Consider the following 144,179-nt stretch of genomic DNA (forward strand, 5'->3'; position numbering starts at 1 on the left):
GCATTCTAGCTGGTCTATGGTCTAGAAGCAACATTTTCGATCGAATGCGAGATTCCTTCACTCAAGTTACCTGTTGAACTCCTCCCCAAAACATCACCTCAAGAGGAAATCCTCTTATATTTAGAACGACTGGACAAGACTTGTTGTCTTTCTGCCTTGGTCATCGAAGCAAAAAAGAAATAGGTCAAATCCCATTTCGATCAGTCAGTCTCCCCTCGCACGTTCTTTGAGGGTGATTTGGTCTTACTATATGACCAAGCTAACGATAAGCTGGGGGCAGGCAAGTTCGAACCCATGCGGCATGGACCTTACATTGTGAAACATGTTTTGTAAAAAGGAGCCTAATGAGCTTATTGTTTATGAAGGAAATCCTCTCGATAAGCCATGAAATGGGATTTACCTCAAGAAGTACTATGCTTAGTTCATCTTGCATGGTTACTTGTGTACATTAGTGTGTCATTCATTTTTGCATAGTGTTTTCAAACAACTTTCCTATTTACTATGCTTTTCTTTCTTTGCATATGTCTGCGACTCCCCACATTGGTTTCACTGATGGTGCTTGTCGTAGTACCCAGAACCTATCATCCATGGTATGGGCTATTTATAACCCTAACAGTGAGTTGATTGACCTTCAAGGTATCTGTCTAGGTCACACAACTAACAACATTGTTGAATAGAGTGCGATCATCGAACTTTTGTTAGAAGCCATCGCTCTTGACATTAGAGAGTTGGTTGTCAACTTGGATTCAAAACTTGTCGTCCTTCAACTAAGCGGGCAATATTCTGTCAGAAACCCTCAAATATTGAGAATGTATCTTTGTATCCGTCTATTGGAAAGACATTTTGATTACATTACATATCATCATATTCCTAGACGCATGAATACATTGATAGATGCATTAGCTAATCATATGTTGGATAGACATTTACAACACATGTGAAAATATAAAACAAACCATTTGTATCACAGTAGACAAGAAAATATAGCATATATATATATGTGTGTGTGTGTGTGTGTGTTGAAAATGTTTGACACATTAGAACCCCAAAAAATAATATGTGTGTCCAAAATAACATCCACAGCTCATAGGCCTAAAAAATGTAAGTGTCGGACCTAGGAACTAATCAGCATGGTGATCGTGGTAGAACGATATAGTTCATGCAACACGAGTCAGCAATCGGTGGATCTGATTCGAGACTCCCACTGTGTGTCTCTAGTACTAACGAGGAATGTCTCCTACCCGAGCATATTCTAGGATACCATGAGTCAACCCCTCAAGGTTCCTCACGATATCCTCCTCATTGTCACTCCCTTCCTAATAAGGAGCGACAACATCAATAGGGCGGGGGATGTGCCTGGCTATTGGGACATCCCAGCAGGCCACTCTAGTCCAACATCTACATTAACAAGAGAAATGTTATAAGCACATATATACCAAAAACAATTAAAAAAATCTCAAAATTAAAAATTTGATTTTTTACCTTCATCATCGCAGTCCTCTTCATCTGGTCAGGGCATATTTGAATATCCATGGAAATCGGTGCCACTGTATGGCCAGTCCTCCACGATGATATTCTATCATCGTAGCCAGGAAAAGAATACAGGTCAGTATGACATGTGCTGACCCCCAGTGATCCTGGGCATTAGATGACTCCAGTGGGCCATTCGCAGATCGTGTGGCATAGGAGGATCTACCTCAGTAAGTTGCTACTAGAACAGTGATACCCATTCCAAGAAGAAGGTCACAAGCACAGATCGAAAGTAAAATTGCTTTAAATTCCCTGCCTTAGCTTTGGATAGTTGGTGCTTGATGTTGGTCTTCATGGCCTCTGCCCAGTTGAAGATCGTAGGAGCTGTACAATCGATAGCATAAAGGAACTTTTTTAATTTTAGGTATGTTCTATGCTAGAGCAATTTATTTCAATTTCTTTTCCACATTAGCAATCACATCAGCATAAAGTAAACTGTAGGGAGAACATAAATATAAATCGCAGAAGACAAGCCAAGACAAGAGGTGATCTAAATTGGATCCTCAAACAATTCCATGATTGTTAAGAATGAAGACTTCAAGAAATCTTATAGCTATCAGAAATAACCTCTGAATAATGGCAATTTGTAGCTAGCACGGAACAACGACCTTCAGTCAAATCGCATTGACCTTTGGCCGATGGAGACCACACATGGCGTACAAATGGTAATTGGGAAGCTTAGATCCAGAAATGGAGGTATTTTCTGTTACACGTTTAGCGGTATCGCTAGGCAAAACCCCTCGAAAAGGAAAAGCCTCGAGTGCTCAGTCACAAGGGAAACCAGAAAACCATGGGAAAGCGCTAAAATTGACAAGGCACGTCCCATGCACAAAACTGGCAGAATATCAAAGGCATTTCAAGCGATAAGCGAGTTTGTTCGAGGACTAAGAGATTCCATACAGTGAGTGACGCATATCTGGTGGATGAGAGAGAAAAACTGCTTACATCGCGGATTAATGGTCGAGCAATTCGACCATGCGATAGGAGCGAAGATCATAGGATCTAGGGACTCCAGATCATTGGTAGAGGTTCAACCCGATAGATGACCGGACTCGAGGGAGAAATAAACTGTGGCACATAAGATTTGAAGTCCGAATTGAACGATGAGTCGACAGAAGGATCTGTTTCGCAGGCATCTGGGAAATAATGGAAAAAACGATCGTTCCAGAAGAACTGACACTCAATTCGCAAAGAGACAGGTGACCAACTCTCTATGAAGCATTATGCAGCGATGATGATACAGGGTAGAGGAGTCCCAACGAAGAGAGGCAGGTGATCTAGAGAGCTAGGAAGCAGAAATGAACAGCCGGAGGAACGAACTGGATTTAAAGCCATGAGCTGACAGAGACATGAAAAGGTAGTGGAGCAGTGAAGAAGCCGAAGGCCGAGAGACACAAAAAGAGAGGCAAAGTTGCAGAGGACATAGAAGCTGAGTTGACCATCAGAGTGAGGGAAACATCGAGCAGACAGAGACCAGTTGAGGTTGAAATTCAGTAAGGGGAGTTTGTGAACTCTAAGGACTTGGGAATTCCAAGTGCCATCCTATCGATCATCCTCTGTCAAGTGAGACTCAAATTGATCTCCTTATTGTAAGACTCTGCTTTGAAAACATAATAAAAAGGCCACCATTGAAGACTGCACTAGGAGACGTAGCCGAGGAGGATTGGGTGAACTCCTTATTAAATTTTGTTGTGTTTATGTTTTGCTTACTATGATCTCTTACTGTTTCAAGTGTCTGTGTATTTCACAATCTTATCGATTTCTTTCCTAAGATAACATAGACACACACACCAGAGCATGCGTCTATAATACCTTCATTATTTTCTTGAGGTCACCTAGGGGTGATTTCAGATCAAGTGGTATCATAGCTCTAGGTTGTTAAGGTTAGACAAGCGTGCGCTGGATTTAGCTGATGAATGCTAACTAGATCAGAGCAAATTAGGAGAAGGAGAGTTGGTCGAGACTAATCGAGAAATTGGAAGAGTCCATCCTCGGAAGAAGATGTTAGAGGAAAGTCCTTTGGGGTCAAACCCTCAATTTATAGATAATTTCATGGCCATGAGGTCCATGGTAGAGGAAATGTATAAGGACTTTAGAAAACATAAAGATGAGGAATCATCAGGCTCCAAACAAGATAAGGTGGAAGAAGAATCTCTCCTCCATGACCACTCCAAAGGCAAAGGGAAAGAAGAAAGCTTTCTCATACCTCCTAATATCCCTGAACGTAAAAAGAAAGCATCTTTGATTAAACTAGATGTTAAATTTGATTTACCAATATATGATGGAGAGTTGAATGAAGAAAAGTTGGACAATTGGATCAGACAAATTGATGTTTATTGCAGAGTGCAGAGTATCGATTCAGACAAGAGAAAGATTCAACTGGCTAGCCTACGCCTTGGGGGCACTGCCTTGGTTTGGTGGGAAGGCATGACCCAAGCTGACATGAAGAAACATGGTAAGACTCTTTTTGTCTGGAGTGAATTTGTTTCTGCAATCAAAAAATAGTTCTATCCACTGGCTTACATGTAGCAAGCCATGATGAGCTAGCAAAATTTTCACCAATTGAAAGGGAAAAGTGTACAAAGTTACACCTAAGAATTTAGGAAGAGAGCTTTAATTCTAGGAATTTCATTAGACTCACCTGATACTTTGTTGAAGTACATAGGTGGTCTTCACAGCTACATGAGGCACACTATCCTCATGTTTAATCCCACTAGTCTATATGAGGTATATGTTCAAGCTACGCATCTAGAAGCTAGAGGAAAGAATGGGAACCCAGAAATTGGGGGATCATCCAAACCCATTGCAAGCAAGAATAAGGAGAAAATAAAATAGAAATGGAAAGAGAGGAAGGCTAATACTGCACAAAAGAGCAAGTGTTCATGCACTCACTGTAAGAAGGAGGGGCATGATGATGAGCACTATTGGATTTTGCATCTGGAGCTGAGACCTAAGAAGTTCAAGGGCAAGAAGAAGAAGACTGTTGCAGCTATTCAGAAAGATTTGGGTTCAGACTCAGGAGATGAAACAACCATTGCAGCCACATGTATACAAGGTAAGAATTCTGAAGCATCTACTGGTAATTATGCACAATCTACTATTGATGAAGAAAATGAGAGAAAAAGGCATGAGCTTTTCCATATTCGAGTTATTTCCAAACATCAAAAGGTTGATACTTTGTTTGATAGTGGCTAACAAGTAAATTTAATTCTTGAAGCAACTGTAAAGAAGTTGGGATTACTGACTACACCTCATAAGAAAACATACCCATTAGGTTGGTTAAGTGATAAAGCACAACTACAAGTGACTAGACAATGCAAACTTAAATTTTCTTTTCGGTCAGCATTTGTAGATGAGGTTGAGTTAGATATAATTCCTTTGGATATATGTGGAATTGTTTTAGGAAGTCCTTACTTGTATGATAGAAAAGCTATTTTATATAGAGTTGAGAAAAATTATCTTCTCATTAAAGATGGAATCGAATATTTTGTAAGAGCCCATAAGCTCAAGAATAATTATACTCACATAAACTCAGCGCAGATGAAACGAATTGTAAATTCATGTAAAAAAAATTATTGATGGTTGTAAAGGAAAGGAAACTTGATAAAACCAATGTATTTGAGAGTTGTGACACTACACAGCAAGTTGATTTAGAAAAAGTTGTTTCAGAGTATGATATCTTATTTCAAGAACCTAAAGGTCTGCCACCCAAAAAGGAAATAGTGCATGATATTAATTTGTAGTAAGATGCTCCATTGCCTAACATTGGAATGTACAGGTTGTCTGCTTTAGAGAATGCAAAAATCAAGAAGCAGGTGTAGGAGTTTCTCAAGAAAGGGTTCATCAGACCTAGCACATAACCATGTGGGTCACCAATCGTTTTGGTGAGAAAGAAAGATTGCTCGTGGAGAATATGCATTGATTACCAGGTACTGAACAACATACCAATAAAAAATCTTTATCCCCTTCCTCGCATAGATGATCTATTAGATTAGTTAAAGGAAGATGTTTATTTTTCCAAGCTAGACTTGCATAGTGGATATCATCAAGTTAGAGTTGCAGAACAAGATGCATGGAAGACTGCTTTCAAAACAAAGCAGGGATTGTATGAGTGGCTGGTTATGTCTTTTGGATTGACTAATGCTCCTGCTACTTTCATGAGAATAATGAATGATGTGTTCAGACCTTTTCTTGATGATTTTGTTATTTTATATCTGGATGACATTCTTATATTTAGCAAAACATGGGAAGAACATTTAAAGCATGTTAAGCAGACACTAGATGTTCTGAAAAGAGAAAAACTTTATGTTAAACTCTTGAAATGTGAATTTGGAAAAACATCTTTGAATTATTTGGGCCATATAGTAGGGAGAGGTGAATTGAATATAGATCCCTCTAAAGTTGCAGTCATTATAAACTGGCTTAAACCAAAAACTGCTACGGAAGTTAGAAGCTTCTTAGGAGCAACATAATATTGGATAAAGTTCATTTCTAACTTTTCCTCAATTGCAGCTCTCTTACATGCTTTAACAGGATTACACAAGGTGTTTCAGTGGGAAGGAAAACAACAGAAAGCCTTTGACACCTTGATAGAAAATATTAGTACAACACCAGTACTAGCACTGCTATATATTCAAAGACCATTTGAGATCCAAATAGATGCCAATGACTATGTCACGGGAGCAATGTTAATACAGCACGGTAAACCCATATGTTATCATTCTAAGACATTTAATTCTGCAGTAGTTAACTATCCAAAATATGATAAAGAATTGTATGCATTAGTACAAAGTGTGAAAAAGTGGAAACATTACTTAATGGGCAAAGAGACAGTTATACACACTGATCATCAACCCCTTCAATATCTACACTCCCAAACTAAGTTGTAGCAATCAAGACACTATAGGTGGATGGGTTTTTTACAACAATTTCATTTAGTCATCAGATATAAAAAGGGAATACACAATAAAGTTGCAGATATGTTATCTAGACCTATTATAAATGCATCTACTATACTTAAGCATAATTTTGTAGTACATGAGAGCTACATTGAACAATATGCTCAAGATATAGACTTTAAATATGTATATGCAACTTTAAGTCAAGGAAAACAAGTAGAAGAATTGGATTATCACATTAAGGACCAACTCTTGTATCATTGTGGGAAGCTATGCATTCCACAAACTGAAAGAGTAAAGATAATACGAGAGACACACACTTCTCTAATATCAGGTCACTTTGGGGTAAGTAAATTAGTTGCATAGCTGCAAAGATTTTGTTATTGGCCAAAAATGAATGAGACAGTTTCTAGATATGTAAGAGGGTGTACTATGTGTGCTAAAAGCAAGCCCAACAATATGAAACTAGGCTTGTACACTCCATTTCCAGTTCCTTCTCATCCTTGGGAAAGTGTTTCCATAGACTTTGTGGGAGGGTTGCCTAAATCTAGGAAAGTTCATGATTATCTGTATGTTGTTGTGGATAGGTTCAGCAAAATATGCATTTTTATACCTTGTAATAAACAGATTACAGCTGAACAAACTACAACCTTATTCTTTCAGCATGTATGGGTTCATTTTGGATTACCCACTTCCATTATATCTGATCAAGACACCTGATTTTTGGGGAATTTTTGGTCAGGTCTGTGGGAATTGATGGACACCAAACTAAATAAAAGATAGCTTTCTATCCACAAACCGATGGCCAGACAGAAGTAGTCAACAAGACAGTGATCCAGTTGCTCAGGGGATATTTCAACAATCATCCCAAGCTTTGGGATGAACATTTATGTTATGTGAACATGCTTACAACCGAGCCAAACATTATTCCACGCAAAGATCTCCTTTTGAGACTTGATTTGGTTTCACACCAAGGTCCCCCTTGGATTTTGTCTTTGGTAAGGACACAGCAGTTGAGGGACACATCGATGTGGACAAGGCAACTAGTTTCATTGAACAAATCCAAGAGATACATCAGGCAGTACAGGAACAGCTGGAAAAGAGTCAGGCCAAATACAAGGCAAGGCATGACAAGCATCGATGGAGCATGGTTTCCAAGTTGGTGATCAAGTCTAGCAGTATATCAGCAAAGACATGATGCAAGGTGAAGGTAAAAAGCTAAAACCAATAAGGTTTGGACCTTTCAAGATCCTTGAGAAAATTGGTGAGAATGCTTTTCACCTTGATTTGCCAGCTTATATGCACATCTACTCAATCATCAATGTAGACAGCTTAAGACTATTTGAACCTTCGTTGATTTAAGATCCTAAAGAGTAGAGTCAATTGCCTTCTATTGATGACTTGTTACCTGAATAGCTTAATGAATTGCAGGAAGACATAGTTCTGGGCAGGAAGGTGAGAACGACGCGTAGGGGAGATGTTGATTACCTCATAATTGGGCTTAGGGGCTCAAAGCCAAGCAGTGGAAAATGGATAGAGATTGGACAGGTGAGAAAGTTGTATCCTCACTTAGTCGATGCTTGAAAACCAACTTTTGGTGGTCCAATTTTTTTTTTTTCAGTGGGAAGGTTGTGATCCAAATTAGATCCTCAAACAATTCCATGATTGTTAAGAATGAATGATAGACTTCAATAAATATTATAGCTATCAGAAATAACCTCTGAATAATGGCAATTTGTATCCAGCACGGAACAATGAGGACCTTTGGTCAAAGTGCGCTGACCATTGGCCCATGGAGACTGCACATGGCACAAAAAATGGCGATTAGGAAGCTCAAATCCATAAATGAAGGCTCTTTCTGATATGCGATTAGCACAAAGTGCTAATCGCGTATTGCTGGGAAAACCCCTCGAAAAGGAAAAGCCTCGAGCGTTCGGTCACAAGGGAAACCAGAAAACTATGGGAAAGTGCTAAAATCGACAATGCGGGTCCCGTGCACAAAACTAGCAGAATATCTGAGGCATTTCGAGCAGTAAGTGGGTTTGTCTGAGGACCAAGCAATTCCATACACTGAGTGACGTGTGTCTGGCGGATGAGAGAGAATAACTACTTACATCGTGGAGTAACAGTCGAGCAACTCAACCGTGCGATATGAGTGAAGACCATAGGATCTGGGAGCTCCAGATCAACAATGGAGGTTCAACCCGATGGATGACCGGACTCGAGGGAGAAATAAACTGCGGTGCATAATATTTGAAGTCTGAATTGACCAATGAGTCAACAGAAGGATTCGTTTCACAGGCATCTGGTAGATAATGGAAAAAATGACCATTTCGGAAGAACTGACACTCAGTTTGCAAAGACACAGGTGGACACCTCTCTTCGAAGCGTTACACAGCGATGATGATGCAGGGAAAAGGAGTTCCAACAGATAGAGGCATGCAATCCAGAGAGCCGGGAAGCAGAAACGAACAGTCAGAGGAACAAACTATTCTTAAAGCCACAAGCTGACAGAGACATGAAAAGGTAGTGAAGCAGTGAAGAAGCTGAAGGCTGAGAGACATAGAAAGAGAGGCAAAGTTGCAGAGGATAGAGAAGCCGAGCTGACCATCAGAGTAAGGGCATCATCGAGTAGACAGAGACCAATTGAGGTTGAAATTTGGTAAGGGGAGTTTGTGAACTCTAAGGACTTGGGAATTCCAAGTGCCATCCTACTGATCATCCTCTGTCAAGTGAGACTCAGATTGAACTCCTTATTGTAAGATTTTGCTTTAAAGACATAATAAAAAGGCCACCACTGAAGGCTGGGCCAGGAGACGTAGCCCAGGAGGATTGGGTGAACTCCTTATTAAATTTTGTTGTGTTTATTTTTTTCTTATTATGATCTCTTACTGTTTCAAGTGTCTATGTATTTCGAAAACTTATTTCCATTGCCTAAGATAACATAGAGAAACACACCAGCACATGTGTCTGTTATACCTTCATTATTTTCCTAAGGTCACCTACGGGTTATTTTAGATCAAGATGACACAAGATGTGGTGCTACTCAGGGATAAACCCCACAATGTGGGGAAACCCTTGATCAATTCTTCTTTTATGTTCTTCAAAGTTCAGCAGAGAAAGTGAGAGAGATAGTACATTTACAATAGAATTCAATCACTTTCACTTTTTATATCGGCATGAGATTAGTTGAAGACATATTGCTTCAACTGATTCTCTAAGGTGACTCATTCACCTATCATAGTGTTGCATCTTGTCTATTTGCTACACATTACCATCTGACACCTTGTTGTACTGTCACATGTGTTGAACCATGATGACTGAGCTGCTTTCATCTTCATGATGCTCATCATGCTGCATCTTCCATGGTCTTATTCATCATCAAGTTGCCCATGCTCATGATCTCATTCATCATTATGTTGCCCATACTCATATCATCATGCATCATTATGTTGCCCATGCTCATATCATCATGCTTCTTATTATGTTTCCCATGATCTCATACATCATGCTTCCCTTCTTCAGAGACAGATGCTTCGGTTGTTTTATAAGTTCTCGGTAGTTCTAGCTTTTCCGGTAGTTTCGGCTTTTCCGGCAGTTCTGAGAGTTCCAGAATTTCTGGCTTTTCCAGCTTTTCATGCTTTTCTGACTTTTCCAGTAGTTCTGACAATTCTGACATTTCCGACTTTTCTAGATTTTCCGGTATTTCCAGCTTTCTGGCTTTTCTAGATTTTCCAGTATTTCTAGCTTTTCCATAATTTTCGGCTTTTCCAGAAATTCAAGCTTTTCCAGCAGTTTTGGCTTTTCTAGCAGTTCCGGTAGTTCCGACAGTTTCAGCATTTCTTGTTTTTCCGACTTTTTCGGCTTTTTTGGCATTTCCGGTGTTTCCAGATTTTCTGGCAGTTCTGAATTTTCCGGCAATTCTGGCTTTTCTGGCTTTTCCAGCTTTTCTGGTAGTTCTAGCTTTTCTGGCTTTTCTAGCAGTTCCAACTTCTCTAGCTTTTCCTTAGGATATCTCGTCCTACTAAAACTCAAAGACAAGTAGAGAGAGGAGTAGATCCAAGGGTGTGTAGAAATTACTTGAAGTCCTCTTCTATTTATACTAAAACGTAGAGGTTGAATAGACATGACTGTTGGGCTTCTGAGCCTACATAAGTTGTTGGTCGACTTAACAATTTGTCCATAACATAAATAAATTCATAACTTCATAAATGCTTACTGGAATCGGGTGATCTTTATATCAATCCTACACTCTTAATGAGAGGGATCTAATAAAAATATCAGCTGCCATAAATAATATGACCCACATGGAGTTTGGCCCGGATTGCCAATTTTAACACTCCCTCTCAACTAGGGAGAACTCCATCTGCTGATCCATATGTCCAACTATACTATCTTTGCCATCAGTGCCCTGCACTGTTCTACTCAGCTCTGTTGGCTCTGCTCTGCTGGCTCTGCTCTGCTCAGCTCTACTGGCTTTGCTCTACGCTGCTCAGTTCTGTTGGCTCTGCTCAACTCTTCTAGCTCTGCTCAGCTCTTCTCAGCTCTGTTGGCTTTGCTCTACTCAACTTAGCTCTGTTGAACCATGAAGAAGAATAATTCATCGATAATGTGTCATACCATTCTCCATTGCCCCGAAGTTAGTCTCAAAGTGTGTACCACTGGTCCCAGACCAGTCCTCAACTGACCCAAAGTTAGTGTCATAGTAGGTACAACTCCTACCACTAGTCCCAGACCAATACTCTATTGACTCGAAGTTAGTCTCAGAGTATGTACCACTTGTTGTGGGGAAAAATGCCTATGCAGGACGATCCTATCCACCTAAGGTGTGACAGTGCCTTAGCAACAAACAGAGACAACTATTCTAGTATTCTTCCTTTATGAATTAAGAATGAAGAGAGAGATGGATGGACTAACCGGTGTCTTCCGTTTGTCCCTCGATCCGACTTCTCTCCTCTTGGAGAGTTCCCAGCTACTTGCCTTCTCGCTCGCCCAACTTCAAGAGGTTTCTGCAAGATCACAAGAAGAGAACACTACACAAGACATGGATTCATATTCATAACTAGTTTAGGATTAGAAATTAACTAAACATATTAATGCAATCATACATCAAAGATACATCAGTATATAGGAGAAACCAAGATAGCTTTATTGATGAATAACAAGGTTCAGGAAGAGATACAACCCAGAGGGCTCCAATCCAGCATCTCCTTCCCAGCAAATGGAATTCCTATCTTCACCCCCTTCAAAGCATTAAGCACCCAATGATTCCAATCTCAAACCAACAGCAATTCTTTGCAATAACAAAATTCCAGCCTCCTAGATCTCATGGAGGAGAGATCCATATATAGATGTTTGGAGAGAGGGTGAGTCAGCTTGAGATCTGGCTAGTGTCCTCTCCCTCTGTCAGTTCTTGATTCCACTTGGAGGTTCTTGCTTCCACTTGGAGATTTTGGAACCTCTTACTCATCATAGTCGAATTCCCTGAGGCAAGTGTCATTGAGGAAGATTTTGGAAGCTTCCTGGGTTTTGACACCTCGTGGAATGAACTTGCCACATGTCAACTCTCGCTCAGTGCAGGTAGCCAGTGTTGGCTTTGACATTCAGCGCAGGTAGCCAGTGTTGACTTTGACATTCAGCGCAGACAGCTAGTGGAGCCACTGAATTGATCCTGAATTGACTTGTTTTTTAGCAGTTTCTGGTGGAGAACTTCTGTGAATTGCTGTGGTTTGTTAGCCTTGTTCCTCTAGGGGTAGGAACAACATGTTTAGGGACTTTGGATCCCTTAGATTATGGACATTTCATGCTCAATGCTGTAAGGCACAAAAATGTCTATAACAGTTGCCCCCTAAAGTATGAGGCTATTTATCGGGCGAAATGCTTTATCAGGGGGATCCGAAGTTCATCCAGTGCTGGGAGGAGACTTGTAATAAGATACAATACAATACATTATTTTTCATACTGCTTTCATGATCTAGCTGAGGCGGGCATTTCCCATGCTCAGCTTTATAAATTCATTTTTCTGTACATAGAACAGACAATCGTCTGGTGGTAGACTGATAATTTTGATGAAATTATCATCCTTTGAGTAGGATGATTATCTGCTGTAATGATGTACATGTCAATGTCTTTATCTTTCCTGAATATATATCGCAGCCTGGATGGATGAAACTAGATCCAGGGTCTTCAAACTCATTCGATCTTCACTCTAAGTACAAGTCGATCCATGTGAGAAATGTTCTGAAGTCGAACATGGAAAGACATCGCTTGATTACCGGTCAATGAGGTAAACCGTTAACAAGCGCGAGAGGAATCACCGATAATGATAATGACCCTCAAGGTATTGCAGTACAATTCACGTGGTGTGAATAAGGGACTTGGCGTTGAACACCACGCAAAATCTTTCGGTCGAAGGTCATTGATGTATACCTGTCGCCGGAAGTGAGAAACTTGCCATTGAGGCATGCAAGCTTCAAAGTACTGAAGGGGTTGTTCCTAGATCAACTTCTTGGATAATGAGCTGATGTCGACAAGAAGCGATCTGTCAAAGGAGGGCCTTAATGAATCCCACATCAGTGACACGGAATGGAGCTAATGATTTTGATGGAGGTGAAAACGATCTGTGACATATGATTCAGGGTGGCGGTCATGAAAAGATGAAGGATAATGTACGGTAGTGGATGGGACACGATTGACTTTTCTGAACGACTTCTCTTGAACATATGGCGACACTGATACGATGGATCGGTAGCATTACCCCAAATATGGATGGTATTGCGAGACCATGGATGTGACCGGTGAATGAAACAACCCAACCCGATTGTGGTTCGGAGGAAAAGTGTCATGTTCAAGAGCGACTTGCTACCATCAAAGTTTTCTTGAGTTTCTCCCAATTTTTCCCCAGTCATTGCTGACCAGTACCTCTTTATTTTTGTCAAGTTTGAGGAGGATAACATATGCTTGTTCTATAACCTTCCCTTCGGGCAAGCCCATCGCTATGTTTTAACGAGCCTAGCGATAGTGAAACTCGTTCTTGTCTAAAGACAAGTTTGTCGCTATTTAATGATTTTAACGAGTCTAACGACAAAGATAACTCGGTCTTTTTCATTTTTAGAGAGTCTGGAAAGGTACATAAAGTTAACTCCAAAAGTCCTTTTTCGTCATCTAATCCCTTAAGTCCGAAAAAGTATAAAACAATACAGAAGGGATGAGTTTTCGATAGTTTTAACGAGCCGAACAAAACAAGCGCTCGATCTTTTTGTGCAATAATCCCTCAGGTCCAAAAAGATTAAAATCTAGAGGAGGGATAGCACTTCCGGTCGCTTTAGCGAGCTAGAAGGCAAAACTCGGAAATCTTTTCATATTTTACGATTCAGATGAAAAGAGCTTAAAGAAGACTCGTCTTTTGAGGAACGAGTGATAAACAGGGTTAGCAGCTGATTCCACGTACAGGTTGGAATTTTCCAATCACGGCAGTGTCACAAGGATGGCTAGGTGAAATCACTCTTCGCAGTTGTTCCTCAAAATGGGTAAACAAACATATGGAGGTGAACGATCGGCCAATGGAAAAGTGGAGGTGACAGTGCAAACAAGACCAAGGCTTTAATGGCTGATGATATTACACTCACAGTGGTTATTTACCGGGATAGTTCATTTTTTAACGAGCTTAAACACAGGTGGAAACATTTGCTCGGTCTTATGTTTATTTTTTAACGAGCATGAACTATGCGCTAAAACTGCTCGGATCTTGCGTTTATTTTTTAACGAGCATGAACTGTGTGCTAAAACTGCTCGATTATTATATGGTCAAATTTTTATTTTTTACCATAACTAGCTTTGCCCTTTTCAAAGATAGTACTGTATCCTCAATTGCTGCATCAAACTAGTTAGAAATTAACAACATTTTCTTGAAAATGAGATTAGAACCCTAATATTTCGCTTTGAACTACGTAAAAAGAAATTAAAAAGTGTTTTTACCTCTCATTTTACCATTTCATTTGAACTTGGTTTGTTGGAGCTTTGGAGGTGCCTCTTCCCCCTTGATTTTCATCAGCTGATTCCGGGAGATTCTGCGGACGATTTTCGGCGCCGTCTGGACCAGGTAGGAGCTAAACCCTAGCTCTTTCTTTTCATGGTTTCCTTTTTCCATTCTATGCCTGTTTTCCTGTTCCCCTGAGCCCCTGGGGTTTTGTTAGGGCGCTCTTCCATCAGCGCAGGTAGTTCACTCGAAACCTGCGCTGAATTTCAAGCTGCATGAAGGCAGTTTGACCTTCAACGCAGGTGGAACACTGGCTAGTTGCGTTGGGCATAGAAAAACAGTTTTGTTGCACAGTTTTTGATGAAAATTTTGCCAGTTTCTCATCAAATCGAGGATCTTACTCTTTCTCTTGTTTGTTTTGCAGGGACTTTTGAGCAAAATGACCCTTACATGGCGAGAACGAGAACATGAAGAAGAGGACATGATTGCCCTCCATCATCTTGTCACGGTGAACGCACTGCGGAACTATGGTCTGCTGAAGTTCTTCCATATCTCTAGTATGAGAGAACAGATCTCCCTACTGCAGTATATGCTTGATGCTTGGGATCCTATCAACCAAGTATTTCAGATTAGGGGCAAATCTATCCCCCTGACCGTAGTAGACATTTACTTCTTGACTGGCTTGTCGAGGCGGGGTGCTCCCATTTCTTTGTCAGGTTTGGCCCGAGGGAATGACTCCGTGAGAGATTATGTCCGCCAGTATTGCAGGGAAGGATCTCAGCCGAGCAGAGACGGCAAGGTCGTTATCCGTGAGATTGCTGACAGATCTCTCAGGTCCATTCTGTATACTATTGGTAGGATGGCCGGTAGCGCATCTCTTCATGTTGCCAATAGATCCTATGTGCAGCACGCCTTGGAGTGCCTCCAACCGAAAATATTCAACTGGTGTGATGCAGTACTTCTTCAGATGAAAAGTTAGTTGACCAAGGTAAAGGACGGGAAGCTGAAGAACTTTGGATTTGGTTCTATTTTGACTGCCTTTGCCTTGGAGAAGATACCACTGATGCAGCCTCAGTATATCGCACTCGACTTGCCTTCTCCTACCGAGCCACGCATGCAGAGATGGGTTGATCACATGTCTAGGCATATTGGTCAATCTCAGATTTCTTTCATTGATACCTTCTTCAGGTGGTTCGAGCGTCAGGAGATGGTCTATTCCGAGTATCCATATGTTGGTATGGATTTCCGAGGTGATCCGGACTTGGTACTGCCGGATGGCGAGTAGTGGGGCGCTATTGGTAAAATCTTCGACCATATCACTGTTTACTATTTTTATTTATAATGTCCTTGTGCTTTATTCTATCAAGACTTTAATGAAACTCATGTGTGCATGCAGATGTTGGTCCTGTTCGTCCAGCAGTTCACCCAAGAGCGCCAGTTGCTGCCCCAGCAGTCTCCTGGGGCAGACTGCTGGGAGGGTTATTCTTCGTGACCTTGATGTGGCCGATTTTTGTCTTGGTTACAGAACATTATGTATAAACGATAAACAACTTATATATATATTTTGATTTTCAGGGTTTATTTTGGTTGATTTATATGATCCATATGTACAACATTGATGATGTGTTTCTTTTTATAAATGTCGCAAATGTCTATCTAACACATAGTTTGCTAATGAGTCAGTTAATGTGTTTAAGTTTCTGGAAATATGTTGGTATTGAATTAAATCAAATTGTCTTTCCAAAATCTTAACCCTTAGGAACATGCGATAAATAGCTGGGTTGCGGACGGAATATATACCATTGAGTTGTAGTATTACGAGTTGTGAGTCTAGCCTGACGATTAGTCGGCATATACCATGGGTGATGGCATAAGAGAGTAGTTCTATCAACGCGCTATACTCAGCGATGTTATTCGTTGATTGACCAATACATACACCTCTAAAACTTACTAACTCGCCGCTTGGATCAAAAATGGCCCAGGCTGCGGAGGACAGGTTCCGCGAACTACGACTTGCTCCGTCGGCATATCCAACACATGTCTCCAGAAGGTTTGACATCTTCAATAAATGTAAAAAGGTGGATTACGCGACCAAAACAAACACTTTAGCGAAAACAAAATACAACAAAAGCATACAGGTTACTATTTAAGCATAGTAACACTTGAGGTACAACCCATTACGGGGTTGCGCCAGTGGAATTCCATCATAATCCATTAAATCGTAGGTTCCTTTTGCTAACACTCGTTTAACAATATAGGGGCCCATCCATAAATAATTAAATTTACCTGCTCCCAATTTATCGGATTCTTGGTCATAAAGCAAGACCAAGTCACCTTCTGAGAAGACACGGGGTTTGAATTTTTGTCGAACTGCGCCTTGACTCGTTTCTTATGGGCTTCGTTAGCCAAAGCGGCGTCACGACGGGTTTCATCCAATTGGATTAATTCCAAGAAACAGGCCTCTTCTTCTGAAGTTCCGGGGAGGAGATCAATTGCGAGTTTAAGAGACGAGATTTCACACTGGATTGGCACGACTGCTTCCAGGCCATACACCAGTTGGAAAGGTGTGAACCCGGTCGCATTCCTTACCGATGTTCGGTAAGCCCACAAGGCTGAGTATAGGATTAGGTGCCACCTTCTTTTGTGAACTCCGATCATCCTTTGCAACATATGCTTCAGGACCTTGTTGATTGCTTCAACTTGTCCGTTGGCTTGTGGATAATACGGGGTAGAGCTGTCGTGAGATAGCCCTAGCTTGGAATCTAATTCAACCATCATGTGATTGCGAAAATGCGATCCATGATCTGTAACTATAGCCTCTGGTACGCCAAACCTGGCGACTACATGATTGAAAAAGAAAAGGGCAGCTGTTTCACCAGTGTTATCTAGTGTAGGCATCGCCTCGGCCCATTTGGTAAAATAGTCAACGACGACTATAATATACCCATGCCCCCCGATCGAGGTGGGGTTACATGTCATGAAATCGATGCCCCATTTGGCGAAAGGCCCAACAGCAACTATTGGCTGTAAAGGTGCAGGTGGCCTTCTGGTTTTGCTATCAAAAATTTGACAAGCATGGCAACTTCTGATTGCGGTTATGCAATCTTTGAACATGGTTGGCCAGAAGTATCCTACTCGTAAGATTTTTTGTGCTGTAGCATATCCAGATTGATGCCCCCCACACGCGCCTGAATGACACTCATTCAGGGCTTTTTCGGCCTCTTCATGGGTGAGGCACCTCCTCAGAACTGTATCGATACCACGACGGTAAAGCGTATCACCGACGATCATGTAGTCTTTTGCTTGGTATCGTATACGTTTCTGTTCTGAGTGAGAGGTGTCAGGCCTGAATTTTTGGGTTTGGAGATAAATTATTATATCTCCATACCACTCATTGCTTGCAAATATCAGAAACAAACTTTCGTCCACGATTGATTCTTCGGATGCTTCATCGTTGGACGACGATGGGAGATCGCACAATAATTCCACGAAAACTAAAGCTTTCTTTGATTTGGATTTTACAAATTCTAGATCAAAATCTTGAAGGATCGCTATCCATTTTGAATACTTGCCCCCCAGCAACTGTCGCAACAGTATATAAGTCATGGGGTTGCAATCTGATAGAATGGTAGTTTTCCGAAAGAGGACATAATGTTGAAATCTTTGTATCGCTTGAACAGCAGCGAGTGCTAGCTTTTCAACGTAAGAATATTTGCTTTCTGTATCATTCACGTTTTTGCTTAAATAATATATAGGATGTTCAATTCCATCGACTTCTTGAACTAAAACCATCGCAATGGTCGTATCCGCTGCAGCCAAATACGGGTTAAAATATCTTTGATAGTTTGGGGCATACATTAATGATGCTTTTACTAGAGAATCTTTCAGAGCGTCAAAGGAAGCTTGCGCCACCTGATCCCAGACAAAAGGTACATCCTTTTTCAAAAGACGAGTATAACCTTTAGCAAGTTCTGCGTAATTTGGAATGAACCTCCTTAGAAAGTTTGCTTTCCCTTGGAGTTTCTGAATCTGAAGCAAATTTGAAGGTGGAGGCAAATTAATGATTGCCTGAACCTTGCAAGGGTCGAGACGAATCCCATCCTTAGAGACTACAAAGCCAAGGAAACGACCAGAACCGACGCAAAATACACATTTGTGCGGATTGAGTCTTATCTTGTAGTGTCGGCAACGTAGAAATATTGCTCTTAAATGCTGTGGATGATCAGTCCGCTTTCGCGAATGAGCCGGAAGGTCGTAGAGATATGGTTGAACTATGTTCTTGATGTCATGGAAGGCATAATTCATTGCCCTCTGAAACGTCGCCCCTGCGTTCTTTAAACCAAAGGGTAATTTTCGATAAGCGAATGTGCCCCACAGACAAATGAATGCAGTCTTTGACTGGTCCTGTGGGCGGATATTTATTTGATTATACCCGGAAAATCCATCCATGAATGAAAAGATTTCACATCCGGCACATTCATCAATTATCTGGTCGATGAAGGGTGTAGGGTAGTTTTCCTTCAGACAAGCTTGGTTTACATCCCTATAATCGACACATACTCTAATTGTCCCTTGTTTCTTCATAACAGGGACAATATTCGATACCCAATCGGTTAGAGGAACCGGGTAGATAAAACCAGCATGGAGAAGCTTTTCAACTTCTGCTTTAATGGCAACGGCTTTCTTGGGGTGCACTTGCCGAAGCCGTTGTCTTACTGGTTTGACATCAGGATACATTTTAATTTCATGTTCAACGATACTCGAGTCAATGCCTGGCATTTCATCATATGACCAAGCAAAGACATCTCTGAACTCGCGAAAAAGAGCGTTATATATTTCCAGTTCTGAAGGAGAACATCCTTTGCCGACATAAATATTCTCTACAACATTTGTTTTAGTCGAGATATTTATGGCTATAGTCTCTTCAATATTGGATAAGTTTCGCTCGAAATCCACCGTATTTACAGTATTTGATACGAATTCAAAAATTGAAGGGTGATAAAGGTCATGTTGAGTATCTTCTTCATATTCTGGAAGAAGGGAATGATGGTGGCAATCATTCCATGGTGCCCCCTCAATCAACATTGATTGTAGGATTCCTTCGTCAGTCCCATGCACTTTCGACCAAGGATCTAATGGGGTACCATATTCTCTAGACCTATCTACCCAAACGCTTGATGAGCGTTGATTTGGGTTCGCCTCCCATGCCAGAAACATTGATTGCTACAATATTTCTATTGGGCTTGGGGGCAAAACCATTGCATGATCCATGTCAATATCGTCTTCTGAGATCTTCGTGGAAGATATCATGTTGCAGGTTCTTACCAACGCTACTTCTCCTATATAGATTGGAGGTGGAAGTGCGAAAGTTCCCATTAATGTGGGGTCTTTCAGTAGACCTACTCTGATATCTTGAAGCGAATGGTTGCTTCCATGGATCATGGGAATGCTTCCTGTAACTTGTGAACCATTAGGGAGGAAGTCTTGTTGGTCGACGATCGTAATCCCTCCTTGAAAAGGGAATGCGATCTTCCTAAAATAATTCGACACTACAGCTGCCATGGCATATATTCACGGTCTTCCCAGTAGGATGTTGTAGTCAAGATTCCCATCGATGACTTCAACATCTATTTCTACTGTTTTTCCCCCTAGTTCAACTTTCAAGTTATTAAGGATACCGCACGGGGTATAGGTCCTCCCGTCGAATGCTTTCAATTTCGTCGAAGATCGCGACAAGGTCGGAGACCCTAAAGTTTTCCAGCAACTCATCGACATAATACAAGTAGATGCCCCCTCATCAATAATTGTTCGGTGAACAGTTTTGTTGAGGGCTTTTACTTGAATAAGGAAAGCTAGTTGAGCTGGTAACTGAGGATCGTATCCTTTGTGGTCGAAGGATACAAGATTGGAATCCTTAGGATCAACCCCACCAATAGCCGATAACAAAGCCTGCCTTTGGGATGGACAATTTTGTAGTACTTCAAGAGTCGACATAGCGGATGGCGATTGGGCCAAATCTTCCACTATGTTATAATGCTGCGCCGCTCTGGCGCGAGGATTAAATGTCGACTTGTGTACTACTCCCTTTGGCGGTTTTATTGTTAATTCATGAATGATGGGTGGTACAACTTCTATCGAAGTTGTTGTCGAACTGCTTGGTTGATCTTTACCTTTGTCGTTCGACAGCTGCGGATTCCCGTAATCTTTAACCCAGTCATATGATAAGAGTGTCTCATTAACCCAGTCATATGATAAGAGTGTCTCATTGAGATTCTATTTTTTATGGAGCTTCATCTCACAAATCTATGCCCCGCATCCTTTCTTTATGCAAGTTAGGAAACGGCTAACCCAAAAAACAGATAAATAACCGCTCTTTGCTTGCACTCCAAAAGGTTTGCATGCCCCCAGGCATAAAACAGAGTTTCAAGGTTACCTCTACTTCTTTTCCATCAAAACATTTGTTTTAACAAGAGAGGCTTACCTCTTTCAGGTTACCCAAAGATTGTCTCGTTAATCTTTCAAGCAAAACACTTCCTCGGCAATGTCTACTGAAATAGACAAAGGTGAGCGACGATGCCCGCCAACTCACATAACTTTGACAAAAGAATCTTATTCTAGAATAACCCTCTTCCAGCATGGGCGGGGTACAGACTAGTCATATTCTCCCGCGGAAACCTACCTTATACCCAAAGTTTTCCTGCCGAAGCAGACCAGGACACATGCCCCCTGGGTTCCAGTCATATCCTCCCGGATTACTCGCACTCATCAGGAGGACGGACCGTGGGTTGAGACACTTCTTGCGTGAAGAGACCATTTAGGATGGTATATGACTATTTGCGATGCGTGATCCGGGAAATGAAATTTGGTCCGCGAGCTTGACCACTCTTCCTTCATGCGGAAAACACATTACTCTAAAGAGTGAGGAGACGATGGCTCCCATGCAATATATATAGTCTCGTCCGAGGAGTAGGTTATAATCCAAGGGTCCTTGAACGACCATCACGTTCATTTGAATGGTCTTCCCTTTCAATGTTATGGGCACATTGGAGAGGATCCCTAAAGGTCGACTGGTTCCTTTATCAAAGCCTGATAGATTTCTCATTTCAGGCAAAAGCGCTAGCAAACCAAGCGCTTTCCAAGCAATAGAGGAAAGGATACTCACAGATGCCCCCGCATCAATGATAGTGCCAGCCATTACCATTCTTTATATTTGAACGATAATTCTGAATGGTATGCTTTCTGGCAAACGGGGTCTGCCTAGTTGGTTCCAGTCGAAGGACACAACCAGGTTGCTTGGTGGTGGGACCGAATAGACGGTCGGGTATCGCTCTAACGAACTTCCTTCCTGCGATAAAGGAATGGGTGCATTGCCCCCGTGTTCGTCGGAGTCAGTGTTGATGAAGAGAATTTGGGCAGTGTCATCTTTATTCTCCTCTGTGATGGTATCATTCAAAGATAGAGCCTCTGAAGGCAAAACCGGGTCAACTGCCGCCTCAACCTTTTGACTTTCGTGAGGTATGGATTCAGACGGTTCATCTTCAATGATAGGTGCTTCGGCTGACCACTTGGGCGGGCCAGCCGGGTTCTCAACTAGTGAAGGACTTGGCAGGAGTTTTTGATATCCAGGAGGAAGTTGCGCTCGTAAAATCGGGCGATCTTCCAAAACTCTTTTAGCCTCATCTAAGAAGGGACAACGGTGGATGGCATGGTCACCTTCACACAGTTTGCAGGGAAATCTAGCTTTCCCTCTCTGTCCTGTGACTTCACTTTCACTAGTTGACGGTGAGCAGTCAACATGGCTATCAGAGGTTGACGCTACCGAATTGTGCAAACGGGGAGACCAGTCCCTTAGTATCCTAGGGATGCAGGGACAATCTTTGTGGAAGTGGTCTCCCTTGCATATGACACATGGCGATTTAGGCCTGGTCAGTGCTGTGTGTGGATTTTTGTCAGACGACACTTGTTTGCCCCCAGTCGCTTTTGGCTCCTTCTTCTTCTTCTCTTTCTTCTTCTTTTCCTTCTTCTCCTTAGGAACTTGGTTTTTTGTTTTACCAGTTCCGTCAAGTGAAGAGGAAGGAGGAGAGGAAGAATTAGATGAAGTAGAAGGCTGGTGGGAAACTCTGGTCTGGTCTAACTGTTGATTCGACTGTTCAGGAATGGTGGTGTTCTGAACGACATTGGTTGAAAAGAGCCAGACCGGCAGGCCAATTGTCAGTCCTGGAAGCGACAATGTGGCCATATGGGGCGCACCAACATCTCCCCAAGAGGAGAAGGGACTAGGATTTCCACCAAGGGGAATTCCTTGGTTGGTGTGCTCCAATTTTTCAACCTAAAGATCAACGCAGGAATAAAGGGTGATTTTTCCATTTAAAATAAATTTTAACGACGCTTTAGACACAACTTGCTTTTTCAATTTTAAAGAGTCGAGAAAAAGCTAAAGATGACTCTAGTCTCCTTCGATGTTTTAACGAGCCCGAAGTGACAAATGCTCGGTTGGAATTTTTCCGTTATAGAGTCTGAAAAAGGCCAAAAGGAACTGCTCTAGAGTTCTAGGCAGAGGGTGTGCCAAACTTTTCGCAAAACCGCAGAATACTTTTTAGGGTACGGGCGGTCGATCTTCCTGAATGCTGTGTTCAGTGCATTGCGATCAGTAGGGCGGCCGACACGGTTTCCTAAGGATAAAGGTTTTATTCCTATAGGGGTCTCCCAATATATATGTGACAGTACGTGGGAGCACAATCTGTACTGGCGCTATCGTCCCTCAGGAGGAATCACCCACCATCAACGAGATCGACAGTCACCAGGCTTTACGACGCCGGAACACGTCTCTAGCCTAGACCTCTATGTTGTGCGTTATGTTGCAAAGCATTGTTAAGTTCATTCAATTTATTTTAGGTTGATATTTTTAGAAGTTCGCCTTTTGAGGTTCACCACGAGATGTATGATACAATTCCTAAATGCAATCTAAAGATGATAAGCAAGCTTTATATCTTTTCAACTTTGAAAATCCTAGCTACTAAGGGAAAAGAAAGACACCATCCTTTCTCAAAGAGAAAATAGCAAACTCTAATGCACTTTCCCTAAATCAAACATGCAAACTATCAAGATGCAAATGCATAATGCAGGTGTTTGTTTTCTGCTTTCTTAGTATTGATGCCTACAAAGAAAGCTTTTTTGTACAACTTTGAATTTGCTTTTAAATGACAAATACAAACAAGTTTACTTTTTCGAAATCAGAGAGGGTAGAAGAGATTACAACACTTAACGATTTTCGAAATGAATACTTGTTTCGACACTTAAAAGAGACAAACTCAAACCAATAAGCAAGAGTAAATGTATAATCAATTGCAAACAGCCAATGAACTCTCTTCTAAGATCACAATCAACAGATCTGAATCAAGGGCTACAGGATGACTATTTCACTCATGCAAAGGAAAACTGTAAATGACGCCACAAACACATAAAAACACTCACAGTCTTTTTGTACAAAAGGAGGCGGAATTTAAGCAGAGAAAAGGAGTTATCAGACTGGTACCTATGCTGGTTACAGGCTGCAAAAATCAGAGATCAAAACAAGGCGAAACAGAGCAGAGAACCTCAGCTGCACAAGGCCACACTGGTTCAGCGCAACCTCAACACAGGGGTTTTGACATTCAGCGTAGGTAGCCTTCACGGGACCTGCATTGAAATGCAGAACCTCTTCACAGGGGTCGCGCTGAAGGAGAAACGAGAGTTTCTCACTGGTTCTGGGTCACAGATTGCTATTTAATCTACAGTTTCAGGCCAAATAAAAACAACAAGCAAGGTACAATCAAAGGGATGCTCTGAGGGGTACTAAGATCTATCACAAAGGATCATCAAATCATTTGTGATTCCATTGTTCAGATCGTAGACAAGTCCAGTGATTGGATCAAAGCAGCAACTGTCTACTTTGCATCCGGGAATAGCAGATGCAGTTCGATTGTTGTTGTCGAGTCTATGAAACAAACAATGATAGAAACACAAATAAAATTACTAAACAGATCTCCCCAGCGGAGTCGCCAATTTGTTGTGGGGAAAAATGCCTATGCAGGATGATCCTATCCACCTAAGGTGTGACAGTGCCTTAGCAACAAACGGAGACAGCTATTCTAGTATTCTTCCTTTATGAATTAAGAATGAAGAGAGAGATGGATGGACTAACCGGTGTCTTCCATTTGTCCCTCGATCCGGCTTCTCTCCTCTTGGAGAGTTCCCAGCTACTTGCCTTCTCGCTCACCCAGCTTCAAGAGGTTTCTGCAAGATCACAAGAAGAGAACACTACACAAGAGATGGATTCATATTCATAACTAGTTTAGGATTAGAAATGAACTAAACATATTAATGCAATCATACATCAAAGATACATCAGTATATAGGAGAAACCAAGATAGCTTTATTGATGAATAACAAGGTTCAGGAAGAGATACAACCCAGAGGGCTCCAATCCAGCATCTCCTTCCCAGCAAATGGAATTCCTATCTTCACCCCCTTCAAAGCATTAATCACCCAATGATTCCAATCTCAAACCAACAACAATTCTTTGCAATAACAAAATTCCAGCCTCCCAGATCTCATGGAGGAGAGATCCATATATAGGTGTTTGGAGAGAGGGTGAGTCAGCTTGAGATCTGACTAGTGTCCTCTCCCTCTGTCAGTTCTTGATTCCACTTGGAGGTTCTTGCTTCCACTTGGAGATTTTGGAACCTCTTACTCATCATAGTCGAATTCCCTGAGGCAAGTGTCATTGAGGAAGATTTTGGAAGCTTCCTGGGTTTTGACACCTCGTGGAATGAACTTGCCACATGTCAACTCTCGCTCAGCGCAGGTAGCCAGTGTTGGCTTTGACATTCAGCGCAGGTAGCCAGTGTTGACTTTGACATTCAGCGCCGACAACTAGTGGAGCCACTGAATTGATCCTGAATTGACTTGTTTTTGAGCAGTTTCTGGTGGAGAACTTCTGTGAATTGCTGTGGTTTGTTAGCCTTGTTCCTCTAGGGGTAGGAACAACATGTTTAGGGACTTTGGATCCCTTAGATTATGGACATTTCATGCTCAATGCTGTAAGGCACAAAAATGTCTATAACACCACTAGTCCTAGACCAGTCCTTAACTGACCTAAAGTCAATGTCATAGTGGATACAACTCCTACCACTGGTCCCAGACCAGTATCATTGATCCCAGATTAATGAAAGTCATCCTAGCGTAGGGAGTATGGTAGATACAGCAATGCATCCATCAGTACTACTATGGTCCCTATCCTCATTTCCCTGCTCATTGATCAGATGAGAGGTACTTCCCATGAGTCCCAGGCTACATGGGTAGGATGCATCGACAGGATAACTTAATCAATCCTGTCCTCACAAGAGAACTAATCATCCTGCTACACAATCACCATGGAGAACACATCATCCAAGCCTGACAGGAGAACTAATCATCCTGCTACACAATTGTCATGGACAACACATCATCCAGACCTCATAGGAGAACTAATCATCCTGCTACACAATCGTCATGGAGAACACATCATCTAGACCTCATAGGATAATTAATCATCCTACTACACAATCATCATGGAGAACACATCATTCAGATCTCATGGGAGAATTAATCATCCTGCTACACAAGAGAGTGAATCATCCTGTCCCACAAGAGAGTGAATCATCTTGTCCCACAAGAGAGTGAAAATCATCTTGTTCATGGGAGAGCTAATCATCCTTTCCAAGAGAGAGAAAATCATCTTGTCCCACAAGAGATCAAATCATCTTGTCCCACAAGAGAGCGAATCATCTTGTCCACAGGAGAGTGAATCATCCTATCCATAGGAAAGCGAATCATCCTGTCCCAATGTGCACCACCAGGGGAGGGTGAGTCACCCTGTGGTCATATGTTTCTCCAGTAAGAACCGCAAGCCCCCAAAGCTCCCAAAGCTCAATGTATGTAACATGCAGGACCCTTTTACAAGGGTCTCTCGATGACTTCAAGTCATTCATAAAATCACAAATTTGATCTTTCCCTGGGTCTCCGACAAAGTGTATCGACCTATACATCATCTCAATGCAATGGAGCCTCCTTGCTCATCGACTTACCATATCCCAGATAAGGTAGTATGTGATGTCTATCTATTGGAGCAATCGTTGAATACCATATTCCTCAATAATCGAATCCCACCTCTGGTTGTCACAGAAAATCATATAGGTATTCATCATTTGTACTTATTGAAGAGTTTCCATAACCAGGAAACTTCATACGAGGTCATACTCGTAGTTATGTATCCAGTCTCGGTAGTACTTATAACAACCAATTTATACTTCCTGCTCATCTTGATATCGAAGCATAATCCAAAGAGAACTAGCATTGAGAAGTGCTCTAGCAATCCTCCACATTGCCTGCCTAGTCAGCATTCGAATAATCATGCAGATTTCATATTTCCAGCAATGTATCTCAATCCATGAGAGATTGTTCCCTGAAGATATCTCAGAGGATTCTTGGCACCAATCCAATGAGGCTCAACCAAATATGAGCTTACCATGCTGACTGCAAAACATATGTTCGGAGTTCACCAAGAACATCAACGTGATTGAATTTATGAAACTCAGAGGCATTTCCCAAATCTGGTCCAACCTCACTACCATATAACTTCTGAAAGTTAATATCCTTGAGGTAGTCACAGGCTTGCAGCTTATCATTCCACATTTGGAATCCAACTACCTCTTACTTCTGCAAGTGAGAGGGTCTGCACCTGTCAGAAATAGGTCATACTTATGAGGTTCCAGTATGTGAGGTCTATCATCCACAACCTTCGGGTAATGGTTTGGATCAATTTCACTCCTAGTGAAACTCAGCTTCATCAAAAAGCTACCAATCCTCTCATACTATGTCCAGGGTGTTTTCCTTCAAGCCATAGAGGGCTTTCTTCCACCTGTATACATGAGATTCCCATTCATGAATCTCAAACTCCACGGGTTGTTCCAAACCTGTGGACTTGCTACATGAGGGGAATGGTCCCCTTGTAAGATTTTCCTTTGGTACATCTCAGACATGTACCTTCATGCTCTTTTTGAATTCAGGCATCCCGGTCACCATCTGACTCACAGACCTCTGGTGTTGAGTCAATGGACATGGTCCCCAGTGGACTTGATACAACCCTGAACTCTAAAACATCTTTGAAACATCTATTTTTAAACACTTACCTTTCCATTGATGAGTGCCACCCTTAAACCTTAAACTTCCATTTCTGAATGGACACGAGGTTCTTCTTGCAATCAGGTACATAAAAGAGATTCTGGGGTTCCTTGCTTTCTTTGAAGAGTCGACCAGTTCCTTAATGACCTGCATTACTTATCATTCCTCTGATCATTGAAGATGCCCCTAGAATGATTGTTATCTTCATCAAGAGATGTGTCTCTACTATTCGAACACTCCTTTTCATGATGGCCGAACTTATTACAACCAAGGCATCTGCCTTTCCTTCCACACTTAGATCTGAACTTCCCAATGAAGTGATCTTCCGCTATGCCATTTTGATAATATTCTCTTCTCCCACTTCACCCTTAGCAAACTTAGAAGAGAGATGTGGAACTCATTGATCCTTTTGTCTTGTCCCTATTGTCTTTGGTGATTTCTCTTTCACTCTTGCTTGGGCATTGTCTTCAACTCAGCTCTGATACCATGTTAATTTTAGGTATGTTCTATGCTAGAGCAATTTATTTCAATTTCTTTTCCGCATTAGCAATCACATCAGCATAAAGTTAACTGCAGATAGAACATAAATATAAATAGCAGAAGACAAGCCAAGACAAGAGGACACAAGATGTGGCGCTAGCCAGGGACAAACCCCACAATGTGGGGAAACCCTTGATCAATTCTTCTTTTATGTTCTTCAAAGTTCAGTAGAGAAAGTGAGAGAGATAATATATTTACAATAGAGGTCAATCACTTTGACTTTTGATATCGACATGAGATCAGTTGAAGGCATATTGCTTCAACTAATTCTCTAAGGTGACTCGTTCACCTATCATAGTGTTGCATCTCATCTATTTGTTGCACATTACTGTGTGACACCTTGTTGTACTATCACATGTGTTGAAATTTGATGACTGAGCTGCTTTCATCCTCATGTTGCTCATTATGCTGCATCTTCCATGGTCTTATTCATCATCAAGCTGCCCATGCTCTTGATCTCATTCATCATTATGTTGCCCATGCTCATATCATCATGCATCATTATGCTGCCCATGTTCATATCATCGTGTTATTTATTATGCTGCCCATGATATCATACATCATGCTACCTTCCATTGAAGACAAATGCTTCCGGCAGTTCCCAGTAGTTTCAGCTTTTCTGGCAGTTCTGGCTTTTCCAGCAGTTCCAACAGTTCTGGAATTTCCGGCTTTTCTGACTTTTCTGGATTTTCTGGCAGTTCTGGAATTTCTGGATTTTCCGACAGTTCCAGCTTTTCCGGCTTTTTCGACAATTCTGATAGTTTCGAATTCCAGTTTTTCTGGCTTTTCCAGCTTTTCTAGTATTTCTGGCTTTTCTGGTAGTTCCAGCTTTTCCGGCAGTTCCGGATTTTCCAATAGTTCCAGCTTTTCCAACGGTTTCGGCTTTTTAAGCTTTTCCAGCAATTCCAGCTTTTCTAGCTATTCCGGCTTTTCCGGCAGTTCTGGATTCTTCGTCTTTTCCTTACGATCTCTCCTCCTACTAAAACCCAAAGACAAGTAGAGAGAGAAAGAGATCCAAGTGTGTAGAAATGACTTGAAGTCCTTTTCTATTTATACTAAAATGTAGAGGTTGAATAGACATGACTATTGGGCTTCTGAGCCTACATAAGTTGTTGGTCGAGTTAACAATTTGTCATTAACATAAATGAATTCATAACTTCATAAATACTTATCGGAATCAGATGATATTTAGATCAATCCTACACCTCTCAATGAGAGGGATCCAATAAAAATATCAGATGCCATAAATAATATGACCCACGTGGACTTTGGCCCTAGTTTCCAATTTTAACAAACTTCGACTTGTTGGTCTCGTGTTCTACCTGAGACCCTGCCACTCTATTGATGGTCAATAGAAGCACTTTCAGTGTTAGATCCCAAACACTAGAAATCTCTATCTTCCCACTTTTAGATTTTAGGGCCTCAGGGTAGTGTTCAGCAAGCAATGAAGATATACTTGCCCCAATCCGTCGTGACCCATAGAAGTTCATTGGTTCCCCTTTGCGGGATAGTCCAGTCATGAATTATATATCTGAAGTTTCCAACTCCATCTCTTGGTCACCAATGACAAATATCTCCTAATTAATGTCCCAAAGACTAATTAAATACCAAAGCAACTCGAGTTGGGCCTGCAACCCTAGCATGAGAAAGAATTTGAGGAGCCCACAAGCCCTCAAAGCTTCCAGGAAATTTCGGTCATTCATTGCCCAGGTGTTAACATTCTCATGTTCCCATTCTTTCCAGTCCACCATTTTCAATGATTATTTCCTGCAAAATTCATTGATTTGAGTCAAAAATCATTCTTCGCCCATAAATTTTGAGTTTAAATGGTGATTTTTGGATAAATAGGGTTTTTCCCCATTCATGGTGCTGGCATGCCTGTTTTAAAAACAGTTGTGCCAAATGGTGCAGTTGGCTTTGTTAATCACCCTCGTTCAGCGCGATTCAGTGCCCGGAAGTCACGCTAACAGATGAGCCCCAAAAATGGATAATTATTTGGACTCATTCAACCTCCTAATTCGACTTAATCCACCATTCTCATTAGTTTATTGCATGTTTTTTATTATATTTATGCTCATAGAGTGAATTGGGTTAGTCATTATGCCAACAAGTCTAATGGGTGCTTTGTGTAGTCTTTTTGGTCAATTTGGAGACAAAATCAAGGGGTTTAATGAGCACTTGGCAGCCAAATTCTTGGGAGAACAAGAGAGAGGATTTGTAGGAAGGTGTCCCCTTCATTTATGGGCCCTTACCTCGAATTCTCCACCATCAGCTCGGAGTTCAAGGGCCACCAAATCAATTATCCAAGGGCAGCCAAGCAAGTCAAGTAGGACTGTTGTTAACTGCAAGTTTTGGGCAACCGACTCCCTAAAGTTTAGGAGGACTGTTGGGGTCCTCAATTTGTATAAATAAGAAGGCTTAGGGCCTCATTTTGGTTAGCTAGTAGTTAGTCACTTTGTAGGCAGAAGTTAGCTAGTTTGTAGTTCGATTTTAGTCAGTAGATTAGCTTTGCATTTCAGCACATTTTCAAGCTTTCCCTTGTGGACAGTTTTTGATGTAACTCTTATTTTCTTGCTCAATAAAGATGAATACAGCTTTTCACCAGCTCTAAATCTCTCTTAGGAGGCTGTAGCTCTTGGGGTTGGGCCCATCTCAAGTACCCAGTACCTCCTTTGTTTACTTTCATGTGTCTTTGCTGCATTCTTAGAATAAAATCTGTTATTTTAGATTTAAATCTTGCTTTGTCATTTAGATTGCTTTTGATGGTTAAAGTAGCTTTTCATGTTCATATTTCGTTGGTAGGATAATAACAGGACAAAGGCTCCAAAAAAGGGTCAACAAACACTTTTGGTTTCACCTCTTCCTTATTAGATTAGGGGCTGGAATTGAAGTAACTATGCTGTCCCAAACAAAAACACTAGTTTGCTTTACCATGCAATCCTTATTGTACTGTTTTCATTTGCAGAAGTTGGTTATGTGTTCAGGTCTCTGAAATGTTTCATTGCATAGTTGATATACATGGTTCTCTTTACAAATAAAGCTATTGTTCATTTGTTTCATTGACAGTTAGAGTAGATTAGCTAAGACTTTGATTGTGTGCAGGACTTTGTTGATTTGGTTAAGTGTACACTGTGCAGGGCCTCTCCACCTCTCTCTCATCTGCCTAAGATTCGTCCAGGCCAGCTGCTCCATCTCCTAGTTAGGTTCCTCGTCTCACAACTGCTCTTCTGCCCACGTGACCCTACCTTCTTGCTCCTCCATTGTCTTAGCCTTCTTCAAGCCAAGTCAGCCTTCTACACCCTCTCACCACTCCATCCATCAGTCCCTGGGTCATTTCAGGCCCCTATCCTACCTCCTTATCCATCCATGCATCTTCCTTCACTCACCCATCCTCCAAAATCCAAATCTTAAACATCCTGTAGAAATTTCTGAACATCCTGTAGAAATTCCTGAAACATCCTGTAGAACCCTTGCAGACTTCCTGTAGAAGCTCGCAAATGAGGTTTCTTGATAGCCAAACTTTGTGAAACTCTTTGGAAGGGTGTTAGGGACTCCTTAGACCCTCTGTGAACCTTCCCGACCTCTTCCAAGCATTTCTCCTCCTTGATCCACCCTTGCACAGTCAAAGAACAGTGAAAGCATATGCATGACGAAACTAACGACTTAATAAAAAATACAAAAATATGTTTTCTTCAGATAGAGGTAGTCTAGACACATGTATTTTACCTTCATAGAAGTAATGGAATCTCTTTCAGTAGTTTTCATTCTCTCCTTTGCATCAGTAGGACTAGCTGGTAAAATTAGGGTTTGCTAGGGTTTGCATTTCCTTTCCGCTTTCCAGTTTCTTTCTGCAAGTAAATTAGCCCCTTTGAGTTAGCTTTCATTCATCAGTTAAAAAGCTTCTTCTAAGAGCTCATAGAAGTTGGCTTAAGATCGTACCGGACTTGTGCCAGCTGACCAAGTGACAACTGCTGCAAGAGCTAGTACTTGTGCATACAGCACCGTCGCTTCCAAGTTTGTTACGAACTACCGGGTTCATAAAATTAAAGAAGGGAGTTTCAGGAGTTGCAGCATTATTGTTGCAATACTGGGGCCCACCATCTTTTTGGCGTCGTTGCCTGGGAAGCGTCAGAGTATTGGTGATTTCCACTTTTCTTCTATTTTCCACTACAATCTTCTGCTAAGTAGTTTATTTCATTTCCATTATGAAATTTCGTTTATGCAAAAGTAGATTAGCATTTCCCGCTTTCATAGATTAGCATTTCAATTCCGCAATTTCATTTATGCAAGCGTAGATTAGCATTTCAATTCCGCAAGCGCAGACTAGCATTTCATTCCTGCAATTTCATTTGAGCAAAATAGATTAGTCCTTTCCTGCTTTCATTTCAATTCTGCATTTTCATTTTAGCAAGATAGTTAGTTGCAGTTCAATCTATTTCAGTTTTGCAGGTAGAAGTAGAAAAAAGCAAAAATCAACCAAAAAGATCTCATTTCATGCCTTGTAGGAGTAGAGATAATTTAGAAAAGTGATTGCACAACACCCCCCACTACTTCACAGAACCAACATTCTCTCTTCTTCGATGGTTGTGATTAAAGAACCATTAAGTGGACAACAAGACATATTTGAAGAACCTTAAGGGAAGAAGAAGAAGAAACCATTCCTCTGGAGCAAATGGCTACAAGCAGAAATGTTGGGAGCAACACCTTGTCCAAAGACGAATGTGAAGATCAGATGGAAGATTTCAAGAGTGATATGAGGTAGTTTCTTGCCATGCAATTGGATACCCTGTGGATCCAAAAGAAGGAAGAGGAAGCCAAGAGGGCTTTGGCCATCTTTTGTCCCAGGTGCACTAGAAAGCATCCTAGGGACGACTGTCCAATGCACTCCATAGAAGTGTGTTTCGTCTGTGAAGAATGCCATCCTACGAATCAGTGCCCTTCCTTGCCTGGAATCAAAGCTGCATATCAGAGGGAAAAAGGAGCCACTGAATCACTCTACTATATGAACCAAAGGAGGCCACATGGACCTAGATCTTACCAGCAGGAACTGCAAGGGGCATCTGAGACCTATTATGACCCCTATCAAGCCACTTTCATGCCTTCTTGGGGTCCCCCTACTCATCCTTCCTGGTTCACACTTCCTCCTTGTTCCTTCACAGATCCATATTATGCCCAACCAGCTGCTCATTCGTTTCACTCTTATGGTCAGCCACAGCCTCAGTGTAATGCACCTCATCAGGGGTGGAGGCCCCAATACAACACTCCTCCCGCTTATTTTCCTCCACCACCTGCTCATCCACAACCATCGCCTCCTGCTCCACTAAGGCAACCCCAAATGCCTGCCCAACCACAACCCCATCCACATCCATCTCAAATCTATGCCCCCACTCAGCTACCCATACCACCATTTCCAAACCTGTCCATTGGAGTAGCTCAACACAAATGCAATACTGGGACACAACATGTCCAAATGACTCCTATTGAGCTCAATGATCTTCACCATAGCTCAGGAAGAGTGTTGCAAAGCAAAGATTATGTTGACAACGTTGAAGGACCAAAGGCAAAAGAAGATTCAAAAGAAGAGATCAAAGAACCCTGGGCTGCACTTGATGAAGAGAAGACATCAGAAGCAGATATCAAGAAAGCTCCCTCATGGTTACCATCAAATACTCCATGTATTCAAGAGAAAGATCATAAAAAAGAGGGATATGAGAAAGTCATGATAGAAGGTGACATGAAACATGATCGAGATCAGCAAAAGGACCAAGGATATTAGAGCTATATTGAGATATGGTTTCAGATCATCACTAAGTTGCAGCGGTACTCTCTTCCTCAGCTATGTTTGATCCCTTCAAAGTCAGACAATTTTGTCTCTGAAATCTGGATAGCTATCAAAGAAAGCATTTCGAGCCTTCACATCATTTTTTCACTAATCTTGATGTGCACATGGCTCCATTGGAAGTATTCTTACACTTGAAAATGATTTTGTTTTTCAAGTAGGGTAGGGTAGAAAAAAAAAGAAAATAAATGAAAATAAGAAGAAAATAAAAAACTAAGGTGAAAACCTCCTCAGAGGCGCCTTAGGTTGGCTCATTGATTGAAAACCTCCATGAGGCAGTCAATGGGTTGGGAAAAAAGAGAAAAGAGAATAAGATCTTTGGGTGAAAACCTCCCTTGGAGGCGCCTAGGGCAGGCAATTAGGGTGAAAACCTCCATGAGGCGCCCTAGTTGTTTTTCAAAAAAAAGAGAAAAAAAAAAAAAAAAATAAACCTAATTTCCATTGGATAATTGCAGGTTGCAAGAAGGACATTGCAGGTCAGGAGGATCACTCAAAACAAAGACAAAGGAGTTTTTGTGCCTTCTACAGGAAGTTCTGTATTTCTATAGGAAACATCCTGTAAAACCTTCAGGCGAGCCAGATTCGATTTTGGAAGGGAATCTAAAGCTTGGAATCTGTTGTTTAGGCCTGCAAGCACCTCTGTGTCCATCCCTCGCCTTTCTCCATCATTTTTTCCACCTCATTGTGCTTCTTTTATGAAAACTGTGTTTTCTACAAGAACTTCCTGTAGAAATTACAAGAAGTTAAAAATGGATTGCAAAAAAAGTAGTTTGGCGAACATGGTAGCTTCCTCAAGGGTTCAAAAGTCCTCCTACACTTTTCAAACTTCTCCTCCATCATATCCATGCCTGCATCACAGCGCAAGCTCATTCTTTTTCACCATGCAAAAACTTGCAGAATGCTTTGAAGAAAAAATACATAGAACAAAAATTGTTTTTTGCCCTAACGTGAAAACCATGCATCCATTTGAAAAACCGTTTTATGGGGAATTGTACAAGGGTGATGGCAACATGCCTGAGCAGTTTCAGCCAATTCTGGTGCACGGTTTCCAAGAAATAAGCCTCCATCACCATCAGCCATTTTTGAATTTTCTCCATATCCGTGCATCCGTTTCAAAACCTATTTCATGGGGAGATGCATATGGGTGATAGTAACCTACCCAAGCAGTTTCAGCCAATTCTGATGCATGGTTTCCAAGAAATTGATCTCTGAAATCTTCAGCCATTTTCCATTTTTCTCAAAATTTGTGCATCCATTGATCGCAATTTTTCTATGGGAGGTGAATCATGATGATAGGAACATGCTCAGCAAGTTTCAGATCGATCCGATCTATCGTTCGGGAGCAATGGCGAAAACAAGTTTCGATCCTGTGAGAATTCAGCAGCAACAGCTTGAGGGTGCAGATCTGAACGTGGAAACGAACTCCTGTAGCTTAGATCCGGCTAGAGGATACCTGCACAAGCAAAATAACCACACATCATATAGCAAAGAGCTTATATCACAAAGGATCCATCATGCAACCACCGAAACAGATGCATGCAGCAGCAAAAAGCACCTCACAACAACCATTTGACTTCAGGTACGTGACTAAAACTCATTCCTCTGATTGCATGAATGTAATTCAGAAACAGCATGAGCGATGAGATGGTTGGGATTACAAAAATCGGTGGCTAGCTCACTGGCCACCCTCATCCAGTTCAATAGCGCTCGATGGGTGAATAAGACACGTGCGCTCAGCCATCTCAGGAGGAAATCAAAAAACAGGTAGTGATGACCAGTTAAACTTCATCGTGATTGATGGAGTGATCACAGGTAGGAAATATGATAATTTGTGGCAGCACTTCCGTCTGCATGGCCAGCACATGTTTTTTCCACCTCACCACAAATCACGCAACAGTTAACGAACGCTCAGTTGAAACTCGCAGACTGCTGTTAACTTGCACTTGCAACATTTTCAACTGAAGTATGCATCCTCTGCTTCCACAAAATGATTAACCCATCGTCCTCCATTGAGCTTTGTGGCCTGGTTCACAATTCTCCAGCGTATCGGGCTCACTCAGAGGCGTAGGGGCACTCTACAAGCGTTTCTACAGGAAGACGTCCTACAGGGAAGTATAGAAAAGCCGTCCAGAGCAGAAAAGCTCGAGTTTTTCTTCGTCAAATTTGGAGCCTGAAGAGAGATATGTAGCACAAGGGAAGAAGATTTTGCAGCCTCATAATTTATTAGATGGACTAACAGAGGTACTGGGAGAGAATGATGAACTTCAAACGCTCAAATATGGGCTATTTGGAGATGTGTTAAGGTCCACACAGGAGGCCATCATTCTTCCACCATGGATTGTTCTTGCAATACGGCCAAGGCCTGGTGTGTGGGATTATGTCCGTGTCAATGATTGATGAACTTGCTGCTGAACAACTTTCTGTGGCTGAATATTTGGAATTCAGGGAGCACCTTGTGGATGAAAGTGTCAAGGATAAATATGCATCGAAGCTAGACCTTGAGCCCTTCAATGAATCTTTTCCTCGCCCAACACGACCATCTTCCATTGGTACTGGAGTTCAATTTCTCAATCAGCATTTGTCCTCAAGATTATTCCATGATAGAGAAAGCATGCAGCCCTTGCTGGATTTCCTTCGAGCACACAGCTACAGAGGCCAGAAGCTGATGCTGAATGAGAGAATACAAAGTTTGTCCAAGCTACGCTCAGTCTTGAAGGCAGAGGAATATCTTGAAAAGTTCCCCAAGAATACACCACATACAGAGTTTGAATACAAATTACAAGAAATGGGATTGGAAAAAGGATGGGGAGACAATGCAGAACATGTCTTGGATATGATTCATTTGCTCTTGGAGACTCTGCAGGCCCCTGATCCATCAACTTTAGAAACATTTATAGGAAGGATTCCTATGGTCTTTAATGTTGTGGTTCTTTCACCTCAGGGTTATTTTGTCCAAGAAAATGTTTTAGGAATGCCAGATACTGGTGGACAGGTTGTGTATATACTTGATCAAGTTCGTGCATTGTAGAATGAAATGTTGCTGAGAACAAAACATCAAGGACTGGAGATCAAAACTGAAATTATTTTGGTGGCTCGGTTGATTCCTGAGGCCTATGGTACAACATGCAATCAACGAATTGAAAAAAAGCCACAGGAAAAGCAAGAAAGAAAAAGAAGGAAGAAACAGAGAGGAAAAAAAAACAAGTTTAATCCCTGGAAATTGTTGCAGGTTGTAGGAACACCATGCGGAAAGGGGGCCTCCCAACAGAAGAAGAAGGGTCCCTACCAAGTTCCCAGGCATCCTCACATCCATCCCCTCCATGAACACTCATTTTTTCAGGGTTCAGACACAATCTAGTCATGGTTCAACCTTCTACAGGAAGCTACATGACTTTCTATAGGAAGTTCTATATTTCCACCATAAACATCCTGTAGAGACTTTGGGCAGGCTAGAATCGATTATGGAGAGGGATTTGAAGCTTGAAGTTTGTTGAGGAGGCATGCAACCACTCTTTTCTTCCATCCTCCACTAGTTTCATCTCCTTTCACCACCATTGCTGCCATCTGATTGAATATACTTGCACAATCATACCAAAGCAGAGAATTCTCTAGGAAAAGGAGCAGGCGGTGGGAAGAAGCAAAGAGAAAAGCATGGTTTCATGATCGAGAAGAGGAAATCACTTCAGAAACTTGGCATGACAAGGAGGCCACCAGGGCCATCAAAGATGAGGAGATAGATTAGTTGCTCAGAGGATGAGCAACACTTTCAATAGGGGGGTGATAATGAACCTCAAAAATGGATAATTATTTGGGCTCATTCAACCTCCTAATTCGACTTAATCCACCATTCTCATTATTTTATTGCATGTTTTTTATTATATTTATGCTAATAGAGTGAATTGGGTTAGTCATTATGCCAACAAGTCTAATGGGTGCTTTGCGTAGTCTTTTTGGTCAATTTGGAGACAAAATCAAGGGGTTTAATGAGCACTTGGCAGCCAAATTCGTGGGAGAAAAAGAGAGAAGATTTGTAGGAAGGTGTCCCCTTCATTTATGGGTCCTTACCTCGAATTCTCCACCATCAGCTCGGAGTTCAAGGGCCACCAAATCAATTATCCAAGGGCAGCCAAGCAAGTCAAGTAGGACTGCTGTTAACTGCAAGTTTTGGGCAGCCGACTCCCTAAAGTTTAGGAGGAATGTTGGGGTCCTCAATTTGTATAAATAAGAAGGCTTAGGGCCTCATTTTGGTTAGCCAGTAGTTAGCCAGTAGTTATTCACTTTGTAGGCAGTAGTTAACTAGTTTGTAGTTCGATTTTAGTCAGTAGATTAGCTTTGCATTTCAGCACATTTTCAAGCTTTCCCTTGTGGACAGTTTTTGATGTAACTATTCTTTTCTTGCTCAATAAAGATGAATCTAGCTTTGCACCAGCTCTAAATCTCTCTTAGGAGGATGTAGCTCATGGGTTTGGGCTCATCTCAAGTGCCCAATACCTCCTTTGTTTTTACTTTCATGTGTCTTTGCTGCATTCTTAGAATAAAATCTGCTATTTTAGATTTAAATCTTGCTTTGTCATTTATATTGCTTTTGATGGTTAAAGTAGCTTTTCATGTTTAGATTTCATTGGTAGGATAATAACAGGACAAAGGCTCCAAAAAAGGGTCAACAAACACTTTTGGTTTCACCTCTTCCTTATTGGATCAGGGGCTGGAATTGAAGTAACCGTGTTGTCCCAAACAAAAACACTAGTTTGCTTTACCATGCAATCCTTAGTGTACTGTTTTCATTTGCAGAAGTTGGTTATATGTTCAGGTATTTGAAATGTTTCATTGCATAGTTGATATACATGGTTCTCTTTACAAATAAATTTGTTGTTCATTTGTTTCATTGACAGTTAGAGTAGATTAGCTAAGACTTTGATTGTGTGCAGGACTTTGTTGATTCGGTTAAGTGTACACCGTGCAGGGCATCTCCACCTCTCTCTCATCCACCTAAGCTTCATCTAGGCCAGCTGCTCTATCTCCTAGTTAGGTTCCTCGTCTCACAACTGCTCTTCTGCCCGCGTGACCCTACCTTCTTGCTCCTCCATTGTCCTAGCCTTCTTCAAGCCAAGTCAGCCTTCTAAACCCTCTCACCTCCATCCATCAGTCCCTGGGTCATTTCAGACCCCTATCCTACCTCCTTATCCATCCATGCATCTTCCTTCACTCACCCATCCTCTAAAATCCAAATCTTAAACATCCTATATAAATTTCTTAACATCCTGTAGAAATTCCTAAAACATCCTGTAGAACCCCTGCAGACTTCCTGTAGAAGCTCACAAATGAGGTTTCTCGATAGCCAAACTTTGTGAAACTCTTTGGAAGGGTGTTAGGGACTCCTTAGACCCTCTTTGAACCTTCCCGACCTCTTCCAGGCATTTCTCCTCCTTGATCCACCCCTGCACAGTCAAAGAACAGTGAAAGCATATGCATGATGAAACTGACGACTTAATCAAAAATACAAAAATATGTTTTCTTTAGATAGAGGTAGTCTAGACACATGTATTTTACCTTCATAGAAGTAATGGAATCTCTTTCAGTAGTTTGCATTCTCTCCTTTGCATCAGTAGGACTATCTGGTAAAATTAGGGTTTTCTAGGGTTTGAATTTCCTTTCCACTTTGCAGTTTCTTTCTGCAAGTAAATTAGCCCCTTTGAGTTAGCTTTCATTCATCAGTTAAAAAGATTCTTCTAAGAGCTCATAGAAGTTTGCTTAAGATCCTAGTGGACTTGTGGCATCTGACCAAGTGACATCTGCGGCAAGAGCTAGTACTTGTGCATACAGCACCGTCGCTTCCAAGCTTGTTACGAACTACCGGGTTGATAAAATTAAAGAAGGGAGTTCCAAGAGTTGCAACATTATTGTTGCAATACTGGGGCCCACCACTAACCAAGGGTGATTTTTTCTTTTCAAAAACCCCCTCAAAAAACTAAAAAAATGGTTAAAAACAGAAATACAGGACATGAAAATGGAGCTCAGAGCTTTAGCTTTTACGTGGAACTGGTGGCTTGGCGATCCTAGATCTCCCGCAATCTGCTCTAGAACAATTAGGGAAAAAGTGAGTAAAATGTTTTCACACTAAGGTAAAATGGTAAATGGTAAAAATATATTTAGTTTTCTCCTTTTTATTCATTTTTTCATGAAAATATTAGGTTTTTGTAAATATTTTAACCTATTTTTCCTCAAGAACTGGATAATATACTTTACCTTTTTGTGTAGCGATAGGTGATGGATGTTCGACGATGATGACAAGTCACGTTTCAACTCTTTTCTCGACTCATTAAATTCATATGAAAATATTGCCGAGTATTTTTCCCTTTTGACTCGTAAAATAAAATAAAATGGGGGGTCCGCTTTCAACTCTTTTTCGACCCTTTAAAAATGAAAATATGGCTGAGCTCTTGTCATTTCGAACTCATTAACAGATGTGAAACGTCATGTGCCCAATATAAGTTTACCCCTTTTTCAGGCTAGGAGGCATTATTTACTAAAAAGGTACTCCTTGACTGAAATGGTCAAGTGGTTCTCTCAAGTATGGTTTTCTACCTTTTCGGGCTCGAGAGACACAAATGTACGAAACGGGACCATGTGGAGTTTTATTTTCTGTGTCTTTTTCAAACTCTCTAAACATGAAAAAGGTGTCGAGTTACACCTTTGGTGGACTCGTTAAACTATTAAACAACATCGGATTCGTCACCATGGCGAACATGAGATTCTCCTTCCTAAGGCTCATTAAACTTACTAGGTCAAATTCATCTGAAGGATGAACTTATAGTGAAATCATATGTTATCCCCTTCAAGCTTATGATTAAAAAATAATTGGGGTACCTGCTAGAAATGGTGGGGGAAAATTTGGAAATCTATCAGTTGTGTCAGCAGCTTGCTCTTGAACATGACAATTTTTGCTTCGTGTCGGGTTGGGATATCCTCCTTTGTACCGTTGACCTTACTGGGTTTGGGTCGTTCAGTTTTTCCTTCCATTTGATCTCTGCCACATCATCATGAACATTGATCCTATGGATCCAAAGGTTGCCAAACTTCCAGTTGTGTCGCTGATATGTTTAAGAGTTGTCCTTCTGTAGTTACACTTATCCCTGATTCTCAGTATCATCCAAATCATTTTGCATCATTTCGTCCCGTGTCGATGATGTAGGAAACATTATGGCCCCCCTTTAACATGATTGTTTCTTGTCGACTTCAACTCATTATCCGGTAAGTTGACCAAAAGACTCTGTTACAGTACCTTAGAGTTTGCATGCCCTAATGGCAAATTCTTCGCACTCGACAACAAGTTCACATCATTGGATTTCGATCGAGTGATTTCACGGGTGTTCGACTTCAATTCCTCTATTCACATTCCATGGATTGTGTTGGTAGTACCTTGAGGACAATTGCCATTATTGGTGGTTTCTCTTGCGCTTGTTAATAGTTTACATCATTGATTGGTAATCAAGCGAATTTCTAGCATGTTCAATGTCAACACATCTATTCACATGTTAGAATCTATACTATGATCGGGTCATGTTGGAGCGCAAGGCCATGGACTCAGATAACAAAAGTCCAGTTTATGAAGTGATGTGACATGGTTATGTTGATATGCATGTATCTTTCAGATGGATGGTTGTGACCATACCATGAGTTATCAGATGTGATCCTTCTCATTATTGGATGGTTGCGACCATACCTTGGTTTCATTATGATCCTCCTTGACAGATGGTTGCACACATACCTGGATCCCTTTATATGATCATTCTCTGGTTGGTTGTGTCCATGCCACGATTCATGTATCATTTAAAAGGGTTATCAGTTATGTATATGTATATGTACTTGCTTGCAAGTTTTTCGATGACAAACTACGGTTCCCAGCACTAATTCATAAATAATTTCATCCCTCACTCTAGCTCGGCCTTCACGCTTTAGGGGGCATCTATTACACAACATTTTGTCACTATCCCTGTACTCCCCATTCCTTGATCTTGGAGGACCTCTACAGTGAACCCCACATGTTTTCTCTTCATGAAGAAATTCCCATTGTGTCCCTCTTCATGAGCAGATCAATTCCCCTTTGCACCATTTCCCCTGACACTTTTGTAATGCCCAATTTACAAGACCAACGCTAATGACCTTTGTCTCCCCCGTGCCGATGTGCAGAGTTTAGCACTATCCTTAGTGCTGACCGGAGCAACTGATTTGTGTTCCAGTCACGTCGGTCCTATTATGGAAATTTTTTTAAATTAGGAGCTGAAGCTTCCAGCTCTAGAAGCTTTGTAACGGAAGTCTGGTAAATGGTTTGGCTGATGGGGTCGAGGATGTTAGTTTCGGCTCCTTTCCCCTATAATGATGGAACTACCTTAAGGGATAATACATCCTCCCATGAGAAGAAGATCCATATCCCATCCATTCATCCTATATAAACCTCCCTTCTTCCCAAGCACGAGTTAGTGTTAATGTTGGTGTGCTAGTGCTATTTTGGTTTGGAGTAAACAATAAGCTATTCCTAGCTGTAGCTATCTAGTTGTGTGAAGGAGAAGTGTGATTTGGTTTGGAGTGAATCCTAAAGGGAATAGCCTTAAAGCTATTTTTGATTGAGGCCATCATGGAATGCTAGCAGAAGTGTGTGGGAACCTGGTCTTGTCATAGGAGGACTGCAAAGTCAAGACAATTGTTGTAATCTCTCTTTGATATGAATATATGCAACTATTGATTGATTTCCTACATGATTTTTCATCTTACATATTCATGGCTTAATGTTTCTTTACTTTTTAAATAGGTTGAATTACAATTTGTCTATTATCACAATTGGTGTTTGTTGTTGTTTACTTGTTTCAGGTGCTGGAAGAAGGAAGTGAGAGATAGCTGGAGCGAGAAAACAAGGAAATCATCAAATGGGATAAGAGTACTAAGAGGTAGGCCCTCTTAATTGGTTCTAACCTAAGGAAATCTTCCATAGAATGTATATGTTGTGGCTAGACCCATTATCAGGCTAGAGGAATTTGTTTGTGTCTACACTTATAATTTTACTCTATTACACAACATTTTGTCACTGTCCTTGTACTCCCCATTTCTTGATCCTAGAGGAACTCTACAGTGAACCTCACATGATCTCACTTCATGAATAAACTCCCATTGTGTCCCTCTTCATGAGCAGATCAATTACTTTTGCACCATTTCCCCTTAAACTTCTGTTTTGCCTAATTTACAAGACCGGCGCTAATGACCTTTGTCTCCCCCACGCTGATGTGTAGAGATTAGCACTATCCCTAGCACCAACCAGAGCGACTAAGCTATGTTCTAGTCACGTCGATCCTGTTATGGAAAGTTTTTTAAATTAGGATTCGAAGCTTACATTTCTAGAAGATTTGTAATAGAAGTCTGGTAAATGGTTTGGCCGGATGGGGTCGAGGATGTCAGTTTGGGCTCCTTTCCCCTATAATGATGGAACTACCTCAAGGGATAAGACCTTCTCCCATGATAAGAGGATCCATCTCCCATCCATTCATCCTATATAAACCTCCCTTCTTCCCAAGCACAAGCTAGTGTCAATGTTGGTGTGCTAGTGCTATTTTGGTTTGGAGTAAAAAGCAAGTTATTCCTAGTTGTAGCTATCTAGTTGTGTGAGGGAGAAGTGTGATTTGGTTTAGAGTGAAGCCTGAAGGGAAGAGCTATAAAACTATGGTTGATTGAGGCCATCATGGAATGCTAACAAAAGTGTGTGGGAACCTGGTCTTGTCAGAGGAGGACTGCAACGTCAAGACAATGGTTGTTCTCTCTTTGATATTAATATATGCAACTATCGATTGATTTCCTACATGATTTTTCATCTTACATATTCATGGCTTAATGTTTCTAGACTTGTTAAGTAGGTTGAATGACAATTTTTCTATTATCACAGTTGTTGTTTGTTGTTGTTTACTTGTAGTTGTTTTAGGTGCTTGAAGAAGGAAGCGATAGATAGCTAGAGCGAGCAAGCAAGGACATCATCAAATGGGATAAGCATACTAAGACGTAGTCCCCCTTAATTGGTTCTAACCTAAGGAAATCTTCCATAGAATGTATATGTTGTGGCTAGACCCATTATTGGGCTAGCGGAATTTGTTTGTGTCCGCACTTATAATTTTACTTCACCACAATAGAATACATCATTTTACTAGTTTGTTTGTGCATGTCCATTTGATCTATTGGATGAATTTGATGTGTATCAAAACTAAACACAAATTATTTCTAATTTGTTGGTGTACTTGGGGCTGACACTTTAGCTTCAAGGAATGCAATTTTCTTTTTACCCTTCTCCGTGTCAAATGATGAAAGGAGCATGTACTATGATGTAGTTTTCTACTTCCAAAATTGAGTGTAGGTCATGTCTTTCAACATCTTGTTCCTCTTTTTGATTTCCCTGTATTTGGAAAAAATATTAGGCACAATAGTATCTTGAGCCAAGTCACCTATTTGTAGTGTTTCTAGAGGATCTTGTGAAACAGAGGAAGATGGAGAGCCTAGAAAAACATCCTCCTGTCTTCTACCTACAAAGATGTCTTCTGATGTTGTCAAAGCATGCTTACCTGACATGACTATAATAGTATACCCTTCCTCTTCTTGTATAAAGACTGGTGTTGGATTATTTTTAAGCTTCTTAGTCTAGATTAAAAATTGCTTAGCTTCAATCTATGTTGCTAGAGAAGACTCTTCTTATATGGGTCTTTTATCAAGCTTCTCCTGAGGGATTGGTGTCTCTGAGGTGGTTATAGATAGAATCTGCTCCTCTACTTCCTACAAGGTATTTTCCTCCCACTAGTCTCGGTTCATGTATTGCTCGATCTCTGGCTAAGGAGTATGTGTGTAGGGAGTAGTTTTTTGCTCCACCCTCATATTTGAAATCATACCAAAAGCATCATAAGACCAAGTGAAGCTCAGTTTGAATTTTAGTTGTTTCAACAACAAATTTGCTTCATTACTAGTTGTTCTAGTATTGCACACAAAAGGTCCTACCTGTGCTTTGATTTTAAATTGTGCCTTCTTCTTAGCTGCCAAAAAATGCAAGTCATCCATATGTATCATTTGTCTAATTTATTCTAATAAGAACAGTCTCATGGGAACAAATTGTGGTGCCCTGTAGGGTGGCAATTCACACCCATAGACTCTGATCTTGGTGTAATTTTGGTATAAATACCAGTCACCTGTCTTCACTTGGTCACTAAGATGAAAATTCTTCCTAATATCTACTCATATCCTGGGTTCCAAATTACTATGTAGCAAACAAATAACTGTATACAAAAATTGATCAACATAATCTGTGAAAGTGAACTTGCGGAGTTTTTCCTAACCAGAGAGGTCCAATGTATCACTGATTAAGCACTACCCTGCTCATCCATATTATGTGAAGTGAAGGGAAGCCTATCTTCTTGATGTGTTAGTTTATGTGTTTGTATATCATCAAGAAGACAGGCTTCCCTTCACTTTACATAATATGGATGAGCAGGGTAGTGCTTAATCAGTGATACATTGACAACAGGTTTCTCACCAGTGGTAAAAATTGACAAGAAGCCAACAATGGCCTCATCAACCCATTGATCAAACTGATAACCAAGTAGGTATGAGATGATGTTGATGATCTATTTGGTTACCTCATGGAACATAGAAGATGAGTATGGAGGGTTTAGTTTAGGTAATTGGGCATCTTCAAGAAGAAATATTTCGAATATTTTTTCTCTGAGGGAAGGTTAAGCTCTTGTAGAGATATGTGAGAGAGTCTACTAAAAGTGGCTTAGAAGGCTCTATAATTGTCACTTGGAGAATTTGAGATACGGCTTCGGTTGTAATGGTGATCATAATTTCACCATTTCGACTCATAATCGCTCTTTGGGAGGGTACATAGCTCAATTGACAACTGGAGAATAGTTCAAGGAAGTGATGGGTCTGTGGGAACATGAAGTGAGGGAAGGTAGAATCCCATATATTTAATTCATCACTTTGATCTAATAATTTCTGCTTCAATCATCTGTGAAGTTCGAACAAGTCGAATTCACAGTTAGTTTTAGCTATTTTATATTGTGGATCAACTAAGGGTAGATGATCCAGATCAATAAAAGGGGGTAGCATGGGACTTTCCTCTGGTTTCTTTCCCTTGTCCTTAGCAGTTCTAGTCTTAGGAGGCATTTTCAATATTTAAAAGTAAAAACAGGGGGATGACAACACTAGGAGTACCTGGAACAGAAGGTTGACTACAGAATGCTAGAGTGGGGTCTCTCAAATCGATTGGATCACTGTCACTAAGAAATTTTCTGGTTACTGTGATAGTGTGGAAGGTTGAAAACTTGTATAGGTCATGAAAATAGGATAAAGAAAGGCATTTGTGGTTTAATCATGCTTAATAAGGTAATTTTTAAATTACCATTTGTTTTTATCATTCGAGTTTTATTGTTACAGGGAGTGGATCCATTGCAAAGGGAGCATGACAAATTAATTGGCATAATGGTTCGCTGACATGGGCAAGGGAGTGCCAGATGGTGCCTTTGATTGGGAGTGAGACAGATTCTTAGGACATGTTAAATGAAAGGGACGGTTGTGGGGGTGGAGTTCGTGATGCTGAGGTGGTGAACGGTGAGTGGGGTTGAGAAGGGTGTCGTGGCATATAGGGACTGGTGGAGGAGTGAGCGGGCAATGTTACACAACTTTTCAAAAAGGGGGGTTGGGCGCGATGATTGAAAAGGTGAGGGGGGGTGAAAAATGATGTGGGGGTGACATGTAGCAGTCCTTTCAGAACCCTCCCATGAATAAAGTGGAATGGAGCTCGGGGGTGCCAGAAAACACATCCTTGCCATTGATCCGGGTGAGGAAGATCTTGATCATTGATTTGCGTAGTTAATAATCTCATTGACAGAACGATTTTGTCATTTTATCATCAAACCCAACCTTAGAACCAAATGAATTATTACACACGGTAAATCGTGATTAAATGAAATGATTAATTATTTTAAACCTAGTTAATTTATCTTAAGCATGATTAATCTATTTTAAAGGCGCATTATGATTTGCAAGCCCTTTTATTCATTTTTTTAAGGTTTTTGATTATTTTTCTTTGTTAGTTAACCACAATTAAATGGTATGATTAACTGCATTAATTAAACTCAATCAGGATTAAATTGTGTGATTGATGTATTCACTCACATAATTAAATTTATTTTTAGACTAATCACATTTAAACAGTGTAATTAGACTAACTATTTCTAATTCTCCTATTCACAATGTGGCATTTAAACAAGTTGCACACTTTATTTACAAAAATTTTCCCATAGTATGCTTTCATGCAATTTTGATTTTTCTTGGTGGCATTTAGACTTGCTCACCTAGGGGGACATTTTCATATATTTTTCTCTTTTGTTTTTCTTTTCTTTTCTTTCATTTCTTTCTTTATTTTATTTTTTTTCCCCTACAATTTATTTTTCTTTTCTTTATATATATATATATATTGTTGTGGGGAAAAATGCCTATGCAGGACGATCCTATCCACCTAAGGTGTGACAGTGCCTTAGCAACAAACAGAAACAGCTATTCTAGTATTCTTCCTTTATGAATTAAGAATGAAGAGAGATGGATGGACTAACTGGTATCTTCCGTTTGCCCCTCGATCCGGTTTCTCTTCTCTTTGAGAGTTCCCAGCTACTTGCCTTCTCACTCGCCCAGCTTCAACAGGTTCCTGCAAGATCACAAGAAGAGAACACTACACAAAGACATAGATTCATATTCATAACTAGTTCAGGATTAGAAATAAACTAAACATACTAATGCAATCATACATCAAAGATACATCAGTATATAGGAGAAACCAAGATAGCTTTATTGATGAATAACAAGGTTCAGGAGGAGATACAACCAAGAGAGTTCCAATCCAGCATCTACCTCCCAGCGAATGAAATCCTTTCTTCACCTCCCTTCAAAGCATTAAGCACCCAATGATTCCAATCTCAAACCAACAGCAATTCTTTGCAATCACAAAATTCCAGCCTCCTGGATCTCATGGAGGAGAGATCCATATATAGATGTTTGGAGAGAGGATGAGTCAGCTTGAGATATGACTAGTGTCCTCTCCCTCTGTCAATTCTTACTTCCACTTGGAGACTAAGAGCCTCTTACTCATCACTTAGTCGAACTCATCAAGGCAAGTGTCATGGAGGAAGATTCTGGAAGCTTCCACAGTCTTTACACCTCGCACAAAGGACCCTGCCATTTGTCATTTCCCGCTCAGCGCACCCTGGTAGTGCTTCCACCTGCGTTGCAATGCAACCAGCCAGTGTAGCCTCAGCATTTCAACGTAGGCAGCTAGTGGAGCCTCTGAATTGATCCTGAATTGACTTGTTTTTGAGTAGTTTCTGGTGGAGAACTTCTGTGAATTGCTGTGGTTTGTTAGCCTTGTTCCTCTAGGGGTAGGAACAACATGTTTAGGGACTTTGGGTCCCTTGGATTATGGACATTTCATGCTTATAGCTGTAAGGCACAAAAATGTCTATAACAGTTGCCCCCTAAAGTATGAGGCCGTTTATTGGGTGAAATGCTTTATTAGGAGGATCCGAAGTTCTTTCAATGCTGGGAGGAGACCTGTAATACAATACAATACAATACATTATTTTCATACTTTTTTCATGATCTAGCTGAGGCGGGCATTCCCATGCTCAGCTTTATAAATTCATTTTCATGTACATATAACAGACAATCGTCTGATGATAGACTGATGATTCTGATAGAGCCATCATCCTTTTGGAAGGATGATTATCTGTGTTGTAAAGCTGTACATTTCTATGTCTTTATTTTCTGAATATATATCGCAGCCCGGATGGATGAAACTAGATCCGGGGTCTTCAATCTCGTCTGATCTTCACTCTAAGTACAAGTTGATCCATGTGAGAATTGCTCTGAAGTCGAACATGGAAAGACATCGCTTGATTACCAGTCAATGATGTAAACTGTTAACAAGCGCGAGAGGAATCACTGATAATGAAGATGACCCTCAATGTACTGCAGTACAATTCACGTGGTGTGAATAGAGGACTTGGCATCGAACACCACGCAAAATCTTTCGGTTGAAGGTCATTGATGTGTACCTATCGCCGAAAGTGAGAAACTTGCCATTGAGGCATGCAAGCTTCAAAGTACTGAAGCGGGTGTTCCTAGATCAACTTCTTGGATAATGAGCTGATGTCGACAAGAAGTGATCCGTCAAAAGAGGGCCTTAATGAATCCCACATCAATGACACGGAACGGAGCTAATGATTTTGATGGAGGTGAAAACGATCTGATGACATATGATTCAGGGTGGCGGTCATGAAAGAGTATAATGTATGGTAGTGGATGGGACACAGGTGACTTCTCTGAACGACTTCTCTTGAACATATGGCGACACTTATGCGATGGATCGGTAGCATTACCCCAAATATGGATGGTATGGCGAGACCATGGTGATGTAACCGGTGAATGAAACAACCCAACCCGACTGTGGTACGGAAGAAAAGTGTCATGTTCAAGAGCGACTTGCTACCATCAAAGTTTTCTTGAGTTTCTCCCAATTTTTCCCCAGTCATTGCTGACCAGTACCTCTTTATTTTTGTCAAGCTTGAGGAGGATAACATATTCTTGTTCTATAACTTTCCCTTCAGGCAAGCCCATCGCTATGTTTTAACGAGCCTAGCGATAGTGAAACTCGTTCTCGTCTAAAGACAAGTTTGTCTCTATTTCATGCATTTAACGAGTCTAACGACAAGGATAACTCGGTCCTTTTCATCTTTAGAGAGTCTTAAAAGGTACATAAAGTTAACTCCAAAAGTCCTTTTTCGTCATCTAATCCCTTAAGTCCGAAAAAGTATAAAACAATACAGAAGGGATGAATTTTCGATATCTTTAACGAGCCGAATAAAACAAGCGCTCGATCTTTTTGTGCAATAATCCCTCAGGTCCAAAAAGATTAAAATCTAGAGGAGGGATAGCTCTTCTGGTCACTTTATCGAGCTGGAAGGCCAAAACTCGGCAATCTTTTCATATTTCACGAGTCAGATGAAAAGAGCTTAAAGAAGACTCGTCTTTTGAGGAACGAGTGATAAAAAGGGTAGCAGCTGATTCCAGGGAAGGATTGGAATTTCCAAATCACGGCAGTGTCACAAGGATGGCTAGTGAAATCACTCTTCGCAGCTGTTCCTCAAAATGGGTAAACAATCATATGGAGGTGAATGATCGGCCAATGGAAAAGTGGAGGTGATGGGCAAACATGACCAAGGCTTTAATGGCTGGTGATATTACATTCACGGTGGTTATTTACCAGAATAGTTCATTTTTTAACGAGCTTAAACGCGGGTGGAAACATTTGCTCGATCTTATGTTTATTTTTTAATGAGCATGAACTATGCGCTAAAACTGCTCGGATCTTGCGTTTATTTTTTAACGAGCATGAACTGTGTGCTAAAACTGCTCGATTAATCCAGTCATGTGATAAGAATGTCTCATGTAAGATGCCATTTTTTATGGAGCTTGCGCCTTACCAAAGCTATGCCCCGCATCCTTTCGTTATGCAAGTTCGGAAACGACTAATCCTACGAGTTTAAAGGGTTAGACCTACAGGTTTAAAGGGAGGACCTAAAAATTTAAAAAATAAATGGTCGCCCCTTGCTTGCACTCCAAAAGGTTTGCATGCCCCCAGGCATAAAGTACGATTTCAAGGTTACCCCTTCTTAGTCCAATAAAACATTTGTTTTACCGGGAGAGGCCTACCTCTTTCAAGTTACCCAAAGATTGTTTCATCAATGCAGTGAACAAAACACTTCTTCGGCGGTGTCTACCGAGATAGACAAAGGTGAGAGACTCTGTCTGTCAACTCACATAACTTTGACAAAAGAATCTTATTCTAGAATAACCCCTCTTCCAAGATGGACGGGGTACAGACTAGTCATATTCTCCCCCCCCGGAAACCTACCCTATACCCAAAGTTTTCCTGCCGAAGCAGACCAGGACGCATGCCCCCTGGGTTCCAGTCATATCCCTCTGAATTACTCGCGCTCATCAGGAGGATGGACCGTGGGTTGAGACATTTCTTGCGTGAAGAGACCATTTAGGGATGGTATATGACTATTTGTGATGCGTGATTCGGGAAATGAAAGCTGGTCTACGAGCTTGACCACTCTTCCTTCGTGCGGAAAACACATTACTCTAAAGAGTGAGGAGACGATGGCTCCCATGCAATATATATAGTCTCGTCCAAGGAGTAGGTTATAATCCAAGGGTCCTTGAACGACCATCACGTTCATTTCAACGGTCTTCCCTTTCAATGCGATAGGCACATTGGGGAGGATCCCTAAAGGTCGACTGGTTCCTTTATCAAAGCCTGTCAGATTTCTCATTTTAGGCAAAAGCGTTGGCGAACCAAGCGCTTTCCAAGCAATAGAGGAAAGGATACTCACAGATGCCCCCTCATCAATGATGGTGCCAGCCATTACCATTCTGCATATTTGAACGATAATTCTGAATGGTATGTTTGCTGGCAACCGGGGTCTGCCTAGTTGGTTCCAATCGAAGGATACAACTAGGTTGCTTGGTGGTGGGACCGAATATACGGCTGGGTATTACTCTGACGAAGTTCCTTCCTGCGATAAAGGAATGGGTAAATTGCCCCCTTGTTCGACGAAGTCTGTGTTGATGAAGAGAATTTGGACGGTGTCGTCTTTATTCTCTTTTGTGATGGTATCATTCGAAGATAGAACCTCTGAAGGCAAGACCGGGTCAACTGCTGCCTCAACCTTTTGACTTTCATCAGGTATGGGTTCGGACGGTTCATTCTCAATGATAGGTGCTTCGGCTGACCACCTGAGCGGGCCAGCCGGGTTCTCAACTGGTGAAGGACTTGGCAGGAGTTTTTGATATCCAGGAGGAAGTCGCGCTGGTAAAACCGGGCGATCTTCCAAAACTCTTTTATCCTCATCTAAGAAGGGACAACGGTGGATGGTATGGTCGCCTTCACACAGTTTGCAGGGAAATCTAGCTTTCCCTCTCTGTCATGTGGCTTCACTTTCACTAGTTGATGGTGTGCTGTCAACATGGCTATCAGAGGTTGACGCCACCGAATTGTGCAATCGGGGAGACCGGTCCCTTAGTATCTGCGGGATGCAAGGAAAATCTCTGTGAAAGTGGTCTCCCTTGCATATGACACATGGCAATTTAGGCCTGGTCAGTGCAGTGTGTGGATTTTCCTTAGATGCCATTAGCTTGCCCCCAGTCGCTTTTGGCTCCTTCTTCTTATTCTCTTTCTTCTTCTTTTCCTTCTTCTCCTTAGGAGCTTGGCTTTTAGCTTTGCCAGCTCCATCACGCGAAGAGGAAGGAGGAGAAGAAGAGTTAGAGGAAGTGGAAGGCTGGTGGGCAGCTCTGGACTGGTCTAACTGCTGATTCGATTGTTCAAGAGTAGTGGTGTTTTGAACAACATTAGTTGAGAAGAGCCAGACAGGCAAGCCGATTGTCAGTCCTGGAAGCGACAATGTGGCCATATGGGGCGCTCCAACATCTCCCCAAGAGGAGAAGGGACTAGGATTTCCACCAAGGGGAATTCCTGGTTGGAGGGCTCCATTTTCCCAACCGAAAGATCAACGCGGGAATAAGGGTGATTTATTATTCCGTTAAAATAAATTTTAATGACGCTTTAGACACAACTTGTTTTTTCAATTTTAAAGAGTCGAGAAAAAACAAAAGATGACTCTAGTCGACTTCGATGTTTTAACAAGCCCGAAGTGACAAATGCTCGGATGGACTTTTTCTGTTATAGAGTCTGAAAAAGGCCAAAAGAAACTGCTCTGGAGATCTAGGTAGAGGGTGTGCCAAACCAATCACAAAACTGCAGAATACGTTTTACGGTACGGCAGTCAATCTTCCCGAATGCTGTGTTCAGTGCATTGCGATCAGTAGGGCGGTCGACACGACTTCCTAAGGATAAAGGTTTTAAGCCTATAGGGGTATCCCAATATATACGCGACGGTACGTGGGAGCACAATGCGTACTGGCACTTTTGGTCCCTCAGGAGGAATCACCCAACCATCAGCGAGGCCAACAGATACCAGGTTTTACGACGCTGGAACACGTCTCTAGCCTAGACCTCTATGTTGTGCGTTATGTTACAAAGCACTATTAAGTTCATTCAGTTTATTTTATGTTGATCTTTCTTAGAAGTTTGCCTTTTGAGGTTCACCACAAGATGTAGATACAACTCCTAAATGCAATCTAAAAGATGATAAGAAAATTTTATCTCTTTTTCAACAATGAAAATCCTAGCTACAAAGGGAAACGAAAGACACCATCTTTTCTCAAAGAGCAATCAGCACACTCTAAATGCACTTTTCCTAAATCAAGAATGCAAACTATAAAGATGCAAATGCACAATGCAAGTGTCTGTTTTCCGCTCTCTTAATATTGATGCCTAAAAAGAAAGCTTTTTGTACAACTTTGAATTTGCTTTTAAATGACAAATACAAACAAGTTTACTTTTTTGAAATCAGAAAGGGTAGAAGAGAATACAACACTTTACGAGTTTCGAAATGAACACTTGTTTCGACACTTAAAAGAGACAAACTCAAACCAAAAGCAAAAGTAAACGTATAATCAACTGTAAACAGCCAATGAACTCTCTCCTAAGATCACAATCAACAGATCTGAATCAAGGGCTACAGGATGACTATTTCACTCTTGCAAAGGAAAACTGTAAATGACGCCACAAACACATAAAAACACTCACAGTATTTTTGTACAAAAGGAGGCGGAATTTAAGCAGAGAAAAGGAGTTATCAGACAGGTACCTATGTTGGTTACAGGCTGTAGAAATCAGAGATCAAAACAAGGCAAAACAGAGCAGAGAACCCCAGCTGCACAAGGCCTAAGCTGGATCAGCGCACCCCCAACACAGAGGTTTTGACATTCAGCGCATGTAGCCTTCACGGGACCTGCGTTGAAATGCAGAACCTCTTCACAGATTCTGCGCTAAAGCAGAAACGAGAGTTCTTCTCTGGGTTCTGGGTCACGGTTTGCTGATTAATCTACGGTTTCAGGCCAAATAAAAGCAACAAGCAAGGTACAATCAAAGGGATGATTTGAAGGAGGGATAAGATCTATCACAAAGGATCATCAAATCATTTGTGAGTCCATTGTTCAGATCATAGACAAATCCAGTGATTGGATCAAAGCAGCAGCTGTCTACTTTGCATCTGAAAATAGCAGATGCAGTTCGATTGCCGCTCTTGAGTCTATGAAACAAACAATGATAGAGACACAAATAAAATGACTAAACAGATCTCCCCAGTGGAGTCGCCAATTTGTTGTGGGGAAAAATGCCTATGCAGGACGATCCTATCCACCTAAGGTGTGACAGTGCCTTAGCAACAAACAGAAACAGCTATTCTAGTATTCTTCCTTTATGAATTAAGAATGAAGAGAGATGGATGGACTAACCGGTGTCTTCCGTTTGTCCCTCGATCCAGTTTCTCTTCTCTTTGAGAGTTCCCATCTACTTGCCTTCTCGCTCGCCCAGCTTCAACAGGTTCCTGCAAGATCACAAGAAGAGAACACTACACAAAGACATAGATTCATATTCATAACTAGTTCAGGATTAGAAATAAACTAAACATACTAATGCAATCATACATCAAAGATACATCAGTATATAGGAGAAACCAAGATAGCTTTATTGATGAATAACAAGGTTCAGGAGGAGATACAACCAAGAGAGTTCCAATCCAGCATCTACCTCCCAGTGAATGAAATCCTTTCTTCACCTCCCTTCAAAGCATTAAGCACCCAATGATTCCAATCTCAAACCAACAACAATTCTTTGCAATCACAAAATTCCAGCCTCCTGGATCTCATGGAGGAGAGATCCATATATAGATGTTTGGAGAGAGGATGAGTCAGCTTGAGATCTGACTAGTGTCCTCTCCCTCTGTCAGTTCTTGCTTCCACTTGGAGACTAAGAGCCTCTTACTCATCACTTATTCGAACTCATCAAGGCAAGTGTCATGGAGGAAGATTCTGGAAGCTTCCACAGTCTTTACACCTCGCACAAAGGACCCTGCCATTTGTCATTTCCCGCTCAGTGCACCCTGGTAGTGCTTCCACCTGCGTTGCAATGCAACCAGCCAGTGTAGCCTCTGCATTTCAACGTAGGCATCTAGTGGAGCCTCTGAATTGATCCTGAATTGACTTGTTTTTGAGCAGTTTCTGGTGGAGAACTTCTATGAATTGCTGTGGTTTGTTAGCCTTGTTCCTCTAGGGGTAGGAACAACATGTTTAGGGACTTTGGATCCCTTGGATTATGGACATTTCATGCTTATAGTTGTAAGGCACAAAAATGTTTATAACATATATATATATATATATATATATATATATATATATATATATATATATTTCATTTTCTTTTGGAAATAAATTTCAAACATGAAACATTATTTACATTTTTTCACATATAAATCATCAGGTCAAAACAACTCATCCTATGAAATATAGGACCCTAATAGTGGCTCCAACTGGGGATGGAATCCTCCCTATGAGGTGCCAAAGAACACCATAGATTAGTAGCCTTATCCATTGGGCTAGTTTGAAAAAATCGTTCAGCTGAACTATTATACCTGTGAATTATTCATACATATGATAACACACTGTCAGAAGCTTAGGGCCTTCTATGCGGGCTTCAACTTCTATTGAGAGTCACCTGCACTCTTGCAATATAAAATGAAATCATATTTTACAATGTTGATTAATGAATTGATCTAATTTGGTGGGAAATAATGCTTTAAGTGTATGTCATTAATTGGTCTGCGTGGCATCTCTTCTCCTTTCAAGTTTGACAGAAGGAATGCATTGTTACCTATGAAAGCATCAATCTTAAAAGGGCATTTCCATAAGTTGTCAAATTTACCATGTTTTCCCTTATCCTCATTTCTGGAATCCAATTTCAAAACAAGATCATTCAGTTGAAAATCATCAGCCTTAGTCCTTCTATCATAAATTCTTTTAAGATTTTCTTGGATGACTTGATTTTTATGATAGACTTCCTCCGTTGACTATTGTAACTTAATAGTCAAGTTAATCCTTCTTTGGAAAGCATTGGTCTCCACTAGTGTTTCCTGCAAAAGTTTGAGCATTGGAAATCCCAAAGAAGTTGGGAAAACTGCATCTATCCCATACACTATCTGGAAAGGTGACATTCCAATGGACTTCTTGGTAGTAACTCGATCATCCCATAGTGCATTAATTAATTTTTTTTGCAATGACTTCTTGTTCTCCTGCAATAGCTTCTTGATAATGTTAACCAAACTCTTGTTTGAGGACTCATCTAACCCATTACCCTAATGGTAATAAATAGTAGAGTACCCTAACTTAATTTGATATTTGCTACAAAAATCTATCATTTTCCTTGACTTGAAAGTAGCAGAATTTTCAGTTATAATTTTATGGGGGTAGCCAAACCTAGACATTATATTTCCTTCTAGAAATTGGGTAATAATGGTATCTGTGTCTTGTCTAGTGGGAATGAATTATATCCATTTAGTAAAGTAGTATGTTGCTGTCAAAATCCATTTTTTTTGGCCTGAGGAACTGGGGTGTATTTCACCAATGAAGTCTAAACCCCATTGTTGAAAAGGGAATTCTACTAAAATTGGCTTTAATGGTAAAGGTAACAACTTTCCTTTTCCTTCGAATATTTGGCACAGATGGCATGAGGTAACATTTTTATGTACATTAGAGAATAGGGTAGCCCAGTAAAAACCATCTCTAAGGATTTTATTGTCTGTATATTTCCAATACAGATGGCCACCATAGTATCCCTGATGAAATTACTCCAATACCCTGTATGATTCATCTTTCAACAAACACTTTAGTAAAATCCCTTAGGCATCTTTCCAATATAAATTCTTGTCAAGAATGTATAATTTCAAATATTTTATTTTAAGGAACCTTGATTTGGTTTTGGTTAAACTAGGAGGAGCATATAAGTTCTATAAGACAAAAATTATCTCTACATACCATGGTGATGTGCTGAAAACTTTTGAGATCGGTGGAGTCGTCTACTCTTCCTGTTCATCTAATTCTGCAATAAAATTGATGTCTAACACATTACAATTAGACTCTGCCATGAGTTTTTCTAACCCTTGACCCTTGATAAGATTTTTTGGTCTAATTTCAATATCATATTCTAGAATGGTGGCAATCCATTTGTCCCTTTTTCCATCTGAATTTGTTTGAGTGAGCATGTCCTTAACAATTTCACTTGGGACAAAAAGAATAATGTGTGAATGCAGAATATAAACCCTGTTATGAAACCGGCTCAAGAAAAGATAGAAAAGATAGATCAACGCCTTAGAATTCAGCCTCTTCGAGGGGGCAACCTCCTTTACATTACATAAATGAACAATTATTGGATGATTCAAATGACAAAACCTCCTTTCTATATATAGGAGTGTAAGGAGTCACAATGTAACCCAGCCGACCTAACAACAATAATATAAAACCACAAAAATAATAATAGAGGGATTCTATGGGGCACAGTAATAAAAATATGGGGACAATATGGGCACAACAATATTAATAAGGGATACAACTACAATAGTAATGGGGTAATCACTAGTATTATAGGGACCTATCATGCCCTTCTCCTTCAAAAAAAGTGGTGTCCTCAATGCTTGAGTAGTTTTGGATGCTTCTGTATAAAATTCTCATCTTCCCATGTGGAATCTTTAGCGGATAAGTTCTTCCACTTGATGAGATACCCTGAGATTGATCGATTTCGTAGCTGTCGAGTTCTTGTTTCTATGACTGCTTCTGGTTCCAATATAAATTTTCCTTCCTCATCAAGTTTTGGCAATATTGTTTGAACTAGGAGCTTGTCACCTATAACCTTCTTTAAACATGAAACATGGAAAACTAGGTGCACTCGAGATGCTGCAGGAAGCTCCAATTTGTATGCCATAGTACCAATCTTTTGCAACACCTTGTACAGACCATAATACTTTGGTGATAATTTATTATCCTTCTTATCTTGCTTGAGGGACATTTGTTTATATGGTTGTAGTCGTAGGAATACCCAATCGCCTACATCAAAACTTCTTTCGCTGCGATGTTGATCGGCCTATTGTTTCATTCTATTATGTGCCAACACGAGGTTATCCTTTAAGAGTTGGAGGACTTGTTTTTGATGTTCAATGTGATGTTCCACTGCTTGAACCTTAGAATTTTCTCTTAAATATGATGTGATGGATGGTGGCTGATATCCATAAAGTGCCATAAATGGGGTCATCTTTGTTGCTGTATGGAAGGAAGTGTTATACCACGATTCAGCCAGAGGCAACCATTTGACCCATTGTGTCTGTTTATCAGATACAAAGCAACGAAGATATCCTTCCAAACATTTGTTTACTATCTCAGTTTGCCCATCAAATTGAGGATGATAAGATGAGCTATGAGATAACTAAGTACCAAGACAAGAAAATAATTATGTCCAAAAATTTCCAGTGAAAATGGGATCTCCGTCACTTACACTAATCTTTGGGTTTCCATGTAGCTTTTGAATTGTTTCCATAAATGCAGTAGAAACTGTACTGGCTTTCAATGGATGTGATAATGCACAAAAGTGTGCATACTTGGTAAGTCTGTCAACTACCACCATGATGACATTCTTTCCCTCAGACTTGGGTAAACCTGTGATAAAATCCATTAAAACCTCCTCCCAATGTTGGCTTGGAATGTATAAAGGTTGTAATAGACCTGGGGTCTTAATTGTTTCAACTTTATTTTGTTGGCAAACCAAACATTCCGCCACAAACTTTTGAATATCTGATCTAAGGCCATCCCAAAAAAATTCCTTCTTAACCCTGTGGTAAGTTTTTAAAAATCCTGAGTGCCCTCCTAAGGGAGAAGTGTGCAATTCCATAAGAATCTTTTGTTTGAGTTGCGAATTCTTACAGAGGTATAAGTGATCTTTGTACCATAACAAATCATTTTTCCAGCTAAATGTATCAGATGCACTGGAATCTTGTTGTAATTTTCGAATAAGTGCCCACACTTCTTCATCATTCTTCCACTCCTCCCTTACTTCATTTATCTAATTTGGTTGGATAATAGAAATGGCGCACAACAATGCTTCCACATCCTTATCCTTTCTTGACAGTGCATCTGCCACCACATTTTTCTTCCCTTTTTTGTAGATGATTTCAAAGTCATAACCCAACATCTTTGTGACCCACTTTTGTTGCTCTTCAGAGGATAATATTTGTTCTAAAAATTATTTAAGGCTATCATGATCCGTTTTTACCTTGAATTGTCTTCCCATTAGGTAGGGTCGCCATTTCTTAAGTGCATGTAGTATTGCCAACATTTCCTTCTCATAAATAGCTTTGTGTAAAAACTTTCCCTTGATTGGATGGCTTTCAAAAGCAATGGGTCTTTTATCTTGCATTAAAACAGCACCAATTCCATTTCCTGAAGCATCACATTCCACAATAAAGGTTTTTGTGAAGTCTGGTGTAGCTAAGACCGGTGCTTGGTACATTGCCTCTTTAAGATGTTCGAAGGCCTTTGTTGCTTCTGGAGTCCATTAAAATGCATATTTCTTCAATAATGTTGTTAGAGGTGCTGCTATTCTCCCATAATTCTTAACAAACTTGCGATAATACCCTATCAACCTGAGAAATTCTCACAGATGCTTTATGGATGTGGGGATTTTCTATTCCTTAATGGCTTTAATTTTTCTAGGTTCTATCTTAACTCCTTCATGAGATACAATATGACCTAGATATTCCACCTCTTGTACTACTCCAAAGAAACATTTGGATCTTTTTGCATATAATTGTTTCTCCTCCAATAGTTGTAGCACCCTCTCAACATGTTCAACATGATCCTTCCAAGACTTGCTGTAGATTAGTATATCATCAAAAAATACTAACATAAATTTTCTAAGGAAGGGTTTGAAAATGGAATTCATCAAACCTTGAAATCTAAAAGGTGCATTGGTAAGGCCAAAAGGCATGACCAAAAATTCATAATGACCCTCATGAGTTCTAAATGTTGTTTTTGGAACGTCTTCAGTCTTCATTCTGATTTGATGATATCCTGATCGAAGATCCAACTTGGTGAAGTAAATTGATCCATGCAATTCATCCAATAATTCATCAATGATAGGAATGGGAAACTTATCTTTAATAGTGAGCTTGTTGAGCTCCCTATAATCTGGACACATGCGTCATGATCCATCCTTCTTGTGCACCAGTACTACTGGAGCAGAGAAAGAACTTTGACTAGGTGGAATTATACTAGCCTCTATCATTTTTGCAACCATACGTTCAATTTCACTCTTTTGGGCATAGGGATATCTGTACGGCCTGATTTTTGGAGGAACACTTCCTGGAATTATATGAATAGCATAATTATGATCACGAATAGGTGGTAGACCTTTGGGAGTCTCAAATACCTTGGAATGATTGTACAAGACTTTTTGGAGATCTGGAGAAGTAGATGATTCTGATGTGGAAACATCTAGCGAACATAATTGTGCAATTACACCTCTTTGTTCCTTTTTTAGAAGCTTTGTCATACCGTTAGAGTTGATTATCTTTCCCGGTTTCCCTGCAATATCCCTTAATTCAACTTCCTTTCCTTCCGCATAAAATTTCATGAAGAGTTCTTGAAAACTAAAAGCTATTGTACCCAAGGATTGTAGCCATTGAACTCCTAGTACAACATCAGCACCACCCATTGGAATGGAAAGCATTGGACTAGTCAATACATATTCTCCCATGGATAGCTTGATATTATGGCACTTTCCAGAGCAATTTATTGTTCCTCCATTTTCAATCATCACTTGACACTCTGGTGCTAGATATAGGAAGCAATTCAATTCCTTTTCTACCTTACAATGAATAAAATTGTGGGTACTTCCTGAATCAATCAACACTATTACCTTTTTCTTCTTGATTTCTCCTTCTATCTTGATGGTTTGAGGAGTGGTAATTCCAGCCAATGCATTACAAGATATGGTCGGATTCATTTCTTCTTTATCTAGGCTTTGTTCGTGGAGTATATCCTCTTCCTTTGACCTTCCTTGCTCCTTTTCTTCTTCCTCTTCACAATCTATCTAGAATAATTTCTTCTCAACACACTTATGACCTTTACTGTATTTTCTATCACAACCTTAACAAAGCCCTTTTGCTCTTTCAACTAATTTTTCAAACCAAGCTTATGCAAAAATTTAAAAAAACTACACACCTTTTTTCACTTTGTAGGAGCCTGATATTGAATCTGATGTATCTCTGTAATTTCAAATCATCGAGTTCTAAAATTGCGACTTGTAGTATCCCTCTGTGTTTTCTTTCCAATGCCACCAGTCTGATCCAAATTGAATTCTCCAAGAAAGAGTTATGCACAATCTCCCCCAGTGACCTGATTATACACTAGTTCAGTAGAGAAAACTTGTATGACATGCCACGAGTCATTGTTTCGACTTTTGGCTCTAAAAAATATATATAAAAGAAACTACAGTTCATCATCTTCTATAAGTTCTTATGAAATTTCAATCCAATGCTCAGAAACAAAGTTATGAAGATTTTCCCCAGGTCACCTGTTTGGAATGTAATTCAGGAGTCTGCAAAAAGACCAACTTCCTCAGATCATATCTCTACAAATATAGCGCGAAAAGCTCTAAAATTTGGACCCGAGATTCAACATGATTTCTTCTCAAATGGGTTTTTTTTAGCTTTTAAAACGTCGCAGAAAAAAAGTTATAGCGAAAATTCCACGATGACCTATTTGGAGCAGCGAAACCCTAGAATCCAAAGCTCTGATACCAAATGTTATGAAACCAGCTCAAGAAAAGATAGAAAAGATAGATAAACGCCTTAGAATTCAGCCTCTTAAAGGGGGCATCCTCCTTTACATTACATAAATGAACAATTCTTGGATGATTCAAATGACAAAACCTCCTTTCTATATATAGGAGTGTAAGGAGTCACAATATAACCCAGCCGACCTAACAATAATAATATAAAGCCACAAAAATAACAATATAGGGATTCTATGGGGCATAGTAATAAAAATATGGGGACAATATGGGCACAACAATATTAATAAGGGATACAAATACAATAGTAATGGGGTAATCACTAGTATTATAGGGGCCTATCAAACCCAGAAATCTTTAAGTGCCTTTATCAATGAAAATGCATGTTTTTCCATGATGTTGTATTTCAGAGATACTTCTCTCAATGCTCTGCTGAAAAAGGCAATTGGTTGTTCATGTCCTCCAACATTCTTTTGCAATAACACAACTACTATTGGATGATGAGATGCAAAATAAAATATCATGAAATCCTTTGTTAAAATATGACTTATTAAAATGGTTGTAGTTGTTAATTATTTCTTGACCTTAGTGAAAGAATTCTTTGCATCATTATGTCATTTGATTTCAATATCCTTCTTTAACATGTTAGTTATTTCTTTTATGATTTCTGCCAAATTCGGTATACATCTCCAAAGGAAGTTTATTTTTCTAATAAAGGATTGGACTTATCTTTTGTTCCAAGGGGGATCTATTTTCAATATTTCTTCCACTCTTCTAGGGTCAATTTTTATGTTGTCCTTTGAGATGATACGTCCTAGAAGTTTTCCCTCTTCTAATACAGATAGTGTTTTCTTAGGGTTAAGAGAGATACCAAATTTTCTACACTTTTTGAAAACTCTCCTTAAATGAAGCAAATGCTCCTCATCTTTCTTTGAGAAGCCAGTGATATCATCTAAATAAATGACTATAAACCTACCTAATTCATCTGCAAAGGAAAAAACCATTGCTCTTTGGAATGTAACACCAACATTCATTAGACCGAAAGGCATTTTCACATACATGAAAGTGGCCCAGGTTGTTGTAAATGTTGTTTCATCTTGGTCATCTGGACATACTAGAACCTGGTTGTAACTAGAAAATCCATCTAATAAGGAAATTTTGGCTTATCCAACTACCTTCTGCGGGATGTGGTCCGTTTTGAGCAAATGATAGTTTTCTTTGAGAGAAGATTTATTGAGATTTCTACAATCAATACATAGTCTAATCTCCCCAGTATTTTTCCTAGTAGGAAGTAAGTTTGATACCCATTTCGAAAACCGCAGGGGTACAATGATTTTGGCATCATACAATTTTTAACTTATTTCTCAACTAGGGGCAAAAGCATTGGGTTGATCCTTCTAAGTTTCTGTTTAAAATTTTTATGGTCCTCTTTTATGGGAATTTTATGTTGTATAATGCTAGTGTCATAGGACTTTAAATCTTCATTACTCCAAGAAAATACATCTATGAATTCTTTGAAAATCCCTATATACTTATTCTTTTCAACAGAAGGCAAATATTTTGACAGTTTAACTATTTTAGGATTTTCTTTGGTTCCTATGTTACATTATTCTACATTAGCTCCAATAGGTTCTATTTTAGGTTTTTTAGCCACATCATTAAAATCAAATAACTCTTCCAAGGGAGCTAACCCTCTAGGCAAAACATTATCCTTTAAACACAAAATTTATGACTCTTCTTTATCCTTATATAATTCATTCAATTCTACTTTATTCATTATCTTACGTACATTATTATCTACATCAAAATATATCTATATTGATACACTCGAATTCATCCTTTGACTACAAAAAAAATTCATTCTGTTCATCACTACCAAAAGCTTGCGAGTACCTGATATCATCCGGGACAGCTAGTCTATTTTTAACTTCAACTGTGTATCAGTGACTTGGGTGATAGGGAATTTTGCAAGTACTAGCTGAAGTAGCCAGACCATCAACTATGATGTTTTGACCTCTTGTAACTACAAATAACTCACACTCAACAAAAAGTTCAAGGAAATCTATAACAACATTCCTATAAGCCCTTAACCTTGGATGTTTCGATGAATATTCCCCTTTGATTTGTTTAATTATGAGTTGAGAATCTCCATGAACTGAAATTCTTTTGGCACCCTAATCTTTTCAAAAGCTGCAATCTTAGGATTAAGGCTTCATACTCATCTATATTACTTCTACATTGAAATTTCAGTTTATATGAATATCCTTCAGATTTTCTAGTTTGGGAATTGAAAACCTACACACCTGCTCATGATCTTTCCTTGCTTACAGTCCCATCAAAATCCATGTTCCATAAACTCTCATTTTCTTCATCCAGTTTTACAATTTTTGTTTTGTTTTCTTCCATCTCACACAAATCAGTTTCTAGGTTAGGGATTTTTCCTTCTATAACCCCATCATTATACAAGATAAAAGAGTCTAGGTTAGAATGGACTGAATACAAAGGATGGTTGTTTGGTCTATCTTGACTACTAACCATGTATTTCATTAGGGTTTCTCTATTAAGTCTCCTTGGCTAACTAAAAATAGGTATGGTAGCATAACTCTTATCCATTTGCAGTGCCCCTTGCAGTTCCCCCCCTCCCCCCCCCATGATCTAGAGATTAGTATTCCATATTTTGGGGGTATGTTTGCCTCTACAATATCCATAACCATGATTTTGGTAGGGATTTGAGCTAGGGTGACACAAATGTCTTTAATGAGACCAAGGCACCTTACCTTACTGGAATCAATGAATACAAATATTTATATGGCCTAGTAATGTCAAGATTCAATTTATCCATTATGGCTCGGGGCATTAAATTATGTGAGGCACCAGAGTCGAGCATGGCATTGTAAAGGATTTTATCAAGGATATTGAGACTAGTGTAGAAAGGGGGAACATTTCCATCTTTGGGTTTACCTTCTACCTCTGGACCAAACAACAGTTCAGGTTTGTCATCAGTGAGGTTTATAGGATATGTTACTTCTCCTACTTTTAAGGCTTTCATTACTTGTGTCCTGTATGCATTCTTAGTCATCAGTTCAGTGAGGGGGATTGAAATTTTAACTTTAGCCAGTTCATTTTCTATGTTGAAGGAAGTTTGTGGCTTCTCTATTTACTTGATGTTAAAATCCTATTTTTAAGGTTTCTCTTTAAGTATCTTCTTTGGATTGGCTAGAGTAAGGAACATATTTATTTTTACTAGAAGAAAGGTGTTGAGAACAGGTTCCCCCAAGAGCATTTTTGGGGCTAAAAGCTCATGTTTTGGGATAATTTTGTAATAAAGTTGTAAAGTCTCCGCATTTTGTGGTCATGGAGCATGAATGTGTCAAGAGTCATAAAGGGTTGTCCACCCATATTTTGTAAAGCGTTAAGTTAGTTATAAAGATCTACCCATAATCTGTAGACCATGGGGTTGTATAAAAAGGATCTAAGTAAGTAAGCTCAGAGAGAGAAGAGTGAAAAGAGAAGCATTGGAGTTTTGATAGAGAAGTCTAAGTGTTTTAGGTCTTAGCGTAGGTAGAGGCTCTACAACTGAGTGCGTAGAGGCCTAGAGTGGAAGTCTGCAGCTGATATCAATAAAGAGAAGTATTCTGCAAATTATGTGTATTTATTTCTTTTTAATGCACCTGATTATATTGTGTTTTGGGTTTAATTTACAATGTTCATGTGATGCATGAATATATGTGATTTTGTTGGTTAATTGAACACAAGTGAGGACATCAATTTATGCAGCGCTAACTATGATAGATTAGTAAGGTAAGTAACACACTTGAGATAACTTGGGAACCTATATAATACATTGTCATAGCTGTGCAAAAATACCTGGACCACAAGTTAGGGCTGCGCGAAGGTCAATCGTACACCTTCATGGAGGTATTGAAGGGTGGAATAAAGGGTAGACTGATAGAGCCCTAAAGTGTAGTGACCTGCGTGAAAGTAGGGGCAGAGGGTATAAACCAACATCACGACCATCTCAGGGTGCGGAAACTTGGTGCCATCATCCCCCCATACTGCTTCGGGTGAGACTTCGGTTTGCGCTCCGTGGGCTGGTGCTGAAAGGGTCAGCAGTGTAGGAATTTGTTTGGCTAACTAATGTTGAACCTGGGTCAGGCCCCATAAGCCAAAAAATGGTTCCGTTGTCGGGACCAGAATCTACATGAGATATGTGTGATGTCGTATCACTGGAATCCAACTAAGAAAGAGGTCGAATACTGGTTGAATAGAAAGATCCACGAATTTGCGAACATGTGTTTCGGGAATATTTAATGTTCTTGGACAAACACCTAACCCTCTAGACTTAGTAGCAGGTCTAGAAACAACAGACAAAGTAATCTCTACCTTTTTTATAATCAATAGATACAACAATAAAGAAGAGAAACCTACTTGTAGTTTACGTTGGCTCCTTGTCTCCGTTGACTGATCTTGCCGCTCCTTTCCGTACTTAAGCCACTTGAAAAGTACCTGCACAAACACAGAGACAAAAACCCATCAAGGCAAATGATAATGATATATTGCTTATAAATAACATGGATTTGAGAACATGATATACATATGAAAGCGTCAACATATAACAAAAGCATAAGGAAAAAAATTTGAAGACTTTATTAATAAGAGGAAAAATTACAACCCATTTGTGCTCGGTCCAGTGACACTCTTCTAATTCAATCCCTCTTCACGTCATGATTAGCAAGACACTTGAACATTATACAACACTTTTTAGTCAACTCTGGTCTCATTACAACAGAATCTCCCTATAACTCAATATTTTTCAGCACCTGATATCTTAGATGAGTGATCTTTTTATAGGTGAATGAAGGAGGTTATGCCATCAATGGTGATAATGAATGCCTTTCTAAATTTATAAATCAGTTCCATGTAAGAAGGGATAGGGGATTGATGTTCATTAACTCCCTTCCTCATCCAAATTAAAACTCAAAGGAGTAGGTGGCATTGAGAAACTTCTAGAGGCTTCCAATGGATAAGGAATCTTCAAACCCTCATGGAAGTTTGCTCAAATTCACCAAGCGCAGGCTAAAGAGGGACCAAGTGTGTTGCATAGCACTTGTCAATGTATGGTTTGCATTGAAGTGCGCCATAATGAAGGCCTACCTGCATTGATCTTCTTAGAGATAGTTTTTGGATGTTTTCAGTGATGGAACTTATTGGGAAGTGAGGCATTTTGATGACTAACTTCTTTAGGGCATGTAGCAACTACACTACGGGTTTATGGGCCCTAATAGTATCAATTTGTAAGTTGGGGTTAATGTGCCAAAATGGATCTGTAACAACAGGAGAATAGAAATCCATGGCTGACAAAGGAACAATGGCTAGATAGGTACCTGTATATAGAAATCCACGAGATCTTTTTATCTTCCTTTCTAGTTGAGTTATACGAGTGGATCACGAAGCTAGCGGATAGCCAAGGAAGGTGGAGGCTTGACAGTCCTATTGTCTGGACCCCGGAGCTGGTATACAGATTGGAAGCTTCTGAGGATAAGATCGCCCATGTTGTTGATCATTGGCTCGATCGTATCATAGGACGATTTGTGACTAAATTCGCGGTCAATACCTCAGTTAGTTACAGCTAGGCAGAGCGACACTCTTTCAAAGGTCCATGAGGTAAGTACTTGAAGCCTTTAAATACCTGGATTAAGATGTTATTGTGAGAAAAAACGGGTTATGCAGCTACCTTGATGTTCAGAGCTATGCGAAGTGGAAAGACTTACAGGAATGAAGGAAGAAAGGGTCCTAAATATAGCCCATTGATTTCACCTCTATTGGGTGATGAAGAGGGAGTAGCGCAAGCTTCTCTGTGAAGTGTAGTTTAATTAATAAAATAGGGATTCCTGCGACTTCCACCTCCACCTACACCACCTCCAACTTCACCACCGTCACCTACGAATTTTCCCACACCAACCCCACCTCTACCCTAGTTCAATATAGCGAATTCAATAAAGTTTCCTTTGTTTAAGTGCTTTGGAAATGAGGACCAGACCAGTTCTAGTTCTGGCTTTAAGACATCTGTGGTATATATCTTTAGACATAGTTACCATAGAATCCACAGTAAAAACCATTTTCTGTCAATGTTTCAAATCCCAACTGGGATCCATCATCAGGACTATCTTGAATGCTGGTAGTAGAAGAGCTTAATTGAGGTTGAGAAAATGAAGGTCTGCAGCTCTTCTAGCTATCTTCACTCTAAATTTCTCGAGTAAAACAATTTCACTCCATGTATCCCCTCCATATAGGGAAACGATTCTAGATTTAAGACATCTGTGGTATATAACTTTAGACATAGTTACCGAAGAATCCACAGTAAAAACCATTTTTCGTAAACGTTTAAAATCCCAACTGGGATCCATCATCAGGACTATCTCGAATGCTGGTAGTAGAAGAGCTTAATTAAGGTTGATAAAATGAAGTTCTGTAGCTCTTCTAGCTATCTTCACTCTAAATTTCTTTGGATTTAAGACATCTGTGCTATATATATTTAGACATAGTTACCGGAGAATCCACAGTAAAAACCATTTTCTGTCAACGTTTCAAATCCCAACTGGGATCCATCATCAGGACTATCTTGAATGCTGGTAGTAGAAGAGCTTAATTGAGGTTGAGAAAATGAAGGTCTGCAACTCTTCTAGCTATCTTCACTCTAAATTTCTCTGGATTTAAGACGCCTGCCGTATATATCTTTAGACATAGTTACCGGAGAATCCACAGTAAAAACCATTTTCCGTCAACGTTTCAAATCCCAACTGGGATCCATCATCAGTTCTGGTTCATCGTAAAAGCTGTATGAGAAGCTCAGGGTATCATAGATGATCACATGAAGAAGAAAACATTGGCTAGTGCTTTGTAGGATTATGTGCTAACTTGGTACATCAATTACTCTAATGATAACCGAAACGCTGGGTTGGCAGAGATCTAGACCGCGCTAAATAAAGAGTTCAATAGGCCTAAATTCGAGGCGTAGTCGATTATGGGGTTCGAGGAAATCACGATGAAACCAGGTGAGACACCTTGGGAATTGGATCAGAGATTGAAGTGTAAAATACACGAAGCTAATATGAACTTAACAGATGGACAACACTAAGAATGGTTCGTGGCTTCACTCTTGCCTCACCTAAGGGTTTCACTATCACAACAGAATATTACAATTCAGGTAGAGGCCTTGTAGATTGCAATAAGACTACATGAAACACCGATGCAAGATCTGCATATGGGGGTTCAACAGATCCATGCGCAGTTGCAAAATATTTGCCTCGAAATGCAAAGTTTGAAGTAGGACAGAACAGTTCGATCGAAGGTGCGCGAAGAGATATGGTGCCTGAAATGTAAAGGTCAAGGGCATGACAAAGACCAATGCCCAGTCTTTGTGAACTATATTGTAGGAGGAGGATTGATGCCTTTGAGGCCGGAAGCCCAAGTAGGACAGAGCATGGGGCCTGCATTCTAGTGTGCTATATGTCAAGTAGCAGGGAAACGTACAACTGATAATTGTCATTTGTTGTAGAAGTTTGTACAAACACCGAAAAAACTGTTCTACAAATTTTGTAGGTCTGTAAGGCATGATCAGTGCAACTGCTGAAGTTACAAATTGATGATGGACAGAAAACCCACCTATAGAGTTTAGGCAAAAACGTGGCCCCTTGACCAAAGCATCGGGATGGCGTGAACAGGCTTTCAGGGGTGTGGATGAGGACGAGGTGGAGGAAGACCTGGCAGAGGTCGGGGATAGCTAATATGCTACAATTGTGGAGGACTAAGACACTATGTCTATGAATGCACTAACCCAACGCATCCATCGTGCAAATATTGTACTCAGTTTGATCATGAGACAGAGGATTGTCCTACACTGATAGTAAGGATATGTGACAAAGGGGTGCTACCACTGCAACCGACTCAGAACTTGAAGATGATGAGGTCTGAGCCTCGCGAAGAGGATCCAAATGTGAATATAGTGCTCCGAAATGGGATTGCAACAGGTGACGATAAGGGGAAACAACCCGAAGACAGCGCATGGGTTCGCAAAGCTTCAGCGAAGGAGGCTGAATTTGATTTGGAGCATGCAAGTGAAACATTCATGGAAGCAAAGAAGAGCTTTGTTGAGGTCTCTACCTCAGGGAGCTGGGATAAGCCTGATCAGGAAATGGACCCTTCTATGCTTATGACCTTTCTAGAGACCTACATGAAGTTATTGTGCAATAGCAAGGCTATGAAGGGGTTACATGAACTTATAAATAGATGTCCTGGAAACACTTCGGGTGAACCGCGCGTGGTACCAAAGATTGGTAAAGATAAAGCAAGGACATGGCATGAGATGAGACTCACCGTGTAGATAGGAGAATATGAAATGGATTAGGTTCTTGTGGATCTGGGGTCAAACGGGAATGTCTTACCAAAGCAGACTTGCAAGTGGATGGGGAGACCTGCGCTCTAGTGGTATCTGATTCAGTTAAGGATGGCCAATCAGCAGATGATCATCCCCAAGGGACGGCTGCAAGGAGTAACTATAGATATTGAAGGTGCGAGCGCATTAGCTGATTTTGAAGTAATAGAAATTGTGGATGACATCAACCCCTACCTTGTGCACCTTAGCATTGATTGGGCTACTGACATGAATGGGGTAATCAATCTAAATAAGAGAATTATGATATTCGAAAAGAAATCGCTTCATGTAATAGTTCCCCTAGATCCTGCTGAAGGATTCCGCTATACGGAACAAGTCTGCGATTACGAAAGTGATGAAGATTTGGACTGCATATATAAAATAACAGCGCGAGACCTAGATTGGGTGAATCCGACAGTGGATATCCGAATCACATGGGATCATGAGATTTCCTGCACCTCAGACTTAGATGAAGAATTAGAGCACTGGCAAAATCAGCTACATGAAGTAACCACACTAAGTTGTAACATGATGACCTGGTCGCTGTGCTGTCTGTCATCAGAGGTAAGAAATCTACCCACTTACAATGGCTTGAATGATGTGGATGTGTATTTGGATGCATTTGAGAGGGAAGTACCATAGAACCAGTGCTTCTAGGCTTTGGAATGGGCACTGTGCGCTACGCCCATGAAATGGTGGGGTGCGCATAAGAGTAGTTTTGATGATTGACGCGAGTGTACAAGGATGATGAGAACATGCTTTGGGAAGCCGAAGGTATGAGTGATAGACAAGTATGACGGGAAGGATGATCCATGTGCACACTTGGTCAAATGGGATAAGGCTTATGGAGCGAAGCCCCAACCTGAATGGGTGCACTTGTTATATCACACCTTGGATGTCATCCTGATGAACTGGTATTTGAAGGCAGAGCCCTGCCATGGCACAAGTGAATGGGATATTCTGCATGAAGGATTCATAATGATATTCAACTTCGAAGATGGGTTTTACTGTATTGATGAAGTGCTACAAGAAGTTAAAGCATCAATCTTTAGGATACCGCAGGATCCTTTGGATCTAATTCAACCCGATTGGACTACTCAGTTGAGCCACATGCTAGAATGTTATAACGTGATTGCTGAAGAAGAAGATGAGGATCCACTAAAGATTAATATCCCTGAAGCCAAGGGTCACCGTGAGGTTGAGGGACAGCAGATCAAGAATCCTGATATAACTGCGCCACTAAAAATGAAACAGGTAAATATTGGTACAGAGGCGGAGCCCAAATTTGCGAAGATTGGAGATTACTGGGATGATGCGATGGCAGATAAGGTCACTGAATTACTTTGTGAATACCAGGATTTTTTCCCTACCAAGCTTACGGAGCTAAAGGGGATAATAGGAGACCTGGGCATTATGAAGATCACATTAAAACCCGACGTGAAGCCATTTAAGCAAAGACCTTACCATCTCAATCTGAAGTATAAGGAGAAGGTCTGCTTAGAGTTAAACAAGATGCTCACGGTAAGCATCATTGAGCCCGTAGAAGAATCTGATTGGGTAAGCCCAATGATGGTACAGGAAAAGAAGTAGAAAGATGAAATAAGGATATGCATAGATCTCAGGAAGTTGAATGACACTTACGTACATGATCCCTTCCTGACTTCATTCACTGATGAGGTATTGGATAATGTAGGTGGCTAGGAAGCGTATTCCTTCACTGATGGGTTCTCTGGGTACCACCATTTCAAAATCGCGCCTAAAGATAAAAGCAAGATGATTTTTGTGACTGATTGGGGATGTTTTCAGTACACTGTAATGCCTTTCTGATTCAAGAATGCGCCTGCGATTTTTTCGCGCATAGTTATTGTTGCATTCAAAGACTTCATTCATAAGTTTCTAGAGGTGTACTTTGATGACTAGATTGTGTTTGGGTTGGTAAAACACCATGTGGAAAGTTTGCGCTTAATGCTAAATACCTGTCGAAGGTATTAGATTCCGCTCAATTTGAAGAAATGTTTGTTTTGTGTGCCTTTTGGGACTCTGCTGGGTCATGTGGTTTGTAAACAGGGACTGATGGTAGATCCTGCGAAGATCACAGTGATACTTAACTTGGAGGGGCTGACGAGTGTAAAATAGTTGCGCGCAACCTTGGGACATACTAGGTACTATAGGAAGTTTATCGAGGGCTACGCCCAAATCACCATGCCTATGGAGAAGTTGTTGAAAAAGGTTGTCATGTTATGTTCGAACAAGGACTATCAGAAAAGCTTGGATGTATTGAAAGGAAAAATGGTCACCGTGCCAATTTTAGTCTTCCCGAATTGGAAGAAATAGTTTCATGTACATGTATACGCATCATGTAGAGCACTCAGAGTAGTGTTGACACAGGCTAGCGAAGGAGAATTGGACCATCCTATAGCATTCGCAAGAAGCAGGTTATTCAAGGCTGAGAAGAACTATTCCACCACCGAGCGCGAAGGATTAGCCATGGTATACATGCTCCAGAAGTTTAGACACTGTTGTGTGTGGAACATGATTGTTCAGAGGTATTTGTTTCAGCCGGATGTATACCCCAGGAAGTTTGTACATCCCTCCACGCGGCGGGGTGCAGGGGGGACTTATCCCCCCCGCGGGGGTCTGGGGGGATTGATCCCCCCCGGCTAGGGGGTCCAGGGGCCAGCAGTCCCTCGGCGGGGGCTCAAGGGCAGCGCCCCCGAAGCTAAAAACAAATGTAAAATTTCCTTGTAAAAGTATAGTAATTTATAGTCAATCTGGCCCGTTTACGAGGCAAATGATTTGACGATATAACTTATGTTTAGTTTAGGGTTTTTTGCCCTAGAAGGCAACCCCTCTCTTTGTATGAGGGCATTGTATTTGAGGCTTAGATATAGATGTGTATTCTATGAGCGAGAAACAGAGAGGTGAGACTATGAGAGAAAACAAAGGATATTACAGCAGATTTGCTGTAGGTTGTGTCTCTTCATTTTGCTGGATAATAGAAAGGAAGGACTGGCTGTTCAGGGTGGACGTAGCCCAAACTAGGTGAACCACATATATCTGTGTCTCTCTTGTTTTGTGCGTTTTTTGTGTTTATATTTATGCAATGTTTTATGTGTTCCATTGCTCCGTAATATATCATTTTCTAACAATTGGTATCAGAGCCGAAGGTCTATTTGGCTGATAAACTCGCAGGAAAGAAGGGTTCCTGGTTCGAGTGGGAGCAATGGCGGAAGATGGTAAGTTTAGGGTCGACAAATTTAACGGCCAAAACTTCTCACTGTGGAAGATGCAGATGGAAGATTATCTGTATCAGAAAGATCTATACCTACCATTGGGCGGAGAAACAAAGATGTCGACGGGTATGAAAGACGAAGAATGGAACCTTCTCGATAGAAAGGCACTCGGAACAATACGGTTGTGCCTTGCTGCGTCAGTCGCCTTCAACATTTCGAAGGAAACCACGACAGAGGGTTTGATGCAAACGTTGTCGAAACTATATGAAAAACCCTCGGCCTCAAACAAGGTATTTCTTATGAAATGGTTATTTAATATGAATATGTCGGAAGGTGGATCTGTTACAAACCATTTAAATGATTTTAATACAGTTACAAGTCAGTTAAGTTCTGTAGGGGTAAACTTTGACGATGAAGTTAGAGCTCTGTTATTCTTGTGCTCATTACAAGAAAGTTGGAATGGTTTGGTAATGGCCATTAGTAACTCCGTTTCTGGATCTAGTACTTTAAAGTTTGATGATGTTGTCGGTGCTATCCTTAGCGAGGAAATGCGACGGAAAAGCTCCGGTGAGACATCGGGAAATGCTTTGAGTGCAGAGTCTAGAGGAAGAAAAATGGAAAAAGGAAAGAGCTCAGGATATCGCAGTAAATCAAGGAAAGGCAGATCCAAGTCTAGATCGGGGATAGTGTGCTGGAAATGTGGAAAGAAAGGACACCTAAAGAAAGACTGTAGATCTTGGAAGGGAAAATAAGGAGATGTACAGCAAGAAAACAATTATGAATCAAATGTGACAGGTGAGGTGTTACAAGATGCTTTGATTCTTTCTTTCGAAAATATTACTGATTCCTGGGTGGTAGATTCAGGGGCTTCATTCCATGCCACACCTGATAAGAAATACTTTCATGACTATGTTCAAGGAGACTTTGGACAAGTTCTTCTGGGTGATGATAAACCCTGTAAAATCATTGGAATGGGTAAGGTTCTTGTAAAACAGCAAAAGGGAAACCAATGGCTATTAAAGGAGGTAAGGCATGTTCCAGATCTAAAGAAAAATCTGATTTCAATAGGGCAGTTAGGCAGTGAATGTTGTGTGACAACTTTCATAGATAAAACTTGGAAGGTAACCAAAGAAGCCCTGGTAATAGCAAAAGGCGAAAAGGTTGGTACATTTTATTTATGCAATGGTAGTTCTAACTCTGTTAATGCTTTAACTTCCAAAGGAGCAGATGCAACATTATGGCATCATAGGCTCGGACACATGAGTGAAAAGGGGATGAAGATTCTTCACTCAAGGAATTTGCTGTCGGGTTTGAAGAATGTTGATTTGGACTTCTGTGAGAATTGCATTTATGGAAAACAGAAGAGAGTCAGATTTCTCAGAGTTGGGAAAGAAAAGAAGAATGAAAAATTAGAGCTTGTGCATACAGATGTATGGGGACCTTCTCAGGTATCATCTCTCGGTGGCTCTCGTTATTATGTTACTTTTATTGATGATGCAACTAGAAAAACTTGGATTTATTGTATTAAGAATAAATCTGATGTATTTGATACTTTCAAGAAATGGAAAGCTTTGGTTGAGATTGAGACAGGAAAGAAATTGAAGTGTCTTAGATCAGACAATGGAGGTGAATATTGCAACAAAGAGTTTGATAGGTACTGTTCATAGCATAGAATTCGCAGAGAGAAGACAGTTCCAAGAACACCACAAGAAAATGGTGTGTCAGAAAGGATGAACAGAACAATCATGGAGCGTGCAAGTTGCATGAGATTGCATGTAGGATTGCCTTTACAGTTTTGGGCAGATGCTGTAGATACTGTTGTTTATCTAATAAACAGAGGGCCTTCAATTTCCTTGGATGGTGGTGTTCCGGAGGAAGCATGGAAAGGTAAAAAGGTAAACTACTCTTTTTTAAAGCCTTTTGGTTGTGAGGCCTTTGTCCATATTGATAAAGAAAATAGAACAAAGCTTGAGGCAAAGTCAAAGAAATGTACCTTTATTGGATATGGTGTTAATGATTTTGGTTATCGCTTATATGATTACGAAAATCACAAAATCATTAGGAGCAGAGATGTAATATTTAACGAAAAGGTCTTATATAAGAATCAATTGCAGGAAAAGAAACAGGAAAAAGAAAACAAGGAATATGCAGTTCTTGATGAAATCACTGAAAAAGGTAAAGGTGCCTGAAAATAATAATAATCAACAACAGCAACCACCACAACAGAAACAGGCACCCCAAACACCTAAAAGTGGTGTTAGAAGATCTACCAAGATAAGTAGACCCCCTGAACGATACTCTCCTTCATTATATTATTTATTGTTGACTGATTCTGGTGAACCCGAATGTTATGAAGAAGCAATGCAGGTTGAAAGCAGGAAGAAGTGGGAGGTAGCCGTGGAAGAAGAGATGGACTCCTTAATGCATAACCAGACTTGGGACTTAGTCAGGTTGCCTGCAGGAAAAACCACATTGAAGAATAAATGGGTTTACCAGCTGAAGGAAGAAGATGGAGGAAAATAGAGGTACAAAGCTAGACTTGTGGTGAAGGGGTTTGCACAGAAGAAAGGTATTGATTTTGATGAAATATTTTCTCCTATTGTTAAAATGACTTCAATCAGAACTATTTTAAGTCTTGTAGCAGCTGAAGATTTGCATCTTGAGCAGTTAGATGTAAAGACAACCTTTCTCCATGGGGATTTGGAGGAAGAGATATATATGTAGTAGCCACAAGGATATGAGGCGAAAGGGAAGGAGAAACTAGTGTGCAAGTTGAAGAAGAGCTTGTATGGCTTAAAACAGGCTCCAAGGCAATGGTATCTAAAATTTGACAAGTTTATGTCTGAACAAGGTTATACTAGATGTCACTCTGATCATTATGTTTATTTGAAAAAGCAAAATGATGGCAGTTATATTATATTGTTATTGTATGTAGATGACATTTTTATTGCAGGATCTAACATGCAGGAAATAAATTTGCTCGAAAGAAAATTGGCAAATTCATTTGCAATGAACGATTTGGGAGCTGCAAAACAAATCCTTGGTATGAGAATAACTAGAGACAGGAAAAATCGTAAATTAACATTGTCTCAGAATGAGTACATATAAAAGGTGTTGAAAAGATTTAACATGCACAATGCAAAACCAGTTAGTACACCTTTTGCTAGCCATTTCAAACTTAGCAAGGAAATGTGCCCAAAGACCCAAGAATACATGGATTATATGTCTAAAGTTCCATATGCATCAGCAGTTGGAAGCTTAATGTATGCAATGGTCTGCACAAGGCCTGAAATTGCACATGCAGTGGGAGTTGTAAGCAGGTACATGAACAATCCAGGAAAGGAACATTGGATGGCAGTAAAATGGATTCTCATATATTTGAAAGGTACCACAAATAAAGCATTATGCTTTGGTGGTTCAAACATCTCCCTACAAGGATATGTTGATGCAGATATGGCAGGTGACAGAGATAACAGGGGGAGCACTACAGGATATGTATTTACTATTGGAGGAACAGCTGTCAGTTGGGTTTCAAAAATCCAAAGCAGTGTTGCACTTTCAACAACAGAAGCAGAGTATGTTGCTGCTACAGAGGCTAGTAAAGAAATTATTTGGTTACAAAGGTTTATGGGTGAATTGGGTAAGGAGCATGATAAGGACACGTTATACAGTGATAGCCAAAGTGCCATTCATCTTGCAAAGAACACAGCATTTCATTCCAGGACTAAACACATACAGCTCAAGTACCATTTCATACGATCAGTGTTGGAAGATGGAGAGTTGAAGCTGGAAAAGATACACACTAGCCAGAATCCTGCAGATATGCTAACAAAAGTTGTAACCAGGGAGAAACTAAGAATATGCTCAATTTCAATTGGTATTCAAGGATGACGATGAAGATGAGAAACAGCCAGGTCCAAAGAGGAGTTATTGTCCAGCAAATGAAGCAGCGGTGGAGTTTCTACAATCATTCTCCAAGTGGGAGATTATTGTGTGTGGAGCATGATTGTTCAGAGGTATTTGTTTCAGCCGGATGTATACCCCAGGAGGTTTATACACCCCTCCACGCGTGGGGGTGCGTGGGGGGACTTGTCGCCCCCGCGGGGGTCTGGGGGGCCCGATCCCCCCCCGGCTGGGGGGTCCGGTGGCCAGCGGTCCCCCGGCGGGGGCTCAGGGGTAGTGGCCCCGAAGCTAAAAACAAATGTAAAATTGCCTTGTAAAAGTATAGTAATTTCTATTTAATCTGGCCCATTTACTAGGCAGATGATCTGATGGTAGAACTTATGTTTAGTTTAGGGTTTTTTGCCCTAGAAGGCAACCCCTCTCTTTTTATATGAGGGCATTGTATTTTAGGCTGAGATATAGATGTGTATTCTGTGAGCGAGAAACAGAGAGGTGAGACTGTGAGAGAAAACAAAGGATATTACAGCGGATTTGTTGTAGGTTGTGTCTCTTCATTTTGCTGGATAATAGAAAGGAAGGACTGGTTGTTCGGGGTGGACATAGCCCAAACTGGGTGAACCACGTATATCTGTGTCTCTCTTGTTTTATGCATTTTCTGTGTTTATATTTCTGCAATATTTTATGTGTTCCATTGCTCCATAATATATAATTTTCTAACAGACACTATTTGCTGGGTGGGAATTTTAAGATGTATACGAATCATTCTGCATTGAAATACCTGGTCAATAAGCCTATGTTGGGGGGGATAATCTGTAGGTGGTTGTTATTATTCCAATAGTATGATGTTGAGGTTATTGTGAAGCTTGGACGTCTGAATGCAGGACCAGACCATCTGTCATGCATTGAAACGGGGGAAGAGCCCACTAATTTGGAGGAGGGATTGCCTAACGCGTAGCTATTTGTAGTGCACATTATGGATGTTCACTTTGAAGACATCATACACTTCCTAATTACAGGAACTGCCCCAAAAGGCTACACCGTTTAGCAGAAAAAGGAGTTAGTAGTGCGCGCGGTAGAGTTTTCTTTCATTTCCGACCATCTATACAAAATGGGATCTGATGAAGTTTTACGATGATATGCACCAGAGTTTGAAAGGAGCGGTATCCTTACAAATGCTCATGGAGGCATTGCAGAAGACCATTATGCAGGAAGAGTGACCACATAGAAGATTCTACGCGCAGGGTTGTGGTGGCCAACCCTCCATCAAGATTCCAAAGCTTACTGCAAGGTGTGTGATGTGTGTCAAAGGATTGGCAGGCCATCATGGAGAGATGAGCTATCTCTGAACCCATAGATGACTTTACAACCTTTTGAGAAATGGGCGATAGGTTTTGTGGGACCCATTCAACTCCAAGGAAAGAAGACGAGAGCGTGGTACATTATCATTGCGACTGAGTATTTGACTCAATGGAAAGACACACAACCTGTGAAGGACTACATAGGCACGACCACTGCAAAGTTTCTCTTTGAGTATGTACTGATGCAATTTGGGTGTCCAAATATCTTGATGAGTGATCATGGTACGCACTTTCTAAACACGATGATTAGCGCGCTAACAGAGGAATTTCAGGTATATCACTAGAAAAGCATGCCTTATCACCCACAGGCTAATGGGATTGTGGAAGCATTCAATAAGGTGCCAGAGAATGTGATGACCAAGGTTTTCAATGCCTAGCAAAGTGATTGGAACCTACACATACCCTCCGTACTATGGGCCTATCGAACAACATGCAAAAAGTTGACTGGGCAGATGCCCTTTAGGCTTGTATATGGTGTTGAAGCAGTGATGCCCATGGAATACATTGTGCCTAGTTTGCGCATAGTGACACTCATGGGTATGATGAATCACGGAGCCCTGGAGAGAGGCTCGCATAGCTTTCTAAGCTTGAGGAAGAAAGATTTATGGTTGGATTTCACCAACGGGTCCAAAAGCAGCGCGAAAAAGCATGGCATGATCAGCACATTAAGTTGCGCATCTTTAAGGTAAATGATTTGGTTTTGTTATATGACAGTAAGCTTGATAAATTTCTAGGGAAATTTAGAATGCACTGGCTAGGGCCCTATGTCATTAAGGATATTACCGACACTGGAGTAGTTCAGTTGGTTAAGTTGAATGGAGATTCCTTCCCTGGAAAGGTGAATGGTAGCCAATTGAAGCCATACACCGGTGATCCGGTTAGGTGACTATATGAAGGTAGAATAGTCTTAGCACTCTAGGCAGTTGAAAGGAGGTGTGGGACTATAAACGACACTGCCTAGGTTAGGGAACTACACGATTGGAGGATTGTGTGGAACAAGGAAATGTCACAGGGTTCACAACAATGTGACGAGATCTGCGCTACCCAGGGAAAAATCATGCAGGTCAGTCGGAAAGTGACCGTTAAATTCATTTTCATGATTTGACAATAAGAATGTGGCCAAATGGAGTGGGTGGCCGACATTTAAGACAGAATTTATGGGTAAGATCCTTGGAAATATGTTACCGATCCGGCATTAATGAATTGAATGTGGGGGGTGTTAGAGGGAAAAGTGTCTATGCAGAACTGCTAATCCCACTAAGGTGTGGTAGCTACCTTAGAAACAAAAAAAGTAAAGCTACTTTCATTTTCCTTTATGAAATATAGATGAGAGAAGAATAAAGGAGACTAACCTCTGTCTTGTGCTTGGTTCCTAGTTCGATTCCTCTCTCTTCTAATAGTCCTTTTCTACCTGCTTCCTTGTACACGCAGCTTCACAGAGTACCTGTAGAATCAAAGTAGCATAACACTATACAAGAACGTGGATCTATTATCATAAACAATCTAGGATCATATGTAAATTGACCATACAAATGCATGAAACATAAATGACACAAGAGTATGGAGGAAACCTTGAATAGCTTTATTGATAATCAAGAAAGAGCCAAGAGAGTTACAACCAGTTGTTCTGACCCAGCATCATCCTCTCAGTAAGTAAGCCCTTCTTCACCTCATGCAAAGCTTAGATCACCCAACACTATGATGTTTCCTCAAGAAACCAACAGCAATTCCTTACAGGATGCAAAATTCCAGCCTCTAGATCTCTAGGATGAGGGATCCATATATAGATATCTGTAACGGAGATGAGTCAGCTTGTGATTTGATTAGTGTCTTTCCTCTGATAGTTCTTGATTCCACTTGGAGATTGATGATCTCTTACTCATCCTTGGTCGAATTCAGAATGGCAAGTGTCACAGGAGAAGTTTTTGGAAGATTCCATGCTTCTCCACCTCGCGGATTGTCACTGCCATTTGTCTCTTTTCGCCCATCGCACCCCATAGAAGGGATTTTTGAGATGCAACACACCCACAGAATGTACTTAGGTGAGATGCAACGCACTTTGCCTATGGAGCAGGTGAAATGATCCTGTTTTTACCAATTCTGAGTGTTTTTTCATGGAGAACTTCTGGGATAAGCTATAATCAGTTGACCTTATTCCTTTAGGGGTTAGAACAACACTTTTAGGGACTTAGGAGCCCTTGGTTTATGGACATTTTATGCTTGGGGTTGCAGTGCCCAAAATGTCTATAACAGTTGCCCCCTAAAGCATGAGGTCGTTAATCTTTTTTGATGTTGGGTGAAATGCTTTATCATGAGGGTCCGAAGTTCTTTCAAGCTGGGAGGAGACCTGTAATAAGATACAATACAATACATTATCTTCATAATATTTTCATGATCTAGCTGAGGCGGGCATTCCCATGCTCAGCTTTATAAATTCATTTTCATGTACATAGGACAGACAATCGTCTGAGTGTAGACTGATGATTCTGGTAGAGCCATCATCCCTTTGATTGGATGATTATCTGTGCAGTAATGATGTACATTTGATGTCTTTATTTCCCTCAATATATCACAGCGCGAATGGATGAAACTAGATCTGGGGTCTTCAATCTTGTTCGATATTCACTCAAAGTACAAGTCGATCCATGTGAGAGATGTTCTGGAGTCGAACATGGAAAGACATCGCCTAATTACCAGCCAATGATGTAAGCTCTTAACAGGCGCGAGAGGAATCACCGATAATGATAATGACCCTCAAGGTACTGCAGTACAATTCATGTGGTGTGAATAAAGGACTTGGCATCGAACACCACGCAAAATCTTTCGGTCGAAGGCCATTGATGTAAACCTGTCGCCAGAAGTGAGAAACTTGCCAGTGAGGCATGCAAGCTTCAAAGTACTGAAAGGGGTGTCCCTAGATCGACTTCTTGGATAATGAGCTGATGTCGAAAAGAAGCGATCCATCATAGGAGGGCCTTAATGAATCCCACATCAATGACACGGAATAGAGCAAATGATTTTAATGGAGGTGAAAATGATTTGGTGATATAAGGTTCAGGGTGGCGGTCATGAAAGAATGGAGCGTAAATGTATTGCAGCGGGTGAGACATAGGTGAATTCTCTGAGTGACTTCTCTTGAACATATCGGTGACACTGACGTGATGGATTGGTAGCATTAACCCCAAATGTGGATGGTGTGATGGGACCATGGTGATGTGGCCGGTGAATGAAACAACCCAACCCGACTTGGATGCGGAGTGAAAGTGTCATGTTCAAGAGCGACTTGCTACCAACAAAGTTTCTTCAAGTTTTCTTCCCAATTTTTCCCCAATCATTGCTGACCAGTACCTCTTTATTTTTATCAAGCTTGAGGAGGATAACATATGCTTGTTCTATAATTTTCCCTTCGGGCAAACCCATTGCTATGTTTTAGCGCGCCTAGCGATAGTGAAACTCATTCTTGTCTGCTATGGACAAGTTTGTCGCTATTAGGTTTTAACGAGTTTAACAACAAAGATAACTCGGTCCTTTTCAATTTTAGAGAGTCTGAAAAGGGACGTAAAGGAAACTCCAAAAATCCTTTTTCGTCATCTAATCCCTTAAGTTCGAAAAAGTATAAAACAATACAGAAGGGATGAATTTTCGATACTTTTAACGAGCCGAACAAAACAAGCGCTCAATATTTTCATGTAATAATCCCTCAGGTCCAAAATGATTAAAATCTAAAGGAGGGATGGCACTTCTGGTCCCTTTAACGAGCTAGAGAGGCCAATGGCTCGGAAATCTTTTCATATTTTACGAGTCAGTTGAAAAGAGCTTAAAGGAGACGAGTCTTTGAGGAACGAGTGACAAAATTGGGTAGCAGTTGATTCCAAGTAAGCTTTGGAATTTCCCAATCACGTTAGTGTTACAAGGATGGCTAGCGGGATCACTCTTCGCAGCTGTTCCTCAAAAGGGGTAAACAATCAAATGGAGGTGAATGATCGGCCAATACAGAGTGGAGGTGACGATGGGAACACGACCAAGGCTTTAAAGGCTGAAGTACTACATTCACGATGATTATTTACCGGGAATTGGTTCATTTCTTATTGAGCTTAAATGCTGAGGGAAACATTTGCTCATTTCTTATGTTTATTTTTTAACGAGCATGAAGTCCGCATTAAAACTGATCGATTAATCCAGTTGTATAATAAGAATGTCTCATATATGAAAACGAAAATTTTTAGAGTTTTGCCCCACATCCTTTCTTTATGCAAGTTAGGAAACGACCAATCCTACGAGTTTAAAGGGTTAGAGGACCTACAAATTTAAAAAATAAATGGTCGCTCTTCGCTTGCATGCAAAAAGGTTTGCATGCCCCCAGGTATAAAATAAAGCTTCAAGGTCACCTTTTATTCTACCGACAAAACATTCATTTTATCGGGAAAGGCCTACCTCTTTCAGGTTACCAAAGATTTTTTATCTGGACCACAAAAAAACACTTCTTCGGCAATGCCTACCGAAATAGACAAAGGCAAGTGGCGCAGATGCCTCCACTCACATAACTTTGACGAGGGAATCTTATTCCAGTCTAACCCCCTTTTCCAATCACGGACGAGAGTACAGACTAGTCATATATCTCTCGTGGAAACCTACCCTATACTCGAAGTTTTCCTGTTGAAGCAGACTAGGGTGCATGCCCCCTAGGTTTTAGTCATGTCCCCTGAATCACTCATGCTCATCAGGTGGACGGACTGGGGATTGATGAGACATTCCTTGTGTGAAAAGACCATTCAGGGATGGTATATGACTATTTGCTATGTGTGATTCGGGAAATGAAAGCTGGTTTACGAGCTTGACCACTATTCCTTCGTGTGGAAAACACATTACTCTAAAGAGTGATGAGACAATGGCTCCCATGCAATAAATATAGTCTCGTCCAAGGAGTAGATTATAATCCAGGGGTCCTTGGACTACCATTACGTTCATATGAAAGGTTTTCCCGCTCAATGTTATGGGCACATTGGGAAGAACCCCTAACGGTCGACTGGTTCCTTTGTCAAAGCCTGTTAGATTTCTCATCTCAGGCAAAAGCAATGGCAAACCAAGCGCTTTCCAAGCAGTCGAGGAAAGGATACTCATAGAAGCCCCTTCATCTATGATGGTACCGGCCATAACCATTCTATATATTTGAGCAATGATGCAGAATGGTACACTAGCCGATAAACGGGGTCTGCCTAGTTGATTCCAGTCAAAGGAAACAACTAGGTTGCTTGGAGGTGGGACCGAATAGATGGCCGGGTACGACTCTGACGAACTTCCTTCCTGCGATAAAGGAATGGGTAAATTGCCCCATGTTCATCGGAGTTTGTGCTTACGAAAAGAATTTGGACGGTGTCATCCTTGTTCTCTTCGGTGATTTTATCATCTGAAGATGGAACCTCTGAAGGCAAGACCGGGTCAACTGCCGTCTCGACCTTTTGACATTCGTCTAGTATGGGTTCAGATGGTTCGTCTTCAATGATAGATGCTTCGGCTGACCACCTGGGCGGGTCAGCTCGATTTTCAACTAGTGACGGACTCAGCAAGGGTTTTTTATATCCAGGAGGAAGTCGTAACGGTGAAACCGAACAATCGTCCAAAACTCTTTTAGCCTCGTCTAAGAAGGGACAATGGTGGACGGCATGATCACCTTCACACAGTTTACAAGGAAATTTATATTTTGCTTTTTGTCCTAGGGCTTCATTTCACTAGTCGACGGTGTGTTTTCAACATGATCATCAGAGGTTGACGACACCGGGTTGTGCAAACGAGGAGACCAGTCCCTTAAGATCCGAGGGATGCAGGGACAATCTCTATGATAGTGGTCTCCTTTGCAAATGACACATGGTGATTTAGGCCTGGTCGGTGCAGTGTGTGGATTTTCGCTAGACGATGCTTGGTTGCCCCCTTTCACTTTTGGCTCCTTCTTCTTCTTCTCTTTCTTCTTCTTTTCCTTCTTCTTCTCAGATACTTGATTTTTGGCTTTACCAGCCCATCAAGCGAAGAGGAAGGAAGAGAGGAAGAATTGGAGGAATTAGAGGGTTGGGGGGTAACTCTGGAATCATCTAGTTGCTGACTCGATTGTTTAGGAATTGCGGTGTTCCGAACGACAGAGGTTGAGAAGAGCCATACGGGCAATCCGACTGTCAATCCTAGAAGTGATAATGTGGCCATATGGGGTGCACCAACATCTCCCCAAGAGGAGAAGGGACTAGGATTTCCTCCAAGGGGAATTCCTTGGTTGGTGGATTCCATTTTCTCAACCTAAGACCAACGTAGGAAAGGTGATGATTATTCCGTTTAAAATAAATTTTATACGCTTTGACACAACTTGTTTTTTCAATTTTAAAGTGTCGATAAAAAACAAAAGATGACTCTAGTCGCCTTTGATTTTTAATGAGCCTGAAGTGACAAGTGCTCAGATGGACCTTTTCTGTTAAGGAGTCTAAAAAGGAACGAAAGGGACTGCTCTGGAAATCTAGGCAGAGGGATTACCAAACCAATCGCAAAACTACAGAATACTTTTTATGGTACAGCAGTCAATCTTCCCTAATGTTGTGTTCAGTGCATTGCGATCGATAGGGCGGCAGACACGGCTTCCTATGGATAAAGGATTAAGCCTATTGTGGTCTCCAAAAATATACTCGACGGTATGTGGGAGCACAAGTTTGTACTGGCACTTATCGTCTCAAAGTGGAGGAATCACCCAACCAACAGTGAGAACAATAGTTACCAGGATTTACGACGTCGGAATACGTCTCTAGCCTAGACTTCTAGATGTTGTGCGTTAGGTTCCAAAGCGTTCTTAGATTCATTAAATTTATTTTATAGTTGATCTTGCATAAGAAATTTTCCTTTCAAGTTCACCGCGTGATGTAGATGTACAATTCCTAAAATTCAATCTAAGATGATAAACAGTGTTTTATCTTCTTTGTGCAATGAAAATCCTAGCTACTAAGGAAATAAAGACAAAATTCTTTCAACAAAGAGCAAAGAGCACACACTATATGCACTATCCTAAATCAAACCAATCAAACAGTCTAAATGCAAATGCACATGCATGTATTTGTTTTCAGCCTTCTTAATATGTGAATGATAAAAAGAAAGCTAATGCGCAAATCTGAATTACTTTTCAAGCAACAATTACTAACAAGTTTCTTTTCAAAATCAAAAATGAAGACAATGACAACACTTTGCGATTTGGAAATGAAGACTTGCTTTCGACACTAGAAAAACTACAAATTTAGTTCAAATGCAATAGTAACAGGGTAATCGACTATCAAGATCAATCAGACTCTCTTCTATGACTGAGAACGACACTTGCGACACTTTCAAATCAAGAAACGACAGTACAATTACGTTACTTTTTTGCAAAGGAGAACTGAAAATGACTCAACAAATACACAAAAACATTTACAGTTCTTTTCACAATGGAGGCAGAATATCAGCAAGGAAAGGGGTTTCAAATAGAGGTGTACTGACCATAGGCAGCAAAACTCATGAATAGAACTGAAAAGAATGAACACATAAACCAAAATTCAGGAACAATGCCTAGTCTGATCAGTGCACCTGTAACACAGTGAACTTGAAATGCAGCGCACCTACTACACTCGGGAAGTGTGTTGAATTTCAGATTCACAGAACAGAGAGTGCGTTGGGCCAGGGACGAGACTTTTCTTGGGTTCCGGGTCATAGTTTGTCGTTCAGTTCAGGGATTTTGGCTGAGCATGTGGTAATCAGTAAATCAACAACAAGGGTAGATCTAAGGAGGTTACTAGAGCCACCACAGGGGCAATTAGAGAGTTTGTAAATCAGTTGTTTAATTTATAAACAAAACCCAGAGATTGACTGAAGTGGCATTTATCTACTTTGCATTTGCATAGAAAATGCAGTTCGAAAGCTACCTGACTCAACTTCAGGCTCCATCTGTAAGTTTATAAAATAAATGAATGTATATTAACAAACAACCTAGTCGCTCCCCAGTGGAGTCGCCATTTTGTTACAGGGAAAAGTGTCTATGCAGAACTTCTAATCCCACTAAGGTGTGGTAGCTACCTTAGAAACAAACAAAGTAAAGCTACTTTCGTTTTCCTTTATGAAATATAGATGAGAGAAGAATAAAGGAGACCAACCTCTGTCTTGCGCTTGGTTCCTAGTTCGATTCCTCTCTCTTCTGATAGCATAACACTATACAAGAACGCGGATCTATTATCATAAACAATCTAGGGTCAGATGTAAATTGACCATACAAATGCATGAAACATAAATGACACAAGAGTATGGAGGAAAACTTGAATAGCTTTATTGATAATCAAGAAAGAGCCAAGAAAGTTACAACCAGTTGTTCTGACCCAGCATCATCCTCTCAGCAAGTAAGCCCTTCTTCACCTCATGCAAATCTTAGATCACCCAACACTATGATGTTGCCTCAAGAAACCAACAGCAATTCCTTACAAGATGCAAAATTCCAGCCTCTGGATCTCTGGGATGAGGGATCCATATATAGATATCTGTAAGGGAGATGAGTCAGCTTGTGATTTGATTAGTGTCTTCCCTCTGATAGTTCTTGCTTCCACTTGGAGATTGATGATCTCTTACTCATCCTTGGTCGAATTCAGAATGGCAAGTGTCACAGGAGAAGTTTCTGGAAGATTCCATGCTTCCCCACCTTGTGGATTGACACTTCACTTTGTTTCTTTTCACTCATCGCACCCCATAGAAGGGTTTTTTGAAATGCAACGCACCCACAAAGTGTACTTAGGTGAGATGCAACGCACTTTGCCTATGGAGCAAGTGAAATGATCCTGTTTTGACCAGTTCTGGGTGTTTTTTCATGGAGAACTTTTGGGAGAAGTTGTAATCAGTTTACCTTGTTCCTTTAGGGGTTGGAAAAACACTTTTAGGGACTTAGGAGCCCTTGGTTTATGGACATTTTATGCTTGGGGTTGCAGTGCCCAAAAATGTCTATAACAGGGGGAACGGTCGGATTTGAATTCAAAATAGCCTATAAATTATAGGTAGAGGCCTGATGAAAAACACTTGGCATTTTGAACATTGCGTTGGTGAGCTGTCAAACGTGCATGATCCACACATTCCTCGAAGCAGTGCTTGACTACCCAGTGTTTGATCAATTCCTAGAATCCAACCGTGATTTCATCCGTGATTTTATCCTAAGATCTGAAGCGATGGACATTGAAGCAGTGAACGCCAAGGGAGTTGTGCCAGAGATTGTTAGGGAGGCAGAGGGAGTTGCTCTAGAGGTTGCAGAGGTATTAGATAAAGTCCCCAAGTCACCACGGACGCCTAGACCGAATCCCACCCCTACCAAGGAGAGTGCGAAGGATAAGACAAGCAAGCATGATGTGATACCAGTGCGCGTGTTGCCCTAGAAGAAACCCATCGAAGGAAAAGCCCACCACATAGGAAAAGCAAAAAACCATTAACTTGGAGAAATAGGAGGAAGAAATTGTGGAAATCTCGATGGATGATGAGGACATGGGGATGGAAGAGTAGGAAGTTGAAGTCGAGGGTTCTGACCTTATCACTAAGTTTCCTAAGTATGTCTGTTGGCTTGAGGGGGCCTGACCCAAGTTTAGCGTTAGTTAGCCAAACAAATCCCTACACTACTGGCCCTTTCGACATCAGCCCACAAAGCGTGGACTGAAATATCACTCGAAGCAGTATGGGGGGATGCTAGAACCAAGTTTCCACACCCTTGAGATGGATGTGTTGTTGGTTTATTCCGCCTATACATCCCTTCACGCAGTTTGCTTAGCCCTTTGTTCCACCCTTCAATACCTTCGCGAAAGGGTACAATTGGCTTTCGCGTAGCCCTAACCTAGGGCTGATATACTTTCATGCTACTAGCACAGTGAGCTATGATATTCCCCAAACTACGCTAAGTTTCTTACTTTTCTTATTAAGAGTTCTTAGTTAGCTTCACGTAAACAGATTTTCATACTTGTGTTTACTAAACCAACACAATTACATATATTTGTGCATCATATAAGCATTATAAGTGAAATTCATACCCAACATAACCAAATGCATAAACAAGAAATAAAGACGTATAAATTGTAGAATACTTCTCTTTATTAATAATTCCAAACAATTACAAACTCGACCTGCTCTGCGCACTCAGCTATAGGGGTCCGCGCACTTAGCTACGGACTTCTAGGCCTCTACGCACTCAATTGCAGAGCCTCTACCTACTCTATGACCCAAGACTTAGAATTCTACTTTAGAGCTATCTCTCATACATCATATCTTCATTGCTTCATTGATTTATTCCTCTAACTACTTAGAGCTTATCTCTATTTATACAATCCTATGGTCTATAGACCATGGATAGATATTCTACAACCGACATTACATTTTCAAAATAAGGGCAGACAACCCTATGAATCTTTAACATCTACGTGCTCCATGACCACAAAATGCAGATTCTTTACACTTGGATTACAAAATTATGACCAAAATATGGGTTTTTAGCCCCAAAACTACCCTTGGGGGATCCCACGCCCAACAGGCCCCCAACACAAACATCCTGACTCGCCCTTGAGTCACTCTGTAGGTGTGGATATATTAGCCCAATAGGCCCCCAACACAAACATCGTGACTCACCCTCAAGTCACTCTGTAGGTGTGGAGATCTTAGTGCGAAGACCTCCCAGCTCTGTTCGGATCACCGTAACTTCGACAATGCACTGAGCGGTCACCTGTTGGACTTCTTCCACGTGCTACTCGGTGAGTGCTGCTGAACTGCTGCCCTGAATCTTTACTGAGCTACCTGCTGTTGCACAAGCTTTACTTCAATGGAGGTTGTGATCGCATAAGCCTCGTATATCCATGGCTGTAGGCATGGTTTTAAGACCGCTTCTTTATGCCGAGCGGCATCCACCTGTTCCTTGAGCGCCTTTTCCTTTTGCATCGATGCGAGCCTTTTTATAAGGGAAACCATCTACGTGGTCCCTTTGACCTTGTCATATTTTTGTTGTAGCTCGCACGCCTCTGCCTCCAAGCGCTCTACATTTAGGTCCTCTTGTAGGGTGGTGAGGACCTTGAATGATTGTTCAAAAAGTTGCATGCAGTCTGCTACTGCACTGTCGACCACCGTTATTGTTGTTGTAACAGTAGTGATACGTTGTTCCCTAACTTCCAGCAGAGTTGGAGGTTGAGCTCTCAATTGAATTCTATGATCTGTAAGTTCAGCTCCAATTGAACCTGGGCCATCTCTGCTCGAGCGTCACGCACCCCTGTGGCTAACTTGCAGACACACACCTATATCGGTTCTTCTACCTGAATGTCCAACTCCAGGACCATTCAGCAAGATTCCTCCACTACATGCATTATTTGCTTGTTCTTCTCGACTGCCTCATTGCACTGCAGGCCCAACTACTCGATGTTTATGCGGTGCTCGCTCATCACCTGCAGAGCGCGACTCTCCTAGGCCTTGAGTTCCGCGGTGACTCCATCTTGCAAGAGGTAGAGCATCTCTTGAGGGAGCATGGCCATATTCAGTCCTACCCTTTTCAAACTGCTAACCATGGGCCTGTTGGCCTCATTTTCTCTAGTGAGTGCCCCATTGGGTAGCACTATCGTGTTGGTCACCCTTGTTCACAAGATCTCCTTGGCAGATAAAGTGCCGATCGTGAGGTTGGTAGACACTGTGCCAACTTATGGAGTACGAACCTACAACTCCTGTGGCTTTTTCCGGAGATCCCCCAATACCGACTGTTGTTGTTCTTCGAACTATTGGAAGGCCTCCACGGTGACATCCCTCCCTATTTCTTCGATATCATGAAAATCCCCCTCTGTGAGGGTGATTGGATCGAAGGATGTCTTTGATGCCTTGGCTTTCTTTCGCGACATTGCCTACACTCACGGTCATGGATGCTTGAGTTGGGTGGACATCGTTTGCAGGCCATGCCACCTTGTTCTGTCTCTATTTCTGCCTTAGTCTTGGGAAAAGGGGACTTTTGTCCTTCGCGCTCTTCTACTCCTATTTTTTGTTGTTCTGCCAATTTCGTGGCATCGCGTGCTACCTGGGACTTAGCCTTTGCTTCTTCTTTTCTGCATTTCTCTACCAGCTATGCCATCTGAAGCTTTGTTTCTTCCTTCTTCCGTTGTGTGGTAGACTTATTCATTTCTACCATGGAGCCAGCTAGAGTGTGCCACTCTGGTAGCCAAGACTTGAGGACTACGAAAATTACATCATCAATTGCCAGATATGGTAGGTTATGCCATGTATTAGTAGGATCCTTCTGCGTCCTGACAAAGACATGGTGGAAATCCGCTTTGAACTCGACAAAGATCTGCAAACTAGTGTATACTGTGGGCGACAACTACGGTTTGTGATTGATCCCCATCCAGATACTCATCTCCACCAAGATCCAAAATATATTGTTTTCTTTTATTCGATGTGCATCCTTGGTCGCCCACAGCGAAGCGTACTTCACTACCTCTAGAAGGTCCGGCACAACCAAATGGAATTGGTTGTCTTTGGGCACCTCCCATGCCACCAGTACGATCAACAGCAAGAGCCACACATAGTGAAATGTCTTGCCCTGCTCTTGTGCCTCGTGACAGATTGCAAGGAACTCGCCGCATAGATAATTTGCCTAGGTGAATTGGACTCCTTCAGTGCATTAGGCTGCCAATGCAATCACAAGCACGTGCACCTCATCTACGTGGCACTTCCGCATCACTTTCTATGCTAAAATTTGTGTTGCAACTTTGACTGCAGGGTTTTTAATGTTGGAGATGGCATATCCCCGCTTCTTCTTCTCCAACTTGAACTTCTTCTTCATCACTTCCGCCAGGGCCAACTTGCCACCTTTTCCCTCTGATATATTGGCTGGATTTTCACCTGAGTAAGGCAGTCGTGTGATCTGATGAATCAAGTGATCTGTGATGGGAATGGGCTCCTCCAGCCACAAACACCCATCATGAACCAAGCATAGCAACTGCCTGATGACGACGATGGTCACTGGAGCGCAGTAGTAATGTGGCACCCAGAGCAGCTTTAGCAACCCGACTTTCACTACACACTTGAGCCATGTGCATTGTTAGAAAATTATATATTACAGAGCAATGGAACACATAAAATATTGCAGAAATATAAACACAGAAAACGCATAAAACAAGAGAGACACAGATATACGTGGTTCACCCAGTTTGGGCTACGTCCACCCTGAACAGCCAATCCTTCCTTTCTATTATCCAGCAAAATGAAGAGACACAACCTACAGCAGATCCGTTGTAATATCCTCTGTTGTCTCTCACAGTCTCACCTCTCTGTTTCTCGCTCACAGAATACACATCTATTACACAGCCTCAAATACAATGCCATCATACAAAGAGAGGGGTTGCCTTCTAGGGCAAAAATCCCTAAACTAAACATAAGTTCTACCGTTAGATCATCCACCTAATGAACGGCCCAGATTGACTAGAAATTACTATACTTTTACAAGGCAATTTTACATTTGTTTTTAGCTTCAGGGGCGCTGCCCCCGAGCCCCCGCCGGGGGACCGCTGGCCCCCAGACCCCCCAGCCGGGGGGGATCGGCCCCCCCGGACCCCGCGGGGGGACAAGTCTCCCCCGCACCCCCCCGCGTGGAGGGGTGTACAAACTTCCTAGGGTATACATTCGACTGAAACAAAGACCTCTAAACAATCATGCTCCACACACAACAATCTCCCACTTGGAGAATGATTGTAGCAACTCCACCGATGCTTCGTTTGCTGGACAATGACTCCTCTTTGGACCTACTTGTTTCTCATCTTCATCGTCATCCTTGAAGACCAATTGAAACTGAGTATGTTCTCAGTTTCTCCCTGGTTACAACTTTTGTTAGCATATCTGCAGGATTCTGGCTAGTGTGTATCTTTTCCAGCTTCAACTCTCCATCTTCTAACATTGATCATATGAAATGGTACTTGAGCTATATGTGTTTAGTCCTGGAATAAAATGTTGAGTTCTTTGCAAGATGAATGGCACTTTGGCTATCACTGTATAACGTGCCCATATCATGCTCCTTACCCAATTCACCCATAAACCTTTGTAACCAAATCATTTCTTTACTAGCCTCTGTAGCAGCAACATACTCTTCTGTTGTTGAAAGTGGAACAACACTTTGGATTTTTGAAACCCAACTGACAGTTGTTCCACTAACAGTAAACACATATCCTGTAGTGCTCCTCCTATTATCTCTGTCACCTGCCATATCTCCATCAACATATCCCTGTAGGGAAATGTTTGAACCACCAAAGCATAATTCTTGATTTGTGGTACCTTTCAAATATCTGAGAATCCATTTCACTACCATCCAATGTTCCTTTCCTTGATTGTTCATGTACCTGCTTACAACTCCCACTACATGTGCAATATCAGGCCTTGTGCAGACCATTGCATACATTAAGCTTCCAACTACTGATGCATATGGAACTTTAGACATATAATCAATGTCTTCTTGGGTCTTTGGGCACATTTCCTTACTAAGTTTGAAATGGCTAGCAAAAGGTGTACTAAATGGTTTTTCATTGTGCATGTTAAATCTTTTCAACACCTTTTGTATGTACTCATTCTGAGACAATGTTAATTTGCGATTTTTCCTGTGTCTAGTTATTCTCATACCAAGGATTTGTTTTGCAGCTCCCAAATCCTTCATTGCAAATGAATTTGCCAATTTTCCTTTGAGCACATTTATTTCCTGCATGTTAGATCCTGCAACAAGCATGTCATCTACATACAATAACAATATAATATAGCTTCCATCATTTTGCTTTTTCAGATAAACACAAAGATCATAGTGACATCTAGTATAACCTTGTTCAAACATAAACTTGTCAAATTTTAGATACCACTATCTTGGAGCCTGTTTTAAGCCATACAATCTCTTCTTCAACCTGCACACTAGTTTCTCCTTCCCTTTCACTTCATATCCTTGTGGCTGCTGGATATATATCTCTTCCTCCAAATCCGCATGGAGAAAGGTTGTCTTTACATCTAACTGCCTAAGATGAAAATCTTCAACTGCCACTAGACTTAAAATAGTTCTGATTGAAGTCATCTTAACAACAAGAGAAAATATTTCATCAAAATCAATACCTTTCTTCTGTGCAAACCCCTTCACCACAAGTCTAGCTTTGTACCTCTGTTTTCCTCCATCTTCTTGCTTCAGCCTGTAAACCCATTTATTCTGCAACGTATTTTTGCCTGCAGGCAACCTGACTAAGTCCCAAGTCTGGTTATGCATTAAGGATTCCATCTCTTCTTCCATGGCTACCTCCCACTTCTTCCTGCTTTCAACCTGCATTGCTTCTTCATAACATTCGGGTTCACCAGAATCAGTCAACAATAAATAATATAATGAAGGAGAGTATCATTCAGGGGGTCTACTTATCCTGGTATATCTTCTAACACCACTTTCAGGTGTTTGGGGTGCCTGTTGCTGTTGTGGTGGTTCCTGCTATTGTGGTTGTTGATTATTATTATTTTCAGGCACCTTTACTTTTTCAGTGTTTTCATCAAGAACTGCGTATTCCTTGATTTGTTTTTCCTATTTCTTTTCCTGCAACTGATTCTTATACAAGACCTTTTCATTGAATATTACATCTCTGCTCCTAATGATTTTGAGATTTTCATAATCATATAAGCGATAACCAAAATCATTACCACCATATCCAATAAAGGTTCATTTCTTTGACTTTGCCTCAAGCTTTGTTCTATTTTCTTTATCAATATGGACAAAGGCCTCACAACGAAAAGGCTTTAAAAAGGAGTAGTTTACCTTTTTACCTGTCCATGCTTCCTCTAAAACACCACCATCCAAGGAACTTGAAGGCCCTCAATTTATTAGATAAACAACAGTATCTACAGCATCTGCCCAAAACTGTAAAGGCAATCCTACATGCAATCTCATGCACCTTGCACGCTCCATGATTGTTCTATTCAGCCTTTCTGACACACCATTTTCTTGTGGTGTTCTTGGAACTGTCTTCTCTCTGTGAATTCCATGCTCTGAACAATACTTATCAAACTCTTTGCTACAATATTCACCTCCATTGTCTAATCTAAGACACTTCAATTTCTTTCAGGTCTCAATCTCAACCAAAGTTTTCCATTTCTTGAAAGTATCAAATACATCAGATTTATTCTTAATACAATAAATCCAAGTTTTTCTAGTTGCATCATCAATAAAAGTAACATAATAACGAGAGCCACCGAGAGACGATACCTGAGCAGGTCCCCATACATCTATATGCACAAGCTCTAATTTTTCATTCTTTTTTTCTTTCCCAACTCTGAGAAATCTGACTCTCTTCTGTTTTCCATAAATGCAATTTTCATAGAAGTCCAAATCAACATTCTTCAAACCCAGCAACAAATTCCTTGAGTGAAGAATCTTCATCCCCTTTTCACTCATGTGTCCAAGCCTATGACGCCATAATGTTGCATCTACTCCTCTGGAAGTTAAAGCATTAACAGAGTTAGAAATACCATTGCATAAATACAATGTACCAACCTTTTTGCCTTTTGCTATTACCAGGGCTCCTTTGGTAACCTTCCAAGCTTTATCTATGAAAGTTGTCACACAACCTTCACTGCCTAACTGCCCTGTTGAAATCAAATTTTTCTTTAGATTTGGAACATGCCTTACCTCTTTTAGTAGCCATTGGTTTCCATTCTGCTTTTTTACAAGAACCTTACCCATTCCAACAATTTTACAGAGTTTATCATCACCCAAACGAACTTGTCCAAAATCTCCTTGAACATAGTCATGAAAGTATTTCTTATCAGGTGTGGCATGGAATGAGGCCTCTGAATCTACCACCCACGAATCAGTAATATTTTTGAAAGAAATAATCAAAGCATCTTGTAACACCTCACCTGTCACATTTGCTTCATGATTGTTTTATTGCTATGAATCTCCTTCTTTTCCCTTCCGAGATCTACAGTCTTTCTTTAGGTGTCCTTTCTTTCCACATTTCCAACACACTATCCTCGATCTAGACTTGGATCTGCCTTTCCTTGATTTACTGCGATATCCTAAGCTCTTTCCTCATTCCATTTTTCTTCCCCTAGACTCTTCACTCAAATCATTTCCCGATGTCTCACCGGAGCTTTTCCGTCGCATTTCCTCGCTAAGGATAGCACCGATAACATCATCAAACTTTAAAGTACTAGATCCCGACACAGAGTTACTAATCGCCATTACTAAACCATTCCAAATTTTTGGCAATGAGCACAAGAATAACAAAGCTCTAACTTCATCATCAAAGTTTACCCCTACAGAACATAACTAACTTGTAACAGTATTAAAATCATTTAAATGATCTGCAACAGATCCACCTTCCGACATCTTCATATTAAATAATTGTTTCATAAGAAATACCTTGTTTGAGGCCGAAGGTCTTTCATATAGTTTCTCCAACGCCTTAATCAAACCCTCTGTCGTTGTTTCCTTCGAAATGTTGAAGGCGACCGACGCTGCAAGGCATAAACGTATTGTTATGAGTGCCTTTCTATCGAGAAGGTTCCATTCTTCATCTTTCATACTCGTCGGCATCTTTGCTTTTCCGCCCAATGGTAAGTATAGGTCTTTTTGATACATATAATCTTCCATATGCATCTTCCATAGTGAGAAGTTTTGGCCATTAAATTTCTCGACCCTAAACTTACCATCTTCCGCCATTGCTCCCACTCGAACGAGGAACCCTTCTTTCCTGCGAGTTTATCAGCCAAATAGACCTTCAGCTCTGATACCAGTTGTTAGAAAATTATATATTACAGAGCAATGGAACACATAAAATATTTCAGAAATATAAACACAGAAAACACATAAAACAAGAGAGACACAGATATACGTGGTTCACCCAGTTTGGGGTACGTCCACCCCGAACAGCCAGTCCTTCCTTTCTATTATCCAGCAAAATGAAGGGACACAACCTACAGCAGATCCGCTTTAATATCCTCTGTTGTCTCTCACAGTCTCACCTCTCTATTTCTTGTTCACAGAATACACATCTATTACACAGCCTCAAATACAATGCCCTCATATAAAGAGAGGTGTTGCCTTCTAGGGAAAAAAACCCTAAACTAAACATAAGTTCTACCGTCAGATCATCTGCCTAATGAACGGCCCAGATTGACTAGAAATTACTATACTTTTACAAGGCAATTTTACATCTGTTTTTAGCTTCGGGGGCGCTACCCCTGTTTTTAGCTAGGGGGATCAGCCCCCCCGAACCCCCGCGCGAGGGAAAGGTCCCCCCCGTACCCCCCTGTGTGGAGGGGTGTACAGACTTCCTGGGGTATACATCCGACTAAAACAAAGACCTCTGAAAAATCATGCTCCACACACAACATGCATGGCTCCAATTCAATCATTCTAGCCTTCGCATCAATCCGTCGACACATTAGTTGCTCAATTGCTAAATGCGGGAATTTCTCATGATCTGCGATGTCCCAATCTTCCAACTTTAGGACAGGAACCTGCCCTAAGTGTGGTCCCTCAAAAACAAGGTCATCTAGGAGAAATAGAATTTACAGGGAGCTCTTGCTCTCGTCTATGTCCTTCAGCACATTGGCTTTACCCTTGTGCAAAGGAACATATTCTGGTAGCCTGATAATAGGGTCCGCATCCTATGTTTCAACTTCCATTTCTACGTCCTATTCATCCACTAGGATTTCTTCAGATTCTTCCTCATCAGACTCCAGATTAATGGCCTTCCCCTTTTCCTGCAAGGGTAGCTTGGACCTCTGTGCGTTTCGTGGTGAGATGGGAACTGAGATCATAGCATGCTTATCCTTCTTAGGTCTCGGTGTTCTGAGTGATTTAGGGGCCTCAACTATTACTCTGCCACACTCTGGGGCTTCTACTACCGTAATTTCCGGTGTGTCTTCCTCGGGTGTTGACATCATTCTAGTCAGGAGGTCCTCCGTCTCCTTCGGCAATGTCTCAAACACTGAACTTGCTCTTAAAGCTTCAAAATCTATAAGTTCCATACATATTTGATAGTTCAACAACTAGATTTTCAAAATGCCAAGTGTTTTTCATTGGACAGTCACTTGTAATTTATAGGGCCTTTTGAATTCAAATTCGAATGTTCCCCCCACATTCGGCACATTAATGTTAAATTGGTGCCAGATTTTCAAGAATCCAAGCCACAAAATTCACCTTAAATGCCTGCTGCCCACTCCATTTGGCCTCAAACCGACCATCAAATCATGAATAGTGACTTTAACAGTCACTTTCCACTAGATCTACGCACTAGCGTAGCTGTCTTCGCACTGTCACGGACCCTGTGACACTTTGTTGCTTCGTACAGTCCTGAAATCGCTAAGCTCCCCAAACTGGGAAGTGTAGTTTATAGTCTCGTGCCTCCTTTCAACTGCCTAGAGTGCTAAGACTGTGCTTTTCTCGCATAGTCAGATGGCCGGGCCACCTGTGTATGGCTTCAATTGAAAGAAATTCACTTTTCTTGGGAACGGATCTCCATTCAACTTAACCAAATAGACCACACCACCTTCGTTAATCTCCTTAATGACATAGGGCCCCAGCCAATGCATTTTGAATTTCCCTAGAAATTATCAAACTTAGTGTCATGCAACAACACCAAGTCATTCACTTTAAAAGTGAGCAGCTTAATATGTCAGTCATGCCATGATTTTTCACGCTGCTTTTGGACCTATTGATGAAATCCAACCAAAAATCTTTCTTCTTCAAGCTTATCCAACTATGCAAGCTCTCTTCTAGGGCTCCCCAATCCATCAAACCTATGAGCACTACTATGCGCAGGCTAGGCACGATGTATTCCATAGGAATAACTGCTTCAACCCTGTATACTAGCCTAAAGGGTGTCTGTCCTGTTAGCTTTTTGCATGTTGTCCGATAAGCCCACAATAATGCAGGTATGTGTAGGTCCCAATCATTTCGTTGAGTGTTGCAAACCTTGGTCAGCGTTGTCTCCAGTACTTTGTTTAATGCCTCCACTGTCCCATTAGCATGTGGGTGATAAGGTGTGTTTTTTTGGTGATACACCTGAAATTCCTCAGTTAGTGTGTTGATCGTCTCATTCAGGAAGTGCGTACCATGATCACTTATCAAGATCTTTGGACATCAAGTTCGTGTCAGTACATGTTCAAATAGAAACTTCACAGCCATCACGCTTATGTAAACCTTCACCGACTGTGCTTCTACCCAACGAGTCAAGTACTCCGTCACAACGATAATGTACCTTTCGCCTATCTTTCCTTGGGGTTGAATAGGTCCTACAAAATCTATTGCTCACTTTTTGAAAGGTTGCAACATCATTTGTGGATTCAAAGGCATTTCATCCCTTCATGATGGCCTGCCTATTCTTTGACATACGTCGCATGCCTTGTAATATGTTTTTGAATCCTGATGAAGGGTTTGCCACCACAACCCTGTGCATAGAATCTTTTGCGCGGTTGATCTCCCTGCATAATTTCCTCTTGTGGCGCTCCCATGAGATTCTGCGAGGATGCTACTTCGTTCAAACTCAAGTACATACCTTCACAGTATCTCATCGGTCCCCATATTGTATAGATTCCCAGCGATGACAGAGAAATCTGCCATGCGCACCTATAATTCCTTCTTTTGCTGGACATAGTATCCTTCCAGTGCAATTCTTGTTGTTAGGAAGTGTATTATATCCTAAAAATTCTATCCACAATGCACACAGCAAAGAGATACGCGTCAGGTAATCCTTCCCCCAAATTAGTGGGTTCTTCCCCTGTCTCGATGCGCGACAGGTGATCTGATCCCATGTTCAATCATCCAAGCTTCACAACAACTTCAAAATCATATTCTTGGAACAATAAGAACCATCTACAAATTCGCCCACCCAACACAGGCTTATTGACTAGGGACTTTAGCGCGGAGTGATCCGTATAGAGCTTAAAGTGACCTCCTAGCAAGTAGTGTCGATACTTCTAGAGCACATACACCACAGTTATCCCCTCACGCTCAGTGGTGGAATATTTCTTCTCTGCTTTGGATAATATGTGGCGTGTGAACATGATAGGGTGGTCCAATCCTTCTCCACCATCCTATGTTAGTACTGCCCCCAATGCTATACATGATGCATCAACATGTACATGAGGCTCTTTCTTCTAGTTTGGAAAGATTAGAATCAGTGCGGTAACCATCTTTTCTTTCAATATATCCAAGATTTTCTTATAGTCATCATTCTAGCAGAATGAGACATCCTTCTTCAACAATTTTTCCATCGGTGCATTGATCTAGGCATAGCCTTTAATAAACTTCCTCTAATGTCTCGCATGTCCTAGAGTAGCGCGTAGCTGTTTCACACTCCTCGGCGCTTCCAAGTTCAGAATCACTGCGATCTTCGTGGGTTCTACCATTAGCCCTTTTCTACAAACCACATGCCCCAATAGGTTCCCAAAAGGAACGCAAAATAGATACTTCTTGAGGTTGAGCATAATCTGGTATCTTTGACAGGTATCTAGCATCAAGCGCAAGCTTTCTACATGGCACTTAACAAGTCCAAATATAGTCCAATCATCAAAATATACCTCCAGGAACTTATGAATGAATTCCTTGAATGCTGCAATGACCACGCGTAGAAAGATAGTAGGTGCATTCTTCAACCCAAACGGCATTACAGTGTATTGAAAACAACCCCACTCAGTCGTGAAGTTTGTCTTGCTCCTATCCTCCGGTGTGATTTTGATTTGGTGGCACCTAGAGAACCCATCAGTGAAGGAGTATGCTTCTTGGCCACCTACATTGTCTAACACTTCATCTGTGAACAGAGTTGCGAAAGGATCATGCACACAAGTGTCATTCAATTTTCTGAGATCTACGCATATCCTTATCTCATACTTTTGTTTCTTCTCTTGCACCAAAATTGGGCTTACCCAATCAGATTCCTCCACAGGCTAAATGATGCCTACTGCTAACATTTTGTCTAGCTCTAAGCATACCTTTTCCTTGTATTTCGGATTCATGCAGTAAAGCCTCTGCTTAACTGGCTTCGCATCAAGTTTTAATGTGATCTTCATCACTCCTAGATCTCCGATTATTCCTTTCAAATCCATAAAATTGGTAGGGAATAAGTCCTGATATTCGCGAAGTAATTCAGTGACCTTATCCACCATTGCGTCATCCCAATAGTCTTGAATCTTTGCAAATTTGGGTTCTGCCTACATACCAATGTTCACCTGTTTAGTTCTCACTGGCGCAATTATATCAGGGTTCTCAATCTGCAGTCCTTGGACCTCGCGGTGCCCCTTTGTTTCCGTAATGTTAATATTCCACAGATCCTCGTCCTCCTCTTCAGCAGTTACATTATAAAATCCCAGTGTGTGAATCAGCTGAGTAGCCCATTCAGGCTACATCAGGTCTAAAGGATCATGCGGTATCGTAAAGATGGTTGTTTTCACCTTTTGTAGTGCTTCATCAATACTGTCAAACCGTCCTCAAAACTAAATTTCATCATGAATCCTTCGTGAAGGATATCCCATTCACCTATCCCATGGTGGAGCTCTATTTCTATATACCAATTCATTGGGATAACATCCAGGGTATGACAGAATAGGTGCACCCAGTCAAGGTGTGGATTTTATCCATTTGGCCAAAGCATGTGCAAATCATTCTTCCCATCATGCTTGGCTATCAGTCGCATCCTAGGCTTCCCAAATTGTGCTCTCATCATCCTCCTACATTCGCGCCAATCATCAAAACTTCCCTTGTGCGTACCCCACCATCTTGCAGGAATAACACTCAATGCCTAGTCCAAGGCCTGGAAGCATTGTTTTTCTCGCACCTCCCTTTCAAATGCATCCAAAAAGACATCTACCTCATTTAGACCATCATAGCTAGGCAGAGCTTTTACCTCTGACGACACACAGCACAATGACCAGGTCATCATGTTGCAATTCAGTGTAGTTACTTCATGTAACTGATTTTTCCAGCATTCTATTTCTTCATTGGAATCCGAAGTGCAAGAACTCTCATGATCCCATGTAATCCGTCCATCCGCGGTGGGATTCACCCAGTCTTGATCTCGCATTGTTATCTTATAGATGCAATCCATATCATCATCTCTCTCATAATTGTAGACAGGTTTTGTATAGCGCGATCCCTCAACAGGATCCAGGGGTATTATTACACGCAGAGATTTCTTCTCAAAGATTATCTTTCACTTCTTTAGATTGATTACCCTATTCATATCAGTAGTCCAGTCAATTCCCAGGAGCACAGGGTAGGGATTGTTGTCATCAACAATCTCTATTACTTCACAATCTACCAGTGCGCTCACTCCCTCAATATCCATGGTTACTCCTTACAACTGCCCCATGGGTATGATTTTCTGTTGATTCACCATCCTTATCTGAATTGGATACCATTGCAATGTAGGTCTCCCCATTCGCTCCCATGTCTGTTTCAATAGAACATTCGCATCTGATCCCAAATCCAGAATGACTTGATCCATTTCATATTCTCTGATCTGTGTGGTGGGTTTTATTTCACGTCCCATCCTTGTCTTATGCTTATCGATCTTTTGGACTATGCGTGGTTCACATAGCATGGTCCCAACACATCTATTGATGAGTTCTTGTAACCCTTTCACAGCCTTACTGTTGCACAGTAACTTCATACAGGTTTCCAGGAAAGTTGTGAGCATAGAGGGGTCCTTCTCTGGCTCCGGTTTATCCTTGCTTCTTGAAGTGGAGGCCTCAATGAAGCTCTTCTTAGCTTCCATGAATGCTTTAGGAGTGCACTCCAGATCAAACTTAGCCTCTTTTATTGGGGCTTTGTGAACCCATGTACTGTCTTCTGGTTGTTTCCCTTGTCATCTCCCGTCACTATTCCACTACGAATAAATATATTTACATTCGGATCTTCCTCACATGGCTCAGACCTCATCGTCTGCAGGTTCTGAGTCAGGGGAGGTAGTAGCGCCCCTTTGTCATGTATCCTAGCTATCAACATAGGAAAATCCTTTGTTTAATGATCAAACAGCATGTAATACTTGCACGACGAATGCGTTGGATTAGTGCAATCATAGGCATAGTTTCCTAGCCCTCCACAATTGTAGAAAATCAATTGTCCTCAACCTCTACTAGGTCCTCCTCCGCCTCAGCCTCGTCTGTGCCTCTAAAATCTTGTTCGCACCATCCCTGCATTCTGATAAAGGGGTCGCATTTCAGCCTAAATCCTGTAGGTGAGAGTTTTATCCATCATCAATTCATAGCTCCTGCAAGTACGCTCATCATGTCCTACCGACCTACAAAAGTTGCAGAACAACTGTTGCGGTGTTTGCACATACTTCTGTAGCAAGTGACAGTTTTTTGTAGCATGCTTTCTGCCTACCTAACAAAGAGCACACTATAAAGCAGGTGCCGCGCTAGGTCCTGCTTGAGCTTCCGGCATCAAAGGCATCAATCCTCCTCCTGCAAGGTAATTTGTAAATACCGAGCAGTGGTCTTTTTCATGACCCTGAATTTTTCATTTCAAGCACCATAACTCCTCGCGTACCTCTGGTTGAACCGTCCTATCCTGTTTCAAACTTTGCATCTCAAGGCACAAATTCTGCAGCTACGTGTGGTTATGTTGAACTTCTAGATTAGGATCTTGAATCGAAGTCTCGTGTAGTCTCATGGAAATCTCCAAGGCCTTTGCCTAAGTTGTTATATCTTGTTGTGACAACACACTCCTTAAGTGGGGTAGTAGCGAATCCACAAACCACTCGCAATGTTGTTCATCTGTCAAATTGATATTGGCTTCATGGATTTAACACTTTAATATTTGATCCAATTCTCACGGTGTCTCACTTGGACGCATCACGATCTCTTTAAATCTCACAATCGACTGTGACTCAGACTTAGGCCTGTTAAATTTCCTATTGAGTGCTGCTTGGATGTCCGCTACTCTAGCATTTGGGTTATCGTTAGAGTACTTAATGTACTAGGTTAGCACGCGATCTTGCAGAGCACTAACCAGCTTAACCCTCTTTATATTATCATCTGTAACACCTTGAGCTTCCCATACAGCCCTCACAACAAACCAAAATTGGTTCGAGTCTTCATTTCCCAAACCTTTCAACAAAGGCAACTTCACTGTATTCACCATACTAAATCGCGGTGGTGGTATAGGTGGTACGGGTGAAGTTGGAGGCAATGGTGGTGAAGATGGAGGTGGTGTGGGTGGAAGTGGTATTCACAGGAATCCTTGTCTTATCAATTAAATATCACTTCACAAAGAAATGTTCGCTATTCCTTCTTTGTCCCTTCATGGAGGTGAAATCAAGGGGCTATATTCTAGACCCTTATTTCCTTTGTTTCTATAACTTTTTCCACTTCGCGTAGTCCCAAACATCAAGGTAGTTGCATAACCTGTTTTTCACACAAAAAAAATTAATCCAAGTATTCAGGGATTTTACGTACTTACCTCACGGTCCTTTGAAAAAACATCACTCTGCCTCACTATATCTGATTGAGGTGTCAACCGTGAACTCAGTAATAAATCCTCCTATGACGTGATCGAGCCAATGATCGACAGTGCGCACGATCTTATCCTCTGATGCTTCCAACCTTCACGCTAGCTCTAAGGTCCACACAATAGGACCGCCAAGTTTCCACCTTCCTTGGCTATTTTCTAGATTTTCTATCCACTCGTATAGCTCAGTAGGAAAAGAGGAAAAAAATATTTCGTGGATCTCCATATAGGTATTGGTCCAACCACTATTCTTTTGACAATCACAGGTTTCTGTTCTCCTATGCTGAAAACTCGTGAATCCTTTTGTCCAACCAGCCTTCAATTTCTTTCTTAGTTGGATTCCAGTGATACAACATCACACATCTTCTTCTGCAGATTCTGGTCCCATCAACGAAACCATTTGTATGCTTGAGGGGGCCTGACCCAGGTTGAGCATTAGTTAGCCAAGCAAATCCCTACACTACTGGCCCTTTTGGCATCAACCAACAGAGCATGGACTCAAGTCTCACCTGAAGTAGCATGGGGGGATGCTAGAACCAAGTTTCCACACCCTTGAGATGGATGTGATGTCAGTTTATTCCGGCTATACCTGCCTTCACAAAATTTTCTTAGCCCTTTGTTCCACCCTTCAGTACCTTCACAAAAGGGTACAATTAGCTTTCGCGTAGCCCTAACCTAGGGCTGATATACTTTTGCATTGCTAGGGTAGCGAGCTGTGATATTCCCCAAACTACGCTAAATATCTTACTTGTCTTATTAACAGTGCTTAGTTAGCTTTCTGTAAATAAATGTTCTTACTTGCGTTCACTTAACCAACACAATTACATATATTCGCACATCATATAAGCATTATAAGTGAAATTCATACCCAACATAACCAGATGCATAAATAGGAAATAAAGACATAGAAATTGTAGAATATTTCTCTTTATTGATAATTCCAAACAGTTACAAACTCGACCCACCATGCGCACTCAGCTACAGGGGTTTGCGCACTTAGCTGCGGACTTCCAGGCCTCTACGCACTTAGCTATAGAGCTTCTACCTACGCTATGACCCAAGACTTAGAATACTACTTCAAATCCATCTCTCATACATCATATCTTCGTTGCTTCATTCATTTATTCCTCTAACTACTTAGAGCTTAGCTCTATTTATACAATCCCATGGTCCATGGACCATGGTTAGATCTTCTACAACCAACATTACATTTCCAAAATAAGGGTGGACAACCTAATAAGGGTGGACAACCTATGACTCTTTAACATCTACGCACTCCGCGACCACAAAATGCGGAGTCTTTACACTTGGATTACAAAATTATGACCAAAATATGGGATTTTAGCCCCAAAACTGACCTTGGGGGATTCTCGTGCCCAACAACGTCCCTCCCTGCAAAGGAAAGACTAAAGTGCCAAACGACATTGATAAAATCAAGGTCGCCTTGCACACACCTCTGCTACCAAATGAGATATTCTTTGAAGGACCACGCTTGGGGTAGGTTCCTCTGTTGAAACTGGAAGATTGGGACTTAGCTAACCATAAGAAGTCCCCGCACTTGGCGACAGAGCAGATAATGTGCTGTTTTGTTCACACAACCACCAAGATGACTACATTAGAACTGTGGAAGTGGCTTAGGGGGGTAGACAAGGCAGGTCTACTCAACCTGCTATGGGTGCCACACTACAATCGCACACCCATTAGTGTATTGGTCATCAAGAAGTTTCTATACTTGATGCACGATGGGTGTCTATGACTGGAGGAGTCGATACCCATCACCGACAGGTTAATCCATAGGATCACGTGGCTACCCTATACAAGGGATAATCTGGCCATGATGTTTGGGGGAAATGGTGGCGAGTAGGCCCGTGGAGGCCATGAAGGAGAAATTCGAGCTCATGAAGGAGTTGCAAGGCTATGCCATCTCAAGTATTTGTGATCCTGCGATCAAGGCGGCCACGCAGATTTTGGAAGGAAAAGTTATGAGGAAGTGTCATGTAGATGAAGTGTCAGCACCAATCGTCACTTTAGTGGCCTAATGCGTCAAAGGATGCCAGTTTAATTGGGTGTGCTATCTCTGCAGTGAGTTCCTTACCGCAAGGCTTCCATTATGTGTGGCTCTTGCTGTCTATTGTGCTGGTAGCCTGGGAGTTACTAGAAGACAGTCAATTCCCTTCGGTCACGCTAAACCATCTAGAAGAAGTGAAGTACACTTCGCTGCGGGTGACCAAGGATGCTCATCGCATCAAGGATAGAAAGATCTTCTGGATCTTGATGGAAATGAACATACGCATGGCTATCAATCGCAAACCGTGATTATCGCCCACTGTGTTTACCAAACTGTAGAAGTACACAGAGCTCAAGGAAGACTTTCACCGCGTATCAACCAGGGCATGGAAGGACTGTGAGAAAATGTGGCATGACTTGCCTTACTTGGCAACGGACGACGCGATTGGTGTAGTTCTTGATCGTTGGTCGCCAAAGTGGTGCATTGCCTCAGACTTGGTGACGGGGTCAAGTAAGTCCACCGCGCAACGCAAAAAGGAGAAGGAAAGGCTCAAGATGGTGCAGTTTGCCGAGAAAAGGAAGAAGGAGGCTGCTGACAAGGCCTAGGCAAAGTACGATGCTACCTAGCAGGAAGAAAAGAAGACAAACGAAATAGAGCATGGCTATGACAAAGGTGCGAGGTTGCCTTCACCTGAAACAAAGGCAAAAACGGACGAGCAAACAGAGAAGCATGGAGTGGACCCGTAGATGACATCGTACCACATCAAACATCCAAGAGAAAAAGAAAAAGTGGGGCTGCAGAAGAAATCCAAGGCCAGTAAGGCGTTGTTGGACCCAATCATCCTTATAGAGGGAGATTTGAATGACATTGGAGACACGGTGCGGGATGTCACCACAGAGGTATTGCAGAAATTCGAGCAGCAGCAGTAGCAACTATTGGGGGCCATCCAAACGGGTCCACGGGAGCTGCAGATCCACACATCACAGGTTGGCACGGTGTCCACTAGCCTCTCTATTGGTACTTCAGAAGTTGCTGAGATGTTGCGTGCGAAGGACTCCCGAGCGATAGTGCTACCAAATGTAGCACTAACCATAAAAAATGAAGCTAATAGGCCCACTGTCAGCACCCTCAAGGGAGTGGGGTTGAACTTGGCAGTGCTCCCTGGTGAGCCGCTCCACCTACTGCAAGATGGAGTGATCACGGAGCCAAGGGCCTGCAAATAGTGTGTTGTGTAGGTGATCAGTGAACAACAAATCAATAATGTGCATCTGGCCCTACAGCGAGACTTTGTGCTTGTCGTTGTGATCGAGTTAATTGACCAAGACAAGCACATAGTTTAGTTTGCATAGGACGCATGCCAAATGGTCCCCGTGTCGGCCATTCCTGAGGAAGAACTAGTTGAGGTGCACATTCGTAAGATTGCTACAGTCATTAGCTAACAGAGAGGGAAGGTGAATGATTGTTTCTCTAGGAGCAATCAAGAATTCCTAAAATAACAGTCATATGTGAAAGAAACAGGGTAAACATGATCATTTAAGTATGCATATTCATAACCATTTCTGAAGAAAACATATAGAAATAACAAGAAATGAGCATAGGGTGCAGTCAAGCAAAACCTAAGCTATTCTTTTTTCTTGCTATTTAGATGGTAACATAATGATGCATAAACATATGTAAACTATAAATAGAGGTAGGAAAACACTTATTGAGCCATGTAGTAGCACAGGAATTCCACAGTCACTCTTTGGCCATTAAATAACAAAACAGTCAGTTCTTCATCCAAATCATTCCAACAGTCTTTGATTACAGAGCTCTCAAAACTACAGCACAAGTCTAGAATGAGGATTATCAACCAACCAACCCTTTAAACAATGAATTAGGGTGGTTTATATAGATAAAATATCCAAAAATATCTATTACAGCAGACCTTAAACAGGTCTGAGGGAAATGAGTTCTTTAACCTAATCTTGTCCTGAAATTAATGCAAGAAAATATCTTTTTGAGCTGCGCTGGAGGAAGCTGTATCAAATGAGTTAATATCTGTCCTTATGGCTCTACACTATTCATTTAGCCATAACTGTGCTTTGGGCTTTGATCCCCTGCTCTTGAGTGGCTTTGATGTGCATTAATTGTGATCTGAGAGCCTTAAATGGCTTCACCGCTTTCTTTCACTTTGCTTGGGGGCCTTTAATGTTCACCTGCTTTGATATTGGCGATCTGATACTCTTTGCCGCTTCACTGATACTCTTTAATTGAGTCTGGGCTTCATCTTTCCTCTGATACTCTTTTACAGTTGAATCGGGCCACTTTCTCTCCCTTGATATGCTTGAAATTGTCAAATCGCCCCTTTTCTACCCTTTCAAGGCAAAAATAGCTACTGCAAATGTTTTTCGTGGCCTCTAGAATGCCATCGGTGCTAGCCGATTGGATATGAACATACATGAAGAAATCCTATTGTCTCTCGTGAAATTCTGGGTTTTGCAGGTAGCCGAGCAATGAGAGGCCCTCCATTTTGATCAATTTTTTTTAGTGACATCAAAAACTGCCTCAGTTTCTCATTCTGAGCATCCTATGCTGCGATTTTCGCCCTTCGCGCCTTTTTCAGTGATGACATCAGCATGACGTCAGTGGTGGGTCCCGATACGGCAGGGTGACGTGGAAGTACGGCAGGGTGGCGTGGCATAGGACACGGTGGCAGTGTAGGGATGGAGGCAGATGCGGTGGCAGTGACAGGTAGCAGTGGCGAGTTGACTTAGAGGTGACGTAGTGATGACGTGGTGCTAACGTAAGGGGCGGAGAGACAAAAGGCAGTTTGTGGTTTCATCCGACCGCCTTCTGTACGAGAGCGGTAATTGTTAGAGGAGCTCTGATGCAATCAAGGGCGGACACGCGTCCATTGTACAATGGGGAAACCGCTAGCCTATCGGAGGCTAACCGTCGAATGTCAGGGCGGCTCCGAAATCACCGAGAGCCGTCGAATATGGGCGGGCGGATCGGAGGGTTGACGGAGTGTGGAGCTGGCGGTAGGTTTATGTGCGGGGGCCCACCCAAATATTAAATTAATATTGCATGACGGGGGCTTTGAAACTTTGGTTAACGCAAAGTTGTGGGTTTCTGCGCAGACATAGGAAAATAATTTAATGTCTATCAAAGCCTTTAGACACCCTTTATATAAAACGAAAGGGGAGGGATAAAATGGGAAAAATATAAGGGTGGAGGGGTAGGTAAAGGCTATTAACCTAACCAGAGGTCAGGTTAATTCTAGGGTTAGGATGCGGATAGGCTAATGCCAAGCCCCAAATGAACTTAGCATTTCCCCAAACTGATGTTATAGGGCTATAGTGCCAGGGGATGGGGGTATGTACATAGGGGAGCTATTTAGTGCTTTTTAGTAAGGGGAAGGGGGAATAGATAGGGTTTTTACATAATAATGTTAGAAGTTAATATGAAAATGACAATAAAGCGCTAAGTTTAGAGATCTTAGGCCACTTAAAGGGAAAATGAATTACAGAAGAAATATGAGCACCTTTTCAGCAAAGCAGGTCTTTACTTAGGCAAATGTTATGGAATATGATGATTCTTAAAGATATCAAGAAGATGTTAACATCTTATAGGGGAAATTAGTGAATGATTTTGGGAATAAGAAGAAGGGGGAGTTAGACATGCCTCGCTTAAGCTCCTCCAAATGAAAAACTGCCTCATAATTGTGATCTGAATAGATATAACACTTGAAAACATGAAATGGATCACATAGCTTGATTCTGCAACCACAAAACTACTTACCCATACTACTTACCTAGCATTTTTTCTTCCTTTTGAATGGGTGCACTTAGACTTGTAGACCCTGATTATCTTCTTTTCTTTTGACTGCCCTCCTATCTAAATGTACCCTTATATCTTCCAAGGGCCCAGATTAAGCAGTTGGGCTCCTTCATTTCTCTACCTAGCTACTGATCTGCCAAGCTTAAGTTGTTTGGACATATATTCATTCTTTATCTTATAAAACAAGCAATTTAAACCTAGGGAAGCCAAGATTAAGCTGTTTGGCTTTCCCTTACCTGTAAAACTCTTCAAAAATGTTATGATTCTTCAAAATGGAACTTCATGGAAATATGGAACCTTGCAGCATGAAAATATGACATATTTGGCATGTAAAACAGTCAATCATGAAATATGAAACCTATTGCCATAGGAGGCTAATAGTGGCTCCACTTGGGGATGGTTTTTCAAGATGAAAAGCCAAGAACAGTAGGTCAGAATGCCTTGATCTTCAATTGTTGTTGTAAACTGAAATTCTCCTTCTTCTCAATGCCTTTGACTGAATTCTTATAAGTTGATATGCAGTATCCTTTCGAGCTGAATTGCATAAACATTACAGCTCTGCTTCTTGCCTTTTGGGTGCTTGTAATCATATTGAAATCTGTTTGAGCACTTCTTTGTAATTATTTAAAAAACATAGATCTGAAATAGAACTTTCTTTGATCTTTCCTTCAAAATTTGTTGCGATGTTCCCTCTTATTGGCCTGCTATAAGAAAAGTGTTGAAAATACAAATATTAATGTACATATAGTATATAGAGCTGTGTTGCGTTCAACAAAAGGGATTGTGATAGTGCTTTAGCATTCGACCATTGACTGGGCCTTCTTCGGCTGTGCTACCATCCAAATTCTTCAGAAAATATGTATTGTTGCTTTGAACAACAGAAATAATAAAGGGGCCTTTCCACAAGAAATCAAACTTGCCATGCTTTCCTTCGTCCTCTCTTCTTGAATCCCATCTTAAGAATTTGTTGCCTATGCAGAAATCTTCAGCCTTGGTTCTTTTGTTAAACATTTTCTTGAGCTTCTCTTGTAAAATCTGAGCTCTGTCGTACACTTGCTCTCTTTTTTGCTGCAAATGGATGGCTTGGTTTATTCTTCTTTGGATATCATTTGGCTCTGCCTGGATCTCTTGCAGTAATTTGATAACAGGGATTCCCAAAGAAGAGGGTAACTTGGCCTCCATGCCATAGACTAACTCATATGGGCTCATCCCAATGGATCTCTTGGTTAACAATCTGTCTGCCCATAGGGCATTTACAAGCTTTTTGTGCCAGTTCTTCTTGTTCTCCTCCAAGACTTTCTTAATGATCTTAATTAGACTCTTGTTGGATGATTCGACCAAGCCATTACCTTGAGGGTAATAGGCTGTGGAGTGACCTAAGGTAATGTGGAATTTGTGGCAAAAACTGATCATTTTCTTGGATTTGAAGGCAGAAGCATTATCCATAATGATCTTCTCAGGACAGCCAAATCTGGATAAAATGTTGGTTTCAAGGAATTTAATGATGGTGGAGTCATTGGCTTGCCTACATGGGATGGCTTCAATCCACTTGGTAAAGTAATATGTGGCTGTTAGAATCCACTTATGTTGGCCAGAAGAGGATGGATGGATTTCTCCAGTGAATTCAAGACCCCATTATTGAAAAGGCTTCTCAGTTGAAATGGGTTTAAGGGGCAAGGGTAGAAGCTTTCTTTTGCCTTCAAAGATTTGGCATTTGTGGCATGAAACATCAAACTTTCTCACATCAGCAAACAAAGAGGGCCAATAGAAACCAGCTCTTAGTATCTTATCAGCAGTGGACTTCCAATATAAGTGCCCTCCACGGTCCCATGCATGGAATTCTTTCATGACGCTGTCAGTTTCATTCATAGTTAGACAATTCAGCAATATTCCTTCATGATTTTTCCAAAACAGGGCACTATCTAAGACACAAAACTTTGATGCTTTCATCTTTAAAAATCTCTTTTTGGTTCTGGACAACCCTGGAGGAGCACATAGGTTTAACAATATAAAACATATAGCAGCATACCATGGGGATTGCAAAAAATCTTGACTGATCTGTGGAGTCGCCAGCTCCTGTTCATTGTCCAGTTGATTAATGTCTAAGGCTTGGAAATTGGTTTCGGACATCAGTTTGGCTAAATCTTGTCCCTTTATTAGCTTGGTGTGTTTTATCTCAATGTCATACTCAAGGATATTGGCAATCCATTTACCTCTTTTTCCTTCTATGCCCTCTAGAGTTAATATGTCTTTTACAACAACATTTGGTACATAAGCAATCACATGTGAATATAAAATGTAAATTCTGAAATCTTTGATTGCTTTAACAAGGGCATATGCTTGCTTCTCCATGATTTGGTACTTCAAGGGTGCATCTCTAAGGGCTCGGATGAAAAATGCAATTGGCTTTTCATTTTCCTGATCATCTTTCTGCAAAAGGACAGCAGCAATGGTGTGTTCAGATGCAAATGAAAAAATGATGAAATCTTTATCAAATTGAGGACTTGTGAGGACTGGGGCTTGGGTTAAGGCAGATTTTATGCCCTTAAAGGCTTGCCTAGCTTCTAAAGTCCATTTTACCTTGGAATCCTTCTTTAACATTTTATTTAGCATTCGTATCAGCTCAGCCAAGTTTGGGATAAATCTCCTTAGGAAATTGATCCTTCCTAGGAATGCTTGCAATTCTTTGATGTTTCTCGGATGAGGGATTTGCAGGATGGCTTGAATTCTTTCAGGATAAATTCTAATCCCATCTTTTGAAATGATATGGCCTAGCAATTTGCCTTCTTCAAGGCCAAATAAAGACTTCTTGGGGTTCAAGGAAATGCCACATTTCCTACATGTTAGGAACACTTGTCTCAAATGTTTTAGGTGCTCTTGATCAGATTTTGAGAAAGGAGTAAGGTCATCAAGGTAAACCACTAGGAAATCATGGATTTCCTTGGCAAATGCAATGTCCATGGCCTTTTGAAAGGCAACACCTGCATTCTTTAGTCCGAAACGCATATTCACATACTTAAATGTTCCCCTCGGTGTTGTAAAGGTTGTCTTGTCTTGGTCATCTGGGTGAACAAGTATTTGATTAAAACCTGAAAAGCCATATAGCAAAGAAATTCTTGAAGACCCCACTACTCTTTGTAGAATGTGGTCCATTTTTGGCAGAGGGCAGTGATCTTTAAGGGAGACTTGGTTCAGATTTCTTAAGTCCACACATAGTCTAATCTCCCTTGTTTTCTTCCTTGTGGGAACAAGATTGGATACCCATTCTAAAAATCTAATGGGTGCTATGATACTAGCTTCAAACATTCTTTTCACTTCTTTCTCAATCAAAGGGAGAAGCATAGGATTGATTCTCCTTAGTTTTTGTTTGAAGGGCTTTTGATTTGGCTTTAAGGGAATGGTATGTTGAATAACAGAGGTGTCATAAGACTTAAGGTCCTCGTAACTCCAGGAAAATACATCTTGAAACTCTTTAAATAAATCAACATATTTTGGTTTTTGATCGGGAGGCAAAGACTTGGATAGTTAATCATTTTGGGCTTCTCTGCTGTCCCAATATTACAGTCTTCCACAACAGCATTTAAGGGCTGCATCTTTGGCTTTTTGGGGACATCGTTTGAATCAAATATGTCTTCTAATGGAGTGAGGCCAGCAGGTAGAAAGTTGTCTTTTAAATCAATGACTTTGGCCTCTGCTTCAGCTATTTCATCTAAATGCATTTGCTTCAGCTCTTGCATGTTTTTCTCATAAAAAATGGTTGGGTGTAGCATTTGATTAGCTGCTTCATCTATTAAGTTTCCTCATTTTGGCTCATTTGCTGTTGTGGGTCATCCATGGTATCTTCATCAATGTTTAAGCTTGAGAATTCTTGCTGTAAGGTAAGAAAATTGTTGATTTGAGCATCATCCTCAAACACTTTCCAATCTTTGATATTGTTAGGGACAACAGGCCTGTGCTTTACCTCAGCAGTAAATTGGTAATTGGGCTCAAAGGGCAGCTTGCAAGTGCTAGCGAAAGTAGCTAGACTATGAGCATGCATGTTATGGTTTCTAGAAATCTTAGCAAGCTTGGATTCTGTGAAGGAATTGAGTATTTCTGTGGCAGCAGACCTATAAGCTCTTAGCCAATTGTCATTAATAACAAAGGTACCTTTCATCTGTTGAATGATTAGATCATAGTCACCTAGAATGGACACTTTTGCAGCTCCTAGAGCTTTGAGCAGTTTAAGGCCTAAAAGGAGAGCCTCATACTCTGCCATGTCATTGGTACATTTAAAGTTTAATTTGTAAGCATGACCCTCTGCATGGCTGTTATGTGTATTGTGAATCCATTTTCCTACCCCTACTCCTAGCTTATTAACAGAACCATCAAACTCTAAACACCATGTGATTTCTTGCTTGTGGTTAGTATTAAGAGTTTCAGTCATTTTAGGATTGGGTGGACCTAGGTTTTGTGCTTCATGTTGTTCTTCTTGTATGCTGGTTGCACTAATTTTTTTAACAGTTTCAAAGGTATGGGAAACCGACTCTTGATTGATGCATGTTTCTTGTTCTAAAGGCAAAGGCTTCTCATCAGTGGGAGGGTAGCTATCATCATTGAACAATATAAAGGAATCCATATCAGAATGGATTGAGTAAATGGGAAAGTTTTGGGGTTTTTCCTCACTACTTACCACATATCAGTGTTTCTCTATATAGTCTCTTTGGTTGCCCGAAGACTGAAATAGTGGCATAGGAGAGGTCTAGCTGGAGAGATCCTTGGAGTTTTTCTCCCCAAGATCTTGATAACAGCATTCCATACTTTGGTGGAATGTCAGCAATCACCACGTCCATTAGGATCGTTTTGTTAGGAAATTGGACTAACGACACACAAAGGTCTTTGATCAAGCCTAAACACTTGACCTGACTAGAATGAAATGAGAATAAGTCTTTGTAGGGTCTAGTGACATCAAGGTTTAGCTTCTCCATTACAGCTTTGGGCATTAGATTGTGTGAAGCACCTGAATCAAACATAGCATTGTGCAACACTTTATCATGAATGTGCAAACTGACATAAAAGGGTAGAACAACTCCATGTCCTATTTTACCATTGACTTCAGGACCAAAAAGTAGTTCAGGTTGATTATCTAGGATATTAACATCATCCCTGTTCTCTGGCATTTGCAGTGATCTTTTGATTTGTTGTCTGTACACATCATGTTTGGCAAGCTCAGAGAGAGGAATAGATATCTTTAATTTACCAATTTATGCTTCTAAATCAAAAAAAAATTCTGACTTTGTTTTATTATTGTGACTCACAGATTTTCCCTTTTCAATTGTATCTTCAGTGGTCTTCTCTTGGTTATCAGTGATTTCTTGAGATTGTTCTGTTTTGGGAAGGCTTTGAAGAGTGCTATTTACATTGTCTTTTGAGGGAAAGGATACAAAAGGCTGGTTATTAGAGGGCTGCATGTCAGATACATCCTCTATGGTCACTTCCTTTAATTTTGGATCTGTTTTATCATCAGGTTCTATTATAGCGGCCTTGTCTTTTACTTTCTTAGCTTTCTTGGCATCCTTTGGCTTGATGGGATCAGACACATCAATGGTTCTTGTTCTCAATTTGTATTGTTTATGGACTTCGTAGACAGCTAAATCATAGCCTTGTTTGAAGTCAAATGACTCTCCAGACTTGGTTTGAAATTGCTTTATATCATGGTCATCTTGGTCTTCCTGGGTTAGAAATACTTGTTGTTCACTTTTCAAACCCATCAAGTTTATGTGAGTGTCCTCTATCTGCTCACTAGATGTGGATGCTTCAGCATATTTTTCATGAAAAGAAGGTCTTATATCATGGTCAGGACTTTCCCTTCCAACGTTTGGGTTCTGATTTTTTCTAATGTTTGGATTTCTGATAGGATTGTTTTGATGTCCTTCCGATGAGGCTTTTCTTTCAATAGTTCCATTCTATTTTCAAAGTTGTCCATACCTTTGATAATTTTGTCCAATTTTTGCTCAAAGGCTGAAGGTTCATCTTTAAAAGTAGTTCTTCTCTCAGCTCTTGCTCTATTTCGCTTGGCAATCAGATTTGCCTCCACACTGACAGCTACATTCTGCATGTCTGCTAAGGTTTGAGGGGCTCTTTCCCTTAACTAATAAGCCATGTCTGAATCAAATCCATTAGGGAAATTGTATAAAGAAAGATCAGGTGGAGGTCTAACGTTTTGTGGAATAGCATTATAAACATTGTTAAACCTGGCACAATAGTCTAAGGCAGCTTCTTGAGGGCCTCTTTTGGTAGTGTCATACTCGGATAATATGTGCAGAGAGTCCTTCTTCTTTTCCCATCTGTTGAGAAATGCTTGGTAAAGGGCCTCTGGGTCAGCTATGGAATTTGCAGCAAGTGCTCTAAACCAAGGCCTTACATCTCTTGTTAAAATTTGGACAAAAATCTTCATTCTTACACTATCATCATCTATTTCATAACTCTCAAAATAGTCCTGCATTTTCTGCGTATGTTTTAGGGTTGTGCCAGAACCAGTAGCATCAAAATATGTGATTTTGGTTTGATAATCCTGAGGCATAGCCCCTGGATTTGCAGGTAACTGTAAAGGTGCATATCTGTTAGCCATATTTACAGGGATAAGTGTAATGACTGGAACAGCTAGGACAGTCGTAATAACAGTGGTGGTAGTGGTAGTATGCGCAGTGAATGGAGGTGTGGAAAAGGTGCTTAGAGAGGTGGATGATGAACAAGGGGAAGTGGGGGTTGAGCGAAACAAAACTTTAACCGGGGTTCGAAAACAGCTTGGCTGAACTGTTTCAGGACTAGAATCAGCAACCTCTTCTTGTTTTTGCTTGCTAAGGTTTCTAGAGATTAAATTGGGATTTTCAAAACCAGCTGGTGGATTTGGGTCTGGATTTGACCTAGTATTATGTGTTTTCTTCTTGGGAGCTAGCTTCTAACCTGTTTTTTTTTTTGGGGAATTTTCTAAATAAGCTCCCCAGTGGAGTCGCCAATGATGTTATCACTCAAGTTGTCCCTTGGATCCTTAAGGGAAACGTCTGAGGTAAACACAAACCAATCTTTGGGCTGCAGGTCCTAGCCTACCTGCAGTCAGAGAGGGCTCTCTCTTTAATATTTAACTTTGTTTTGAGTTGATTTTAGGCTAATTATGGTGTACATGGGTTTTGTTTTGATTTTTGTGGGAAGGATGATGTTTTCAAGTAGAGTTGGGATGCATAGTGTGAGAAGTTCAAACCATTGGGCATGGAGTCATGGATTAGGGCTTGCTGTTGCATTTTCTTGGTCACAAGAGGAATACGGAGCACGATAGCTACACATAGAACAATATCAGGCTGGAATAAAGATGGAATGAAGGTCAGATATGAAAGACAACTAAGAATCTTTCATTAGCTAACAGAGAGGGAAGGTGAATGATAGTTTCTCTAGGAGCAATCAAGAATTCCTAAAATAACAGTCATATGTGAAAGAAACAGGGTAAACATGATCATTTAAGTATGCATATTCATAACCATTTCCGAAGAAAACATATAGAAATAACAAGAACTGAGCATAGGGTGCAGTCAAGCAAAACCTAAGCTATTCGTTTTTCTTGCTATTTAGATGGTAACACAATGGTGCATAAACATATGTAAACTGTAAACAGATGTAGGAAAACACTTATTGAGCCATGTAGTAGCACAAGAATTCCACAGTCACTCTTTGGCCATTAAATAACACAACAGTCAGTTTTTCATTCAAAGCATTCCAACAGTCTTTGATTACAGAGCTCTCAAAAATATAGCACAAGTCTAGAATGAGGATTATCAACCAACCAACCCTTGAAACAATGAATTAGGGTGGTTTATATAGAGAAAATATCCAAAAATATCTATTACATCATACCTTAAACATGTCTGAGGGGAATGAGTTCTTTAACCTAATCTTGTCCTGAAATTAATGCAAGAAAATAGCTTTTTGAGCTGCGTTGGAGGCAGCTGATCAAAATGAGTTAATATCTGTCCTTATGGCTCTGTGTTGTTCATTTAGCCATAACTGTGCTTTGGGCTTTGATCCCCTGCTCTTGAGTGGCTTTGATGTGCATTAACTGTGATCTGAGAGCCTTAAATGGCTTCACCGCTTTCTTTCACTTTGCTTGGGGGCCTTTAATGTTTACGTGCTTTGATATTGTCGATTTGATACTCTTTGTCACTTCACTGATACTCTTTAATTGAGTCTGGGCTTCATCTTTCCTCTGATACTCTTTTACAGTTGAATCGGGCCACTTTCTCTCCCTTGATATGCTTGAAACTGTCAAATCGCCCCTTTTCTGCCCTTTCAAGGCAAAAATAGCTGCTGCAAATGTTTTTCGTGGCCTCTAGAATGCTATCGGCGCTGGCCGATTGGATATGAACATACATGAAGAAATAATGTTGCGAAATTTTGGGTTTTGCAGGTAGCCGAGCAATGAGAGGCCCTCCATTTTGATCAATTTTTCTTAGCGATGCGCGATTAGCGCTAATCGTACATCAAAAATTGTCTTAGTTTCTTATTCTTGGCATCCTTTGCTACGATTTTTGCCCTTCGCGCCTTTTTCGGTGATGATGTCAGCATGATGTCAGCGGTGGGTCCCGGTACGGTAGGGTGACATGGCAGGGTGACGTGGCCATACGACAGGGTGACATGGCACAGGACACAGTGGCGGGGTAGGGACGGAGGTAGATGCGGTGGCAGTGACACGTAGCAGTGGCGAGTTGACGCATAGGTGACATAGCGCTAACGTGGTGCTAACGTCAGGGGCGGAGAGACAGAAGGCGGTTTTTGGTTTCATCGGACCACCTTCTGTACGAGAGCGGTAATTTCAGAGGAGCTCCGATGCAATCAAGGGCGGACATGCGTCCATTGTACGGTGGGGAAACCACTAGCCTATAGGAGGCTAACTGTCGAATGTCAGGGCGGCTCTGAAATCACCGAGAGCCGTCGGATCTGGGCGGGCAGATCGGAGGGCTGACGGAGTGCGGAGCTAGCAGTAGGTTTATGTGCGAGGGCCCGCCCAAATATGAAATTAATATTGCGCGACGGGGGCTTTCAAACTTTGGTTAACGCAGAGTTGTGGGTTTCTGCACGGACATAGGAAAATAATTTAATGTCTATCAAAGCCTTTAGACACCCTTTATATAAAATGAAAGGGGAGGGATAAAATGGGAAAAATATAAGGGTGGAGGGGCAGGTAAAGGCTATTAACCTAACCAGAGGTTAGGTTAAATCCAAGGTTAGGATGCGGATAGGCTAATGCCAAGACCCAAATGAACTTAGCATTTCCCAAAACTGATGTTATAGGGCTATAGTGCCAAGGGATGGGGGTATGTACATAGGGGAGCTATTTAGTGCTTTTTAGTAAGGGGAAGGGGGAATAGATAGGGTTTTTACATAATAATGTTAGAAGTTAATATGAAAATGACAAGAAAGCGCTAAGTTCAGAGATCTTAGGCCACTTAAAGGGAAAATGACTTACAGAAGAAATATGAGCACCTTTTCAGCAAAGCAGGTCTTTACTTAGGCAAATGTTATGGAATATGATGATTCTTAAATATATCAAGCAGATCTTAACATCTTATAGGGGAAATTAGTGAATGATTTGGGGAATAAGAAGAAGGGGGAGTTAGACATGCCTCGCTTGAGCTGTTCCAAATGAAAAACTGCCTCATAATTGTGATTTGAATAGATATAACACTTGAAAACATGAAATGGATCACATAGCTTGATTCTACAACCACAAAACTACTTACCCAGCCTACTTACCTAGCATTTTTTCTTCCTTTTGAATGGGTGCACTTAGACTTGCAGACCCTGATTATCTTCTTTTCTTTTGACTGCCCTCCTATCTAAATGTACCCTTATATCTTCCAAGGGCCCAGATTAAGCAGTTGGGCTCCTTCATTTCTCTACCTAGCTACTGATCTACCAATCTTAAGCTGTTTGGATAGATATTCATTCTCTATCTTCTAAAACAAGCAATTTAAACCTAGGGAAGCCAAGATTAAGCTTTTTGGCTTTCCCTTATCTGTAGAAATCTTCAAAAATGTTATTATTCTTCAAAATGGAACTTCATGGAAATATGGAACCTTGCAGCATGAAAATATGACATATTTGGCATGTAAAACAGTCAATCATGAAATATGAAACCTATTGCAATAGGAGGCTAACAACAACGACCACAGAAATTAGGTATCTTGTGCTCGCAAACTTCTTCACTGTTCTACAGATGGCGGGATCGGCTTTTACATAAGGTGTGAGGAGAATTATAGCACAAGAAAATGATTACAGTCAAGCCAGTGTTAAAAAATCTCGGCTCAAAAACACTTACGTTCAGGCCAGCGTTAAAAATCTCCACTCATGTCCACTCACCATCCAATGGTTACCGACAAATACAGGCCAGCGTTAAAAATCTATTCGATTTCAACACCACGAGAAAAAAAATTATGTGACTTTGGGCTTGCAAGGAGAAGAGCACCAGAAATGACCATGTTTGTGGCTAACTATGCCATTCAAAGGCAGAATTGGATGGCAGTAAACAGAAATACAGTAGCCCCATCGAACTTCCCCCAAAAGTGTACAAGCTGGATCAAATCAAAGCGCAGATGAAGAATGGCATGCTTAATGTCATTGTCCCCAAGTTTACAGAAGAGGAGATCAAGAACGTGATTAATGTGAAGATCGAGTAGAGGTTTTCGGTAGGGTTTTTTAATTCAAACACAGAAGCGCGGTAGTAAGGAATGAACAACGTTATTAATGCAGCCTCAGTAAGGAATGAACACCATTCAATTGTGTTGATAACCATCACCATACACAGTCAATTTAACAGCATGGAGGCACGAAAGGCGTTGAGGACAGAGGCGTTGAGGCAATGAAACACAACGCAGAGGATAGAGCTCAGTCAGAACAGTGCTCAGACCAGCGTACATCCCACAATAGCAAAAATGAAGGGAGTTACAACTATTTTGAGAACTGGCTCTGATACCATGTCAGGCCAGGCAGTAACTCTCCAATAGGCAGAACTGATTCAATCTATTTCATTAGGTATGCTATTGTTATATACAAAAGGGTGTGACTACTCAGTTCATCTCCTGATGACTGTTCACATTCCTAATCTAACTATTTACATAAATTCACCCAATCGTGAGGATTTGGTGTCAACACTATTAATTTGATTCCAGGAAGTGTTCCTACAAACATCAAGACTTACAGACATCCCTATGTCCAAAAGAGTGAAATTGAATGTATGGATGTATAAATGCTAGAGGCTGGTATAATTCAACCTAGTCAAAGTTCTTTCTCTACTCCAGTAGTATTGGTTCACAAGAAGGATGGATCATGCACATGTGTCAATATTATAGGGAGCTTAACAAGCTCACTATTAAAGATAAATTTTCCATTCCTGTCATTGATGAATTATTGGCTGAACTGCATGGATCAATTTACTTTACCAAGTTGGATCTTCACTCAAGATATCATCAAATCAAAATGAAAACTGAAGACATTCCAAAAACAAGATTTAGAATTCATGAGGGTCATTATGAATATTTCGTCAGGCCTTTTGGACTTACTAATGCACCTTCTACATTTCAAGGTTTGATGAATTCAATTTTCAAATCCTTCCTTAGAAAATTTGTGTTCGTATTTTTTGATGATATACTAGTCTACATCAAGTTCTGGAAGGATCATGTCCAACATGTTGACATGGTGCTCAAACTACTGGAGGAGAAACAATTATATGGAAAAATCTCCAAATGTTTCTTTGGAGTAGAAGAGGTGGAATATCTAGGTCATACTGTATCTCATCAAGTTGTTAAGGTAGACCCTAGAAAAATTAAAACCATTAAGGAATAGAAAATCCCCACATCTGTAAAGAATCTACAAGGATTTCTCGGGTTGACAGGGTATTATCACAAGTTTGTTAAGAATTATGGGAGAATAGTAGCACCACTAACAACATTACTGAAGAAAGATGCATTTTCATGGACTCCAGAAGCAACGGAGGCCTTTGAACATCTTAAAGAGGCAATGTTCCAAGCATCAATCTTAGCTACACCAAACTTCACAAAAACCTTTATTGTGGAATGTGATGCCTTAGGAAATGGAATTGGTGATGTTTAATGCAAAAAGAAAGACCCATTTCTTTCAAAATTCATCCAATCAAAGGAAAGTATTTACACAAAGATATTTATGAGAAGGAAATGTTGGCAACACTACATGCACTTAAGAAATGGTGACCCTACCTAATAGGAAGACACTTCATGGTAAAAACAGATCATGATAGTCTTAAATACTTTTCAGAACAAAGATTATCTTCGGAAGAGTAGCAAAAATGGGTCACAAAGATGTTGGGTTATGACTTTGAAATCTTCTACAAAAAAGGGAAGAAAAATGTGGTGGCAGATGCACTCTCAAGAAAGGATGAGGATGTGGAAGCATTTCTTTGCGCCATTTCTATTATCCAACCAGATTGGATAAACAAAGCAAGGGATGAATGGAAGAATGATGAGGAAGTCTCGTCACTCATTCAAAATATACAACAAGATCCCAGTACATCTGATACATTTAGCTGGAAGAATGATTCGTTATAGTACAAGGATCAGTTATACCTATGTAAGACTTCCCACCTCAAACAAAAGATTCTTAGGGAATTGCACACATCTTGGTACTCAATTAGCTCATAGCTCATCTTATCATCCTCGATCTGATGGGAAAACTGAGTTAGTAAACAAATGTTTGGAAGGATATCTTCATTGCTTTGTATCTGATAAACATACACAATGGGTTAAATGGTTGCCTCTCGTTGAATTGTGGTATAACACTTCCTTCCATACTACAACAAAAATGACCCCATTTATGGAACTTTATGGATATCATCCACCATCCATCACATCATATTTAAGAAAAAATTCTAAGGTTCAAGCAGTGGAAGATCAAATTGAGCATTAGGAACAAGTTCTCCAACTCTTAAAGGATAACCTCACCTTGGTGCAGAATAGAATGAAATAGGAGACATACCAACATTGCAGTGAAAGAAGTTTCGATTTGGGTGATTGGGTATTCCTACGGCTACAACCATATAAACAAATGTACCTCAAGCAAGCTAAGAAGGATAATAAATTATCACCAAAGAATTATGGTCCGTACAAAGTGTTGCAAATGATAGGTACTATGGCATACAAATAGGAGCTTCCTGCAGCTTCCCGAGTGCACCCAGTTTTCCATGTTTCATGCTTAAAGAAGGTTATAGGTGACAAGCTTCTAGTTCAAAAAATATTGCCAGAACTTGATAAGGAAGGAAAAATCATATTGGAACCTGAAGCAATAAAATAAACTAGAACTCGACAGCTATGAAATCAATCAATTTCAGAGTATCTCATCAAGTGGAAGAACTTACTCGTTGAAGATTCCACATGGGAGGATGAGAATTTTATACAGAAGCATCTAGAACTACTCAAGCATTGAGGACAACAACTTTGTGAAGGAGAGGGACATGTTAGGTCCCTATAATACTAGTGATTCCCCCATTACTATTGTCATTGTATCTCTTATTATTATTGGTGTGCCCCTATTGTCCCCATATTGTTATTATTGTGCCCCATAGAATACCACTATTTTTATTTTTGTGCCTTGATATTATTGTTAGGTCAGCTTGGTTATATTGTGACCCCTTAGACTCCTATATATAGAAAGGAGGTTTTTTCATTTGAATCATACAAGATTGGTTCATTTGTGTAATGTAAAGGAGGTTGCCCCCTCAAAGAGGTTGAATTCTAAGGTGTTGATCTATCTTTTCTATCTTTTTGTGAGCTGGTTTCCTAACAGTACTGCTCCAATGTTGTGCCATGCTCCATTTAAGTCTTTAGCTGCTGACCCATCTACCAATTAAAACTCATCTAGACACTACCGGAGCTTTGAAAAGCCTAGTGTTGTGTATTATGATGTACCTAGGAGTCCTTCTAACATGGGCCTTTAACACAGGAATAACACGAAACAAGTGTGTTGTGACTTCCCCTTAAGCCTCCCTTTGGTGTAGTGCCCTTATCTCCATTGTCTTCATATAAACACAGGCTGGGACGAGGGGCTTAACCTTTTAGGCGCTAAGGCCTCTAGACCTATGTTTGGGGGCTTGTTTCATTTGTAATGCAAAATCCCGCATATCAGCACTTTATCATGCTTTACCTTAAGCTTACCCCCTAGACAACTGCGAACAACGATCTGCGGGATTGGACCCACCTAAGACATCAATCACACTGCAAGAGAGGGGGACCTTTTACCTTTTTCCATAGCTCAAGTCAACAGTCTAGACGCGAAATCCTCCTAAGGTATAACCACTAAAACATATCGCATCCGGGAGTGTTTCCCGCATATCGCAATCACATGCCAGGAAACAGTATCAGCGAGGGAAAGAGCATATATTTTGTGTGATCATCGATCTATGGGGTGATGTCATCATTTCCATGTGTCACCCTATAATTGGTGGCACGTGTCACCTAGAAATGGCCCCATAGGACCCCTGAAAATGTTGAAGCTGAGTGACACATGTCATCTACCATGTCAGCATCCATACTGCCATGTGTCCTCCATACTACCACATCATTTATGATGTCAGCTACCCTGTCAGCTCTAAGGACCAATCATATGCTGCCACTTGGTCCCCTGTAGGAGAGAGAAAAAGGCCTGCTCGACACTGTTTTCACAAGCATTTTCTTTGTTAATGAATTACGGCCCTCCTCGGTGATTTTTCACTAAATCGTAATATCGCAATCCCGCAAGATTTTTTTAGAGGTAGCCACTATGTTCTTATGATCACCAATAATGTGAGATTGTGGGATGCAGGGTTTCCCATCACTAATATGTCATACCACTATATCGCCACGTGGAGGAGAGAGAAAGGGGTGGCCTGGCCTTTGTTTTTCATTAGTTTTTTAGTCTAAATTGGTCTTTTCCCTCCTCGATGCTTTAACACTATCAATGATTGCCCCCCCACAACTCCTTAAGGATGGTCCATCAGGTATTGTGGAGGGCCATGCAAGACTGTTGTGACTGCGGGACTACAGGGTCATTAGTTTGCGGGACTGTAGGATGTGAGACTAATGTGACTGTGGGACTGCGAGGTCGCCGATTTGCAGGATGCGGGATTGCAAAATGCCCTCATACTTAGTCATTTTCTTGATTTTCAAGGCTTTCCAAGTGTGATCTTCGACGTGCTCTAACTTCTGATCCACAAGTCTATTCTTGGACTTCTATATAACATTGGAAATATTTTTCCGAAAGCTAGGCCATGGAGAGGGTCTGATTTAGCTCTGAGATCTTTGTCACTTCAGAAAGTGGATCCAAAATTCAATGCTGTTGGGAAACCTTTAACTAATTGAAACCCACAATGCAGTGAGTGACAACGGAACCCTTAATTTTTATATAGTTTCTATATGGTTTTTATGAGCTACTAGGGTCTATATTTCTCCAAATAGAGTTTTGGATGGAGATGGGTAATGAAGGCTTACAGATGAATCTAACAAGATGTGCATGATTACCTTTTGGAACTTATTTGATGACTAGAATCCATTTTGTATGTTTTAAGAGACTATAAGCAGGGTTGTGGTGGTTTTGGATGTATTATGGAAATAAGTTCTAAGAGGGCGATTGAGTGTCCCAATTGATGAGTTGGCAAAATCAAAGCATGGGAAATGACATGACAACTAGTGATAGTTGGTTATATGGTAGTTATTGTTGATTTATGACAATGTTTATAGAAACAATGATTATAGGTTGTTGTAATACTTTATACTAATATTGCAGTAGTAATGGTTGTAGGTTGTGGTAATGACTGTGGAATTTATAGCGAGAGAGATTATAGGTTGCATATTTCACTTGTAATTCAATAATATATGATAAAAATGGATCCAGTTTGGAAATGACATGAAACATAGGTCAACAAGGAAGTTAAATAAGGAGGTGGATGCCTCCATTAAGGTTGAATCCAAGAGAAGGTGGGATCCTCAATCAAGTTGGAGCCTAGAGTACGTTGGAGCCCACTCATTATTGAGGTTGGTGTCTCAATTAGATTGTAGCCTATGGTGAGAAACTGCCTGCATCTTTCAAGGTTGGTGCCAAAATATGGTAGTCGACTATCACATGTGGTATTTGAATTTCTTAGGGTTGGTTGTCTCCAGTAGGTCATAGCCTAAAAATCTATGTAAATAATTGAATATAAAGAATATGAATATTTAAGGTTTTCTCCAATATGGGTTTCCACATAAAAAGCTTGCGTTGCTTTATGATGTGATGGATTTTTGATATGTTATTGATATGAATATGCATTTTAAGTTGATGTTTATGGTTCATTTTAATATGGTTGTATGATTATGAAAATTTGTTAAATGGTAAAATTGATCTCACATTGATTTGCCACCCCTCTTAGTGTGACCTTTGGGCCAACAAGAGTTACAGAGATATTTCTCTAAGTATTATAATTACAAAATCTACATCTCTCCTCTCTCGAAATGGAGAAAGCACTCTTGTTTTCAAATGAGGATAAGTAACTAATCAATTTAGATTCACTTTTCTCTCAAGTAGGTACAACCAATTTACTAAAACTAGAAAATAATTATGTTAACAAATCCTCTCACAAATATCTAATACCTTTGATAGTAAATCTTATCAAAACCTCCATGATTCTTATCCACTGAATGTGATTGAATAATTATCAAAAATATTCCTCAAGTCTTCTAGAGTTGAAGAGGAAATTCGAATTTGTAGCTAGATGGTCAAATATCACTTTGTTGGAGTCTTCAGATATGTCTATAAAAATTTAGAACTCATCCACCTTTTAGATATAACTGAAAAATGTTATTTTTCTAATATTTAATATTAAACTCACTCAAAATACTAAATTAAATTCTTTGGAAATAATAAATCTAAAACCATACATAATGCAATTTGAATGTGATTAAAATTGACGAAAAAGAGGGCAAAAATATTACATTTTAGTGTGCCAATAGTTAGGAAAGTTGTTAATGAAATGAGGGAACAACAACTCAAGGATCAAGAAGAATGAAAATGTACATTTTCCTATGGATGGGAAAACATCTATGTAGATAGCTATGATGGGTCCTTCATTTGTACATTTAAAGACCCGTCTATAACCTCTATCACCTAGGAACAACTTGCATTTTCAACCTTGATTATTATTCATTTTTCAATTTTATTTTTTATTTCTTATGTTGGGTATGTTATGAGAGATTTAATAATATTATTAATTTATGTGACCCTTGGTAGCCTTCGCATCGTGATTTGGACATAGTTTTGAAGAAAAACAAGCTCCTACAATAGCCACTAGTAGCCTACTGGAGAAAGCACTCTTGTTTTCAAATGAGGATAAGTAACTAATCAATTTAGATTCACTTTTCTCTCAAGTAGGTACAAACCAATTTACTAAAATTAGAAAATAATTATGTTAACAAATTCTGTCACAAATATCTAATACCTTTGATAGTAAATCTTATCAAAACCTCCATGATTCTTATCGATTGAATGTGATTGAATGATTATCAAAAATATTCCTCAAGTATTCTAGAGTTGAAGAGGAAATTCGAATTTTTAGCTAGATGGTCAAATATCACTTTGTTGGAGTCTTCAGATATGTCTATAAAAATTTAGAACTCATCCACCTTTTAGATATAAGTGAAAAATGTTATTTTTCTAATATTTAATATTAAACTCACTCAAAATACTAAATTAAATTCTTTGGAAATAATAAATCTAAACCATACATAATGCAAGTTGAATGTGATTAAAATTGACGAAAAAAAGGGCAAAAATATTACATTTTAGTGTGCCAATAGCTAGGAAAGTTGTTAATGAAATGAGGGAACAACAACTCAAGGATCAAGAAGAATGAAAAAGTAAATTTTCCTATGGATGGGAAAACATCTATGTAGTTAGCTATGATGGGCCCTTCATTTGTACATTTAAAGGCCCATCTATAACCTCTATCACCTAGGAACAACTTGCATTTTCAACCTTGATTATTATGCATTTTTCAATTTTACTTGTTATTTCTTATGTTGGGTATGTTATGAGAGATTTAATAATATTATTAATTTATGTGACCCTTGGTAGCCTTCGCATCGTGATTTGGACATAGTTTTGAAGAAAAACAAGCTCCTATAATAGCCACTAGTAGCCTACTATGAAGGTAAGGTCCCTGTATTGTCGATTGTTTGTTAACACTTATAGGATTAGAATGAAATCAAATTTATAAATAGTTAGAGAAGAGGTAGCTATACATAAATCCTTAGGGAACCAACTACCATGATTTTAGGGATTTTTGGAGGGCAAACAACCCTCCTATTAAGGAGGATTCTCCCTCAACATTTTGTATATGAGGGGAAGCCAAGATAGTGGGAAAGGATATTTTTTTGGAGAGCCAAGAACAAAATTCATTTTTTTCAGTATTACATCCTTTTATTTTCATTTTCTATAATGTCAATTTAATATTAATGGAAGGATAATTCCTTTTGGCAAGAATTTTGCATTGATTATATTCAAGGTTCGTGAGCAATTTTTTTATGGTCTACCTATAGGCTTTCTAAAAACCCTTATTGTGCCTTATATATTTTATTTATATATGTTTCTTTAAGTTATTATCATTTCTTTTGTTGTAATAGTCAAGTATAGTAACATTAACACAATTTTATGTTTCCGTAGATGCTTGGAATATGATGTTTCTTAGATTTTGAGTGATGGTCATAGTTTCTATGAGTTAGAATTGGTTTCAACGATTTTTTTCATGTTTCTTTCATCAATTTTGTGCACTTATTTCAATTCTATAAGTTTCTTGTAGAGTTCCAAGTCTTCATATAGAATTATAGAGCTTCTTGTAGAACAAACTTGGGATTTTTGGTTTTGCATAATTTCTTGTGATTTCATGTTATTGATCTACAAAGCACCTTGATTAGTGAATTTAGCCTCATTAAGTGAATAAGGTAGAATTGAAGAAAAGGTTGTCACATGTACATGATTGGCTACAAGATCACAAATTGTCTTGTTATTGTTTTTTGTGTAATTTTATTTACTTTTGTACAATAGTAGAATAGAAATGATTTCCTTGCAACATAGGGTAGTTCTTTGATTGCAAGTAGTATTTTTTGAATCCCTAAAACTTTATGTTCTTACATTTCCATTCCTATAGCTTTATTTCATTTACTTCATGTAGCTTTATTACTGTGATTTCAATTCCAACATTTTGATTCTTGTATTCTCACCTCTTGCTAGGATAGGCCAAATGAAGTGACTATTGACCAGAATAACCACTCTTCTCACTTTGTTCGGAATAAAATTATTTCATAGACTAGTATGCATTGATAAAAGAAAAAAAAATGAATTTCATAAGCAATGCCTAAGTTGACATATTAAATTTGAGGCCCCAAGGGATACAATATTACGGTTAGAATATTGATGACCATCACATGTATGAGATAGTAGTTAACATACCATGGTTTAGGCATCTGAAAGAGTTAAGGAAAAAGATGTGAGATGAGATCATCATATTTCTAAAGGAGGATTGGAAGAACAAGTTTCAGTCTAGATAGAGAAGCTTGAGAACTTGTGCAAGTTGGAACACAAAATATCTTAGAGGGTAGCTCTCAATGTAACTACCCATAAAGGGAAACAAATCACCCTTGAACCTACCCACTTCTATGATGGCTTCGTTGATCTAGTTACTATATAGCGTTATAATCATATCATCTAGTGATAAAATAGTCATAGCATTTTGTTCCACTACCGTACAAAAAACAAGAAAGGTCTTATACCTTTTTTGCTTACTTTCCTTTTAGGGATGTTCATCCATTTTTGTGCTCTTCAAAAAGCGTAATCTATTGACTCAATTTTGGGAAAATTTTGAAAACATATAAACTAACTCTCAAACAATCAACACCCATCCAAAACCTATGTCGAAGGATTTTTAACTTTCCCACTACTTAATAGTCATCTATAACCTCACATGTCTAAGGTAAATTATGTGTTGGGTGTGGATCATGATTATCTTCTTTATTCATAGGTATCACCGCATTGGATCCCAGTTTGTAATATGGGGTCCACGGGGGGTGGTCGTAGTCAATCTGGGCCATTCATCAAGTGGAGATATGACGGTAGAAGTTATGTTTAATTTACGGTTTTTTTCCCTAGAAGGAAACCCCCTCACTATATATGAGGGAATTGTATTTTGTCTATGTATATACATATTCTGAGTGAGAAAGAGAGAGGAGATTGTGTGAGAGCGAATAGGGAATTACAAGGGATCTATTGTAGGTTGTATCTCTTCAGTTTGCTGGATAATATGAAAGGAAGGACTCGCTGTTTCTCCGTGGATGTAGCCCAAATTGGGTGAACCATGTATATCTGTGTCTCTCTTGTTTTATGTGTCTTTTGTGTTTATATTTCTGAAATATATTTTATGTGTTCCATTTCTTTATAATATACAATTTTCTAACAACTGGTATCAAAGACGAAGGTCTATTTGGATGATAAACTGGCAAGAGAGAACAGTTACTAGTTTGAGTGGGAGAAATGATGGAATATGGTAGGTTTAGAGTCAAGAAATTTAATGACCAAAACTACGAGTTGTGGAAGATGCGGATGGAAGATTATTTTTACCAAAAATATCTGTACCAACGATTGAGCGGAAAGAAAAAGAAGTTGATGAGTATGAAAGACACAGAATGGGATATTATCAACAGAAAGGCACATGGAACAATACAGTTGTGCCTAGCAGTGTGAGTAACCTTTAATATTGCAAAGGAAACAAAAAAGGGTTTAATGTCGGCATTGGCCAAACTATATGGAAAACCCTCAGCTTCAAATAAGGTATTTTCTATGAAGCATTTATTTAATATGAAGATGTCAGAAGGTGGATCTGTTGCTCATCATTTAAATGAATTTAATACAGTTACGAGTCAGTTAATTTCTATAGGGGTAGCTTTTGATGATGAAGTTATGGCTCTGTTATTTCTATGCTCATTACGAGAATGTTGGAATCATTTAGTTGTGGCCATTAGTAACTCTGTCTCTGGATCTAGTACTTTAAAGTTTGATATGTTGTCAGTGTAATCCTTAGTGAGGAAATGCAATGGAAAGCTATGATGAGACATGAGGTAATGCTTTGATTGCAGAGACTAGGGGAAGAAAAATGGAAAGAGGAAAGAGCCTAGGATATCGCAATAAGTCAAGGAAAGGCAGATCGAAGTTTAGATCAGGGATAGTATGCTAGAAATGTGGGAAGAAACGACACCTGAAGAAAGAATGCAAGTCTCAAAAGGGAAAAGAAGGAGACGCGCAGCAAGAAAGTAATCATGAAGCGAATGTGATAGGTTTTGTGTTACAAGATGCTTTGATTATTTCATTAGAAAATATTATTGATGTATGGGTGGTAGATTCAGGGGCCTCACTCTATGCCACACCTGATAGGAATCATTTTCATGATTATGTTCAAGGAGATTTTGGACAGGTTCGATTGGGTGATGATAAACCTTGTAAAATCACTCGAATGGGTACATTTTTCATAAAATGACAGAATGGATATAAATGGTTATTTAAGGAGGTAAGGCATGTTCGAGATCTCAAGAAAAAACTAATTTCAAGAGAGAAGTTGGGAGGTGAAGGTTTTGTAACTACTTTTACAGATAAAACTTGGAAGGTCACTAAAGGAGCCCTTGTAATATAAAAAGGAGAAAAGGTTGGTACATTGTATTTATGCAATGGTATTTCTATTTCTGTTAATTATTTAACCTCTATAGGAGAAGATACAACATTGTGGCATCTTAGGCTTGGGCACATGAGTGAGAAGGGGATGCATATTCTTCACTCAAGAAATTTGTTGTCAGGTTTGAAGCATGTTGATTTAAAATTTTGTGAGAATTGTGTTTATGGAAAACAAAAGAGAGTCAGATTCCTCAGATTTGGGAAAGAAAAGAAGAGTGAAATATTAGAGCTTGTGCATACAGATGTATGGGGACTTGCTCAAATATCATCTCTCATTGGATTTCATTATTATGTTATTTTTATTGATGATGAAACCAGAAAAACTTAGATTTATTGTATTCGAAATAAATCTAATGTATTTGATACTTTCAAGAAATGGAAAGCTCTGGTTGAAAATGAGACAAGAAAAAGGTTGAAGTGTCTCAGATCAGACAATGGAAGTGAATATTGCAACAAAGAGTTTGACAGGTATTGTTCAAAGAAATGAATTCACAAAGAGAAGTCAGTTCTAGGAACACCACAAGAAAATGGTGTGTGAGAAAGGATGAATAGGACAATCATGGAGCGTGCAAGGTGCATGAGATTGCATGCAAGATTTCCTTTACAATTTTGGGCAAATGTTGTAGATACTATTGTTTATCTAATACATGGATGGTGGTATTCCAGAGGATGCATGGACAGGTAAAAAGGTAAGATAGTCATTTTTAAATACTTTTGGCTGTGAAGCCTTTGTCCACATTAATAAATGAAATAAAACTAAGCTTGAGGCAAAATCAAAGAAATGCACCTTAATTGGATATGGTGTTAATGATTTTGGTTATCGCTTTTATGATTATGAAAAACACAAAATCATTAAAAGAAGGGATGTCATATTCAATGAAAAGGTTTTGTATAAGGATCACCTGTAGGAAAAGAAACAGGAAAAAGGAAATAGAGAATACATAGTGTTTGATGAGATCACAAAAAAGTGATGGTGCTTGAAAATCATAATGATCAACAACGAGAACAACAACATCAACCAAAACAACAACAAGCACCTAGAACACCTGAAAGTGGTGTTAGAAGATCTACCAGAATAAGTAGACCCCCTCAACAATACTCTCCTTCATTATATTATGTATTGTTGACTAATTTTGGTGAACGAGAATGTTATGAAGAAGTAGTGCAGGTAGAAACCAAGAAGAAGTGGGAGCAAGCCATGAAAGAAGAGGTGGACTCCTTAGCACATAACCAAACTTGGGACTTAGTCAGGTTGCCTACAGGTAAAACATCATTGCAGAATAAATGGGTTTACAGGTTGAAGGAAGAAGATGGAGGTAGAAAAGGGTATAAAGCTAGACTTGTCGTGAAGGGGTTTGCACAGAAAAAGGGTATAGACTTTGATGAGAAATTTTCTCGTATTGTTAAAATGACTTCAATCAGAACTATTTTAAGTCTAGTAGCAACTGAAGATTTGCATCTTGAGTAGTTAGATGTAAAGACAACCTTTCTTCATGGGGATCTGGAGGAAGAGATATATATGCAGCAACCACAAGGATATGAGGTAAAAGGGAAGGAGAAACTAGTGTGCAGGTTGAAGAAGAGCTTGTATGGATTAAAACATGCTCCACGGTAGTGGTATCTAAAATTTGACAGGTTTACGTCTAAGTAAGGATATACTAGATGCCACTGTGATCATTGTGTTTATCTCAAAAGGAAATATGATGGAAACTATATTATATTGTTATTTTGTGTAGATGACATGCTTGTTGCACGTTCTAACATGTAGGAAATAAATGTGCTCAAAAGAAAATTGGTGAACTCATATGCAATGAAGGATTTGGGTGCTGAAAAAAATTCCTTGGTATGAGAATAACTAGAGACAGGAAGAATCAAAATTAACATTGTCTTAGAGTGAGTACATATAAAAGGTTTTGAAAATATTTAACATGCAAAATGCAAAACTAGTTAGTATATCTATGGCAAGCCATTTCAAACTAAGTAAGGAGGTGTGTCCCAAGAATCAGGAAGATATAGCTTATATGACTAAAGTTCCATATGCATCAGTAGTTGGAAGCTTAATGTATGCAATGGTCTGCACAAGGTCTGATATTGCACATGCAGTGGGAGTTGTAAGCAGGTACGTGAACAATCCATGAAAAGAACATTGGATGGTGGTGAAGTGGATTCTGAGGTATTTGAGAGGTACCAAAAATAAAACATTATGCTTTGGTGGTTCAAACATTTCTCTACAGGGATATGCTGATGTAGATATGGCGGATGATAGAGATAATAGGAGGAACACAACAGGGTATGTGTTTACTGTAGGTGGAACAACTATTAGTTGGGTTTCAAAACTGCAAAGTGTTGTTGCACTCTCAACAACAGAAGCAGAGTTTGTTGCTGCTACAGAGGCTAGTAAAGGAATCATTTGGTTACACAGGTTTCTTGATGAATTAGGTAAGAAGGAGTTGGGAAAGTTACATAGTGACAGCCAGAGGGCCATACATGTTGCAAAGAACTCTGCATTTCATTCCAAGACTAAACATATACATATCAAGTACCATTTCATACGGTTAGTGTTGGAAGATGGACAGTTGAAGCTGGAATAGATACACACTAGCCAAACTTTTGTAGATATGTTAACAAACATTGTAACCAGAGAGAAACTGAGATTATGCTCAGTTTCAATTAGTCTTCAAGTATGATGAAGAAGATGAGAAACAACTAGGTCCAAAGTGGAGTCATTGTCCATCAAATGAAGAAGCGGTGGAGTTTCTATAATCAGTATCCAATTGGGATATTGTTGGGTGTGGAGCGTGATTATCTTCTTTATTCGGTGGTATCACCGCATTGGACCCCAGTTTGTAATGTGGGAGGAACTCTGCCCATAATATTTGCGCTACAAGGGGGGTCCAGGGGGGTGGGGGGGTGGGGGGGGTGGCAGCGCCCCCGAAGCTAAAAATAGATGTAAAGTTGCCTTGTAAAATGTTGTAATTTCGTAGTCAATCTAGGCCATTCATTAGCTGGAGATCTCACAGTAGAAGTTATGTTTAATTTAGGGTTTTTTTCCCTAGAAGGCAACCCCCTCGCTATATATGAGAGAATTATATTGTGTCTACATATATATGTATTTTGAATGAGAAAGAGAGAGGAGATTGTGTGAGAGCGAAGAGGGAATTATAGCGGATCTGTTATAGGTTGTATCTCTTCAGTTAGTTGGATAATATAAAAGTAAGGATTGGTTGTTTCTCCGTGGACATAGCCCAAATTGGGTGAACCACGTATATCTGTGTCTCTCTTGTTTTATGTGTCTTTTTTGTTTATATTTCTGCAATATATTTTATGTGTTCCATTGATCTATAATATATAATTTTCTAACATTATGTACACCTCCATATACTTTAGCAATTAAATGGCTACAAGGAGGCCAATCCCTTATCTCATAAACAAGGTTCTCTCATATATCAATTTGGTTTTGCAAATCCCAAATAAAATACATAAATCTCAAAGAATTGTACATAGGTCCTATGGCACTGATACCACCCCCAATGCATGTACATGGATATTAATGAAAGGAAGAAACCTATAACAATTAGTCATGCCTTGATATATGTGCTATTATGTAGTAACCATAAAACTTCTTCCTTCCAACTTCTCAATAACTCATTTGAGTTTTACACATGACGCCAAGTTCAAGCATGGTGTTGATAACATTAAACTCAATTAGATGTGACACTTCAAAGACCAAGAAACATTTCCTAAATTTCTAAGTTAGAAGTAGGTAAATGTGATGGATAATTCATGAAAAATGAAGGGGAAACTTCATGGATAAACTTTAATGTGTAGGCCTTCTATAGCTAGCTTTCATTATCTAGGGTCATTCAATTACATCCATGACGTCCTTCATGAGGGTGAATTACACTTAGAATTCCCACCTCGTAGTTTGTTTTACTACCCCATTTTACTTTCCTCCCTTTTTCTTCTCTTTCTTTCATTTGAAGTACAATTTGATTTCGTTGTCTTTCATTATTTGACTATGTATTATTATGCATATAATTAGGGGTTAGGGATTTTTAGTGAGCTAACATAGTTCTGACATTATTATTTTTGGGCTTTTAATTTGTTTATAGATGCTACTACCTAAAGCACTTTCACTTTTTGACTTTCAAGGATCTTACACATGAGTCTTAATTACTTTTATTAAGACCTATATGGATGACTTATGATAATTTAATAATGCACTGAAAAATATGATGTATGGAATCAAAGTGAAAAATAAAGATGGAAAGTAATACATATGGTTGTGATATGAAGTATGATATGTTCTACCTAGTTCTCTAATAGTATAGGATGACTCGTGAAGTGATAACATTTCTAGAAGAAAACCATGACCCACCATGGGAAACAAAAGGTAAAAGTCAAGATTCTTGCTATACATTATTATATTATATTGAATTCCCACCACGTTCAAAGCACACATATGAAACATTAACACCATGTTGAAGCAAGAAACTCATACATGAAACCATATTAGGGAAACTAAAGTGAACAAGATAAACCAAGATAACATAGTGCCATGTATGTGAAAGTATAGTGTGTCATATGTAAGTGAATTTCCATTCTTAGATGTACGAGATAGTAGTTGACATATCATGGTTGAAGCATCTAAAAAAATTGAGGAGAACTAATGTGAGATGAGATTATCATACCTCTACTGGAGAACTAGGAGAAACTTTTCTATAAATATTAAATACATGAGCAAGAGAGCTCATTTAAGTTGGAAAACCAAATGAGAGGGTGGCTCTCAAAGTAGTTACCCCTATGGGAGAAAATTTCACTCGAAGCAACTCATTTTTCTCATGGCTTAGTTGATCCACTCACTAGCATTATCGGTATATGATCTCGTGATCCAAGAGCTATGACACTCCCTTCCACTACCCTAGAAAACATGAGAAAGGTTTTACGCTTCTTTCCCTTTTGGCATATCCATTCATTTTTGTGCCCTTGTCTATTAGTTTGCTTTTGTGAATAACTTGGAAAAGCATAACTTGGCTCTCAAACAATCAACACACATCAGTAACTTGTGTTGAAGGATTTCTAACATGTCCACTCTTTGCACTCATAGCCTCATAGGTTCTATTCTAAAGGGAGGTAGAGTTTCTACACCACAATAGAATTTAGCGCTCAAATTGCTACCCAAATATGGGTCCATCATGCCACAAACAAAGAGCCCGCATGGACCAATGTGGAGGTGCAACAATAAAGGGGATTTCATACACCAATTTGTTATTCTCATAATAAAGGGACTCTCATCCAACTTTTTTTGTTATTATTGTTAATAGAACTCAAATTCACATTTTATATTATTAATATTTCACCATCCTCATATTATATTTAATAATCATAAATAAAATACAAAACCTCAAACTAAAAACTCTAAATATAAAAAAATGATAATAATTTTACATTAAATGAGTTAAGGGTATAATGAAAATATGTTGTAATAAAATGAAATACTTAAGTCATTTAAAAGCTTTAAATTGCAAAACTAACTAAACCCATTTAGTGCCCATATATATATATAGAGAGAGAGACATTAAATGAGTTAAGGATATAATAAAAAATATGTTGTAATAAAATAAAATAAAATATTAAATCCATTTGAAAATTTTAAATTGCAAAACTAGCTAAACCCCACATATGTATATAATTTTCAGCTATAAAGGTCAGCCATGCTGGTGTGGAGGTTATGATCTTTTACATAAAGCATTGCCATGTAAAAGTATTGACATGTCAAATTTATATTAAATACTTTATTATATTATGAATTAAAAAATGATATATTTTTCATAATATGAATAAATAGCTTTTAATATATATATTATTGCCAAAGGGGAGTCAAGGGTTGTTACATAAAACATTGCCATGTAAAAATATTGACTAATATTAAATGTTTCGGTATATTGTGAATTAAAAAATTATATATTTTCCATATTACTAATAAATAACATTTAATATTACTAATAAATAACATTTAATATAGACATAAAGGAACTCCTTTTGTTGTCGGTTTAAAATTATGTTTCTCACATCTCTACTATATATATGTGACTGCACTTTTCCTTTTTAGGTTTCTCACATCTCTACTATATATATTTGACTGCACTTTTCCTTTTTGAGTTACAGTGGTTCGCTTTCTTGTTTATTTCTTTATATGTGGTAAGGCTCTGCTTAAACTCATCGATCAACATATTTGTGAAATGGCGGTTATTCCGGAGGATGTCATTCGAAAGTGTTTGCTGAAGATGCCTTACAAATCACACGAAACTCTGAAAGCTGTGTGCAAAAGCTGGGAGGCTATACTCAGTAGCCCTACTTTCTATGGTGACAGGAAGAAATGTGGGACGAGCGAGCATCTGCTTTGCTTCGTTCAAAGAGAAATCAGGAGTCCCGTCATCGTACGTGTAGTAACGGTATACGACCCTGTGAAGGGCACCTGGGAAAGGCTACCACCAATCGATGATCCCCCCAATACTCAAATACCAATATGCTGTCAGTGCGTTGCTGTGAATCGCAAGCTACTTCTCATAGGCGGATTCCAATCAGCAACTTTGATGAAGAGTGTTTATATTTACGACTTTGAGTGTGCGAGATGGCGTCGTGGAGCTGACATGCCGACACCTCGAGCATTCTTTGCGTGCTCTGTCTCTGTTTCCACCGGACTTGTCTACGTGGCCGGCGGGATCGACGAGCTTGACAACCCTCTTGCCTCTGCAGAAGCATATGACGTGGAGAAAGACAAGTGGGAAATATTGCGTCCTATGATCGAAGCGCACGGCCAGGGAAGCCGCGGTGGTTTCGTCGAAGGTAAATTCATGGTGTTAGACGACGAAGGGCAATGTGCAGAAGTTTTCGATCCTTGTGTGGGAACGTGGAGAAGGGCACATTTCAGGGGAGCACTGTGGAGAAGTTGTGTCATTTCTTCTTCTTCCGGTGGGGGGGAGTTGTACGTGTTCACCGAACACGAACAGGTGGAAAAGTATGACGTGGGGAAGGACACTTGGAGTGTTGTATCTACTCTTCCCATTCCCCACGATATTGGCTTCTTCTTTTGGTGCGGTACACAGTGGCGTGACCAATTTTTTTTAACAGGAGTGGGAGAACGACTGCCGCATCCCAACTTGGAGAAACATATATCTTATCTATTCAATATGTCAACCAGGCAGTTGATGGAACTTAACGGTTATGGTGGGGAGCGCTTTGAGGGCACCATCCTATCTGCAGCAACCCTGGAGATTTAGTGTTGTTAATACATGATCTAGGTTTCTTTTAGCATGGGTATTTAGTATAATAAAAAAGGACATACAAATATTTGTGTTTACTGGCTTAATTTGTCCAGAAACTCTTTAGGGTTACCCTACAAGAGTAAGTAATATACAAATTTTTCACAAATCAAAATTGAGGTGCATTTATTTATTTATTTTCAAAAAGATAAGATGCAATAAATATTTAGTACTATATTTTCTTTATTTTATTAGGCCAAATGTGAAAAGATTTGAAAATTTATATTTTTCAATTATAACATGAGCATGAGGTTTTTAAAAAGTGGAATAAATAATTAATATTATGTGAAATATAGAAGATGCTATAAATGAGATGGAATCTGCATTGAATTGTAAACAATGATGTATGGTTGTTGTTTGAAATGCAAAGGACAAGAGGAGGAACTCCCACAAAAGAAAATGCATATGTCTATTTCACATTTGTAATTAATTTTTCAAATAAATCAAGTTTTCCATTTCTATTTAAATCTTTTTTATTTCCATTTCTAATTATTATTTTAATACCTTGACATTTTCATTTTAAAATCAATTTATTTTATAATAAACAAAATTCCAGATAAAAAATAATTTTAATCAACAATTTTCTTATAATTTTACCTACTAGTAATCTAATAGAAAGGAAGAGCAAAAATATACACTAAAGATCTATAGCTCAGAAAGTAACACTATGATTGAAATTGATACTAGTCTAGCTATGAAATTGATAGTAGTCTACGTATGAATTCTTGGAATATTTTTCATTAAAAATATATTAAAAGCTTTAGTAGGAGGAAACCAGTGTTTAAGATCTCTCTCTACATTAAAAAATGTGGAAGTTGATACATTTGTATGAACACTAAAAGGGAAGGATATAGAACTCATAACCCAAGAAAAATTTGATAACTAAAGCACAAATGAATCCATAACAATTTGATGTAAATCTAATTAACTCTATCCAAGTCCTTAGAAAGATATACCTTGGAAACTATTATTTTTTAATGATTTCTATTGATTGAATCAAGGTTGTCCTAGGAGATGCCAATTCCTTCATGGATTTGTCTCTCCCTTGGGAATCTAGATTGATGAGGGAAATATTATTCAAGAGAATGTATTTTAGCCTATGATAAATGATTATGAAGATGATTTTATAATTGTAACTACATAAGGATATGGGCTTGAACTCCTCAAAGAATGGCATGCCCTAAATATCACCTTTAGTGATTTTATCCATAAGCTACATGTTCTATTTTTGTAAAAAAATACAAGGAAGAGGGAAACCACCCTTAATATCATGTCTATATTAGCCCTAAAATTTTCTATAAGCACCCTTGAGAAGTAGGAGACACATTGATGAGTTCTGTCTCTAAAAGAGGTAGTTTGGGCTCCACTAGAATTTTTTAGGACAGTAATGGAGTTTATAGCATTCTTCATAAGACTGACATAGTAATGGAAAATAAAATGTAGTTTCAATCACTAAATGGAGCCACAATTTCCTAATTTTCATTGTATTTTTTTCTTCTATGTTTCTAAGAGAATTTTATGAAAATGGTTCTCCAATTATTCAAATGTAACTTTTTTTCTTAGAAAGATAACTAGTGCCCTCATTTAGCATGCAATTTTGAATATAGGCATTAATATATGAGAGAGAATTATTATTTCCTTAAAATTTCTAATTAGACTATGTGATGGTTGTGCCTATTATGTCCTAAGGGTTTTATGGAATTGAATTTGGTGGGATTATAGATGCAATTTTGAATATAGGCCTTAATATCTTAGAGAGCCTTATTATTCCTTTAAAATTTCTAATTAGACAAGTGATGGTTGTGCCTTTTATGTTCTAATGGTTTTATGGAGTTGAATTTGGTGGGATTCTAGACTACTATGGTCTCAATGCCACAAAACATAGTTTATGACTTGAATGGATGTAGAATATTTTAGTTGGCTGGGATTTGCTTTATAATTGATGTGATGGTTGCCCATAGTGGAGGACATTTCTAGAAGAATTGGATAGCGATCTAATTTACACCTTGAATAAATCCATTGCTTGATCTTTATATTATCCTCCAAGAAAGGATCTAAAAGGAGGAACCAATCCAATCTTTTAGCCACTCTAGAGTTACCAACATGTTAATTTCTCCATGTCATTGAAATATTTTTGAGATGGAAATATATTAAATCATATATGTCTAAGTAGCTCAATAAATGTATGAAAGTGGGTCAATATGATTAAGCATATTCAATATTTCATTAGCCCTTGAGAAAAAAAATAAGATCGCCACCAATCACTAGCCTTTCTTAGGATAATATGGAGTTCTATAAAGTATTTTTCTAAAAACATCTTCTATAGAAATAAGGAATAAACAAATTTACATATGAAATATTAATATAGCTTTGAGAATGCAATATATATAGGAAAACATGATATAATAGCCTAATAGGTTGTGAGATGGAATTTTCATTTCTTACAAGTAGTGATAATCCCACTTGATTTACCTAAAGCATCAAGAGTTAAGAAGTCCCACCATTAGGGGAATTTTGAGGTAAAAAATGAGAATCAAAAGAAAATAAAAAACTAGAAAACTCATCTTAAAAGAATCAATAAGATTCAATATGATGGTGTCATCCACGAAGGTAAATATGTTTGGAGGGGAAATAAGAAAACTATGTTTGTAATTGTATTTTTAGTTTATATTCTGATATGTTGATTCAAACTTCAAGTGTCTGAAACTTTTGGATGCATAATTGAATTGTGCATCCACTATTACCCACTTTTGAGAAGACCCCCCTCTAGATAAGTTACAAATATAGGGAAAAAATGTGTTTCTTTCAAGCTAAAAAACAAGGAAAAAAAGGATTTATTTTCAAATTTTTAGATCTTCTCTAAAGTATTTATCATTACATGTGGAATTTAATTCCAAATCTAATGGATTCTTTCTCTTGACATTTGAGTGAATAAATAAGGATATAATTCATATTTGTAATACACTTAGTAAAATAGTCTATGTAGTTGCACAGATAAGTTCTTTACAACCTATTATGGTGGAGATGTTGTTGTGTGTGTAAATGAATGTAAGAATTTGAATATGAGGATGTTGTCTTATTCATATAATGAAAGTTAGATCAAATAATAATAATAATAAAAACAAAACACTATATCGACTCAATTACAAAAATAACAAAAAAATAAAATTAATAAATCAATTAAATCTAATTCATTCTTTTGTATTTTTATTTTTGTTAATAAGATTACAAATATGTTATTCAAGAAAAAAAATCATAATATGCATATCAAGTTAAAATAATTAAAATAATAATGATTCATATTTGAGAACATCTAATTAACCATCATAAATCCATCTTAAATATGGATCTACCAAGCACCAAGAGGATCAAATTCCCTATACAAACCTCTTTTGGAATGAAAAAAGATTTGATCTCTTTGCCAGAGTTAAGATGGATCTAGGGTTGTTTAGTCATTAATTATCATTATCATTTTAAATATAAATATTAATTTTATGTTATTTTATTTTACTTCCATGTAACTTGACTAATTTAAAAAATTTACAAGACATTACAGCATCTCTACCATACAGGGTTGGAGAGTGTAGCTCACAGGAAAATTTTAAGAACCTCCCTAAATTTATATGTATAATAAATGGGGGAATCCCCATGATACATAGGAAAAATGGAAGGGGATTTTATTTATAATATAATATACATATATATATTTTTTAGAGAATCTCTCACCATATTATATTATCTTGTAAAATCATGGGGAACCAGTAATACAAAAGGGCAGATCCCTAAGAAATCCAAGGATTGTTGCAGTAGCTTTGCACCAAGATGGTATTCAATAATAAACTAGAAAATAACTTGACTACATTGTTGGTGAATTAGAAGAGCTTGACTAGTTACAATCAAACATGTCACTCTAGCAACTAAATCATGTAGATCTAGAACCAACAATTTCTGCCTAATAATTTCATCAGATTAATGACAGTTTCAGCTGCAAAGCTTTCAAACTTAGTTCTAAACAACTTGAGTTCAAAGGGTAGATCAAATTGAATATTTTCTATGGTAACAAAAATCTCTGGAAAATAATTGGCTCTAGGCAAAGGATTGTTGCTCCCTTGACTTTCAGTCAAGATTCTCTTCCTTATCAATTTCTCAGGATTATCTAGGATATTGGGAGGATCTAGATCTGGATGATCTCTGGTATGAATTATTTTAGGAGCCAGATCTATATAGTATCAAACACACAATTTCTAATATGTAAATATATTACAACCTCAAAACGTTTATTTCTGAAAAATAAATCTTGAATGTTGCTGAAATAAAGTTTTTGAACCAGGGAAATAAAATTTCAAATGAAGATATGTTTGTTCCCCAATATGGTAGCGAGGATGTTATCACTCCATAATTTTTTAGGTTGCGGAAAAAATCGCAGAGGTAACCATAGAGCCACTTTGGAAACTGGGAATCTAGCCCTTCCAGTTTCAGAGAGGGATCTCACTTTATGAATTAGCTTTGTTTGACTGAAGGTATTAGGTTAGGTATTGAGTTTAGGTTTGGGTTTTTTGTGTTGTTGGGTTGAAATTGGGAAGAAAGGCCATTGGGTAAATGGAGTGAAAGGTTTGAGGTGTTCAAGTACAGATTCTACAGGCTAAACTTATAGGGCAGGTTAGGAAAATTCATTGGATCCTTTAAGATCTATGATGTGAAGGAGAGGAAAAGATTTAGAGATCCAATTAAAAACAAAGCAGTTAAGAATTATGATTTTAATCTTCAGTGGAAAACATAAAAATTATTCTTAAACCAGAGACAGACTGTACATTCAAAAAATATATGTTCTTTATCTTCTTAGAATAATTCAGATTTTAGAATCACATATGATAATTTAAAGAAAACAAATTGACAAATAGATATGAACTTCACCAATAAAAAAGACACAAGAATCCT

The 144,179-nt window shown here is 39.9% G+C and overlaps 1 protein-coding gene and 1 pseudogene across 1 annotated transcript; both read left to right on the top strand.

Moving 5' to 3' along the window:
* Nucleotides 1-35,333: 35,333 nt before the first annotated feature.
* LOC149242522 (sucrose synthase 2 pseudogene) lies at nucleotides 35,334-106,919 on the top strand (annotated as a pseudogene).
* Nucleotides 106,920-138,158: 31,239 nt separating this feature from the next.
* LOC149242523 (F-box/kelch-repeat protein At2g44130-like) lies at nucleotides 138,159-139,199 on the top strand. The gene has a single exon (XM_089370865.1). It carries the CDS (start codon nucleotides 138,159-138,161, stop codon nucleotides 139,197-139,199), a length of 1,041 nt encoding a protein of 346 aa, XP_089226991.1.
* Nucleotides 139,200-144,179: the final 4,980 nt, after the last annotated feature.

This window comes from Pinus tabuliformis, chromosome 8 (assembly GCF_031772625.1).
Source record: "Pinus tabuliformis cultivar Carrire ecotype Pingquan chromosome 8, CPIR1, whole genome shotgun sequence".
Classification (NCBI taxonomy): domain Eukaryota; kingdom Viridiplantae; phylum Streptophyta; class Pinopsida; order Pinales; family Pinaceae; genus Pinus; species Pinus tabuliformis.

What these genes read in the sequence shown, in the direction of transcription:
- LOC149242523 (XM_089370865.1), top strand. Translation starts at nt 138,159, where the DNA reads ATGGCGGTTATTCCGGAGGATGTCATTCGAAAGTGTTTGCTGAAGATG.